General features: G+C 36.1%; 4 protein-coding genes and 1 long non-coding RNA gene across 5 annotated transcripts in view; 3 read left to right on the top strand and 2 right to left on the bottom strand.

Annotated features, from left to right (window-relative positions):
- The first annotated feature begins 821 nt into the window (after positions 1-821).
- Positions 822-11,072, top strand: LOC121425211 (ubiquitin thioesterase zranb1-like). The gene is made up of 7 exons (XM_041621217.1): positions 822-925; positions 3,550-4,689; positions 5,152-5,223; positions 5,986-6,184; positions 7,585-7,829; positions 8,127-8,356; positions 9,122-11,072. The coding sequence occupies exons 2-7, from the start codon at positions 3,588-3,590 to the stop codon at positions 9,284-9,286; spliced, it is 2,013 nt and encodes a 670-aa protein (XP_041477151.1). The 5' UTR covers positions 822-925; positions 3,550-3,587; the 3' UTR covers positions 9,287-11,072.
- A 3,993-nt stretch (positions 11,073-15,065) lies between these two features.
- LOC121425210 (alpha-1,6-mannosyl-glycoprotein 2-beta-N-acetylglucosaminyltransferase-like) lies at positions 15,066-55,499 on the bottom strand. Its single transcript, XM_041621216.1, has 9 exons — positions 55,358-55,499; positions 50,526-51,204; positions 38,826-38,923; positions 34,494-34,593; positions 33,773-33,903; positions 26,668-26,743; positions 25,616-25,705; positions 23,133-23,257; positions 15,066-21,606 (listed from the first exon to the last, which is right to left on the bottom strand). The coding sequence occupies exons 2-9, from the start codon at positions 51,093-51,095 to the stop codon at positions 21,378-21,380; spliced, it is 1,419 nt and encodes a 472-aa protein (XP_041477150.1). The 5' UTR covers positions 51,096-51,204; positions 55,358-55,499; the 3' UTR covers positions 15,066-21,377.
- A 2,970-nt stretch (positions 55,500-58,469) lies between these two features.
- Positions 58,470-99,094, bottom strand: LOC121425208 (male-specific lethal 3 homolog). The gene is made up of 12 exons (XM_041621215.1): positions 98,949-99,094; positions 79,892-79,974; positions 77,193-77,288; positions 74,446-74,522; positions 73,587-73,627; positions 73,028-73,141; positions 71,983-72,179; positions 65,217-65,381; positions 62,613-62,792; positions 61,000-61,613; positions 60,582-60,666; positions 58,470-60,105 (listed from the first exon to the last, which is right to left on the bottom strand). The coding sequence occupies exons 1-12, from the start codon at positions 99,051-99,053 to the stop codon at positions 59,985-59,987; spliced, it is 1,878 nt and encodes a 625-aa protein (XP_041477149.1). The 5' UTR covers positions 99,054-99,094; the 3' UTR covers positions 58,470-59,984.
- On the top strand, positions 88,256-89,867 carry LOC121425209. Its single transcript, XR_005971481.1, has 2 exons — positions 88,256-88,297; positions 89,350-89,867. It is a non-coding gene; the product is annotated as an uncharacterized LOC121425209 (long non-coding RNA).
- A 9,942-nt stretch (positions 99,095-109,036) lies between the features above and the next one.
- LOC121425691 (probable serine/threonine-protein kinase DDB_G0278665) overlaps positions 109,037-121,896 on the top strand; it is an 18,646-nt gene continuing 5,786 nt past the window's right edge. The window contains exons 1-6 of the mRNA XM_041621853.1: positions 109,037-109,174; positions 110,344-110,473; positions 116,274-116,470; positions 117,470-117,629; positions 118,891-119,177; positions 120,022-120,117. Of these exons, the coding sequence (XP_041477787.1) occupies positions 109,161-109,174; positions 110,344-110,473; positions 116,274-116,470; positions 117,470-117,629; positions 118,891-119,177; positions 120,022-120,117 (884 nt within the window). The 5' untranslated portion in view covers positions 109,037-109,160. The remainder of the gene's footprint in view (positions 109,175-110,343; positions 110,474-116,273; positions 116,471-117,469; positions 117,630-118,890; positions 119,178-120,021; positions 120,118-121,896) is intronic.

Genomic DNA, 121,896 nt, shown 5'->3' with positions numbered 1-121,896 from the left:
TTATTGTTTGAATTATACAATATTTCAATTTTGACAGATTTGATGATGAGGACCAAAGGCTTGACTGAACCATATAACAATGGTAATTCCACATGTTCAGGGTGAAATAAAACTTGGTTTCACTGAGGACAATAAAAAGAAAATTAGAACATTCTTTCATTTTCATTATGACCAGGATGTGCTTACTGTTTTGTGAAATTAAGCAATTAAAAATGTCAAAACTTTCTTATTTTACTTCCGATTTTGATGAAATTTTCAGTGTTGTGTTTTTTATTTTTTATTTTATATTTAAATTAACTTTTTTGTTGGGGGTACGTGGAGCTCAACTCCCAAGGCTCAACTTTAAAATAAAAAAAAACTTCGCTTTTTGTTATCTGATTTATATGAAAGTTTTAGCATTTCGCTATATGAATTTTACCCTATTTATTTAGATATATTTGTCTTGTATTTCCGTTGATGCCCACAATCAAAGTGTTGATTATTATGGCAAAGTTTTCATATTTTCAGCCTTACCCCTCTAATGAATGTTTCGTGATCATGCTCGCGCAATAATAGAAATACTATTGGCTGCGCTGAGCACTGTGTTTTGCTTTGCTTGAGTGGCATTCTACCGATGTATTTTTAGTTCAGTGGTACCTGCCCGACGTGCTGAGCTAGCTACGCTGTGTTGAGACAATAACAAAATTCCTGCAAGTCAAGTTTAAATAGGATTTTTGCTCTCAAAACACATAATTTTTTTGAAGGAAAACTTTGATTTTTCCACTAAGGTTTTTAATTTTTTACATCACTATGAATAAACAAAATCTCTGATTTTAGGGGCAATATTTGGGTTACATAAATCGGCAACATTTAAAAGGAAAGAAAAACAACACAGAATGAGCAACAGAAGATTTAATGAATTTCGGGATTTTGGGCTCATATACAGGTAAATACTTAATGTGTGTTGAAAAAAATATGTTGAAGTTATTTCTAATTTGTAAAAATGATAATTTGGTGGGAGAGTGAATGGTTGATGGGCCTGCTTTTTGTGCCTGTAAATGTAATATTTCGCACTGCACTGCCCCACTGGCACTGGCCACTGCACTGCTGCAGCCGCACAACAGACCAGTCAACAGATATTGTGTGAATGTGATACTGATGTGGCTGGCCGTGGCTTGTCCTTTTCTCGCGCTCGCTTTGCCTACTTATATCAATGTCTGTTTTTATGCTGCTGCTGTGTTGTGCAGGACAAGAGCCTAGCCCTAACAACAGGCATAAGAAAGGTCTTGGATCTGGATAGGGTCAAGAATTGAGGAGGGGGGGGGGGGGGGGGGGGGGTAACCGTTGAAGAGTTGGGAAAATATCAAACATGTCAAACAAGAAAAACTAGTAGATTCTATTAAATGAAGTTTACGTCAATAAATAATATCAGTCAATGATCAATTCTTCATACTTTTTTTTTGAGGGCGTATGTTGGCAAGACTTCCATATGTCCCCTCCACTAAAATTGAAAAAAAAAATATGGAGGTTTATCAAGAATTATCTAACATATCTAAGAGATTTAAGAAGAAAAGTCGGATACATACCAAAATATGGCTTTATTCCGTCAAAAATTCAAGTGTGTGTAATTCCCAATGGCATCGGTTTATTTAGTCATAAAAATAAATACCCAATACTCTTGGAGAGTAGACTAGTCGTAATATCGGTTGATAATTGTTATGAAACCCATGGTTTTCAACAATTCCTGCTAGCTCAGTGAGTAAGGCGACAGACTGAAGATGCTTCGTTCTGCAGCGAGAGGTTCGAATCCAAGTTCCCACCGGAAGTAAGAAGAAAAAAAAGAAGAAGAAAGAGAAAGACAGAAGGGGGTTTTGGGGAAGTATTTTTTTAAATTAGTGAGGGGACATATGGAAGTCTTTCCCGTATGTCACTGCACACAACGGCAAATTGTCCATAGACTGTGTACAACGGATAGATCGTCTCCGCACAGCGATTCTAAGACCGCTGATTGGTCAATCGCGCAGATCACGTCATGATCACGTGGTCCGAAAAATAATTCCTTCGGACTGCGTGCGGAAGTATCGATAGCGATAACGATATCCGGTCACGATGTGTACGCGGTAAATGGTCTTGGTTCGTGATTGGATCGCTCCGGTATCGATCAAAAATTATCGAAACTCTGCAATTTCATGCATATTCACGCGACGCTCCGAAACCCGGAAGCCAATTGACTTTGTGCACGTTGCGATAGACTCTACAAATTCCAACGAACACGATGACATATAGACGCTAATTTGTAAGATTTTGACGGAAAAGCAAAAAGTAATCGAAATTCTCTTACCTGTGCGGTATCGGTGAGAAAATAGATCCTCCGAGAATACCTTTCATAATTCATATAAAATACGCGAAAGTGAAATTCTAGGTCGATTTTGGTGCGAGGTGATAGAGAATTGTACACTTGTTTTGGTGGAATTCTTTGTGGGGAAATAAAAGGCTTGCACTGCGCATGCTTACTATATTTTCATTCATAAATTGGTTCTCGGCAGTGGCTGGATGACGTCTTGTAAGCAAAAATGTACACGACCGCTACGTTCACGCTCCGCTATCCGTTGTACACAATTTGTCGCTGTGCTGCAAAGGATCACGGGAATGAAAAGGGAGCAAAAGCAGAATTGTCTTTCGGGAAGCCATAAAATGCCATATGTTTTGTGTAGTGTCACTCAAAATCTAGGCTTTTTTTACCTTGAGCGATGTTCGTGCAGGCTCCACTTCACTACCGCTACACTACGCTCCACCTACCCGAACATCGAGACTCACAACTCACTCAGATACTCTGAGTGGCAAAGATAGGAAAATATGCATATTTATTGTAAAAATTATACGTTGAAACGGCATAAAAAAAGAATAAAAGCTTAATTTCTTACTTTACACCTTAATTTCACTCCATATCCATCCTTCGGTTAGCCTCAAAATTGGTGATTTAGAGCCAACATTGAGTTCCTCACATGTATGAATAATTCGCTGCAGATTTCAAAACATCGCATGCGTGTGGGTCTGAGCTCGGACTGTTGCGCATGCCCAATAGCATGTAAATTGGCTAGAACTTCATTTGTGACATTTATAAATTATTTCATATTTTAACACGTAAATTAAAAATATCCCAGAAATTTATTATGAGAAGATGGGATCTTACTGATGTTTTTGTCGCCGTCTTGTCCCCTTTCTTAGTAGCTACAAGAGGCATTATACATGTACTTTTAAGGGCGGCAACATCATGCCGAAAAATCATGAGAGATTGAACTTAGGGTTAAGATCTTCATGATGGGGATGGTAATTGCCAGTGAGATATGTCTAAAAAATTTGTCTTAAAGGATTAAAGATGATGATTATTATCATTATTATTTATTTTGTTAATTATTACTGTCAAAATTATGCAAACACTGAGTTAAAAAAGGTTTGCAATTACAATGTATCATCTTCATCATTCTAATCAGTGGTTTGATATTGCCTGTGACAATACCAATCAATAATTAATGAATTGATTTGTGTATTTCTATCTTCCATTGCCAGGAGATTCCTGATTCAAGACAGTTGACAAAAGGTGCAGGATGACTGAGAGTCACCCAAAATGGACATGTGATTACTGCACTTATCACAACTGGTACAGCTCTATCAAATGCACCTTGTGTCATGCACCAAAACCTGTACAACTCATCACATCACCGACACAGGATAGTTCCTCCACATCCCTTGTCGAGGAGCAGAGTGATAGTAGCCCTAGACGCCTTATCCTGCCAGAATCTGATAATAGTTCCCCTAAGTGGCCATGCAAGGCATGTACTTATTTGAATTGGCCGCAGGCAGCCAAATGTGCTCTTTGTCACACTGCAAAGGGGACTGGACCACCTGGAGATAACAGCAAAAGTCGTGGTCAGCCACGTCTCAAGACTGTTCGCCCCACGGTGGGTCAGCAGAACGTCAACAATGACCGCAATCGAACTATATGCAATAGTACAAAAAAGTGGATATGCTCTACGTGTACTTATGAGAACTGGCCCAAAGCAAAGCACTGTGTTTTATGTAGCTGTGCACGCCAAAAGCAGAGCCCTGACTCAAGTGTTGGAGCGGGAAGCACTTTGATTGAGGAGAATCTGAGGAATGCTGGTGCATCAAGTCGTACATCTCCCACCAGTTCACCACCTCGTAGTCCAGGTCCAACTATCTCTAATGTCAAAGTGCCTGTCATTGGGGCCACCTCAACACCCGGTCATGGTACCATCAATGTTGATCAAGAGAAACGCATCAAGCTTATCCGTAGGAGATTGAGAAAGTCTGATTGGCTGTTCCTAAATGCTTGTAATGGTGTAGTGGATGATGACCATCAAGCAGTAGAAACATATTTAACATCAGGTGGAAATCCAACCAGAACACTTACTGCTGATGAGGTTCTTTTACTCAACCGATCTGGTGTCTTTGATGTTGGTCTTACCCTTGCCCATCTTGCTCTGCGTTTCAGGAGAGAAGATCTGCTGGCTGTTCTGCTTTCTACAGATATTAGTAGTGCCCATGCTGTCAAGCGACCACCATCTCAAGTTTGCCCTGAACTTGCCGCTGACATCCGGAGAGAGGTTGCAAAGTCGATACGACAGAGAAAAGGAGACTTTCCTTGCTATTTTGTTACAGATATTATAACTTTTATTCTACCTGGAGGTAAACAAATATATTCTTTTTCACCTGTAGATCATTTTTTTTGTGTTACACTACAGGTTTAATTTTTATAAGTTTTTACCAGAGAAAATGCAATTTTTTTTGTTATTTAATTTTTTTTTACAGAAATAACTTTATTCTTCCAAGAGCTAAACAAACTTTCTTTTGTTTTCAACTGTGTCTCATTAAGTTACATGAGGAGTATATTTATTTGGTTCTATACGTTGTTTGCATTATATTATTTTATTTCTAAAGTCAAATAACATTGGAATATTAAAAGTCACATCTGTATTATGTGTCCAAAGGAAAAATTCATTCATTGAAATATTGTTAATGGATTTTTTTTTTGCATTGGGAATTCTCCATCATAATTTTGTATTACAAAATGCTGTGAATTTTTGGCTTTGATATTTCTTGGCACTAGATTTTGATTGTCCTATCCCATTTTCTTCCTTTGAAACCTAGAAATCAACTACCTCCCACTAATGGTGCGCAATCAACTAATGGATGAACTGCTTGATCAAGATGCACAGAAAGGTAATATGACAAACACATTCTTTAAGAAATACAACTTGAGATATAATTTCTGTCTTTTCAAAGCACCTATGAATTTCTAAGAAGTATTGATTCCCAGCTGTGCATTTTCTTCTTGTATTTATAGATGAAGACATGCATGTAGGTTTATCATTGAAAGGTCATTGCTGAAAGTGTACAATCTTCTTGAAGTACATCTTTCCAATTTTCATACATGTTTCAGCCGTTACAAAATATACATAAGGGAAAAGGGGCCCACCGCTGAAAGAGTTGTGAATAAATGCAAATTTGATTTTCAAGCAATGAAATGTGTGTTTAAGGGATTTGTGCTTTGATTTTTTTTTTAGTTTCATTCATTTGCAACCCTTTTTTGTAACAGGTCCCTTTACATCTATCAAAATAGACCATTGCAGCATGTGAACACAATATGTTTCTTGAATTGACATGAACTCATTTATGGGTTCAAGCAAGAAATGAATATATTAGAATTGGTTTCTTAAAAGGCAACTCAAACTTAGAGATTCTAATCCCTTTGAAAGTAGCATCATAGAATGTTTGAGGATACCAATTATTTTTTTTTGTCATTACCTATAGGCCTATAATATGCTAATATCTTGTTTATTTTTACTATATTACTTGTTTTATCTATACCAAGGAGGGAGGGCCTTGTGGAAGATCGCTAATTTTTGTGATATATATGCTACCCCGTACATAAAAATTGATAAAAATGAATGAATAAGTTTTTCATCTCTTTTGATCTGATAGAGCTAGAACAGGAATCTCCCATTATCAATTGGAGTATGGAAGTTGCAGACTCCATGGGAAGCCGTCTTTATGCACTATGGAATAGGACTGCTGGTGACTGCCTACTGGACTCAGTACTCCAAGCTACCTGGGGTGTCTTTGATACAGACTCTGTGCTTAGAAGGGCATTGGGGGATAGTCTAAATGAGGGAGCACATAGGTATGGACATATTAACGTCAGTGCACACCTTACGATTGATCTCCACCCAATTTTGGAATAAAATAGTAAAATTTGATATGAATATTGAGTAATAGAATATCTTACTGTATAAGGTTCTAAATCATCATGCGAATCCAAATCTGTGACTCTATTACATGTACTTTCTTTATTAGAAGGTACATGTGTATTGAATTTCTAGTTGTAATGACATCATAGCGATCATACAGTTGGCTACGATTTGAAACCAATTTGGCCCCTACTAAAGGAATTCATTTATCCAAAATAGTTATTCTTGCAGTTAATTTGGACCTCAAATAAAAAGATAATTTTCATTTACATCTTATTTAAATAAGTAAAATGCAACTTGTTCCACAATCAGATCATGGACTACTCGTGAGGTGTGCGGAGGCATTTAGCCTTTTAGCGCAACATTCAATCTGGAAGTTCCTAAGTGATTGGGGCCCTGTAGCACTTAGCTTAGCTTTTGATCATAGGAATGATTATACGCTTGATTACACTTTATCATTTATCTGCAATCGTGCACACAGATAAACTGTATGATCAATCCTTTAACATTGTGTTACATGACCCATTGCTCTTGCATATAATCTTTGTCAAAACTGACAAGAATTGATTCTGTGAAATTCAGTTAGATACCAGGCGATATTTCACAAAGTGTTAAGTATGACTTAGAATAGGACTTACATAGTCTAATTGCATGTCATATATAAGGCATCACCACATTTCTCAAATCATGGAACATGTAAGAGGAATGCGCGTTATTGTGTACTAATCAATAAGATTGCTCTTTATATATCATGTGCGCATCAGCATTAAGCATGACTTAAGTCACACTTAACTTGTGAAACACCCCCCCCCCCCCCCCGGAGCTTTACATCAATATTTCATCTGACAAGTTATCAGATCTTACAACTTTCCTTGATTTTGATTCGCTGAGAAGCGCTGTTGGTAGGGCAACTGTTGGATAAATCTGGTCTTTTCAGATTAATTGACAAGTCTTTTCATGAAACGCTCGCCTGGTGCTCATTGCAGATAGAGTTGCAAGCAAAAACAGTTCACCAATCCAGTTAATCTACAGTTATTTACCGGCTGAAATCAAAGGTTGTAAAAAAAGTAAATTGATAGTTTATTTCTGTGGATGAATATGGGACTTTTCAATTGATGTTATAGAAAAATGGTGCCGTTAGATAAGCTAATACAAAGAAAAATGAATAAGCAAACAAGAAACTTAAAAAAAAAAATAATTGTTAACCACAAAATATTCTACCACAAGTCAAGAATGAAAGGCCTTTTAGGAAGTGTTATTTTGTACATGTGCTGTGATATGAATTAATGAAATCATCACATCATTGAAACAAATGTTGTAATGCTGTTTGCAGGTTCTACAGTCGTTGGAAGGCGTATGAAGCCATGCATGTTGAGAGCATGCATTTCAGCTTAGATGATGACCAGTGGTTGAATGATTGGTCACTTATGCTTAGTCTTGCCGGTCAACCAGGAGCTGCCTTGGAACAGACCCATATCTTTGCTCTGGCCCATGTTCTACGTCGACCAATCATTGTCTATGGAGTCAAGTTTATTAAGAGCTTCCGTGGAGAGAATCTTGGCTTTGCACGCTTCCAAGGTATACCCTTCATTCATATTTGTCATGACAAAGAAATTTTTGTTGTAGATTTGCTTATTTGTGCAAAGTTAATTTATCAGTTAGTAAATAGCATGAATAACTGACAGAAAATGTGTCATATGCACTTGTACTGTAGATTTAAGCCCTTGAGAACAGAAAAGTTTCAGATGTTTGAAGGTTGTGTCTTTGTAAGTTCAATTTTTGTTTATTTGTTATGGTCCATGTTGTGATGACCATTATTATCTTGTTCTCTGATGAATTTTTCTTTTCCTTCTCCCCGCCTCCCTCCGCCCCCAGGTGTGTACTTGCCATTGTTATGGGAGCCTAGTTTCTGTTGTAAGTCACCCATTGCCCTAGCTTATACCAGGGGTCATTTCTCAGCCCTCGTAGCCCAGGAGTCTGGATCAGATGATAACCGTGGTGCTGGCGCCAATCTGGACAGCAGTGATGATAGCCAGACTATTTACCTCCCCCTCACTGACAGTGATGGCAAGCTTCTGCCCATTCATTTCATTACTCCTCTGGAGGTAGGTCCTCTCTGATGAACTCTTGAAAATCAAACAAGCATAATGTTCACTGAATATTATATTTTCAATTTCCTGTGATAACAGAGATATGCCTATAATTGACTAATGAAGGAGTTGATGATTACACACACTCCATATTTTATTTTTTGAAATATTTGATTTTCTCCTAATGTAACATTTTGTTGAATTCTTCATAGAACATGTTTATAGGTCAGTGTTATCACTCTTATGTATAGATGAAGAGCTTCTTTATCACCAGAAAATATTAACAATATGCAAAAGAAAAAGAAAGGATGTGCTCCCTCATTCCCATACTGTACATGCTAGGATGTGCATAGATCTGCTTGGTTGAGATAAAGAAAACTTAAAAATTACATGACTTGTATGCCTTTGTCATCATTTTTGCCATGATGAAATTTTGGCAATGATACATGAGGAACTTTTTGATGGATCAATTTCAATCCTGGTCCAAGTATACATATTGGAACCAAAGAGGTCATTACATACATTGAAATGATTTCCCTCGATATCCTTTGAAGTTGAACCGTTTTTGGTTCATTTATACATGAGTGACAATGATGTGATACGAATTTGGTGTCGCAAGGTCATGAGAAGTAAGGTGTGTAGTATGTCCTTGATTTGGCATTTGCAGAGACGTATATTTTGACAGTGCAGTCAAGAATCCATCTAATTTATATATTCTTCATGTCACATTCTATTCTCTTTCTGCCTTCTTTCTCACCCATTTTGAACCTGTTACCGTAGGTTGGAACCGAGGAGCGCCTGTTGAATGAATGGCTGGATTGCTGCTACACAGCTGGTGGTACCTTTGTGGCACAACAGGTTCACCCTCGGCACCGCCCTGTCATCATTGGCCAGATGATAGAGGAATGGCTTCAACGCTACCGCAGGATCGCACAACAAATATGATAGAACTCGTCTCTATCAGAAGTAGAAGAAGCTCTTCACTGCCTAGAAGAATAGTGTGAGGCTGTTTCCACAAACCTGTTAGTAATATCAACCTTGACAAAAGAGTGATGAGGCATTTTCACAAGCTACATTGCTAGACGGGATTTATGGTATTCTCATCCGTTTTACAGGTACTCGACTGTAGTCATTCATCAGGTACAAGATTGAACTTCCAGATCTTGGTGAGGGTTCCAATTGAAATACTATGTATTCTAGAAAGAAAGTTCTCGCTAAATAGAAGCAGACCTGTGGACTGTATCTAGAAAATTTATTTTCAGAAAATAGACTGGGTAGATTATATAATGACATCCTATTTTTGGAATTGGTTTGCTGGTATGTTGCGGGATGATGGATCACAACATTTTTCTTGTGGTTTGCCCAGTCCCATTCATAAAGGAAAAATGATTGTCTCAAGTTTGATGATTAGCAAAGCTTTGCAGTGCTGTTTCCATTGTCTCAAAATGGTGTTTGATCTAGCTAGGATGGAAGGTGCATGTACATGTATCTGGGAGTAGGTTGTTCTTAGGAAAAGTGAAGGTATCGACAGTGGTGATTGATCAAGCCAATGGCCTTGAATTATAATTTATGATCAGATATGGAAAAATTGTAAAAAAACAACAACTCTTTTTACCAATGAAATTGACACTTGTTATGTTGGTTTGAATGACATTAGAATTTAGGGAAAAAATTGATTATTTTTATTTTGATTGTTCAAGAAATTTGGAAAATATGTTTTAGAGATTATGTGAGGAGGACCGGAGTCTTATTTTTCTACTGTAGTTCTTACTTGTTATGGATGTTCTTAATTGACTACCCATTTCCTCTTTGGATGTAAATTGATTCAGAGTTAAAAGGTCTTAAGAGCAAACATATGTCAACAATAATTCCTAGGAAGAAATAGAAAAAGTACAGATCTATGCTGAATATATTTTGTACAATTAGTATGTTTGAAGAGTAGGAAGCCAGCGATGAAACTGCTGTGAATTAGAATTGATTTCATAATCTGATATATGAAGGGATGTCTATATTAGGGAATTTTTCATTTGAACAGTTACCATGTAGACCCCTCTACCACTTTATATGGAAATTTTCTGGACTGTTTCATTAACCATTGATCTTATTTATACAAAGACTATTTATATACAGGTGAACATATTTTGATATTCAACAGATTTTCTCAGAAGTAATGTGAAGTAGTGTGTTGTAATTATTTAAGTAAGGGAGAATGATGTGACTTATTAAAACTATTTTGCATTGAGAGGCATTTGCATGCTGCATGTTGAGTACATCCCTGCATGCTGTTTTACAATTTATGAGGTAAATGTTGCTGAATTACATATTATTGCTGTCAAATGTATGGCTTTGTTGTGATCTAGAGACAAGACTGCTTAATTGCATGAACATACAAGCAATTACCAATGGGTTAAAGTGATGAAATAATATTGTTTAAGTAGAAAAATTTGCATCTTATGAAATGAGTGGTGTACATAATCTTTTCCTAATTAATTATCAACAATACCTGAAATTTAAAGACAAAATGTCATTAACTATCTAAAATAAAGCATCAAATAATCAAGGTGTGTCCTTTCCTGTGCCAGTGTGAGTGTCCAGGGGCATATATGAAGCTGCTGAGGCAGCATTGTGTGACAATTTCAGAATTCTTAATGGCTCGGTGGTACTCTATCGAGCCAGGAGTTTCTATCATAAATATTGTGATATATGCATAATTTGTGAAGCTTGAGTGATTCCTGTCTGACAAAAAAGTTTTCAATTGACCTAAAGAATGTGACATCATAATCTCATAGCGCCCTCCCTCAGAGGATATAGAAATACATGTACATGGAGTTGTCAGAGATGCAGCAGCTGCAGATCACCTCAAGGCAATGGTGCTGATCTCTGAGATGGCAGCATAATTATGCATTATAAGGTCTATTGTAATATGATTGCAACAGTAACTGAAATGGAAGGGGATTTTATTTTGAATCCTATGCAAAGCAAACTGCCTTTTTACAGCTTTCTTGCTTTTCATTCTTTCATGTAGTCTTGTCTTTAGGTTTCACAAATATACACTACCTTCAGATATTTGCACATGATTAATTTATTGCTGTATTTATGTATTAATGATGTTTGTTTTATTACCATGTGTAGCGATAGTAAAACAGATTGCTGCAATGTAAGACTGTATTAAAATGCAGCTCCGTGTAATATGCAGTATTAAGATTTACAAAATCTGAATGGATCTTACGTGTTTCCTACATGGATAACTGAGAATAATGCAGTGATAATTCTAATGAGGAATCATACATTTTTGAAGTTTTCTAATAAGGGTCTGTTGTCAATTATCTATTGTGTTGGATACTGAATTGACTTGGATCCAACGTGACACTTAAAGTGATTGGTTAACATTGGTTTGACTTTAAAAAAATCTGAGCTAGAAGGTCACACTTGTCACCTGTGTCTGTGATGTTACAAAAATGAAGCCCAGAAAAAATTGCGTTCAAAAATATTTATTTAGTGCTTCAAAAATTGAAATATAAAGTGACCGGAAACACCATCTTAATTTCATCCCATACACTTATGTGTACTATTTAGGTGTCTATAAGATGCCTATTTACAAAATCGGGATTTGCCTTGTAGTTTTAGCTTTTCATTCTCAATAATAGTTTTCAGGGTTTATTAGTTCTAATACATGCACTTTTACACATGTTTCATCTTGGTTTGAGAAATTTTTAAATCAGCTGCTCACAAAGTTAAACAATACCTTTAACAAGTATTCTCACACTGCTTTAGGTGATAAATTTAGCAGTGGTATCAAGTTCCCCTAATGAAATCCAGTCGGCCATAAATTATCCTTGTTTATCTTTTAGTAAACAAATTTCATGAATGGGAAGTGTGATGATTACTAACTAATTAACAGATCATTGCATTCTTTATTAGAACCAATCATTTAAGCAAGGAGGTTCCACTTGACCTGTAAGGCAGCAAGACTTTAAAGTATGCAAGCTGGTAAAGTTTCCTTAATTCATTAGGGTTGTACCTATTTGATATCCTGGGGGTATTTTCACCCATTCGTCTCTCCCTCCCCTGCCAAAATAGTTTGAATGTAAAGAGTCAGTACTACCCTTGACTCCCCCACCCAAATCCCTATATATTGGAAATTCTCCTTCCCTCGGATAAGATTTTAAATGGAGACTCTGTGTAGAGGATAGTCGCCACCTTTTCATGTTAAGGACCATCCGCACTATTCGTATAAGAGTAGGGGGAAACCCCGGTGCAGTGGCTCACCTACACTCCCCTAATCAGTTGAGGAAAGACCTGTGGGTCATGGTGATTCAGTTTGCTTTTTGCCTTCCAGGCACAGGTGAAAATTCAGACACGGTATATTCATGCCGTGATCATTTTCTCCTATCCATGAACACAAGCAAGCTAATTTGTATTTTTTGTTGATTTATTTGATTTGCCGACATTTCTAATGTCAAAGCTTGAAGATCTCATACATGTACCTGAAAGACTGAAGCGAGAACAACTTAATTGTTTATGATGTTGGAATGCCTCAATATCGGTGTCATGCAAGTATTTTTTTAGAAACATTTGCAAGCTTTGAAAAGGCTTTGTTTTCCCTTACTGGCCTAAATTCTCCAATGGCATGTTTTTACAGAGCAGGGTTGTGAATTTAGGTCTTTAATTTGATTGCCTGTCTGACTTTCAATCATTTGAAATGTGATTATCTTATAGAAGATACTCTGTAGATATATTTCTTGTTTGTGCAATTTTTTAACATGTCATGTAATATTTACATGTTAATTACTTTGTTCTTAGATATTTGTATATTTATGATAGTGTTGTATGAGGATACGCCTCATCCCGTCAGAATTTAAATCACCTTTATATTCCTTTGTGCTCTTTTGATTTCTTTAGTATTTTTTTCTCACAGTTGTCTTATCTGCATTTATTTTATTTCATGTCCTTTACGGAATAACTGAAATTGCAAGTTATCAAGTGTGCGGATCTATGTAAAAATTTATTGCTGTTAAATGGAGAGTTTGCTAAAATTTCAAGGAGAAAGGGAGAAAAAAGGTCTAAATAAGAAACAAAATTGGTTCAGGGTTTGGCATAAAAATGTTGTTTTCTAAATAAAGATAGCTCATTCTCCATGATTGATTGAAATCACATAGACATTTGGTTCAGAACTTTTTATGTATTATTAAAAATTGCTGGAATTTATATTATTCAATTTTAGGTAAATTCCACTGCTTATCATTCTCATGTCCTATATAAGGATAGTTTTGTTATTGAAAGCTTTTATCATTGGTATTGTTTTAGTTCATTATTTTATGATTTTTCTTTTCTTCTTCAAGGAGTTGTATAGAATTACAAATACTGCAGTTATACCAATGAATTTAACATCCTTTACAATGAGATGATTCAGATAATTTCCATGCTCTTCCAAATTATACCACCCACCTTTGCTATTAGGAAATTGCCAGAGATTATATGAAAAATAATTAGATTATGACATTGCTGAAGAATATGTAGAAAAAAGAACAGTAATTTGGATATGTATTATGAGGTTATTGAGTGTGAATTAATTCATGTTTGTTTTTATTGGTTTTGTTCAAGTATATAACATTGTGTATGCATATTAATGTAGAGCAGTGATTGATGTTGCACTTATGCTGTCGGAATAATCGTGGCATTTTCTTTTTTTTTTATATATGAATGTTCTAAAATGTTTGGGGTAGGCAGTACATTTGTTTATTCTGGTTTGACCTTTATACTATGCTACTTTTACAATGTTTGATACCTAGCTCATGGAATATGGAGGCATACCAGTTATTCAAAGTGATCCGTAGACCTGGGGCCCGTCTTACAAAGTTTCGATTGATCCAATCAACTACAACCATGGGAAACCAGCAACATCAACATATAAAAGTCATGTTTGGTAAAAAATATTTTATAGATGTGATGTATAATCGTACATTCATTGTTTTATTAAAAATTCGGTGTGCTTCTCTTTCTTTATAAGGGATATGCAAATTTCCAAGGGGAAAAATATATTGTTTGTCATATAGTTTAAGATGTTCAGATCAATCGTAACTCATTCTAAGTCGGGCCCAGGTATTTGAATAGCTGTTTATAATAATAATAATACATAACATTTATAAAGCGCTTATTACTGTTGTTTCTAAGTGCACTGTGTTCTGTTTATGGTTTGTACTTGGGATTAACAGAAAAAAAATGTGGCAGGGGAAAATGACACAGCTAATGCAACTACATGTATACTAATAATCCAAAATAAAAATTGGTGTGCACCTCCAATTAACCGACCCACAACTGTGAATCATCTATTAAACAGGTAGGTTTTGAGTAGGGTTTATGAACTGATTCACGGACTTGGCATTTTGAAGATAAGATAGTAGTTTGAATGGTAAACCAAACTCCAGGAGGCCATATGCTTCAAAGAGTAAAATTTTAATTTTTGGTAAAAATTGTAATTATTTTACTTAGATTGATTTTTTCATTAAGTAGCTCATAAGCCATGTAAAAGAATTCCCACAAGTATATTTTATTTATGCATTCAATATATCACGTTTCTACGTGTACGAGTAGAATATTTTCGGTCATTAACCATATACGGTCTAATCGTAACTTCTGGAAATGCCGCACTTGAAATTCGATTCCCTCTACTTTGCACAGCTATTACACTTAAACTCCTTTTTCCGGATGTATTTTGTTTTTCATATTCTTGATGTCATTAAATCATGAATATAACTTATATTCAGACTTTATCATATCTCCCAGGGGCAAGTATTTGATAACATATTCTATCTTGATTATCTTTTACAATTGAAAATGAGAAGAAAAAAAATGGTACCATGTCTTGCACACAAAACGTGGAATTGCCCTTGAAACTGTAAGATGGGGGGGGCAGTCATGGCTGAGAGCATTTTGTCATACCATTGCAAGACTAATACCTCGGTCACATTCAGCCTATGGCGAGTCGTAAACAAGTTGTTTTAACAATTTTTTTGTACCAGCTACATATAGGTGGTTTGAATAAAATGGCCGTTTTCGACTCGCTGTAGGTGAAATGTGACGGAGGTATAAATCAGACTTTCTCTCAAGACTACGAAAAGCAGTTTAAACCTTCAATCTTGCAAGATTGTGTCTAGTGTGAATGAATTCAGATATTTGTCTAAAGAATTATAGATGTAGACAATAAATTTTGAAACAAATGTGCAAGTATTGTACGGCTCATGAATGTCGGTGAGATGGATGAGTGAATGGTCTCGTAAAGCCATAGATGTGTTTCAATATACATCCCATCTTTATTCATACATGTAGTTTGACAAATCACATTGAAGCACAGAAAATGAAACAATACATGTCACTCCATGGTTTTATTACCATTTCCCTACAACCATATTAAAATCCATTGCACATGAGGTTAAAATGACCTAATAAAGATCAATAGCAGTAAATGATAAAATTTGAACTCTTGACTTAAATGTATATATGACTATTAGGGTCAGCCCCGATGAGGTGATGCCACTCTATCAGCACATGCTGTGTTACTAAGATCTAAAATCGCTACACAATGATGTAGCAGATTTGGTAAACAAAACTATTCCTGTGTACACCCAATCTTGATTCGATTCAGTTACATTTCTATTTTAAACAAGGGTCTTGGTTGGTGTTTCTTAAAGAGCTTTATCATCACCAATGGTGAACATAATTTACAAGATAGGATCACCAATCGTTTGTAACTTACACTCCTGGGGCTCATTTCATAAAGTAACTTTGTCATTATGGTAACTACCATGGAAACCTTGATTGTGATTGGCTACTGAGCTCTGTTACCATGGTAGTTGTCAGAATGGCAAAGTTACAACAGTTGTAAGTCCTTTATGAAAAGGGCCCCTGGTGTCTTTTTTTCACATATACATTAGATCTCAATGCAATCAGGAATGCCTCTGTTCCTTTCATTAGAAAGCGATATCCATAGATATTTACTTGTGCTGTAAGTTTGTGAACCCCATAACAAAATGCCCTCCTTCATGCTGAATGTTGAATGTTAACAACACTACAATGTTCGGCGAGCCCAGAGAAACAAACTTTATTGAATGTAATTATTCTATCACCAGACCTCACAATTATATATCTATAGCATGGCAAAATGAGGCAATTCAAATATGTTCATTTTCTGGTGGGGTTCATGAATTTTCACGCACCACTGTAAATGCAAGCAGTCAATAACATACCTCATTCTACTAGTAATTTATTAAGAAACAAAAATATACCACATTTACACGCTTGATACATCTCTTAGGCCAAAGATACACATGCGTCGGGTTTGAAGCTGCCTAGAGCTGATGCCGGCCTTAAGCCTGCAATTTGGTGCGTGTACACATATCAGAAGTAGACTGAAACCAGTCAGAGGTTTGTTATCGTCTGTCTTTTCAAGCCAACATTTTCTATTGTTCTTAAGCAATAACTACTGTTGGCTATTAATCTATTTCTAGTACAGTGGTTAATCTGCCTTTTACATGTAGGTGTACTTAGTCCGGATTGGAAATAAAAAATAGTGAGCATATACACATACGTAGAACCATCTTCGGACCGACCTCGTTCCACCTTTTGACGTATGTGTAACTTGGGCCTTAGATATTTAGGACAGACATAATCACAGGTCTTCATATTCATGGATTATAATTTGCTGACCTCACACTTTGCGGAAAAGCATTGGATTGCCTGTAACTGGTGGAAAGCAAACTTGATGTACTTGTAACCATGCCTAACTAGCCTTGGGCAGCAGTCCGGCAAGGGAAAGTGATATAATGACTTAGGTCGCATTACATAATAGCTGCTAGTAAATCTTATCGACCATGTGTAATATTTATCCCAATGGTGTGAAATTTCCCTAGGAAAACAGATACCCCACTGACTATAAGCATTAAAATAATTCCACTATATCAAGAGGACTTTACAGTCTGAAACTTATGAAATAACCGTAGAAAGAGAAGAATTTTGCAATGACATTGATCTCTAATATACATGCGATTTTCACTTTGGAATTATAATTGTCCAAAATTATATTCATGTGGTGAATAACATTTTAAAATGTTTCATATACTCTGGTAGAATAACAAAATCACAATTGCGCTATAAAGAAATAAAATCACAAAGCAAAGCATTGCATTAAAGATAGTTAATACACATTTTCAGACCAGCTGTTAGTACATTACATAATATATAACTACGTGTAAATACATGACTAATCTAAAGCCTCCATTTATCTGCAATACAGTAAAAAAAAAAAGAAGAAATTGCTGAAATGTGTAATGCTAAAGCAATAACGTTAAAATCTGTATTACAAAATTACAAATCAAATATTAAAATGCCTATAATCATTCAACCAAGCATGAGATTATTCCTTCAATCACCTAGGCCAATCATCTCAGCACCAAGGCTTCTCTAGACAAAAACAACCAAAATGTAGAAATGATTTCAGGTGGATAGTAGCCAGATGAAGATAACATCTAATTCATATGAATGTCTGCGACAACAACAAAAAAAAAAACATCATGTCCAATGTGACCAAACTTTTTAAGAAATCACATTTTGCCTATCAAAGTCCACACAAGTAAATTAATCTTATTTGAAGCTTAGGGTAATGCTAGGAATAGTAAAATCTCAATTCTGCTTTACTATGTGGTTGAAGTAAAGTCCAAATCAGCTTCAGATTGTAGATTGCTGTGATGTCACTTCGATTTGGAATCAATTGAGGCTGACAACAGACTAAAATTTTGTTGAACATTTACAGCACTTTTTAGTACTCTTATCATTAGGATTTTATGTAATTGAATTTCCACCAATATCAGTAGGCACAGGGCTTAATGCAGAATAAAATCATGGTAAATACAAAATTTAAAAAAAATATTTTGTAAGACACAGAAATGGAGGCTTACTTATCTCACCTATATCTATATCTGCCACGACAAGAATGCTTACTTAATCTAAAGAATTATCGTTGGTGATCAACACAAGGCACATATAGGTACTAGGTACTCTTCATACAAAAATATCAATGAAAAAGTTCAATAAATCGTCAAGCATATTTAATTAGCAATCACAGTAGACCATCCTTAAGTCAAATAATTTCCAAAACTTGAAGCCTTATTTCAGACCAGAAAATGTCTGAAATATGTCTAAAGATGTCTCATTTACATTTTCTAAGTTGAAGATTGTGTAAGAGATTTGACTTATTCATAGTCACCTGTATATCATATTTGGAATATAAATAATACTTAGTGATTTGTAAATAACAGATATGATATCTGCAGTGTTCATAACAAACACTTTATCATTTCATTTTGGTTTGGCATTACATACAATCATAGGGCAAACATGTAAATATATTCAAGCCTGAAAATTCTCCAATAATATATGTTGTATTATGTCCATATTTGGCTCCCTAAAATGAACAATGCACTGTTGTATCGAGAACTAATGGAACGGAATTAAATCAGTAAGAAATGGCATAAAAAAATAATCTGCAACAGGACTTGGTCAACTTCAACCAATCTTTGATGGTAATATTAGAGTATATATTCTATGATGGGAATGTCTCATAATATAAGAGGAAATCAATGAATAATTCACACATTATTAAATATATATAGTCAGTACAGGATAGCACACACATTACAGTACTTATATATTGGATGGCTCAGAACGGAATACTAGAAGTATTCTAAGGAGTTCAATAGGGCAAATATTCCATGTATCGCACATGAGTGGAATATTTACAATTTCTGGTATCCCATGAAATCAAAGCCATCCAATATAATTATTATCATCTATTCCTCCCCCCCCCCCCAAAAAAAAATAAAAGGAAAAATTTGACTAAGCAAGTCATGTCACTTATGACAATCAGTTAATATGGCCTCACTTTATAAGATCATTGTTGAAAAAAGATAAAAAGAAAAAAAAGAAAAAGAAAAAAAGATCATTGTTGATATGCAATTTAAATGTAGTTCATGAATGCTGCATATCACATTGCTTTCATTATTTTACGTGTTGTATATTTCACACGTTTGCACATGCGCGCTAGACTGTTGAACACGGTCTTATATTGAACAGCAAGTTTTGTACAGGAGCCTATAGGATATTCGTCTGATTTCGGTCCTTTTCCTGATACACTCATGCATTGAACAGGCAATTGATGAAGTCAAATATATGTGTTATTCATGCATCAATAAAACACTCTATACAGACAACAATTTTCATTACCGCATGATAAGCGTTCCTTTTGAAATATACGGCTTGAATCGAGTTGGGAGAAAGTTGAACCCCCCGCTTTCCAATTAGAGTATTACCAATAAGAATATAATATTCTGATAAATAAATGTTGGGGAACATGGCAACTTGAAAACATTAAAATACATCAAGAAATATTTCATTTCCATGTTTCCAACGAATTGAAATTCTCTTTCTATCTGAAAAGTGGTGCCTATGTCCTGCTTCTGCCCTGAAGTCAAGACAAATATGAAGATTGTTTCACAAACATATTTCTATGTTTGTAAGTAAGATAAAATGATTAAACAAAATACCCCAAATTTGTATCTCTGATAGTTATGTCAACAACAAAAACAGAATAGATGAAAAACAACCAGAATACAAACGCAATAGTTGGATTTCTTGTGCCTGCCTGACTGACTGACTCAGTCAGACGTGTCATGCCACATGATATCTCTTTCTTATTTACACTCTGTTCCTGACAGAGTATAAAAAAGGCCCAAAATAACAAATTCTACTTAAGTATTAATACCATTTATCAATAATCATAATGATAATAACAGTGTATATCATATCATGTCTGTCAAAGATGCATCTTAGGCAAGACACTAAACTACATTTGCCAGTGTCGACCAAGGTGAGGTTAAGAGGGACCCAACATGAATTTATACCATGACATGCCAAAAGGCCTCATGGAAAGCAATGCTAATGTTGGGCTAATAATTGCAGAGCACCTGAAGAAACATATTGAACAGACATGGGCACTATGTAAGAACACAATATACAATTATCTAAGTTACCAGCTTTGGAACGTTATGTGATTATGCACATCAATGTACAATCTGATTTCAGCCCTAGTTACATGAAGTTCCAGATGGATGATTTTCATCTCAGTATTGCGTGGAGTTGGAGTCTTTGAACATACTCAATTTTCCACTTCAAAATCCATTTGCTTAAAAAGTCCAATAAAGCTTTGAATTGAAAATGATCATGCAAATGAAGGGTCATGATCATTTAATAACCAATAGGACAACATCACTTGGATTTCTCATCTCTATACTCACATTTGGCACAATGGAGATTACAATTCTTTCTTTATACAGTACACCTAAAAAGTAAGAGTAGGATTCACACACAGAGAAATAAAAGAGATTAGAAAATGCATCCTATTATAATGTCTTATTTTTGCAATTGTGAACCTGGTGGCTCAAAAAAAAACCAACATTGAAACTTGTGCATATCTCATCTTGGTTTAAACAAAATGATTGAAAATAAAAAAGTTACCTGAAATGACATTGATCTAATAACCATGTTTTTGTAAGTTTTCTGAAATAGAGACATACAGAGATGATTTTCTTCCATAAATAACGATTTTGTTTAAAAAAAAAATTACAAAAACATATTTTTTAAAGAAAAAATGTACTGCCGTATTTTGGTTGCAAAAACGTACTAAATACGCCAAAAAAACGTACTGGGTGGCAGGTCTGCAATATAAAAGTCTATTTCTTTGTATGGTACGACACGTTGCATTCAAGCCTACGGTCATAAACGTACCTCTGGCTACAAATCTTGCTATATTGGCCCTTTGCTACATAGCCATATACACGTACATGGCTCTTCAGTGACCATCAAATGACTGCAGCTAATCACATTTCCCCTCCAATAAAAATAAGGACAAATAAAATAGAATCATGTTTCAAAGCGCACTCATTTCTTAGTGTGAACACCTACTGGTATAAGCTTTCAGCCTTTATCATACTGTCTTAGAAGAACCTTTGCCATATGTCGTGCAGAGCGTGTGGTCCCTAATATCACCCCAGCCACCGTTGGGCTTTGGTAGTCGAGACTTTAGAGGTCGTGTCTTGGGGGTTAAAATGAGACTCTTAGGGAAGAGACTGTCCTTGTTTGCTTCCAATGTGGAGTCTATTCTCTTAACCAACTCATCAGCACTGCACTTGCCTTTCCCAGTATGGTGAATGCCACTGTATGAAAATCAAGATAGTATGTTTTAATGAGTAATGAAAGTGATTTGCATGAATAAGACAGTCATCGGTATCATAACACCTCCTCCAAATTACTTACCCTAAAAAGACGGGGAGGGGGGGGGAGCTGATTCAGCTCTCCCTCAACATCTTATTGCAATTGATCCACTGCCAAAAAATCTTTTCACCACATTGCTCGCTGACTTTTAACTTTCAAGTCTTACGCAACTTTTAAGACTAAAATTGTGACTCCAAGGTACGCGGTTCCAAAATTATGCAACATCTTGTAAGTGCATGCAGACCCAAAATTGCTAAAAAATGCGAATTTGTGTACAAATCCAGTATTTGCCAAAATTAATAAATGTATTACTATTTTTCCTTTTAATGATTAACATCAATTAATTTCATCTTGTTTACAATTAAAAAAGAGGTCCTTGACAATTTCAATTGAAAAAGAAAACAGTAAAAAACAAAGAGTCAAACAAACAGAGAAATACATAAGAAAATAAATGTGATAGAAGCTCTTTCATTGCGTTGAAATAGTTCTTGTTCCCTTAATTATTACTACTCGAATCAAAATCTGTTTTGATGACAAGGATTATCAACTTATCATGCAGATACAATAGTCTTTGACATCAACAAGGCAATTTTTTTTCATATTTCATACATGACATTATGTAAAATACAAAGGCCCATATTCCGAAGTCAGGCTTAATTCAGACTCTGTGCTTTAACTATAAATTTGTGCTTGAACTATAGATAGCCAATTGTGATACAACTATTTAACAATACATCTTCAATTCATCTGTTCATTTTGGCACTCAAATAAAATTAATAACTATCAGAAAATAATGACTAAAAAGCAGTTTTCTTTATCATTAAAGCATAACATAAAAAGAACAGTAGACATTAGAAATACAATGTGAACAATTTTGTGACATTTTCATCTTCCCAAAATTTTAGCCTAGAAAGTTAAACCAAAGCTTAATTTAAAGTGGACATCAGAATAAAGGCCAAGAGAAATAATAAAGGAATAGCAGGTGTGTATTATCAGCTCCTTCATTAGCATTCCACGAAGTGACACAGCATTTGCTCCAGGCTTTATTTTGTCTATTAAGATATAGGGTTAGAAAAGGGTTTTATGTTAGGTTTAGGATAGGGTATAGTGTTAAATCCAGGGGTGAAGTTGGTTATTCCATTAATGTGTAGAATTTATAGCAGAGCAATTGTCGCCAGAGCAAATGTCATGGAATCTACCGCATGATATCCTATAAACGAGATTGGGTGATTTCAAGTACGGTGTTGACCTTTTGGTGTTGGTCGATTTTTACACGATTATAACACCAAACGTGAAATGAAGATGGTCCTGAAAAGTCACTCACTAGTTGTTGAGATGTAAATAATGTGATCTGGATCAGTTTTACAAACTCTGAATAAGTTTTGGAGCTAGGGGAAGCAATCCAAATTTCAACACTAACACCAACACCAAGGCCAACACCAGACTTGAAATCACCCATTGGACATACCATTCTCCAATATGAAAGACCCGAGGAGATTTGAAGACCATCACTTGGAACGGTGAAGACAGACACTTATGGCTTACGTAATTCATTGTCCAATCCCAGTTATAATCATCGTATGTACAAAATTGCTGTAAAAGATAGAAAATCAAGAATTGTGAGAAATCACTTGTAAACATAATACAGAGCTTTAACTGAGAAGCATTTCATGACAGGACTTGTCAGAGGTTTTATTTGACAAATCCTGCTTTATCTGACAGTTACCATAGTAACAGTACCTCTTAACCAATCAGATCTGAAAACTTATCGGACAAAATACTTGATGAAACGCTCCCCTGGTAAACGACTGAATATACTGCAACCAGTCATAACAATAGTGAAAATTAATAAAATTTATTTGTTGTCTTGTGAAGTATGTTGACCTACTACGTTTACTTTTGTTAAAAGTAGGGAAGTACAGGTAGCAAGGTATATCCTACCAGAATAATAATACATAACATTTATAAGGCACTTACTACTTGTGTTTCTAAGCACACTGTGTTCTGTTTATGGTTTGTACTTGGGATTAAAAGAAGAAAAAAAATGTGGCAGGGGAAAATGACACAAAAAATAATGCTACCATACTAATAATCAACAAGTGGAATGCCTCTGGCCGTCTCACCTGCATCACGCGGTTCAATACAGCAGCAGTGCTGACTTTGAATACTACTCTAACTCACACAAGATGTTCAGTGATACATGGTTACTCTATGTCCACTTTTTATGAACTAGACCAATAAACTTACAGAGATATGATGGTTATTCAACAAAAAACCCCAACATGGCCAAAGTTCATTGACCTTACATGACCTTTGACCTTGATCATGTGACCTGAAACTCGAACAGGATGTTCAGTGATACTTGATTACTCTTATGTACAAGTTTCATGAATCAGATCCATAAACTTTCAAAGTTATGATGGTAATTCAACAGATACACCCAATTCGGCCAAAGTTCATTGACCTTTGACCTTGGTCATGTGACCTGAAACGCGCACAGGATGTTCAGTGATACTTGATTACTCTAACGTCCAAGTTTAATGAACTAGACCAATAAACTTTCAAAGTTATGATGGTAATTCAACAGATACCCCCGATTCGGCAAAAGTTCATTGACCCTAAATGACCTTTGACCTTAATCATGAGACCTGAAACTTGCACAAAATTTTCAGTGATGCTTGATTACTATTGTGTCCAAGTTTCATGAATCAGATCCATAAACTTTCAAAGTTATGATGGGAATTCAACAGATATCCCCAATTCGGCCAAAGTTCATTGACCCTAAATGACCTTTGACCTTGGTCATGTGACGTGAAACTCATGTAGGATGTTCAGTGATACTTGATTAACCTAATGTCCAAGTTTCATGAACTAGGTCCATATATTTTCTAAGTTATGATGACATTTCAAAAACTTAACCTCAGGTTAAGATTTCGATGTTGATTCCTCCAACATGGTCTAAGTTCATTGACCCTAAATGACCCTTGACCTTGGTCATGTGACATGAAACTCTAATAGGATGTTCAGTAATACTTGATTAACCTTATGGCCAAGTTTTATTAACTAGGTCCATATACTTTCTAAGTTATGACGTCATTTCAAAAACTTAACCTCAGGTTAAGATTTGATGTTGAAGCGGCGCCTATAGTCTCACTTTGCTTCGCAGGTGAGACAAAAATGAAAATTGACTGACCATAAGACACAATATTTGATACAAATTTTTGTGCAATTGAACTTGTTATCTAAACAATCATAATAATCTATTTTCTCTTTTAATGCTGGCAGTACAGGCTTTGCAATCCTGCAATCGTACTTGCATTGTGTCTCTAGATTAATTTCCAGTCATTTACACCTAGCAAGGCTTTTTTGTATTATCTCAACTTTAATAGGTGAAAAAGAAAATCTACTTTTTTTTATACAAATCAATGTGGCATGTTAAGAGAAAGAAAAGGGAAAAGAGAGATAAATAGACCTCCCCCCACTCCCACCCCCCCCCCCCCCAAAAAAAAAGAAGAGGAGGATTAAAAGAGGAAAGTGAAAGAAAGACAGGGAGAAAGACAATAATACAAAGCAAAAAAGGAAGAGAGAGTTAGAGGAGAATATTCCAAGACATATCTTTTGTAGATACCAACAAATTAAACAAAACAAAAACATCAACATATGTCAGTCACTGCTGGCTATGGCAGAGATGCCAAGTTCAAAGACCAGCTATGCGTGAGATTTTCTGTGAATCTGAATGAGATCACAGACATTGTGTACAATGTCTATGGGGATAGGCTGTGATAATTGCGTGAGACAGAGATTTGAGGGGATGAACAAGAGTCCAAAATGCTTGAGTCTCAGGCATAATGCGTGAGACTTGGTAGCTCTGCTATGGGAAGCAGGTACATATAATCACAATCCACTATTTTGCAATAGATACTTCAGTATTCAATGGGTTAACTTAGTTACCTGCACGCATGGCTGTAGTGTTTCCCATGTCTTCCTATCCAATGACATACCCATGTTGTGCTTGGCAGAGTGCCAAACTAAAGAGTCCACCTATATAAGGTCAAGGTCATTCAAAACAATTGATGTTGAAGGATACAACAGGATGGAGTTTCAATGCACATGATGGATATTACATGCTTAGAGATGTCAACAATAGAGATATAATATTAAGCAATTGACAGCATGGAGTATAAACATCTATAGAAGGACTCTATTTCTCATCTACCAGCTACTCTCTACCCCTGCAAGAAAACCCCTCTATCTTTCTCAGCTCTCCTTTCCATTTGTATTTCTGTCTAATAATCACTTCTTTTCTATTCCATCATATTCTTTAAATTTTTTTATGTTTTTCTTTGATCACATTTATTGTACCTCCTCCTCATTTACCTCCCTATTTATATCTCTTCATTTTTGATGAATGATATTTATTTCACGAAATTACATTTTTTTCAAATTTTCATGACCTATTTGTGAAGACAGCACAAACCAACACTGAAATGCTAGATCGAAATAGAACTCCTGATTTCACTAACAACCTATTTACTTTTGAAGTAAATCATGTTTACCATATTATTATGGATTAAAATATACTTCTTGTATTGTAAAGTATCAAATTCTGGCATGATAAGTAATGACTTATTCAAATTCAAGTTAGTACAATGGGTTATTTCAAGTTTGGTGTTGGCCTTGGTGTCGGTGTTAGTGTTGAAATTTTGATTGCTTCCCCTAGCTCCAAAACTTATTCAGAGTTTGTAAAACTGATTCAGATCACATTATTGACATCTCAACAACGAGTGAGTGACTTTTTGGGACCATCCTCATTTTATATTTGGTGTTATAATCGTGTAAAAATTGACCCAACACCAACACCAAAAGGTCAACACTGAACTTGAAATCACCCAATATATTTGGATTCCTATGATTCCCTCTCTTCATCCCTGTGAACACTAAGCATAGCCAAATTAAATTTGATGAAATTAAATTGTAAACTATTAAAGAGAAGATGATCTCACCTTGTCATTTCTGTCTTTATAAATGAATGTTTTATCATAGCCTCCTAGGGTTAGTATATCACACTCCGGACAGCTCCTTTCAAAGAGAGAGATAAAAAGATAAATCAATAACATTTTAAAGATTGCACCAATCAAAGTTAATTGTCACCATACAATTGTGGATCTAGATCATGATACATGTATACAACACGCAATCTTATTGGTCAATACACAGTAGTGCGTATCCTCTTGGCATGATCTAACCAATGTGGTCAGGCCTTTCATACAGGCATTTAAGTGTGACTCTAAGTCATACTTAAATCTTTGCACCCCCTGGTATATACACATTCATTTTTTTTCATATGAGGCCCCCTTTTTTAAAGAATTACACGTAACCATGGTCAAGGAGGACTCAAACTTCTATTTCGCATTATAGTGGGCGGAAAAAAGGGAATTATCCTATATTCCATACAAAATGATAAAGAAATAGTAAAATTGTGACATCATCAGCTCCCTCATTTGCATAAATGCATCATTCTATCATTTGTTTTATTCTGAAATAAGCAAAATGTAATATGAAAAATATGCTTAAAAAGTTTGAATGTCACTGAAAATTTCTTTCTTTACATCTGAATTTGATGAAATTTCCAGCAAAATGCTTCTTTTAGATTTCAATGCTTTTCATTTTCACCCCCTTGACTTTCCCTTTATCAGTATGACTTGAAGCTCTTGTATAATGAGATAGCTATTCCAGTGGGTATCAAATGAAGGGAAATACAGTGCGTCCCAGAATAAACGAAACCGAGATTTAGCGATCATTTATCATAACTTAATCATAAATAGAATAGACAAATGACCTACCAATTTAAAGCTTAGAATCTCCTCTTTCATCTGATATTACTTATCAGATTTCTTATCCACGCATGAGTGAGCAAAAACAATTTGAAGAAAGGATACCAAAAACTCATTTGGCGGGGGGTATCTGGGTTTCAAAAAGAAAACCACATTTCTGAAAAGTTCAATATCTGCTCTTTAATTTGGTACCAAAATTACAAAAAATGGTCAAGAAATAAAAAAGTTCTGGTCATTTGAAATAAGGCTTGTATTTCCATAATTTCATGAGATAAACGTGTTTTCACCGGTTTCCCACAGAAGCTTTCACATGGTGAACAAAAGATTTAATGCATGGCTGATCGTCAACAAAACAGAGTGTCGAGAGAGTTTGAAAGCCAGCCTGGAGAACCTCTTCATTTTATGAAATTATTGAAATTCAAGCCTTATTTCAAATGACCAGAACTTTGTTATTTCGTATAGCTCCTTTAATGAATAAAAAAGAATATGTATAGTGCCTTGGCAGGTGGAGCTCTGGGATAATGAGATAGCTATCACAGTAGGATATCAACATAAAGCATTCAGGTCAAGAGCTAAAATTATGGTCTTTCATCAAAGATCTAATGCCATCTCTGCTGTACAATTGTGTGTGTGTTCCTGCCACCTCCCCCCCCCCCCACCGCCTGATACATCATTGAGCTAATTGTCCAATACAAAGTTGCCATGAATTCATCTTTATGTTAATGACATTGCATCAATGACAACTGTGTATTAAATGCAAAGATAGGACCTTGCAAGCTTGCATAGATCGTCTGATGTTCAGATTAATTTTCATGAATCAATAATGAGACAAGTAGTGTGCAGGGAAAAAGCACTGCCTATGACTAGTGTTGAAAGAATGACCATTTCTGAGTTCTTTAATAATCCAATGAAAAATATAAAAATACTGTGCAAAAATGACTACATTTACATGTATATTACAATGTAGGCTATATAAAATGTTTGTTTGTTCATGAGAATTTATTTTCAAAATATCTTATCCCCAAGCTTTACCCAGTTAATCAGGTCAATCCTTTTACACACGATGCATCATGCTCTTCCCAGAATACTTTGCAGGCATATTTATGGTATGCTGCTTTGACTAATCTGTACTTGATGAGTGTAGGCCTATCATTGCCTTTCAAAAGAGATTTAACCGGTTTAGCTCATCTGATACCGTGTTTACACAGTGACACGGCTCGGGGGTTAGACACGCGAGCCGTGCTCAACACGGCAATTTTATGCTGTGTAAAGGCGATCAGTGTGATCCGCGAGCCGTGTCGAACACGGCTTTTTTGATCCGCCAAAATCGTAGGTTTCAACCCGCGAGCCGAGTCAGACTCGGCAATTTTTTCGTGTGTAAACAGAAAGCCGTGTCAAACTCTCTTGACCAGGTCACTGCGCGCGCTTTCACTTTTGGCATTGTTGTTGTTCGCACGGACAAGATTCGATTCCGGCGATGAATTTCCCGCGTTTAATTTGCGACGTCATAATTCTTCCGTTCGAGATCCGCGAGCCGTGTTGAACTCGCCTTTTTATATGTACGTATAAACGCGATCTCTGATCCCTTCTTCGCAGTGTTCAACCCGGCTCGCGGATTCAACACCCGAGCCGAGTCAATGTGTAAACACGGTATATATTTTTTTTTTTTTAATTATGTGTTTTATTGGTATTCAAAATCACATATAATCACAATATTTACAGGTAATTGGAATGATTTGAAACAGTTCAAAAGCAGTAAAATCACAAAACAAAGATGAAATAAAAAAATAAATGGAAAAAAAATAAATAAAAAGGGTGACATAAATCAAAATAAAACATTGGACGATACTCTAAAGGGAAAGTTCACGGTCACTGATGAATAATGGTGAATGGTGGGCTAACTTTTATTTTGAGCTAATGTCAGAAATGGCACATGCTTTAAAAGTACCCAACTATGAAACTATATGAACTCGCAAATACACTGCATGTATAAAATCACCTGTGCATATATCTTATCCAGAGTCAGACTAACCAATATTCAGTGACTAATTATGAAACTATACATTGCATCCCACAAAAAAGGAAACCTGTTTTCAGAGATAGATTTTACAATAATTAAATATGGTTTTACTATAAATTTGATTTTTACATAGTATTGAGAGTGGAATCTCATCTTTAATTTGAGACCAACAGCTTAGTAAATCATTCACCCATGGCAGATTGCAAGCAACAAATATTGAGGCATATCAGATACAATTTGTGCAGAAATTCACATGTGAATCTGAATTCACTCTCATTTCAGGGAGCAGTACAACAAACTAATACAAAGAATACATAACAAATGCTAATGGGCCAATCCTGGAATAAGCATGGTCGTCGTTTCATGAACCAATCTTGTCATATTAAAGACTTCCAAAATCGTCTTGCTTAATAATGCTTGAAGTGTTTGTCTAATATTAGGTTTCAAAATTATATAGAATTGATTAGTATGATGAACCAATCTTGTCATATTAAAGACTTTCAAAATCGTCTTGCTTAATAATGCTTGAAGGGTTTGTCAAATATTCGGATTCAAAATATAGAAGAATAATTGATTAGTATGATGAAATAACAATTCATTTGTATTTGAAGTGCAATCTCGAGGGAACGTGAGAATCCTGGTTTCCTTTTTTTTCCTGGACGCACTATATAACAATCATCTGTGGCGGATCTTTTCATCCACACAAACCAACACTAATGATAATAAAGCTTCAGCAGTGTTCTATTATCCAGCCAAGAGTGGAAATTCACCATTTACAGACATGTATGAGGCAGAATGGCAAAGTAATGTTCATTTGCACCTGTTGCATATCATATGATATCTTTGGAAGAATCCACATAGCTCATTTTCAATTTGATTGATTTTCCTTCATTTTACTTTCTAAACTCACACTGCCATGACCTTCATGTTCATATCATGAACAAAAATATTGATTAAGAGTGAAAGTGATAACAGACGGAAATGAGGAATAAAAACACAATACAAGGGAGTAACTATTCTGGACACAAAATGGGACAAATATGAAACCTGCTTCAGTTGGCAAAATATATTCAAGGTAAACTATTAAAGGTAAATGCCAGTTTTGGTAACGATATCAAAGTGAGTTTGTACAGAATCCAATGAAATGACCACCAAAGTGTCTGTTTGTATAAATAAAGAATATGTGCCAAAGGATTCTGGAAGAAATTGTGTAATTGCTGAGAAATTAGCATATAAGCACAGGATTCGGGTCACGCGTCGGGCACGACATTCAAAGCAATAATAATACACTGTCCCATGTGCGCTTATCTGTGTTGGTGATCTTCAGTGTGAATATTTTTCAGCGTAGATTTCAAGATTTCACAAAGTTCAGTTTATGTAACTGTACCAGATCTAGATCCTCGATGATATACTGACAATTAAGCCTGGTTTTACAGACTTTCTCATGAAATCAGTGTTTACTGCAACTACTGGCATTTCTCTTTAACAGCTATGATCATGTTTTTTTCTTTTCAATTTATAAAACAGTAAACTCCTGAAAATCAAATTATTTTCAGAAATTCCTTGTTAATTCAAATTCAAATTATGGGTGTTTTGTCTAGTGACACACACATTAGCAATCTCATGAAGTATTCTTTGTTCATTTCCATATGTGTGCATTTAAAATAAAATTTGTTGAAGTGAAACTTGTTCAATGACATTTTCTACTATAAATATCATAAAAATACATTAAAAACTCACAAACGGTTGCCCAACTTCCTTCAAATCAGACCATAATGAAATTGCAAAGAAAATGAATGAAGCTGGGAATAGGATGAATAAAGGGGGAGATTAATAATAATAATATGTCAATTAACATACTGATATACATGTATATGTACAATACTTGGTATCAGTTTGGGAGAAAGAGAGGGAAAGAAAAAGAGAAGTGAGGAAGAGGGAGGGGTAAGAGAAAGGCAGAGAGTGTGGTAGGGAGAGACATCAGAGAGCAAGAGAGAGAGAGGAAGTAGCATAAGAAATTGGGGGCTAGAGATTGCAATTTAACCCATTGGCTACAGGAACCGGGTGGTCCCTGTACAAACTTAATGGGAATTACAGAATTTAGTCATCAACAGGTTAAAATGGGGAAGAAGGTGAAGAGGAAGAACAATTATTAGCATGATTGAGTAAGGCCGTGTTTATGCTTCCATTTTTCAGGCCAGAATCAGCGTTTCCAAACGTGATTAGTCCAAAACACGGTTGCGTCCATGCTTACTTTCATTTAAACGCTCTTTCAAAACGCCGATCGTAAACTCACAAAAAGGTACGTTTGTAAACGTCGTTTGACCAGAATCAGGCTTTCTGGGGAAGTATAAACAGAACCACGATCGTAAACGTGTTTAAATGACGTCATTTGGTACATGCTACCGGTGAGATGAAAATCCGGGGGCAAACACAGTCGCATTGCTCCATGTTATCTCCACGTAATAACAACACTCTGAAAAAACTTTCGAAAAAAGGCGCGCTTAATTTGACCTCGCTTTCCTGCTCAATGAAAATTATGATGCGAGGCCAGCTGGATATCGTGATTTTGCCTCTGAAAAGTAAGCATAAACAGCACTCCCAGAACCATGTTTACGATCAGCGTTTTGAATCGACGTTTGAAAACGCTGATTCTGTTCTCGCAATGGAAGTTGGAAGTATAAACACACCCTAAGATGAGTCAGAGAGTGAAGGGCAGGACGATTAAAAAGAAAGAGAGAGGGAGAGAGAGGGGGAGGTGAAAGAAAAGGTTTAAAGGGGGGATCTGGTGGGTCTTTCATTAAACTGTTCATACATGGAAGTTTAACAAGAGCGACTTTAAGAACGACTAGTACTTAATATGAGTTAAATAATCACCAATTAACATTTAACCCTTTGTACGTTGACCCTTAAACCCTCTGTGTGTTGCATTATTTTAGCAGTGAACCCATCTATGTGGTCTAATACTATTATTTAGACAGAGCTATGTAACTTTTTTATCTGATAATTTAAAAAGGAAATGTTGTGGAGTAAACTTGTAGTGTTTGGTGGTTTACTTGCCCTGTATGAATTTATTACATTTCTAAATTTATTGCATTTCTAATGAAATAAAGCATTACAAATAATTTTTTTTCAAAACTTTTCTTCTTACTTTTCCAACAAGAGTGTAGTAGTCCTTTGTTTTTGGTTCTTGGGTCAATGGCATGATTCTTTTTTGTATTAACCTGGGCAGTTCATCACACAAATTATTCTAATATCATTGGTAATCTCATAAAAATAGATCATACTACAGCGAATAAAGAAAAAAAAGCACCTCTTTCATACAGGTGTCATGAATCCTAACTGCTAACAATGTACCTGACCATGGTATTGTTTGTGAGGATATTGATTCTTTTCTCTCCTTTTTTTCAATGAACTTCCTGGGTCTGCTGGAGGATTATTGATTGTTTTACATTACATGGTAGATAATTTCTTACTACGTATTTCTGAAAGTGAATGTATATACAACAATACATAACTACCTCGGCTCGGGGGGGGGGGGGGGGGGGTGGAGGCAGTCAAATGTATTGCTGTACTCACACGTGGCCAAATTTTTTCCAAACACCCCCTAAACGAGTTTTTCTGTGTGTGCAAAATAACCCCCTAAACAATTTTTTCGCGGGCTTAATTTACACATTTTGGCCCCTAAACAAGTTGTTGCCAGAATATGACCCCAGGGAAAAAACTTGGGGGAAAAAAACATACCCTAAACATGTTTGGCTAGTCTTAAAAACAAGCTTTGAAAAAGAAACATAGCCTAAATATGTTTGACCCTGTGATTGACCATTGACCAGTCTTTCAAAACTACCCCTTTTTTGAAAAGTGTTTTTGATACCCTTAGCAAGTGCACGCGCAGCCCACGTCCAAAACTAAATAAACACCCCTTTAAACATGTTGTTTTTTGGTCATGCGTGTGTACAGCAATATATTTGACTGCCCTCCCCCCCCCCCCCCCCGCATAACTACAAACTACTGGGACAAAGGGCGTTAATAGGGAAATGCACGGTTGTGCAGAAAGGCAAACGGAACGTGTCTACAGGCGTGCAATAATGCGAACAGAACGCATGAAGAGTTAATGGTGAATATCATTTACGACAAGACAGGCTCACGATTTGTTCTAAAAGTATTTCTAACTTACCTACAGCTTTGTGAACCAGCCCCCTGGGTTAGGGGAGTCTAAGAAAAGAGAGTTATAAACGTTGACTAAACACTCACTCTTTCTTCAGAAGGTACATTTTTTGTAGCATTGGGTAAAAGTCTGGTGCCATGTAGTGATCCTCCTCTAGCAAGAGAACTAATCCGTCGTGGTCCTTGGTAGCTTCCAGTCCAGAAAACACATGCTGAAGCTTTAAATATTCAAAAAAATATAATTCTGGAAATAATCTTGAAATATTAAATTATATAGTTACGGTAATAATATTAAGTTATGGTAATAATCTTGAAAAGCAAACATTTGAGATGACTGTTAAAATAGATCAGGACTATAAACGAGGGCATGACATTTCTGGCAGAAGACTTTATACTGGGTAATCAAATTTATTATAACTAGACAAACAGCCTTGAGATTTCAGTACTTGTTATTTCAAATTATGGAACATTTCCAATGCAACGAGACTTGTCTTCTTGAGACTGTCTTAGAAAACCAAAGCGTGTTCTTGACCCTACTCTTGAGATTCATCATCATGGTGAACCCTACCTCAAATGTTCAAAGTTATCATAAAACTACCTGTAATTTTTTTAAATAAAAAAATTGTAATATGGTAGTGGGAAATGGAGTACTGGGAACATCACTACCTCAAGTTTTTTTTCACCTTTCTGTGACAAAATTAACTGCTTCAAATTGGAATGCGGACCCCTCAAAAGAAATCAAATACAAATTTGATTTGAAAGCATTATTGCATGTCAACCCTTTGAAATCATTTAGGAATAGTCTTACCTTCCAGAACCAATGATGCTTTGTCATCACGTATCTAACTTCTCTGTAATGACCATAGCTGTCTGGATGTTCCCAATTATTGCACTTTATTTTCTTTGCTCTGAGAAAAAAAAAGAGAGTGGTAATGAATTAATAAAAGCCTGTAAAATCAATACATTCCGAATGAGAAGAAAAAAATTGAGTTTAGGGTGACATCAAGGGTGGTATTCTAATAATTAAACCTGTTATGGATTGCTAGAGTTGGATTTTTTTTTCTTCAATATTCATGATATGGTACTCATACTTATATAAAAGTCATATCCTTTTCTTCAAATTTCACAACAAAAATCATTTGAAAGGTCTTAATCTACAGGATTTAAATGATCTATAATTTATATTAGGCCCCTTTTGACTCTCTAATTTACTCCATTGGCTCTCTTTTTTAGATAAGCAGTTTTCAGCAGCTTCTTTTGCCATAATTTATATTAAGCGCACATGGTTCAATATAACCTAGGGTAAACAAAATAAATTGCAATGAGAATTCGCCAACCCAAGTCTTGGCATGGCGAGTAAAGCGAGAATGAAAGGAAAGAAGAAAATCCCTTAACCTCGTCAATTTGATTTTGTGAGGACAACACATGAAGATGTAGAGGATTTTGTCTTCCTGTTCTAATCAAAATGACCCGACAAGATCCAAGACCTCACCTTCTTGTCTTCTCAGCCTATTAAAAAAGACTTGATGAGACTCTTTTCATCTTGTTATATTTTTGTCTCCAGATAATATCCTTGACTAGCACACACATGAAATAAAATCTTCTATTCATCATCTTCTTGGCCTACACATACATGTATATTCAATTTCATATTTCTATAATTATGACAATACAAGCTGATATTTTGGGTGGTATTCTGATAATGAAACCTAACATGAACTTCAGTCCACCTTTCTATGGACTTTTTTTTCTTTAACTAATTCTTCTACTTTTAAATACTAATGACCAAGATAATGTAGCAAATAATCAATCAAAATTCATTGTACATGTATACCAATATCATACTATTCCTAAATCTTCTTATTTCACAAAATATTTACAGCACTAGCAGGAAAAAAGTGATTCTAATGGGTAACGAGGGTTGATAATCAGACTGTCCAAGTTTCACAGAAAAGGAATTTCAAAATCACGTTGAAAATTAAGTATTACATAGACATGTACATGCTGGTTAAAGGTTCTTTTATGATGATGTAGTGTGGCCTGATATACCGTATTATTTTCTATATATAGTGTTTTCGCAGAGCATTAAAAACGCATATATTGGTCTGCATCAATTGCCTGTGAAGTTTCAGAGCGTATCCCTAAATAGGACCAAAATCCGACAAATGTCCCATAGGCTCCTGTACAAAAATTGCCATTGAATATGGGACCGTATTCAATAGTGTAGTGCGTATGCACGAATGCGTGAAATATATAACGTGTACAAGGAAAGCAATGCGATGCGCAGCATAGAGCACAATGACGTCATAATGAACTGCATGTAAGTCAACAACAGTATTGATACTAGAAGATGATGCCATAAGTGATATGACTTGTTCAATCAAATTTCTCCCTCTTTTTTTTGGGGGGAGGGGGGGGGGGTGAGTGGGATAGATGATAATTATATTGGATGGCTTTATTTCGTGGAATATCAGAAACATTCCCAAAATATTTGTCCAAACTCTTGGAATATATTTGGTATTTCACTCTTAGCCATCCAATATAATATAAATATCTAACCTTGACCTGAACCCATTTTAAGGGATCAGTTACCCTTTTTACACAGGCTAAAATTTCCTTAACCCCGTACTATAGGTGGGGCTAAATTGCCATTTAGCCCCACCTATAGTACGGGGTTAAGCTTAGCCCACTTTCTTCTTACACAGCATTTTTGCAAAGTGGGCTCAGAGCGATAGTACGTGGTTAAGATCGCTAGTGTAAAACAAAAGTGGGCTAAGCGCTCCGATTCATGCCCCACAACAGAGCCGGCCCTGTTGTCCAATCAAAATGAGCAAAATGGCACTCATGTTTTTCATCAACTGAATCAAGCAAATAACATAATTAGGTCTATCGTGTAGCCGGTAAACAATTCCGAGTGAAGTACTTGTACTACGAATGATCGACAAATGTATTTAAAGCACGTGCGATTTTGGATATGACCCAAATGACCCCTCAGTGCGCTCGTGAATATTCATAAGCTACCACTAGTCTGGGATTAGCGAGTTTCGTGTGTGAAAAGCAAGCATTCCTTATCCGGGGTTAGCAATAACAATTTGGCATGTGTGAAAAGGAAAAAAAAAATAGTACGGGGCTAGCGGTAGTCCGGGGCTAAGAAAATCCTGTGTAAAAAGGGTGAGACTTGATTACCCTTATGTCCAAGTTTCATGAAATATGACCCAATTTGTTATGACATTGGGTTGATGTTGATGACCCTCCCACCACTACTTCCGTCATCAAAGCAGCCCCTACTGTACCCATACATGTATATCTTGTTACATGGTCAAGACCCCCATTTTCAATCTAAATTTCTGCTCCAGAACATCACTAGGAAGCCAAAGAAATTCCTATTTCCCCCTAGTCTGCAGGCACAGACCCTCCTTGGAACTTTGATCAACACGTGTGCCTCCACGCAAAGACTACAAAACTTGCTGTTCCAGTACACAAGGCATGAGTAGGCTGCACATTCAGACCCTTATTTCGAGTGAAGGGTTTGCCCAGCAGACTATTTTTTCCCCCCTACACACTCAATTTGTTTTTTTTTTCTTATTCCAGTGCCTGCTGTCATCCCAGAGCATTGCATTTTTAGCAATCATTGATCCTAGAGCAGTCTTGTGACCTCCATTTTAAGACCATTTGAAGTTTAGTTCCAGATCCTCATATTTTTGTTTTAATAGGCGAGGCCCATAGGTATCATGTTTACGAATAGAGAATAGTTGGAAATAGAACAAGGGACAGTGATTTTCCATTTTAAAAAATGCCTTTTCAGTTTCAGAAAATCTTAAATTCTGTTTAAGCAAATCATAAATTCCATTTAAGACATGTCTGAAATTCCCCATAGACTTGGGTACATGAAAAAGTGACAATTCGGTTTACCTAGAAAATTAATATGCATTGCATTGAGTAGCGATATCAAAATACTTGCACTGGTCAAAATTTGGATCTGCCACTGTACTAACAATGCTTTAAATCCACGTTCATCAAACCTATATGAGTACATGAAATATTTAGCATGAATACAACCTCACCTTTCACATTAATAGGGTTGAAATCACTGTCCCTATAGATATCAAGTCTAAAGCATTATCTGCAATACATTGGTTCACAAACTGGTTCCAACCAGATTTCGCAAATACTGAAATTAGCGATCGGAATCCACTGCAACTGCGCAAGCGAACTGGCAGAAATATGGCAAATATTTGTACAGTATTCCTATGGGCAAAACCCGCAAGGCAACACAAAAATGTTTACCACTTTGGTCTCGGATTGAAACTACATGTAGCGTTCGAAATATGACTTTTATTATAAAAGTTGCTATGCTAAAACGCCTTAGGTAATAATTGTATATGAAAAAGTTTTTCAGTTCCTTGAAATAAAAGGTTTTGAGTGTAAAGGTCATTCAAATTCAGATGAAATTTACTGTTTTTACCCTCTGCCATGTGGACTTGCCCAGATGTATGTATTCAATGATGTAATGTGCGATCTAATCAATAACCAACCGATAGAATACATGAAAAGTGTGATGAAGTGTAACAAATGTTTCAAATAAAGAAAAAAATGTCAATATTGAATCGGTCATGGACTATTAACACAAACGGTGCTGATGTTTGAGAGAGCAGCCATTCCATATAGACAGCTGGGGCTTTATACAAATTTCAAATTAACCAATTTAAAAAAAAAAGGTTTATTAAACTAAAACTATTTTTATTAAACATGGTTTTGATCATTCAAAGGTCTAGGTACAAATGCCCAAAAAGTGTAAATCTGATTTTTCACTGCCTTTCACCTTCCAACAACCGAGTTACACCTCTCTGAACAAAGACAAAATTTGCTACAGGATTCATGAATTTTTAACATACTTTTTGAATTATGAAACCATTGAGAACATCTTCAATTTCATGTGATATGTCGTATTTTGTATTAAGGTTGAACTTGAATAGCAATAAATATTGCACAATGTGAATAGGAATAAATTTGATGGTACACGTACCTGAATAATCAACACAATGAACACATGATCATGTTACAAATACATATACAAGTCCACCCAAACATGAAAAATTTATGAAACTCAATTGTGTCCATTATGGTCTCTTAAACTTACTTTTCAAGAGTGATATCCCGAGGACAATCATTGGCATCTGGGCCAGGGAATTCATTCTGGTAGACTTGCAATGAATATGGATAGAATATCTGCATTACCTGGTAAAATAAAATAAAAATTTGGCAGGATTATTGGTTGACTCAATATTTACCAAATATGTATTGTCTCACACATTACCGCCTCCCCCCATTCTCTCTTTAGAGACTCACATTTAGTGATGGTGAAAAAAATATGGGCAGCCACCAGAAGATGCGATCGGAAATATGGTTCTTGAAGCAATGCCTGAATGTGAGCAACTATTCCCCGTGACAGGAAAATGGTTTTATTTGCATCACTAATTATACATGTACATGAAGTAGCAACAAACCAGCAATCAAAGTCAGTATATATTTTGTATATGCGTCATCAGTATAAATACGGTACATGTGTATACAACAGATAGGAAATGCAACTGAATGAAGTAATCCTGGTTATTGAGTGAGAAATCATACATATGTAAATGAAATTTGATAAAGATGATTGATCATTGTGTGTACCTGCATTGTTATCAAATACTGTACAAACTCTGTATGGTATTAAATAAAGAGGACTTTAATAGGAGGTAATAATACTTTGTAAACAAATTTTTGGCATTACTCCTATGTGTTTAAGATCGCATGCTCGATCTATAATGAAAATCATAAGTCAGAAAAAATTGGAATCAGTGGGATTCAAGCCTGCCATCCACTGCTTGCCAGGCAGCGATTCAACCACCAGGCTATCCCAATGGTTCCAATTTCTCTGACTTACGATTTTCATTACAGATCGAGCATGCGATCTTAAACACATACATGTAGGAGTAATGCCGAAAATTTGTTTACAAATCATTATTACCCCCTATTATTAGCCTCTTTATTTATTGTCCACGGCGGAGTGCATTTGCATATTAATGAGTCAGAAAGAAGAGGATCGAGGGTATTCGTATTCCAGTTCATCGTGAAACAGAATAGCCCGGTGGTTGAGTTGCTGCCTGGCAAGCAGTAGATGGCAGGCTCCAATCCCACTGGTTTCAATTTTTTCTGGCATATGATTTTCATTACAGAACGAGCATGCGATCTTAAACACATAGGAGTAACACCGAAAATTTGTTTACAAAAAACTCTGTATGTAAATGTTGTATGTCCATGCATTTGATTTAAGCCCCTACATGTACCATCAAGTCATGCCTATCAAGCCATAAATAGTCTTAAGTACTATTTACAGCTCAGGTAGTACTGTATACATGCACGGCTAGTGACATCAGATATCATTATCAGGTCCATTTTTGCCTAATTATGTGACTATGTGACAGAGGCTGTGTTTATGCTTCCACTTTTCAGGCCAGAATCAGCGTTTCCAAACGTGATTAGTCCAAAACACAGTTGTGTCCATGCTTATTTTCATTCATTTAAACGCTGTTTCAAAACGCCGATCGTAAACTCACAAAAAGGTGCATTTGTAAACGTCGTTTGACCAGAATCAGGCTTTCTGGGGAAGTACAAACAGAACCACGATCGTAAACGTGTTTAAATGACGTCAATTGGTACATGCTTCCAATGAGATGAAAATCTGCGGGCAAATACAGTCGTATTGCTCCATGTTATCTCCAAGTAATAACAACAATCGGAAAAAACTTTCGAAAAAAGGCGCGCCCAATTCAACCTCGCTTTACGATGCGAGACCATGATTTGCTCTGAAAAGTTAAGCATAAACAGCACTCCCAGAACCACGTTTACGATCGGCGTTTTGAATCGACGTTTGAAATCGCTGATTCTGTCCTCGCAATGGAAGCATAAACACACCCTATGATTCTTTGGTCACATGCATGATGATGTTTGGATCAATCACCTATTCAGAGTATAATTAAGACGGAAATTATGAAAGTAGCTGTCCACTCACATGGTAACATGATTTCCGACATGCAAACATTTTTTTTCTTGTACATCTTTACCTCAAGACCAATGTGTGATCCATATTTCATGAGCATTGTTTGAAAACTGAAGAAGTGGTTGGACTTTGAACTGAAAGATTTTTTACAGAATGTTTGTGATTACCGGTATAAGCTGTTTCCAACTTTCCATGGCAACACAACTACAGAAACATGCAAAAATGTGTCCAACACATTTTACCCCCAGACCAATGTGTGTTTCATTTAGCTGGGGTACTATAAAAAGAGGGTCACTGAGAATCTGGGCAACAAATAATAAAAAATTAATAAAATAGTAGAAATAAATACAGAACAGGGTGAATGCCCTTGGCTGTCCCAACTGCTTTCAACAGCTCAGTGTTGACCTTGTTATGCTATCAACAATTTCATCATTTTATTTTAATACCCTATACATGTAATTTGCAATGCAGTATAAAGGACCACAGCTATGTACATGTAGGGCCTACTTTTGGATGCCCTCCTGACTGACCTCAATGCAAATTTAGTGACCTTATAATTTATAAAAGTTGTCAGTGATCCTTTTGATTTTTCCATAATCTGTGCTATGATATTTACAATGTGGTGAAATTGCCCAAAAATACAGAATACAAAAAAAAAAGTTTTTACATGTACAAAGGATGAAAACATAGCCTAAACTTCTAGCAATTAGACTGTACAGCTTCAATGCCAATGGATAAAGAGATGAAAGACAAAAATGGGAAGTACTTTAAAGTATGAGGAATGTACAGTAATAATGACTCTTCTTGACTTTTCTTTTATTAAAAAACTTGCCAACTACAGTACATGTACTGTACACTAAAAAGAACTGCAACCATTGCTGCCCAAGACAAGAGAAAGCTAGGCAAAACTACTTATTAAAAGAAACATTTTTTAGTATTGAAATGAGGAGATGACAGAATCCATAATCAAACAATCTTCACCAAAATGAAATTTATATTTCAATGATAATAACCTGTGTTGAACAACTTTCATTATCACTCACAAGGCTTGTTGCGTCGGCTCGGGCAATGAAACCCGACCATTTGAGAAAAGGGCCCCCTCAATTCTTAGTTTACCTGATGTTTTGTGAAAAATTATTGAATGGTCGTGTCAAATGGACCCAACGTTTCAGGAATTTAGGGGGGGGGCGGGGGTTTCCTTTTCATGAATGGTCAGGTATACATGATTGCCCGACCCAACGCAACAATCCAATCTGATGAAAATGAAAACAAAAATCCATATTTTAATGTTTGAAATAGATGAGAATAAAAATATTCAAAAAATTCATTTGCCCAATTGATCGAAGGCTCTATTCCTTGAATGTTAAACGCCAAACAGGGTAGCAGCAACTCCCAGCTTTTTATGCCTTTTGGTCTAACATGGCCGGGGTTTGAACTAATGCTGTAACCGATTTTTATTCCAATTCCCGATCCGATCCGATTTTCCCCTTTTTTCTACATTTTTCCGAACTCCGATTTTTGACCATTGGTAAAAAAATCGGATCGGAAAAACCAAAACATAACAAGACAAAAAAAAAAAACATGTGGCGACATGTTTGCCGTCAAAATGCGCTGGTGATTTGTTTTGATCTCAGACAAAAGCGGTGGAAGGAAAAGAAGATAAAGGGGAAGAAAATTATGATTTGTTTTTATCTCCGATATTAGCGGAAAGGCAGGTGGAGAAGATTATGATTTGTTTTGATCTCCGACATAATCGGGGAAGAACAAAACGATGATAATGATAATTGGTGATAATTTGTTTTGATCTCCGACAAAAATGGAGGAAGAAAAACAACGAAAAGACGATATGTTTTGATCTTAAGCGGAGGCAAATAAGATTTAGTTGAACACGCTGACATGCGCGGTAATATTTACGACTATCTGACTATACGTCCTCTAAGAGTTTACGATTACCTCACTACGATGTTGTAGAGAAGGTGAATATCATGGTAAACAACTCTGGATAATAATGCGTCTTTTTCGGGAGGTCATGCGACCTCTAAGAGTTTACGATTACCTCCGCCATCACTACGATGTTGTAGAGAAGGTGAATATCACGGTAAACAACTCTTGATAATAATGCGTCTTTTTCGGGAGGTCATGCGACCTTTATGAGATTACGATTACCTCCGCCATCACTACGATGTTGTAGAGAAGGTGAATATCACGGTAAACAACTTTTGATAATAATGCGTCTTTTTCGGGAGGTCATGCAACCTTTATGAGATTACGATTACCTCCGCCATCACTACGATGTTGTAGAGAGGTGAATATCACGGTAAACAACTCTTGATAATAATGCGTCTTTTTCGGGAGGTCATGCGACCTTTATGAGATTACGATTACCTCCGCCATCACTACGATGTTGTAGAGAAGGTGAATATCACGGTGAACAACTCTTGATAATAATGCGTCTTTTTCGGGAGGTCATGCGACCTTTATGAGATTACGATTACCTCCGCCATCACTACGATGTTGTAGAGAAGGTGAATATCACGGTAAACAACTCTTGATAATAATGCGTCTTTTTCGGGAGGTCATGCGACCTTTATGAGATTACGATTACCTCCGCCATCACTACGATGTTGTAGAGAAGGTGAATATCACGGTAAACAACTCTTGATAATAATGCGTCTTTTTCGGGAGGTCATGCGACCTTTATGAGATTAGGATTACCTCCGCCATCACTATGATGTTGTAGAGAAGGTGAATATCACGGTAAACAACTTTTGATAATAATGCGTCTTTTTCGGGAGGTCATGCGACCTTTTTGAGATTACGAATTCCTCCGCCATCACTACGATGTTGTAGAGAAGGTGAATATCATGGTAAACAACTCTTGATAATAATGCGTCTTTTTCGGGAGGTCATGCGACCTTTAAGAGTTTACGATTACCTCCGCCATCACTACGATGTTGTAGAGAAGGTGAATATCACGGTAAACAACTCTTGATAATAATGCGTCTTTTTCGGGAGGTCATGCGACCTTTATGAGATTACGATTACCTCCGCCATCACTACGATGTTGTAGAGAAGGTGAATATCACGGTAAACAACTCTTGATAATAATGCGTCTTTTTCGGGAGGTCATGCGACCTTTATGAGATTACGATTACCTCCGCCATCACTACGATGTTGTAGAGAAGGTGAATATCATGGTAAGCAACTTTGGATAATAATGCGTCTTTTTCGGGAGGTCATGCGACCTCTAAGAGTTTACGATTACCTCCGCCATCACTACGATATTGTAGAAAAGGTGAATATCATCTTAAACAACTTTGGATAATAGTGCGTCTTTTTCGGTAAGTAATGCGGCCTCTAAAAGTTCACGACGGACTCCGCCATCACCACGATGTTGTAGAGTAGAGGCCTATCGTTGATCGGCGGTAGTGTCGCGCGCTGGAACGTCATTATCTTATTTTCCTTCCTCCGATTATGTCGGAGATCAAAACAACTCATCATCTTCTTCCTCCGCTTTTGTCGGAGATCAAAACAAATTCTGCCATCAGTGTAGCGTGCCGCATTTGTCCACGCGCCGGCCACTTACAAATTTTAATGTATTTTTTTGTTTTTGAATATCTTCCGATCCGATATCCGAACCGATTCCGATTTTAGGAGCAAAACTTCCGAACCGAACTCCGATCCCGTAATTGCTCTAACTTACAACATTAGTTTGAACCCTCAACCTTCCAGGTGGGAGACAGGCGCTCTACCAACTGAGTAAAAACAGTTTGATGGTCAACACAAGCTGTGTAAAAATTGCACATCTCGCAAGTGATAATAAAAAACAAGGGAACGCCTCTGTCTGGCAGTCTCGCCTGCATTACATGATTCGGTATACATGTAACAGCAGTGCTGACTTTGAAAACAGCTATTGAATAATTATTCACAAAAGAAAACGGTCATATGATAATAAAATGTTATGTCCATTGACCCAAAATGACTTTACCATGATCACGTGATCTAAGATGTGTGCACAAAACAATAATTTACAGTATACTTGATTACCTATGCAAGTGCATATGTGTATTATGTTTCATGAAATAGATCCAAATTGAAACTTTCTAAGTTATGATGCCTATTCAACAAATACATCCATGTACCCCCAACATGACCAAAATTTATTGGCCCTAAATGACCTTTGACCTTGGTCATGTGACCTGAAACTTGCACAGGATGTTCAGTGATACTTGATTACTCTTATGTCTAAATTTTATGAACTATGTCCATAAACATTCAAAGTGACGATGGTAATTCAACAGATACCCTCAACATATCCAAAGTTCATTGACCCTAAATGACCTTTGACCTTAGTCATGTGACCTGAAACTTGCAAAGGATGTTAAGTGATACGTGATTACTCTTACGTCCAAGCTTTATGAACTAGCTCCATAAAAATTAGTTATGATGGAAATTCAGAAAATGCCCCTCACATGCCCAAAGTTCATTGACCCTAAATAACCTTTGAAAGAGAAGCACATGATTTAAGTATGGTGTTAACAACACTGTAGTTAACCAATCTCTCAGGATTAAGGAGACCTAGGAAAGTTTCAAAGGATTAACGTGAAGGAGTGACATAACAAGAATAGCGCAATTTCTATGCATGCATTATGAAATGCACACAAATTGTACGAACTTGTAATTCTAATACCTCGGTCACATTTGCTCTACATTCAAATCACCTATATGTAGCTGGTACAAAAAATGTTAAAACGGCTGTTTTCGACTCACCATACGGCTGCCGTAGAGCAAATGTGACCGAGGTATAAGTAATGTAAGGGTTGAATTTTGTCATGTTTAAAGGTCAAGTCCACCTCAGAAAAATGTTGATTTGAATCAATAGAGAAAAATCAGACAAGCACAATGCTGAAAATTTCATCGAAATCGGATGTAAAACAAAAAGTTATGACATTTCAAAGTTTCGCTTATTTTCAACAAAATAGTTATGAACGAGCCAGTTACATCCAAATGAGAGAGTCGATGATGTCACCCACTCACTATTTCTTTTGTTTTTTATTGTTTGAATTATATAATATTTCAATTTTTACGAATTTGACGATTAGGACCTCCTTGCCTGAAGCACAAAATGTTAAAATAATGGAATTCCACGTGTTCAGGGAGGAATGAAACTTCATTTCACATGACAATGACGAGAAAACAACAATATTTCATATAATAAAATACAAAAGAAGTAGTGAGTGAGTAATGTCATCAACTCTCTCAGTTGGATGTAACTGGCTCGTTCATATAACTATTTTGTTGAAAATGAGCGAAACTTTAAAATGTCATAACTTTCTTATTTTACATCCGATTTTGATGAAATTTTCAGTGTTATGCTTGTTGAATTTTTCTCTTTTTATTCAAATCAAGTTTTTTTAGCGGTGGACTTGTCCTTTAATCATATTGTTTTTCAATTTGCTTTCCACAGTCCTCTTTACTTCCCATTTCTATACCATTGTCACACACCCATTTCTCTCATTCCTTAATTTCTACATCACATCATTCCATTGCCATTCCAACTCCATGCAGCTCCACATAATTCTATTGTCCTTTTCTCATTTACATTCAGAACATTCGTCTTCATTCACAGACCTTCATGTTTATAATTTCTTGGAGCTCAATAAATCGCTCTCCTTATTTATTTGAGGAGCTCAATTGAGCTCCTCAGAATTGTCTCCGTGAGGAGCTCAAATCAATTCATTACAATACATGTATGATAAATTGTAGATTTTTCTTAACATTGTATATGCAATAGCTGTGGAGCTATTATTAATCTGTGGTGAAACTAGGTCTGGGTCATATTAATACGTTTACAAGATGTCGTACGCGCTCCTGCTAAAAAAATAAATAAAAAAAAAAAATTGCTAAAATTTCCCACTTCACACTAGGTCATTTTCAAACAAAAGTGGACATGGGGGTGAAAATTAAAACTTGGTAGAAATCATTAGGCATCAATGTTTTTTGAAACTAGACATCTTAAAGTATATTTTTCCATTTCATTTACATAAAAGTATTAATTATGTCTTGAGATACAGTGAATTTTATACAAGGGAAATTAAATGTTACAAAATGTTGATTTTTCCATTAAAATTCACATATTGCCTATCACAATATAAAATTTGTATTAGAAGCACATTTGTTGGCAAGATGCAAGCTGTGTATTGTATCTAACTCCTAAATAGCAAAAAAAAAATCTGTGAAGTGTTTTTCTGAAAAAAATTTTGTTTCGAAGTTTTCAAAACTGGTTGTCGTGTCACTCACGTTTTAAATGCATAAAGTTTTCTAGAGCTGTGTATTCTGATAATCAATTTATCCCAGTACTGGAGCAAATACAGTTTATCTGTACCTTATTGTATATAAAGTAACTTGGTCCAATGTGTTAAGGTAAAGCTAAAATTAACTGTTAAAGTTGTGTCGTGTCACTCACAATGTCGTGTCACTCACGAAATGTCGTGTCACTCACGGTATTATATTGTGTATAAAAAAGGACATCCAGTAATTTTTGAAGCGCTTTACCAGGGATACAGTCAAAATGTTGTTCCTGACATCATTTAGGCCTATTTTAGGCTAATAATTTCCTCCATCTTCCTAATTTTACTCCTTTTTATGGAAATATTGAATTTGACATTGAGTTCATCTATTTTCTCTCCTCTCCGTGGTTGCCTTGGTTTAAAAAATCCTGACAATTTTCCATTGGTGTGAAGACTCGGATCCTAATTCATATTTTGGTGAATGTACTGTGATTAAGAATATAACAACATAATCAATCAACACAAAATTTACAATGCATAAAGGGTTGGTGATGGTGATGTTTCAAGTCATACCTAGGTATTACTCGAACATTCTCTGTCTCCATTTACAGAAATGAGCAGAAAGTTCACCTTTCTTTTGAGCAATGTTATTTCTTTGTTATACTCATAGAGCTTTAGAAAAGTCAGGGATCCTTTTTTGAAATTTGCAGAAATTTAGTGGTAAAGTAGTGTACATGAGATATAAGAGATCACCATGAACACCAAACATTTTTTTCAAATTCGGAAAAGAAAATATTTTTCTTTTCCTTCTGATTGATTAAATCAACCTTTTCATTTGCCATAAAGCTTGTATTCCAGGACATGAAATAAACAAATTTGCAAGAAAACATAAACATTTCAGGTGAGAATGTACTGAGATTTGATAGAACATTTTGGATATTGCTTGAAGCAGCTACATGCCAAGTTCAAAATCATTATTTGTTCGGCCACCATTCATACCGCTAGTGATTAACTACATGTAGGGTCTGAACAGCAAACTACCGTAAGCGGGCCAATGTGTGTTCAGAGCAGGTTTGCATTTACACATATTCATTACAACAAAATGATGCATGTTCATGTAGGTCCCAACAAGTCCCAACCAAGACTGCATTTTGATTTGAGCAACTTTGGATGGGTTGCCATGTACCAGTAGATCAATTTTTTTTTTTTTGGGGGGGTACCCTGATAAGAACAGAGCTGGACCTCGAGGGGAAAAAGCTATTGAGGTATAAAGGGAGCCTGGTTGGGATGCTGAATTGGATTTTAGTGTGACATCCAAGGGCTTAGAAAAGGAAAGGCTAATAACTTGTAGTTTTTATGTAATAGTAGCAGACTGCAAGAATCAGGTACTGACTGCGTCTTTCACCTTGTGGCTTTCCCTGGATTCCCGTGGTATGGTATATGATCAAATAATTAGCAATGAAAAGGTGCTTACAAGATTCCAGCTAAAAGCATAGCTCTGAATTTTGGTACAGTGCCTACATGTACTGCCTTGGGAGGGTCCACATACAAGCAGTGTTCAGGAGAAAACCTATGCTTGTTGAGATGAATTCCCAAGTTTCTCAAGGATTTGCTGATAGTCCATCTGAAGTGTGCAGCAACGTGATTGGGGTTTGGTACCAAAAAAGACATTGAAACTGCCATGTCCTATTTGGACAATGCCTAAAATATTAAAGGAGGATAATATTGTAATCCAATATTTCAAGAAAAAGGAGTCATACATGACATCATTGGCTACCAGACCATGCCAGATGATGTTAGTGACTATTGAGAATACCTTTCTTACAAGGAAAAATTATTCCATCCGTTGTGGATGCTGAATTGTATGAACCTGTAAACTTTCATATACAGATAGGGAGAAAGAGTTAAAGTTTTGAATGATATCAGGCCACAAAAAGAATGTTTGAGTTGATGTCAATGCCAAGACCTCATAACACCTCCTTCAAGTGCCCCCTCCTCCTCTAAAGAGGAGAGTGGTAGAAGCCCTAGTGTGACAATGTCGTATGGTATAGGGAATGTGAGTTGATGGGCAAATATGACCATAAACCAAGAATAAAAAATCAGGATGACATATTATGAACTTTAAAGAAAGCAGTTATTATGTAATTAAGCTTGTTTTTTGGTTAATGGTATTTTACTCTTCTAGATCATGCAAAAAATACTTTCAATGTTGAGATAAATGTTGTATTTTTGCACTTGTCGTGTCACTCACGTTTTGGATGTCGTGTCACTCACGGTATATAGGAGGGTACCATTTTCCATAGAGAAGGTTTGATTGATTTTGACTATATGTGTTAGATAGGTACACTATTTATGTACATTTACTGGTACTCACAGTACTCCATGACAACTACTTGGGCACGAATCCAACCATATGTCTTAGTGGTCAGAAACCCATGTCCAAAATTTGTCGTGTCACTCACGCACCGTTTTTTAATCATATCTACTAAACGAATTGTTGAATTCAAATCAAACTCGCAGTGGCCCATGCCAGTCCTACATTGTATATAATATAGTAGTCATGATTGATTCATAACCTTTAAGTTTGAAGATATGAGCCCTTAAACCTCTCCGATTGTCGTGTCACTCACGTTTGAAAATGACCATCTTTAAATCCATGAATTGGTCTTCTTTTTTCCATAATTCCTTGAAATTACTTTGATTTAGTTGAAAACTATCAGAAAAATGAAGAATATTCACCTCTTTCCCGACTCTGATTTGAACTTACCTCGGCAAATATTGCAGTCCCACATGTAGACTTCCATGGTGTTGCCATGAAAATCTACATATGGGACTGCAATATTTACCGAGTTTAAATTAAAATCAGAGTCGGGAAAGAGATGAATATTCTTCATTTTTTTGATAGTTTTCAACTACATCAAAGTAATTTCAAGGAATTATGAAAATAGAAGGCCATTTCATGGATATTAAGATGTGAAATGTGAAATTTTAGCAATTTTTTTTTTTTTTTTAGGAGCGTGATTTTTTGCTCTCCTTATTTCTTTTTAGGAGCGCGGTAGGAGCGCCGGCGCGATCGCTCTCCTGAAAAATGAAGGTCTGCATTCATATCATCCTATCTCATCCTCATTGATTCACCTTTCGCCATTGGTTCTTCCACTTTTCTGGGCTCTTCCATTCTCTCTTTATCTATTGGTTGAATTGACAAGGTGACAATATTTTTACTAATATATTTGAATATATTATTTTTAAAGGTAATGAATCTCTAGTGAGGTCTGGAATTCAGGCCAATAAATCAGAGCATCACTGGACTTCCTTTTGTCAACATCTTTATTTTGAGTTTATTTCAGCTACATGTACAATTACATTTTAGTTTCTTCTGGCTATTTAATATGATTTGAGATTGCTTGTTTACGACTGTTTTGTGAGGTGTATTTTTGAACATTCGGCCACTCTACAGTAAGAACTATGAGAACTTGAAATAATGACAATGTGAATAGGATTTTACCTGACAGAATGTTATTTGCCTGATGACTCTGTTGATATCCTCTGAATAGTAATCATGGCTGAAGATGAGTAAAGCATCACTGATACCATCAGCCTTCTCCAATGACTGTATGAGGTACTCAAGATACTCCAGCCTATCATGGACCATCACAAGGATTACGATACTCTCTGGCCCTCGGTGTGGAAAACGCTCCTTGTTTAATATCTTCTGTTCGTGGTTGATGGTTAGAATCGCCTGTTTCAGCTTTTCACGTGTCAAAGGAAGACTGGCCATGATAGGTTCTTGATCTCTTTCATGGTGAATATTAAGGGTATTGTTACTAAGCTCATGGCCAGATTTGTCTGTCTCCCTCAATGTCAGTTTGTTACCCTCCACATTTTTATAAATGTCATTGTTCTCGTCACCTACACTATCACCTTGTTCCTTTGCCCGCGGTTGTTTGGCACGTTGGATTATATATTCTTCCATATTATCATCATTATTACCACCTAATAATGACATCATCATCCACAGAGCAGATATCCCTGCGCACGCAAAAAGCAATGTCTTGATAGTTCTTAATAGCCTCATAATTGCAGGATGTGTCCACCTCTCTTCAGAATATCAAATACTTCAATGACAGGCACTTACAGGCAGATGTCACAAAATGGGCTTCCCAAAGCAAGTGACTGGCAGCTACCTGAAAATTAGAGATAAAGAACAAAAAATTACAATAATGCAAACTCTGACAATCCATAACTTATCATTTTTAGTTACAGTTCCCCTTTGTTTTCACTTGGTTTCAACTTGCGATCAGACCATGAATAATTAGGGATCATCAAATGCAATCACGACTTATTTCTTAGCTTTTTTCCAAAGATGAGATGATATCTTTTTATTTTAAAATTCTGAAAATGTTAGTGGCCTATTTGACAGGAAATGAAATATGAAACCAACTGCAATCCCTGTGCAAAAGTCAATGATGCAAGAGTGAGGCAAGAATATTCATTTGTCCAAGAGTTTCTCAGTACATGTGTGCATGATTTGTCCCCCTTGTAAGTTGCACCGATGAATATCTTATCATTGTCAATCCAATATTTATTTTTGTGGATAAAATTTGAATAAAAATAATTTCATAAATTAGTCAGAGCCCTGCATTACACTTTATCATAAGGTGCTGCCTACATTGAAAAGTATGAAATGTACTAGTATCTAGATTATTTATTACTGTCTACAAAGTAACATTGCTTGTGAATGTTATAAAACAATCACTTGATATGATTTGGGCCGATGAAATAGATAAGCATTTGTGATGTCACACATACAACTCCCCATTACCTTTGTACATATTTAACTAGATTTATCAATTCTTTTATCAAAAGTTGGGGTTTTTTTCTTGAAAGGACATGGGAAAGCTTTTTTGCATTGTTGACCCCTAATGGCGGCTGTATGATCGCGAGCCGTCTGTGTACAAGGAGAAAAACAAATGTTTAAAAACTTCTTGAAACAGACGGCTGCCAGCTGTCTAGGGTAGGTGTAGACCAAAAGCTTCAGTCTCTGTATTTTGGTTGTTCCGCTGAACTGCGTTGGCTCCACTTACCCATACATAGACTGAAGAGTTGTTGGCCCGTACGTTCAGCCAACATATTAGCAGTAACGTTAGATCTAACATTCGGTGGAAACCCGATTTTGGTATCGGTTTTTTTTGTACATAAAATGTCACATTATCAAAAAGAAAGTACATTCAAACTTATGAAAAAAAATATAAAATTCAGAAATACCGAACCTTAAACCGCAGTTACCGCTAATTCCTTTCAAATGATGATCGAAACACAGTCATCTTCGATCCTTTCGTTGGTCAACGTAAGTTGCCATCTTGGATGACGTCATCATCCTTACAGACGTATGTACCAGTCGCTATATATCGCGATTTTTGCCGCTGCTTTGCGCTTGTGGATATGCATGCATTCAGAACTTGTCGCTCGCATTGATTGACCATGATATAGAAAATTTAATCGGAAAGCCTTGATAAAAGCACAACACGTTGAACGCAACACACGGCTGCCATTTTTTCCTCTCCGGCAAAAAATTAAAAAAATAAGGAATAAATCATCAGTAACGTATATTTTTCTTATTTTCTTAGAACTTATAAAGCATCAAAAGAAAGATTAGAGTCTAACAAAAATAGTGGGCCTTCGTTCAAGATAATGTCATTTAGAGTTTAATAAAATAAAAATCTGGACAAAACCTGTCCTCCGAATTGTTGACCTGATTACACATGCAGGCTCGCACTAACACACTAATGTTGCCCGTCGGTGAATGGGATTATAGTAAAATGTCAGAAATTGTTAAATAAATCCCCAGAAACGACGGCTATTCCTGTCTAGGGTAGGTGTAGCGGTAGTGAAGTGGCCAGTGGAGTGGAGCCTACACGAACACCTCTTTGAGGTAACCTTGCCCTCATTGGCAGCGGAAGCCAAAAATTTTAGGGAGGATGCAGGAAACAAAATTGACAAGCAAAAAAAAAAGAAAAAAGGTTATCAACCAAAATTTCAGGGGGGGGACTACCAAAATTTTTTGACAATCAAGCAAAAAAAAAGGTCATCAACTAAAAACTTAGGCGTGGATCGTCCCCCCCACCTAAAATTAGGGGGATACGTCCCCCCCCGCTTCCGCCGACTTTACTCGCACTTACTGTTACTACATTGTGAGTGCACTCAGGCTCAGCTCAGTCAGAGAAGTTTCTTTTATTCAATCACTGGATGCAATCACATAACCTGTGGTAGAGCAAAAGCTTTGGTCTGTTACGTTGGTTGTTCCACTGAACTCCAGTCCAATTGACTCCACTCACCAAATACAGAGACCGAAGTTCTACGAGCTCGATCAGCAGTACCTAGGGTACTCATTGGCCATATGGTTATGTATTAATTTCGGATATTTAAAAGAAACCAGGGAAGTCAAGTGAAGCTGCGGGACAGCCGAAGTACATGTAAGACACTGTTTTTTCCCCTTCAACTTTTTTTTCCGTTTATATGGTGCATTTCAGGCCAAAATGGAATAATCTTTGTTTTAGTATGGTAGGGGGTCCTAAAAAAAGCTACGCACCACTCATCGCGCATGCAGTTTTCAATTGCAAATGCGCACTCTGTGTGTGGAACTGTGACTGCAGAGTGACAAACAATTCCTATTCATTTTTTGTAACAGAGGCTGCAATAAATCTCTAAATGCAGAGAAAACCAATGGCTGTTTGGAATTTCGGAGTTATATTCACTTTAATTTCATATAATAATGTGAACATAATTTAAAAATTGAGGCACGGGAAATACTATTTTATTGCATGATCAATCGAGTGCGTAGCTTTAGGACCCCTTCTAGCTACATCGGGCGGCGAAATCAGGTGTTCGGAAAACACAGCGGGATTTTTGTATTAGTGAGTTCTGTGATATTTTCTTCTATGGTTAATGATCTTTAGAATATTTACCACAAATTAGTGAAAGATATTTTGTTCAAATATTGAAATTGGCATAGACTCATAGAGTCTAGTAGTATGATGGGGTGTCCAAACTTCGCGCACTTTTCAAAAATATTCATCAGGCTTAATTCTGTCCACAAATTATTCATAATTTATACAAAACCATTTCAAAAAATAGTTACCACATTGACTGCAAGATCATAAACTATAAAATCATGGACGAAAATGTAAAGTAGGTCACTGGGTTTCGCTGGTATCGCGATCTCAAAATTCTATTCCGATCGGCGAATGTGGGCTGTGCAGGAAAACCGTTCAGAAAAAGTGTGACCTAACTTCGCGCACCAAAGCTTTTGTGGCGATTTAAACAAAGACTCAAGCTCAAAAAGTGAAATATTTATATCAGATTGATGGCAAAATGCTATGGAATCGGTCAGTACCACATTTAACTCAAATTTTTTATGATTCCTGCTTGTAAAATGGTGATATCGTGATGCTTGTTGCTTTCTTCAAAACGGGCGCTAACGGTGACAAATTTGCTGATCTTTTGCCAATATTTTCATGAATACTGGACTAATCCTAAAGAAACTTTCAGCGAAGGGTAATTGTAGGTCGCTTTTCACATTGATGATGTCAGATTTTAAGGATATTGGCTAGTTTTTGAGATAATAAGCGTCCGCAAAGTTTGGACACGCGCGAAGTTTGGACTCACTGCCATAAGTTTTTATCGTTTGAAAACAAACTGCGTAGCTTTAGGTCCCCCCATCATACAGTTCTTTTTCCCGTGGCATTGGCATGATTGGGGGGATTTTCATTGTTAACTCCCTAATGGTGGCTGCACAATAGCGAGCCGTCTGTGCATGTGTACGAGGAGAAAATTAAAAAGAATTAAAAATGTTAAATATAACATGCACTCCTTGACCTTGCCTTGACACATGGCTGCCGGCGCGGCGGCAGCGACAGCTGTCTAAATCTGTGGACACTATTTCTAATCCCTGTGAATTACATTAAAAAACCCTGAAAATGATCATAAGCATGATAAGCTTTACAAATCAAAGTTAAATTTATAAAATGACAGATTTTCTGATTTGTTGGGTCTTGAGAGTTGAGACACTCCGTCTCGCTAATGGTTCACAATCCTGGCTAATCTCGCATACCCTTACCACTCGATTTAGTTACTGTGCAATACCAGTTACTGAATCACGGAATCGTGATATTCCTATTCAACTGCACTATACTACGGATCGCATGCGGCGATAATGCACCTGTGCAATGGATGGACGAGTATTGGAAGAGATTAGCCGAGAGATGATGTCCAACTCAATTCAAGCTATTCAGAGTCGAATTGAAAGATGTGGAAGAAATGAAAAGTTTTATTTCTTACCCAATTAACTCGAATGAAGTGAACTATTATATATACCAGTGAGTGTCCTATTTCATGAATGCCGCATCCGATCCCCCACATGTCCCGATAACGGGACACGTCTGTTACGGTACTTTCGCACGTCCGAGAGAGAGACACGGCAATCTTTATTTTTTACTCTGATATGATCTGACCGTACCGCGACGACCATAAGTGATCTTTGGTTGGATGGACTGAACTTTGAGGGCGTAAACAATTTTTAGACAAAATCCACTTTGAGAGATGAAACCAGAAACACACGTGTATTACCAATCTATGTCCTCACCACATCCCCCATCACATCACAGGGGCCGGGGAACGGTTTTCAAAGGGGGGGGGGGGGGGCTGACGATGCAAAAAAATCACAATCATATGGTCATTTTTACGTTTTTGTTCACGGTTTTGGGAAAAAGTGGGATGGGGGCTGAAGCCCCTCTAGCCCCCCCCCCTCGCGGCCCGGCCTCCATCAGATGCAGAAGATTTCTCCTTTACAATTTCATACCCTCATCAAAGCCAAATAAGGCAGTCCAAACTACAGAGGAAATAGTAAAGACATGATGGAGCACCCAAAGAAGTTGCCGATTCTGTCAAAAAAATATAAATAAAAATCTTTTCTTTAACAATAAAAGTACAAAAACTTTTAACATGATATTTTAACTTTAGAGTTTGGTTGATACTTATATTCAATATTTTTCATTGACTCCCCCACCCCCATCGTAAGTCAGTGAGATTATGTTAATTCAAAAAGTGATTCAAATTATGTTCCATTTTCAGGTCTTGCACGAGTTCACTCCTTTTTTTTTCTTCTTTAAAAAATCTTCTTACCCAGAAAGTCAATATAAAAAAATCATTTAATCCATTGTTGGTTGCTTTAGGCTCATTTATCTACCTCTAAACTTTCCCACAATCTGTTTTTTCTTTCTCATTCAATACCTCTCTCCCCCATTCACTCTCAATCCTTTATTTCTTTTTTATGGCTATTTCTCCTTTTCCTATGTAAGTCAATTATTTAATCCTATTCAAGCAGCCCGGGGGGGGGGGGGGGGAGCAGTCAAATATATTGCTGTACACACGTGTGACCAAAAATACACGTTTAAAGGGGTATTTTTTAGTTTTGGATGCGGGTCACACATGCACTCGTTAAGGGTATCAAAAACACAGATTTTCGAGAAAAAAGGGTAGTTTTGAAAGACAAATGATGGTCAATCGCAGGGTCAAATGTATTAAGGATATTTTTTTCAAAAGCTTTTTTTTTAAGACTAGCCAAACATGTTTAGGGTATGTTTTTTTCCCAGAGGTCATATTCTGGCAACAACTTGTTTAGGGGCCAAAATGTGAAATAAAGCCACAAAAAACTTGTCTAGAGGGTTGTTTCACACACACAGAAAAACTAGTTTAGGGGGTGTTTGGAAATAATTTGGCCAAGCGTGTGTACAGCAATACATTTGTATCAAAGAATTGCTCTTTAATTTTTTAAGTTATTCTACTTGAAAACCCATCCTCTTCCAATATCTTATTTTGGAGCAATAACTTATCAAGGTAGGAATGAGAAATATCTCAAATATGTTTGGTTGGATATCAGCTCCCCCAAAAAACAATGAAATAAATGAAAAAAAAACATACAAATAAATAAATGAACAAATACATAAATAAATGAATAATAAATAGATAAATGAATGAATGCATAAATAAATATATAAATAAAAAATATATAATAAATCAATTAATTAATCAATTGAAAATAATAAAGAAATCCATCAAAGAACAAGAGTCAAGATTTTTTTTTCAATTTTGAATTTGTAACGTCATATGCAATGGCTGGAAACTGATATTATTTGTATTTGAAGGTCAAGCAACTACATCAAAGACAATTGAACATTTCTATTTCTAGTCTATTTCTATGCCTCTTGAAATCATTAAGTCTTCCACAATTAAGACCAATTTTAAAGGATGAGTCCACCCCAACAAAAACTTGATTTGAATAAAAAGAGAAAAATTCAACAAGCATAACACTGAAAATTTCATCAAAATCGGATGTAAAATAAGAAAGTTATGGCATTTTAAAGTTTTGCTTATTTTCAACAAAATAGTTATATGAACGAGCCAGTTACATCCAAATGAGAGAGTTGATGACATCACTCATTCACTATTTCTTTTGTATTTTATTATATGAAATATGAAATATTTTTATTTTGTCGTCATTGTCATGTGAAATAAAGTTTCATTCCTTCCTGAACATGTGGAATTCCATTATTTTAACACTTTGTTCTTCAGGCAAGGAGGTCCTAATCGTCAAATTCGTAAAAATGGAAATATTGTATAATTCAAACAATAAAAAACAAAAGAAATAGTGAGTGAGTGACATCATCGACTCTCTCATTTGGATGTAATAGGCTCGTTCATATAACTATTTTGTTGAAAATAAGCGAAACTTTGAAATGCCATAACTTTCTTATTTTACATCCGATTTCGATGAAATATTCAGCATTGTGCTGGTCTGATTTTTCTCTATTGATTAAAATCAACATTTTTCTGAGGTGGACTTGACCTTTAAGAAAAAAAAAAGTTTCAAATCCTATTTTCAAACAAAAAACATTGAAAAGAACACAAACAATGACAAAGGCAAATTTTTTGTTATTCATCTTTTTCTATAAAACAAACAATTTAGTAAGATTGCAAATTACAACAAAAAACAAAGACAAAAGCGAAAACAAAAATAGGTAACCATAGGAATGTAACTATACACATAAGCACTCTTCTCTAACTGTACAGGCTCATCAGAATATTTGTTTCATCTATACCAATGAATTATTACAGAATACTTTGTTGAGAATGATTTCTTTTCAATATTTTTATGCTATAACTGTGCAAGTGTAATTTATATAAATCAAGAAACCATGATGATCGAACAATGAACTATTTCTACTTCTTGACATACATGTACATGTATATATTCTCTTGATTTCCATAATTCAATAGAGACCACTTCATGGCCATGACCCAGAGGCAGCGGAACATCAGGCTCATGAAGGTGGAGGGGCACCTATTGTTTGGCAGACAAAAGGTGCCCCTCCACATTCTTTGTCCTAGCCTGATGATCCGCTGCCTCTGCCATGACCTGCTGACTTTTCAGGACATATTACGTGCTTTGTCAGCAAGCAACAGACATTGTCCTACAAAAACTGTCATCATAAAAGTAAATGACTTCCATATGCAAAATTGATTTTAACTTTTGTAATATACATGTATATAATTACATGGGACTTTTTTTTATCCCAGAATCTTGTGATATAAACCAAGAGCAATCAAATAAGGACATGAAAGTTTATATACCATCAAGGCCATACCCTTTCTTGTAGATGAAGCACAATGTAATGATGAAAGGTACACTTGTCACAAAAGCCAGCAAAATGCTACACCTACTGGTCATTTCTCCAACAACTTTCAGCCATAAAGTTTTCTCTGACAATAAATTGTAATCAATTATTAAGTCTTAGAATGGTTTCAACCTTGATTGCCATTGAAACCAGTTACTCTATAATCCCATCCCCCACATTGTTATCATCAATCAAACAAAACATACATCTTCACTTTTATAGTGGATTTTACTGTATCATTGCAATCAATATTTATTAAGTGGGTCTACTATTGATTAACACTTCCATAGAATGCTACATCTTCATTTAAACTGGTTCCTTTCAGTTTGTGACTTTTAATCTCTACAAGTAAACCATGATCTAGCATGTCAGAGAATATTCTTCTCAAAGCATTCCTCCATGCCTTTTCTTTCAACATTTAGATTTTGATTTTCGTAGAATAGTACATGAAGCGCCATGAGCACTCAAAGACGGACCTGTGCGCTACATAAGTAGCCAATATAATATTATTATCATAATTCCTGACTAAGTACAAGTTCAACATTTGTCTTTGTAGCCTTTAATCTCTTCGATAGTAATCTCTTGGCTCAGAGAATATTTCTTTTACATCATGAAAAATAAATACCTGCCAACCCTGATAACCAAGGAATAGAAAAAAAAATCAGGAATTATTAAATTCAATATTCAATGATACAGAAAAAATTCACAGAAATAGAAACAAAACGGGTTAAAATGGCACTTTTCTTTTTCCCCCAGAAAGGAATATTTACTAGGAAGAGTTGGCAGGTACGATACATGTAACAGCATTGGGGGATTTCAAGTTTGGAGCTGAGCTATTAGTTTTGGTGTTAGGTCAATTTTTATTGTCAGCATAACACCAAACTCAGAACGAAGCTGATTCCTTGATGAATATCACGAGGTGCTGAGCTGCATATAATGCAATTTTTTACCACTTCTTGCATGTAGATTTTGGAGCTAGATAAGGCAGCGCTTCCAACTAAGCACCAACACAGACGCAAAATTTAAATTTTCAGCATCCGAACTCCCAAATCTTCAACAACATTCTTAATTTCGCAGCTATTTATCCGGATTAGCAACTGACTCTATTTGGTATATTCCATTTCTAACTACAATCACCAACTAAAATCAATTATTAATTTGCTGATTTCCATGAAAAACAATAACAGCATGTTTATGCAATACCCACAGGTGTACATCTTGATAAAATAACTTCATTTTACAGCCACTGTTCTCTTTGTCTTCATATCTCCTCTGTCCCTGAGAGCGTGTGCTTCACTGACGTAAGCCTTGTCTGGGAAGTATTCCAAAAGCTGCTCTGTAGCTGATAACCATCTATAACAATAAAAAAATATAAAATAATGTTTTATATGATAAGTTCTGATTATCATCATCATCATCATCATCATCATCACAATCACCATCATCATCATCATCACAATCACCATCATCATCACAATCACCATCATCATCATCATCACAATCATCATCATCATCACCATCACCATCATCACCACCACCATCACTAACATCAACATCATCATCACCATCATCATCATCACCATCATCATCGTAATAACGATCACATTACATCAAACGTAAGCAGGTTTGAGATTCCTCCTAACATAGATCTGATTACCCTGATCATCACCTGCCCATTGTGACAGAATACACCTATTTTTCCCCAGCATTCTGTCTAATGACTTCCTTTATGGTAGCTTTCAGACAGGTACTACTTCTAAAAATTCACTGTAGAGTTTTGATAACTTTTCTTCTTTGATTCACACACATCTTCCATGACATACACATACCTAAGAAACATCTCTACGTGCTTGACCAGAGGCTTGAGTTTCTTGGCTGGTAGATCCATGCGTCCAAGAATTTCCGGTAGTTTAACTGCATAAAAACAAACATAGTGATAAAGAAAAATGGATGAGAATATCATTTTAAGATATACAATATAAAGTATAATTGGATGGCATTTCAGACATAACAAAAACACCCGATATTATTATACATGAGTTTGAAGTCTAACCAAGCAGGGCATGATTTTATAGCTTTATGATAAGGACTTGCCAATTTATAAAAAAAAACAAAAACAAAAATCCAACAATCTTAATCTGTAAGTGGGAATTTATTGTGACTGAAACTCAATTGACCAATGGGTTCAATTAGTGTTAGATTTTGAAGGCATTGATTTAAAATGGTTGTAGTCATTTTTGAACTTACCAAAGAGTCTCAATAGATGTTGAGCACCATAGACCCTGCATGGCGGTTCTGCTCCGTTATAGTGGGCTCCGTCGGGCAGAAGCTTCCAACAATTCTTCTCTATACTAAACACTCCATCATCATTTTCTTCCTCCTTGATGCTAAGCTCCGCCGTCTGCGGAATCTTCCCAACATCGGCCGTTGACAAGGACCCCCTGCTACCCCTCAACTTCATGGTGTCTTTGTTTTCACCGTTGCTGAGGACCTGCGGTGTCTGCGGTGCAGGGGTAGAAGATGAGGCTTCCAAGGAAGGGATGGAGTCCATGTTAGTGATGACTGGGGGAGAGGGCGTGATGGAGGAGGAAGAGGAGGATGCCAGCCTGGAGGAATGACGCAGGCTACGAGATGGAGGATGGTGGTTGGTGAGTTCTTTGGTGGTGGTGGTAGTAGTGGCATCACCCTCATCTCGTTTGGTGTGAGTCAAGGTCACGACTGAGTTGGCTGAAGATGAAGAAATCTTGATGTCAGCACTCCTACGTCTTTGGCTGTCTGATGATCTAAGTTCCCTCGTTGATGATACGGTTGGAGGCGGTGGTGGAGGTGGTGATGACTGGTTAAAGCTACTGCTTGATGACCTCAAAAGGACAACAATAAAGAAGAAGTTGTTGATTCATCAAGTTGTAAATATATAGGAACTCCAATAAAACTTCATGGATTTGATTGTTCTGGTATGATACAGTGCTCATTGAATTTTACATAATCCCAAGCTCCTCTAGTAATCTTTACCTGAAAAGTCCTATGGAATATTGATTCCTACCCTCGGATAAAATCAGCTCAAAATTACAAGGAAAAACTAGACTAGATTCTTGACTGCATGCAGTCAAAAGTTATGCCTCTACCATTGTCAGAACTGGGTATACATGTATACAGCACACTTAACTTCCAAGATTTTCAAATATAACATCTGTGACAATTGACATTTTAAAGGGGGATCCAACCCAAATAATAACTTTTTTTAGAGGAAAAAGGAAAAATCAGACAAGTTGATAGGTGAAAGTTTGAACAATATCAGAAAAACTTTAAGAAAGTTATGAATTTTTAAAAGTTGTGATAGTTGGTAATCACTATACCCATGGAGACTTCAAATTGGCCACATAACAGATGTCACAGTGCACTCCAATACATAGAATGGCTAAAATGTCATTTTTTTCAAAAGTTTTACTTCAAATTTAGTTTCTTTCATGAGGAAATAAAACAATGTACTACCTGGGATATATTTACATTACTGCCCAGGGGAATGGGTACTTGGGAGAAAACCACAAATCCCTGATAATCAATTACATGGCCTCTGGGAAAGTTTTCCTTGCCCCTTGTCATAATTTACATACCCCGTTACCAATTTAACATCCTATCTGAGGGACAAAGTATTTTCCACTCTAACATAGCCTGCATCTATGGAACTGGGGAGAGACATTTACACACGATGCACTGGTTTCAGTCATCCGCCCGGAGTGGACTCGAACCCACAATCTTTGGTTCACCAGGCAGACACTTTACAGACTGAGCCAACTTTGCTCTCGCCAACTTCATTTCCCTAAATGTAACTAAAATTATTTTGATAAGTCTGTAGCTACCTTCTTGTGATCCTTCTTGCAGGAGCCGGCTCCTGCTTCTCCTTCTTCCCATCTACTACAGCCTCAGGTTTGAGGACTGGTGGAGATTCAGCTGTCTGAGGTTCTAAGACTGGTGGTAAGACGTCTTTAGAGGGCGACATACTCCATCGTCTTGTAGCCCTTACATTGCCATTGGTACACCTGAATAGTGGAGAATAATCACAAAATCCTAGAAAGATTTCAGTGGATCCAAGCCAATTTTTTGTGGACTTAAAATTAATTTCAGTGAACTATGTTGGCTCTAAGTGAACCTTGTAAAATTCCAAGTGACTTTCATGTTATCTAGATAGTATAATGACCCGAAGTGTACTTCAGTGTACGAAGCTAAAATATTGATGTAAAAACAAGTGGAGTGCCTCTGGCAGTCTCCCCTGCATTACGTGATTCAATATAGCAGCAGTGCTGACTTTGAAAATGACTATAAAATATCATTCACCAAAAAAAACACCATTCATATGCTAAGTACGTTCATTGACCCTTAAAGGGGAATGAAACCTTTGGAACAAATAGGCTTGTGTAGCAACAGAAAAATCAAAGAATAAGAATAAAGATAGTTTGAGAAAAATCGGACAAATAGTGAGAAAGTTATGAGCATTTGAATATTGCAATCATTAATGCTATGGAGATCCTCACATTGGCAATGCGACAAGAATGTGTGATGTCACTGATGAACAACTTTCCCTTTGGTGGACTATAAAATACCCTCAAAATGACTCTTTTTGCTTTTTGTTATGATGAAACAAACTCTTTATCCATGATGTATTCTTAAAAAATATGTATGACATGCCCTCATGTAGACAGAACACATGATTTATAGATAGATGTGATAAAAGAGGCAATTCTAGTGAAATATATACTAAAGTAATGGGGAGAGTTGTTCACAAGTGACATCACACATCTTTGTCGCATTGCCAATTCGCTATCTCCATAGCATTAGTGATCGCAATATTCAAAATGCTCATAACTTTCTCATTATTTGTCTGATTTTTCTCAAACTTTCGTTGATCTGTTCCTTTGATTTTTCTGTTTTTACACAAGCAATCTTGTTCCAAAGGTTTCATTCTCCTTTAATGACATTTGACCTTGATCAATGACCTACAACTTGTGCAAGATGAGCAATGACACTGGATTACCCTATGTCCACATTTCAGTAACTATATCCATAAACTTTCAAAGTTATGATGGCAATTCAACAATTACCTACAACATGGCCAAAGTTCTTCGATCTTGAATGATGTTCGACCTTGGTCATGTGACCTGAAACTCATACAAGATGTTCAGTGATACTTGATTACTCATTGCCTAGTTTCATGACCTAGATCCATAAACTTTCAAAGTTACAATGCTATATCGAAAATCCCCAATATGGCCAACGTTCATTGACCCTAAATGACCTTTGACCTTAGTCATGTGACCTTAAATTTGCACAGGATGTTCAGTAATACTTGATTACCATTATGTACAAGTTTCATGAACAAGGTCCATATAATTTCTAAGATATGATGACATTTCAAAAACTTAACCTTAGGTTAAGATTTGATATTGATTCCCACCAAAATGGTCTAAGTTCATTGACCCTAAATGACCTTTGACCTTGGTTATGTGACCTGAAACTGAGGCAGAATGTTCAATCATACTTGATTACCCTTATGTCCAAGTTTCATGAACTAGGTCCATATACTTTCTAATTCATGATGTCATTTCAAAAACTTAATCTTAAGTTAAGATATGACGTTGACAACGACGCTGCCATCGGAAAAGCAGCGCCTATAGTCTCGCTATTCTATGCAGGAGAGACAAAAATGAGTATAAAGTTCAACCTGAAGTAACCCATTTTTCAACAGGATTATAATTTAGCCTTGGGCAAAAACTCTGTACAACTAGACTAACAATAGTGAAACCTGCACACTTTTTAAATTTTTAGTTCAAATTTGACCCCACCCCCAACCAAATGTGTTGATTGACCCATTCATAAAATCTGGCATATTAAAACATGGCCTACATTGTGAGTAGAGGACACTCATGTCTAACCAACCCTCACTCTTCATTAACATATCATGTAATTACAATGCTATATGACATGCAATTAGTAAATGCTGCAAGCACACACACACAAAAAAATGGATCGAGGAGTGAACGACTGACCGATTCTAATTTTTGTACTTGATTACGGCACAGAAACAATTGTTTTAATGGGGGGGGGGTGGAGGAGGAATTGGAGGCATCATCTGAAAACACAATAGTGTGCAAACATTGTTTGATATGCATTGATACAGGAAAATAATAATAATATATGTGATTTGTAATGCGCCAAATCCACTCGGCAAAGTGCCCAAGGCACAGTGAAAGAAGAAAGAAAGAACGAAAGAGAACAGGTACAAAAATAATAGTAATAGATCCAGGAACAATTAAGAGTAAGAGGCATTGAATAGACGAGTCTAAAGGTAACATTTAAAAGTATCAATGGATGTGCATTCACGGATTGTCAGGGGAAGGCCATTCCAAAATCCCCTTTCTTGATATTACAGCTGATAATAATAATCATGCAAAATCAATCATCCTTACGGCTTTATCTTTGCAGTGTCATCCTTTACTCCATTGGTATCAAGAGGGCGCTGTGCGTAGCGGCTGTTGTACTGAGTCCTCTCACAATCATAGAGAAGATTAGTTGGCAAGAGAAAGTCAAAGAGTATACGAATACCATCCATCACTTCTCTGCATAGGTCAACACTGCAAAGTAATAATAAAGATGAAAATAATAATGTTATTATATGTTATATACCGTTTTTAATAATTTTCAGTATATGGATTGAGAATACATACATGTATTCCTATCCACGGACTGGGAGCAGAGCTACTTGTCCTCGCTCACTCAGACTCTGAGTATGCTCCTTTCATATCTGCTGTCTTATCTTTTTCTTGTAGGTTTTTTTTCTGTCTTAGACATTCCCACTTGAAAACTTCATCATGTTTTACTTAATATTATCTGCCTTTTTTGGGTTTCCCTCTCTATATGTTCCATGATTTTATGTTTCAATCATGTAAATCATTTGTAAATATTGTGATCGCTGATGATTTTTTCAATGAAAACCTAAATAGAAAAAAAATAGAGATTATAGCTCTAGCTATATTATTCATCCTACAGTAGCAAAGGGAAATTGTGCCTTTAATGCTCTTGGTAGCTTTGCAGAGCCTCCTCCGTTACTTACAAGAGAGGCAAGGTATCAGGAATCATCAACCTTGGGTTGGAAGTGGTAAACTAATGTTAATGCCTGAACTGCGGTAGAGGAGGTGGTACACAGAATCTCCATTGTTGCTATTTGGTGTGGTTAGACTCACCCTGGGTTGGGAGTGGTGAATTCAGATTAATGTCTGAAATACTTGAACTGTGGTACATCAGTCTCCATTGTTGAAATTGTGTGCGATTAGACTAAAGGCCCGTTTACATAGCATCCGGTACGGCGACCGTGCACGGCACCACGGCAATCCGGCACGGCAAAAAAAATCGATCACCACTAAATCCTATGAAACTGTTTCCACTTCAACGGTGCCGTGCCGTGTTGTATAACACGGCGTAATTTGCCGGATTTGCAGATCGATCAGCAAGCCATTTTCAGAGCACGGCACACGGTTTTTTCACTTCTGGCCAATCACCGTCCAGATAAATTACGTCATTGCCCACATATTTTCTGATCAAGCGACAAATCGCCTGCGGTGAGAGTCTATGGGAGTTTACGTGTTAAATGCAAAATCGCACGTACACGTAGGTCTACGTGTATAACCTGCTGAAGAGAGGTGAAGGAGGACTTGATCTTGCCATTCTTGGTCTGGTAAGCAACTAATTAAGAACAAGTGTTATTTCGCATACTGTATAACTGAGCCCCAGAAAGTAGAGCACAAGAAAATAAGGCCAAATAATATAAGGCCGGAAATAATAATGTGGGATAAGGCCTAACGACAACGTTAGAACTTAGATGTATTGTAAGGCTAGGCCTAGGCCCCTAATACTAGGCCTAAAAAGATAGACTCGGTTTACTAGCTACGGTACGTCTAACGTTAGAAATGTTAAGTCAGGCCTACCTTAACATCTAACTTAGATAGGCTAGATATTTATCCTATAGCCTAAGTCACATCTAGAGTCTAGGTCTAACGTTATGCTTTATGTTACTGACTGTTTTGTGTTAATCTTAGACTCGATAATCCAGGTGACTGGCCTAACGTCGTTAGATTAGATCTAGGCCTACTAAAGAAAGTGAGACTTAGATTAGACTAGGCCTAGGGCAGGGGACTAGTGAGTAGTCGAGTCTAACGTTAGGCTTAACTAGATCCTAACGTTAGTTAGATCTAAAATTCTAACGTTAGACCAATAACGTCCACTAAAGTTAGACCTGTTGTTAGGTCTAATGTTAGACCTAAGTAAGTTAACGTCGTTAGACCTCAGGCTCTGAACGAAGGAATTTTCAATTACTGAATTAGGCCTACCGCTACTAGTACTAGCCTAGCCTAGTACTAGGGCCTATAGGCTATAGTATAGGGTCTATTTGAGAGAGGCACTGGGTCGTTTTTTCAGCAGCAAGAGTGGCACTGCAGATAGGATATATGAATATGGCTTAGAATATAGGACCATATAGGGGCAAAATCTTTTTTTTCTTAGCATGACCCTATGTTTTACATGTACTTTTCAAATGATAAAATGTATTATTTCAACCTCTTGAAAAAAAATCTAGACGATCACTTTTCTCTACAACAAATGAAATCATTTTGTTTAGGAGAATTTCTATTTGTGCATTAAAAATGCTGATTGGACACTGGCCTTTCCCCGAAACGCTTTTGCAATTCTTCCTTAAAACCTTTGTTATTATTTGCTAATAAGATTTATATGGAATGTGTTGCATGACAGATAACCGACATGGAGGAAGCCCTTATCCTAGAAGTGTAGGAAAATCCAATCCTGTATGACAAGAGATTGGAGATGATCAAGGATACAGAAGTAAAAAGCGATGTATGACATGACATTGGGCATCAGCTTGTAATTTCAGGTTGGTATTGTTTAACGTCATATTATTTTTTTTCAAACTTTACGATTTTTTCACTACCAATATGAAGAAATATATTGAATATACATCTTTAGAAAAGAGTTATATTTGTATGTGGATGTTTGAAAGCAAATCAAGTTCACAATCTTACAACTGCAGCTACCTTCCGGTTGTTATAATTCAATGAATATCAATGGTAAGTTTTGGTCTTTATGACCATTTTAAAAATTGTTTCCACATGTGTAAGATAGTCTATAGTGTTTTAAATTTTTAAAATAACGGAAAGTAAATAAGAAATAAAAGAGCAAGGGTATGTAAATGTAGAAAGAGACCTTGCTTTGTGATGTGGACCAGAAACTTTATACCAACCCCTCCTCACAAATACGTAATATAAATATCACGTCACTTTTACAAGCAAAAAAAAAATGAAGGAGGCAAAATTCTTTACTCTCAAAAGCACATTGTTAATTTTCGCATTTAAATATTTCGGGGGGAGGCGGGTTGGGTAGGGGTAGGAAAAATTTTCAGAGGTTACAGGAATTAGATTTTGTGTTTTTTTTTAATCATCTTAAGGTGACGTAGCGAGGTGAGGGACAACTACATAAAAAAAAGACAGAAAATAGAGTGGAAGATTGGTGATGGAGCTCTCTCAAACAAAGCACGTAAATACAAGTACAGAGAGGCAATAGAATTCCTAGTTCTCTATACATACATAATCGAGAGTAAGTTATTCATTATTTTGTTTTCTTGTCCCAGGGATGAGAGAATATGTATATCAATTTGAATTCATGCGAAGAAATGTATTTTGTAAATATGAATTCTGATATTATGCTGCACTTGACCCAGGTTTAGTTTTGGGGTTCTGACAGGAATTCCTTGCACCAGGAAACGGTCAGGCAACAGCTATGGTATTAATTTGCACTTTGTGCACTCTGCAGGGTGGATATGAGAGCTCTTGTAGAAACTATACGAATCAATTTACATTATACATTGATGGTTGGCTCATTCTCTCATGTTTACATCAACCCGTTTCCTGTAATTATTATATACATCCACATTTTCATTTAATATGATTGATCATATTTGTACCTGACTACCTGTGCAAAGTAGTACAGGTTATTAGGTGTTCCATTTCCTTGAAGTGAAAGCCATTTGCCTTCTGAAAAGTAACCCGCCCCTTAAAAAAGTAATATAAAATAAAACTACAGACGTTAAGAATATTAATGAATTGAAGAAAAGAAGACTGTATCGACTTGGTACATGAGAGTCGATTTTTTAGTATTCAGTATTCTGAGTAAAACATATGAAATAAATTTGAACATATTATTTCTCTGTCAACAGAACAAGTTCAATCTTGGATCCTGTGTTTGATGTGGACACACCAGGAGAAGCCTGTACCAAGCAGGAAGAAACTGAGCAGGAGAATGGTGACATCTGTCCACAACGTGGGTCAGGCTTCCTCGTCATCATCCTCAGGCACGTCCGCAACATCAGTCCAGTCTTCAAGTCCCAACTTCACTTCAAATCGAGGACACAATGTTGCAGTAATTTCAAAGCACCGATAGTCATGGTGACAACATAACTGTAGATCAATTTTTCTCCAGTTTTTCCCCATTGTCCCACACTGTAAGAGTTACCTCAATGCCAGCTCCATTGCTATGAGGTTAATTTCGGTCTTCTGAACATTGAACATACTACTATAGGAATTAAAGGTTTCGTGTCATCTAAATCCAAGTCGATTCCTATTGATGTGATAAACATCTCACAATTTAAGAATCCAAATATGTTTCGTAGATTTAAAAAAAAAGGTAACGGAAAATATTCTAACTTGCTATGCTCCACCGCTAAAAAGAGAGCTGATATCTTATTCCCTCTGACATTACTCAATACTCATCCAATTGTTAGCTAACAAAGGGACAGTGGTTTGTAGTTTGCCAGAGCTAACAACCTGTCAATAGTCTCAACATAAAAGATGCAATGTCAGACATGCAGCATCACCAACAAATGAAAAGCAGTGTATATATGATTACATCTGAATGACTTATGATAAATCCATATGAAATAAATCATTTGCAGGAAATCTACAACTTTAATGACTGATATCGTATTATAAACAACTACACCATAAAATGTGTTATTCTAATTTCCACTTGAATTTTTCACTTTAACATCTCCCATTGTTACAGTTGCAAGTCAGTCTCAATTTGCAGAAATTACGATTTTGAAGGATAATGATCTTCCTCTTTTGTAGATCTGGAAAATATCGTCTGAGCATGTTCACCATTTATTAAAAACATATTTATTTCTTAAATTATACTTGAATTTAAAATCAGGATTTGTTCACAGATAAGAGAAGTTGAACAGTTTGCACATCACAGAAATTTGGTTCATGCAAATATTAACATGATTACTATCAAATATCAACACATGAAACCAGTTACTGTGAAAATAAAAATGATGGGTACTGGACGGAACGTTTCTGGACTAATGTTTTATTTTGGAAACAGAGATCTAGGGTTATTTGAAATATGACAAAATGCTAGAAACAAAATTTCATCTCTAAACAGAATGGCAATGACACTCCTGGGGCCTGCTTCATAGAGAGGTACAACTATCATGATTTTGTCTTTAATGGTAATATGGCGCAACATCCAATTATAATTGTGGTTTCCATGGTAGTTGCCATAATGTTAAAGTACTTTTGAAATGGGCCCTTGGACATGAAAAATACTGACAAAAGAAAGTTGATGGTGAAATAAAATGAATACATTCATCTTCAAGTAAAATTTTTGACGCCCCATGCATTTCTTTGTTTATATATCTCGTATGATTATTTTCTGTAATAAATTAATGAGCATCACTTTTTTTTCAACAACAAATATAATGTAGATTGCTGAAGAACCTAAAATATATTTGGAGCTGAACTAAACTAAAATTAAAGATGTCGACAAAATGAAGTCCAGTGTTGCTCTTATTTATTGGGCCAGACCTCACTTGGCATTGCTTTCAAAGAACAAGTCCACCCCAACAAAATAGTCGATTTGAATAAAAGAGAAATATTCAACAAGCATAACACTGAAAATATCAAAGTCGGATGTAAAATAAGAGAGTTAGGACATTTTAAAGTTACGCTTAATTTTCACAAAACAGTTGTACATACACATCCTGATCGGTATGCAAATTAGGAGACTGATGACATCATTCGCTCACTATTTCTTTTGTATTTTATTATGTGAAATATGAAATGTAATTTTGTTCTCATTGTCAAGAGAACAACAATCAATTCCTCCCTAAACATGTAGAATTAGCATTGGTTCAGTCAAGTTGGTCCTTATTGTCAAATAAATGAATGAAATATTGTATTTTTCAAAAAATAAAAACAAAGAAATAGTAAGGGACATCAACTGTCTCATTTGCATGTCACTGAGGTGTGCATATCACTCTTTTGTGAAAATAAGCGAAACTTTAAAATTTCATAACTTTCTTATTTTACATCCGATTCTGCATGAATTATGCTAGTTTGACTTTTTTTCTATTTATTCAAATCAACAGTTTTCTTGGGTAGATTTGACCTTTAACAAATAATATACCGTATTCAAATATGTTCAGAAATTATTTGGTATAACCAATTTAACTAATAGAAACAGAGAGAATATAGTAGAAGAGTCGAGAAAAGTGAAGAACTAAGGGTGAAAGGTGAACTAATGAGCACGAGGTCATGAATGAAGAAGAATGTTCTGAATATAAATGAGAAGACAATAGAAACATGTGAAGTTGGAATGGCAATAAAATGTGATGTAACTAAGAAATGAGATGAACAGGTGACAATGGCATAGAAATGGGAAGTGAAGTATGGAAAGCAAAGTGTAAAATAAAAAGATTAATCATGACAAAATTCAATTACATTTAAATAGAACGATCTATTCCCGTATAGATGAGTGAATAACAGAAAGAATATTGTGTCTGTCAAATGAGCAGTCCGTCAGATTGATTGAGGCTTCTTGGTGGAATTTGATACAAGATTTATTTATACATAGATACACGAAACCATTAAAAATTACTTCTTGCCACGCCTGAAGCAGGCTTCTTTGCCTTGGGTTTTCATGGGTACATCGGACGGTTTTTGCCTGCCGGACGGGATCCGAGCACGGCTTTTTTGCCGTGCCGTGGGGCAGTGGAAACTGGAAAACGGCACGACTAGCCGTATGCCGTGCCGGAATGCCGTGCACGGTCGCCGTACCGGATGCTGTGTAAACGGGCCTTAATACTGGGTTGGGAGTACCTGAACTACTTACTTGAACTGTGGAAGCGGAGGTGGCACAACAGAATCTCCATTGTTGCTATTTGGTGTGGTGAGAGATACAGGCATCCCAGCGGTACCTTGTTGCCTCAGGTGAACCCTGACATTGTGAGCCTGACACCGGTAAGCAAAATCCTTAACATACGTCTCCATCAGTGACAGAGCTGTGTGTTCTGGTGGGAGCTTCACCAGCTTTGGAAGAAAAAGAAAACAATTCAAGTTGATAGCAATTTCATTTCATTCAAAGGGACCAGCAAGTGGAAAATCACTAGAAAATGTAATTGTAAAGGCCTGGACACACCGCTCACAAAATTGGGGAAAAAATCGAAAACATGCGAGTTGCCTTAGCGGTGCATCGCTGAAGCCAGCGTAGCTTTAGCGTTGGTTTAGCGGTGACTCAAGCGTTGATAGAGCAAAGTTCTGCGCATGCGGGCGTCGGCTCGACGGAGTTTAACACAATGATCAGAGTGTAGAATTTATGCGGCTACTCATTGTAGTCGCCACAATTACTCTGGTAGACAAAAGTACATCCCTTCATTGCTATTTTTAACAATGAATGGATGAATGCACCGTTCCAGCAATCCCGTGTCCGCTCGGAAAGCGCTTACAACCGCTCCACCAAAGTTTGTGAACCGTTTAATCACCGGCCAGCAACGCTGGCAAAGCAGCAGTTGTCCAGCGTTCAAGATTTCTGCATAGGCCTAGCGGACCCAAGCGTTCACAAACTTTCGTCTAGCGGTGCCAAACTTTGACAGATTGTTGTTAGAGTGGTTCCAATTTTTTCTGACTTATGATTTATGATTTTCAGATCGATCATACTGATCTTATGATTTTCATTACAGATCGAGCATACTGATCTTAAACAAATAGGAGTAATGCCGAAAATTTGTTAAACAAACTTTCCTCTTGTTGCAAATCGATATTAAAATCATTGACAAAGTCAGATGTAAGAGTGAAAACAGCAAAATGCAACAGGGCTAGAATTGTGCCTTTGACTGAAATCTAGGCTCCATCTGATATTGACATGTCTATGCACTTACCTGCTTTTTGGATGTGATGAAGTAACAGTCATCTTCTAGCTTTGCATGTAAGGCTTCAGGAAATGTGATTGGAACTTCTACTGCTTCGTCGTCATCTTCATCTTCACTGTCACTCTGTGAATTTTTAAAGAAATTTATCTCGATTTATCTTGATAAAGTTCCCTGATACATTGCCATAATATTTCATCACCATGGCAACACTATGCAACACATTAGGCGTATATATCTCACATATTTTGTGACCCAAGTCTCATGAGCATTTGGCAAAAACTGAACATTTCGCTCCTCAAGAACTTTCTTCCATTTACTGTGACAATACAATGTTACCATGGCAATGTACTACCTGACACACTGCAAAACATGTCTTGCACATCTGCACTCCAAGACTAATGGAAACTGAGTAATTTGATCTGCAAGATTCGCAATACAACTGTAAACGATTCCTACAAAATTTTTCAAACTTTGTTTTGCAGAGGTATAGATTATTTTAGCAATCTTCATAAACACTATGATTTTCATATTAACTCAATCTGAAATGAATGTAAAAAGTAGTACTTACTGAACCAACACTACTATCTTCTGCAGAACTTGCACTGTTTTCTGGAAAATATGATAATGAAAAAAAAAACATAAAACAAGAAGACATCACTAATTAGCCAACCCATCCATTTCCTCATTATCATTACATCACTATCACAACCACTACCATCATTATCACTAGTTATCACATTTTATACATCTCATACAAAGATTCTTGTAATTTGATTGGTTGAAAGCCATTCAATATTTGATCCATTTTGTGCTGCATGTAAATTTTATTTTCCATTGCACGGCGACCGTGCATTTTTTATGTTTCCATTGCACGGTTGAGCTTTCTCCTTCAGTGTGCACCACTAAGCATGTGTGTATACGTACATTTTGTATGTGTGTGAGTTTGCGCGCATCGAAGTAAGCGCATCAACAAGGCTGGCTGTGCGCACTGAGATTCATAAATTAGGTGCGTCACAAAAGAACACAAACATTTAACTGCTTTTATAAAACGGGAAAACAAAAATATTTTCAGAGGAAATGAATTGTCAGACAAAGGCAAAATATGTCTTAATTCCATCTGCTTTTGTTGATTTTTTTTCTTATCTATTGTCAAATTACAAGATCTAGAAAATTTGTTGTATAAACCAAATGATGCATGGCTTCATTCGTCCATTATGCGACCTATCCACTCTCGTTGAGGCTGTGTTCACCCCATTGCACTCAGCCTAACGGGCCACGGCTTCATGCAATGGATTGAACAGAGCCTCAACTCGCATGAGGATAGATCGCCTAATGAACTCATGTGCATGCATCATTTGTATACTGAATTGTAGATATACCAACAAATTAAAATAAAAGATGAGTTTGGAATAATCAGACCAACTAACCCTTTGCCATCTTCTCTCGCTTCTCTCTAGCTTCTTGAAGAATCTCTGACCAGGTTCTCTTCCTCCTCTTCTTTCTCCTTGAATGAAAAACATTAAAAAAATAGATAAATGGAAATTGATTAGAGTTGAATAATAAAAGATAAAAATACCAGTTGTGGTATACTACATGTATTCAGCGCGCGACACTGGCACTGGTCCGACGGTCCAAGACCGGTAAAAATTTCTGTCCGGCCAGTAACTTTTCAGAAAAATCCAGATTTTCTGTTCCGACATGACCTGTAAGATTATATCCATCTGATAAAAAATATATTTTCTTCTCTTTTGTAAATTACAAAAATGGCTCTTATGAATAATGTTATGAGTGTGTACCTTTTTTTTGGGGGGGGGGGTAACAATAAGCAAAATAAACTCAAGTCTTTTTTATATATTTTGGGACCAGTAAATTATAGGTTCGGACCAGTAAAAAATGGAAAAACTGGGTATGTACTGGTCCGACATGATCGGACCAGTAGAAAAAGAGGGTTAGTGTGGAGCCCTGTTATGAGTTCAAACAGAATGCAATAAAATGACCACCCAAGTGTTTGCATGTGTAAATAATAATGTAATTGCTGAGAAATTAGCATAACAAGCATGGAATTCCACAAATTGTAGGGTATTTCTCCAAGCAATATTAATACACTGTCCCACAAATGCCTCTTTTGTATTCGCGATCATCAGTCTAGGTTAATTGGTTTTCAGCAAAGATTTCATGATTTTACAAACAAAGACAAGTTCCCGGCCCTGAGCGAGGGACCTCTCAGCTAGTCAACTCCCACCCACGGGAAACTAGTGAGCCGGCCAATTTTGTTTTATTTGCATATTGCCGACTCGCGGCTTATGTGCATATACAGATCACCGGCTGCACCTTACATCGACGCACTGATTGGTGAAATGCCTGACCAATCACACAACGGATCAGTGCCCACCTATTGTTCCCGCATTCATGCGTACGGTTAGGCCTGGGACTTTCGGGTTTTTTCTTTTCGGGTACCCGTGGTAATTTTCGGGCGGGTACCCGAAAATCATGTCGCTCGAAATATGACTGGTGGAAAAATCCCATAGGTGACGTCATCAAGCCAATGCATGCAAGCCAATTTATGAATGAAAATATAGTAAGCATGCGCATTGCAAGCCTCCCGTGCGCCACGAAGTATTCCATCGACACAAGTCTGCAATACTCTGTCACCTCGTACCAAAATCGACCTAGAATTCCACTTTTCTATATTTTATATGAATTATAAAAGGTACTCTCAGAGGATCTGTTTTCTCTCCGATACCGCACAGGTAAGCAAATTTTTATTACTTCTTGCTTTTCCGTCAAAATCCATCTTGTTCGTGAGTTTGTACAATCTATCGCTACATGAACAAAGTCAATTGATTTCCGGGTTTCGGAGCGTCAAATGCGCCAGCCAATCACGATCGTGTTACCATTTTCGGTTTATGATGAACTGAAAATGGTATCAAGAACGTGATTGGCTGGCGCCTTGTATGCTCCGAAACCCGGAAATCAATTGACTTTGTTCACGTAGCGATAGATTCTACAAACTCACAAACACGATGCAACATCGACGCTACTTTGTAAGATTTTGACGGAAAAGCAAGAAGTAATAAAATTTGCTTACTTGCGTGGTATCGGTGAGAAAACACATCCTCTGAGAATACCTTTCATAATTCATATGAAATAAAGGAAAGTGGAATTCTAGGTCGATTTTGGTACGAGGTGACAGAGTATTGCAGACTTGTTTTGACAGAATACTGCGTGGGGCTGAGGCTTGCAATGCGCATGCTTACTATATTTTCATTCATAAATTGGCTTGCGTCGCAGTGGCTGGATGACGTCACTGCGCTGCAAAAGAAACATGGCGACGATTGAACGATCTCAGTCACATCATCATCACTTGAAAAACTAGTATATTTATGGATATTTCGAGGGTAATTGGTGAGATTCAAAATGAGACTTGTGTACTTTTGTGATGAGTTTACAATCATGTCTTACACTACGCAATACAAATCAAATGTACGTTATACTGGTGAGCAATTTTCGGGTATCGGGTATTGATTTTTCTACCCGGGTACCCGACGCTTCCGGGCGGGACCCGGGTACCCGGGTTTTAGTCCCAGCCCTACGTACGGTCCTGGGGATTGGTAAAAATAGACTACATTATCAGATAATTTTCGTCACTTGATAAAGAGTTACAGAGGCATTCCATAGCTCATGACCTTGTAAGCTAGTGAACACTTTTTGCGAGAGTGATCACAAATTTCCTTGTTGACCATAGTCGATTGCTAGACAAATGAATACCCTCTAGCGCTTATTAAAGACAAGTTTATTTCAATGTAGGCCTACCGCAACTAGTTCTATGATAATATGGTGGCATTTAACCTTGATTTGAAAGAATTTCTCATGAAATAATTGTTTGCTGCAACTTCTTTCTTTTATACTGCATATCAATCAAAATATGATAGTCCAAAATTTAGCACTATTTCGCAGTATAGTAATGGCCCTATGAATAGCAAGAAAACAATAAACCCCATGAAAACACATTTTCTCACCCATCTTTTCAAAATTGGATCTGAAATATTTCAATTATCGTGATTATGTATAAAGAAATTACATCTGAGTGTGGTTATAAAATTGCACTTTCTGGTATGAAATATTTGCCCAATTAGTTTTTGGAATACAAATAAGGGGAAAAGAATAAACTCACATTTTCTCTTCTGCTTCTTTCTGGAGCTTCTCTTGATGTTCCAAGCTTTCATCTGTGTACTTGAGAATGAAGTGTTCAGGAGCCCACCTGTCCCAACTATAATGAAAATAGTAATGATATAAATGATACAAAACATCTATTGTTTATTTGTGCACTGTGAACTTACATGTAACACCAAGTGTCAAACTTTAATACATGTACATGGGCATTACAAAAAAAAATTTAACATAAATTTGTCTATTAAAAAAAAAAAACGAAAAAGGGAAGTATAAAAAATCAGAGCAGGTGTACACCTCCATTGACTGACACAACTGCAAACATACGTGGAAGATCATTATTAATTTCAGTGTAGGCTGTCTAAATCATCACTATTACATAGTACAGAATGAATTTTGTGAATCATACACACGGAATAGTTTTGCGTTCAAAATTTGAAGAGCACTTGTGGTCTGTATTGTATATTACACAAGACTTTTTGTGTAGCAGTCTTTACAATGTGAAATCAAAAAAAGTTATTCCCTATCAAGTAGGTAAGTTGGAACTTTTGAATGGTTTTACTGGCAAATTAGACAAGTTCCTACACTCTTTGTTCATGTATCTGAACAGACTGCCGAATAAGTTTTGTTTCAGCTAAATATCATGATCAAGAATGTTCCATAAAATAGCCTGTTTCCAATAGATTTCAATACACCATTCATACACCACTATTTGAAAACTGTGTTCCAAACTGAACAAACATTTGTTGTGAGGAGTATGGATCGACATGTACAGTGAGATAGGGAATGTAGTTTAAGTGGGTTCTCACGAGTTTCATGACAATAAAATCTATAAAAAAAAGTGCAAACTCGAGCAAGCAGATAACATGTGGAAGCTTGCTTGACCAGATATTTGACCTTTGACCTGTATAATTCACCAAGACAAGTCTATGTTATGCCCCATCATTCATCAGAACATTTCCAGAAGCTTGCAAAAACATGCACACAGCATAACATAGATCTACATGTACCCCGATTGTTGACAATTTATATGCTATGATTGTTGACAATTTATATGCTATGATTGCTACAATTCTCCTTGATTCAACTTACCACTGGGCCTAGTTTTGTTCCCTCATAAGCGAACATAAAGTTAATCTTCAAATCTATACAGCCTTTCCAGTATTGATGAACAGAAACGTCCATAAAATCATTTGTTTTCTGCATTGTATTGTAATGAATTGAAAACCCCCGCCAATACCACGACTGATGACCTTGGTGACCTTCACCGTAGCTCCCTAACAATAGACAACCAGCTGACTAGCAAACAGTACCAGGCTACCTCTTAAGTGGTAGTCTAATGATACAGACACTAATTGAACACCAATGGCATGACAGCTGTAAGCTTTCCATTCAAACAGTATAAATCAACATGGTACTCAATTTTGTATACCCATAATGTTGGAATTAGTATTACCATGAAAACTGTTTTTCAAACAGTCATACGGTCAGTAACGACAAAGACAGGGAGGTGAAAAGGATGAATAAAGGATTGAAGAAAAGAAAGGAATTGCCTCAGGCGGGACGTGTGAATCAGTAGTCTGGAACAGGAGACTGTACTGGATCAATCTTTAAGTTAATGGATTTCAATAAAGGTTTTTTGTCGTAAAAATGCCTGAATCAAGCCTGTACTAAAGGACTTCATGTACATGTATCACCTTAGTCAAATGTTGATTTTTGTTTTGTTTTAATTGATCTATTATTTTTTTATTACAAATATTATTAGCAATTTTTTTTTTTTTGGGGGGGGAGGGGTTATAAAAATTTTAACATCAATCCTGTATCGATTCCTCTAAAAGAATTCATATCTATTTTTAAGTTTCAATACATTTCAGAAAACACAAGGTACAATTGTGAGAAATAGGCATTTCCAAGCTTTGGCCTGATAATGGAAAGCAGGCCATAGATGAACCATTAGTCAGATTAGAGCACATAAAATTGGTATTATGGAACCCTTAAAGGTCAAGTCCACCCCAGCAAAAATGTTGATTTTAAATTCAAATGTACATAGAGAAAAACTAGCCTAAATTTCATCAAAATCGGATGTAAAATATGAAAGTTATGACATTTTAAAGTTTCACTTATTTATATGCACAACTCAATGACCTGCAAATGAGATAGTCTATGATGTACTTCGCCTATTATTTCTTTTTTTTTTATTGTTTGAAAAACTTTGAATAATACAATATATTTATAGATTTGAAAATAAGGACCAACTTGACTGAACCGTATAACAATGTTAATTCTACATGATAAGGAGGAATCAATCTTCGTTCTAATTGACATTGAGATATCTAGTCTAGAATATTCCATATTTCATATAATAAAATAAAAAAGAAATAGTACGTGGATGACATCATCAGTCTCCTCAATTGCATACCAATCAGGATGTGCATATACTGTTATGTGAAATTACCGGTAAGCAAAACTTTTTTATTTTACAATAATATTTTGATAAATTTGTAGTGTTACGCTTGTTGGATTTTTCTCTTTTTATTAAAATCAACTTTAGTTGGGGTGACCATGTCTTTTAAAAAAGATTGTAGGCTATGTTTCTTTTATTTAAAAAAATATATAAAACGAAATTACTGCTGAGTGCCTACACAAAAAATATACATTATCACAAAAAATATGCATCATTCATCTAAATCATGGCAGTCTTACCTATGATTCCAGCCATTGAAATGAACTAGGTACTCTGGAACTCTCTTGCCTGCACTATCTCTTGTCCAATCTACTTTCAGTATCTAGTAGTAAAATATAGAAAAGGAAGTAAAAGTTTTAAGGCAAATGTATAAGTACGGTACATATTTATTGGTGGTTTTTTTTCAAACATTGTAAATATTGAACTATATCATGAGTTCAGGTCTCTCGCAAAGTACGTAATTACGTGTGGCGCATTTTTCAAAATTGATAATTTTAAGTGAAAACATATTCCATTATGAAGTCCTGTCCTCCAAAAAGAAATATAAATGACGCATTATTCAGACAACAGCCCAAAGGAATATAAAACAGAATAGAAGCCGTAAATATCTCACATTACTCAGGAACATTTTAGAATTGCTTTGAGATGCTAACAAGTAAAAAAATATTTAATACCTCTCGTTATGAAATCCCGTTCTCCTAAAGAAATATAAATGATGTATTATTCAGACAACGGTGGAAAGGAAAATAAAAAAGAATAGAAGTCTGTATAGAAGAATAGAAGTATCAAGTATCTCAGATTACTAAACAGACAAGGAAAGGAAAATGAAATAGCAGAAATAGAAAAATCTCAGATTAAACAATGATCAATTGGGAATGTTTGAAAATTGTTTTCGGATAATAATGGCTTAGAATTAGTTTTATATTTCGTTATGATCTCCCTTTCTTCTCTGATTTGTTTGGCTGTCGTACAAATGATTAGCCTCAGTGTTTATAGGTAAGATAAGGACAGTTTGTCCCCTAGGAGTATCATAGGTGACATTTTACAGTCAATCAAGTTTTAACGAGTGGATCCCCAGGCTCGATGTGGCAAGTGAGTTACGAGGGTTGTAAAACTTTTTTTTTAAATCATTCTTACCAGTGACACCTCAGTTGCGATTATCAACCATTCGAAATGTAAACAATGACACCGAAGTCAGTGTGTTGTAATTTGCGAGTGGATTGTGTAAGCAGTTTGGTCAACTTGATCTGGCTGACTTGGTAGATGTTTACACGCCCCCCCCCCCCCTGAAAAAAAATATTGTACTGCTTTCCAACTCCATATGTCCCTCCTTTCTGCATCATCTGACTTTCCTTGAATCAGAACAATGCAGCTATTCTCCATACTGGTCTCCATTCCCTCTTTTTGCTACCATGCTTATTCCCCTACTATTTTCCTTTATGTTCTAACAAGTTGTATTTCATTTTAATAGATTTTGGAACAAGATACCAAATTTAATTAAATTGAATATATCAAATTGAATAAAATATCATTTTTATCTTCTTTCTTTAAATCTGTTTTCAATTCGCATGCTATATTCTTACAAATTTTATGTCCTTGAATAATGTATACTTTGTTTCAGAGTTATCCCCTTGTTTATCTCTTTCATACAGAAAAAGAATGCATTCCAGATTTCATCATTCTTTTGGACCAAGTATAATGATAAAGAAGAAGTTTGCATGCTAGTCTTAAATTAGAGGCTTGCCTTATTGGCAAGAAATTAATGATACTTACGATATGATTGGTGTGTTAGTAATACAAGTACCAGTAGTGGTTCAAATTCAATTATCGACATTTTCCAATCATATTTAATGCAATCGTTGTTAGTCTTATCCAACTATTCATTATTTTAAATGATATATTTTACTGGAGAATATGTATTTGGAAAGGCAGTTTGACATTTTTCGAACCGATTGAAAATGTAGACTATCACTAGTCCCTTTCAAGGACTTTGAACCCTCCTCCCACAATATAACTTTCGTTTACAGAAAACTACAAATTGCACAATCTTGAGAAGCACATGGTGATCAGAAATCTGATACTTCTGATGTCTGGGGTTTTACCGTCATTTTCAATAATTGAGTTGGGAGGTGTGTGGGGGAAAATACCGTCAGAGCAAATACGCAAAGACGAGACAAAGCCTTTTTGACCTTTGAAGGAATAGGGGAGACCGGGGTTAGTTGGAACATTTTTGGCAAAAATGGCTGTAAAATCCAAATAGATTTTATTCGAGAAACAATCAATATATCAGCTTAAAGCATATATCTCAGGGCTTCAAATGAAGCCCATAAAATTTTTAACTCTATTATGGTTACTGAAAAAATCCACCTTGAACAAGACTATCGCAAACGTTCCAACTTACCCTCATATCGGGGAGGGTCGGAACATGGTATGGCGTAAGTTGGAACACTGCATGGTCAATTAGGAATTATACTAAATCTACTTAAAACTGTAATATTACATGGTTTTAGCCTATTTGCTTTATCTTATTCAAGTGCAAAATATTAAAGTGTGGATTCATTGAACTTGATGTTTTCTATTATACAGCCACTCACGCAAGCAGACTGTGTAGTAGAATTCCGCATATTTGGGTGTGTTTGAGTTAACATGCAATTAAGTGTACTATCAGCAATTTCATGCATTTCTGCATCAAATTTATAAGACAAAAATTGATTTATATTTTTTCTCATAATTAATTATGCAAATAAGCAAATAAAATTTTCCAGAAATATGTTTTTTTTATTTTTTTGCCTTTAACTCTAATTATTAAGCTAGTAGAATGCTATTTTTTGGTGAGAGTATCAATTTTCACATTTATAACAAATATCCACCAAAAAATGCAAAAAATATAATTTCTTATGTATTTTTTGTTTTTTCGAACTTTGTTTTTTCCGTTGGACTTTGTCAGGAGTCTTTTGCGATCATAAATAGCATAAAATGAATCTATTTGAACCAGCAAAAGTAAAAATAATCATACATTTATAACTTTTGGTTGAAAAACACAAATTGCATTGACCTTGTACATGGAATCACGTTTTTGAACAATTTTGGGTCCGAACATGCACGTACAATTTGTTGCGTAATTTTGAAACCGCGCACACAGGCATCACAAATTTGGTCTCAAATGATGCGCAAGACTTGAAAGTAAAAAGTCAGCTAGCAGTGTAGTAAAAATATTTCGTGAGGGGGGCTCAAATTGACCCCCCCCCATTTGATAAGGGTTAACATTGCATTCAATGGCTACAATAGGCCTTAAATGCACACTCAGACCCAACTGATAAACAAAACAAGCATGGTATACAATACATGTTCAGAAGAGTGTGAAATACTTTGTTTTTTTCTCATATCCAATGTTTTCATTCATAATTATGTTTGGGGTAAGTTGGAACATGTTCCAACTAGCCCCTTCAATTTTGTTCCAACTAACCCCGGAGGCCCATTTGACATTTATAGGCTTACAGCACAAAAAGCAGACTTCACCATGGCATATTAATAACCTTATTTTATAGCTTGGTATACATGTAAGTGTCTATTATACCCCCAAACTGGCCAACTTGATCTATTAACTTCTCTGAGATAATCAAACATTTCTGAACGAGAAAAAAATTACTCAGAAGGTCAAAAAACAAAAACTGTTTTCTAACTTCACCAGGCTTGTTGCACATGTGTTGTCTGTAATATGGTGGATGGCTGTTGATAATGACAATAACTTGAGGGCAGTATCACAGAAATTTTTTAAAGACGTTAAAGAAAATTACAATGTTTCAATTTACCCCATGTTCCAACTGACCCCGGTCTCCCCTACTGATTTTTATACCGAGGTTTTCTATAGCACTCATGATTGATGATGTATTTTGGAATTTATTCAATGATAGATAGATGGATAACTGGTTTATTGATAAAAAACATCATTGCAACAAAGTCGAATTGCGATGAGTTTACAAAGGTACAGAGGCATTACATAATCATAATAATACAAAAAAATACATTCGTAATTTCATAAAAAGGAAATATACATTTTAAACACAATTTTAAAGTATAATACAAGCAAATGCACATTTTTCAGTATCACGATTGGTTTGACTATTCGTGCAGGTAAAAAAAAATACCCAAAGCTCACCTCAACCAAATTATTACACATTCATAAATCAGCTCAAATGACATTAAACCACCAACAACACTGAATTATCACTATACTATAAATTGCAAAAATAAACTTTCTTTGTATAAAAATAAAAAAAAACATTGACTTTCTTTGTTCAAACTTAAAAAAAATAGCAAGAAATGATATACATGCACTACCCTGTATTAAAAGCAAGCTGCATGTATGAATATAAGTTTTCTATTCTGTGAGTGTTCAGATTATTCATTATTACCATCATGGGTACCATCAGAAAAAGAGAAATTAAAGAAGAGCGACATAACAAATTTTAATCAATTTAAGTCACCATTCAAAAAACAAATTAAAAAAAAGTTATCAGGTCTGTTACAATAGACAGGATCCAGGGATGGGGGGTGTGTGTGTGCATACATATACCCCATAAAAGTTTAGAATTGATGACCCCCACCCTTTTCAGCTTGTCATTTTTCTGGGGGGGGGGGGGGGCAAAATTCCTTCATGAATGATGGCAATTTTTTTTTAGCATTTTAGAGGAATGGGTCGTCTAATTTAGAGGACACAACCACCCACTTATTGCTGGAATCGCGCCATATCAATGAAAAATTAAATTAATTAAAGAAAAAGAAAACACAAACATCCTGTAGGTCTAGTTGTGAAACTTGACAAAGATGAAAGGTGGAAATTGGGGTAAAACAAATTATACATTAATCTAACATACATGTATAATGGAGTTAATTCTTTATCAAGTCAGTCGAAACAATCATCAAAAATTAATTTTGAAATATTCGATCATGCACTTCGAGGATACTAGAATTTACAGCAATACATTCTTACATTGTAGTGGAGAGAAGAATGTGTAGCTGTACCAGCTCGCCATTGCAGGCAAATAACGGGTACCGGTACACGCTAACTACGGCTACGGTCAGGGCGGTGAATGGTGTGCATCAGAGCTTTTGGTGTGTGATCATGAGCAGAATGGGGCTGGCATGGCAGCGGTCAGCCAGGCCCAGGCGCTTACTTCATGCATTTCAATCATGAGTACAATCAGGCGTGGCGCTATTTTTTTTAGGCGTGGCACTTCATCAATGAAATTATTATGTGTGGCACTATATCTCCAAAATTGAATTACAAGTGGCGTAAGCACCATGCGTACTAAATGGTAGCAAGGGCCTTGGACATTCGGGGAGGTGGAGCATAGTCAGTAGAGGCGCTTAGCCAATATGGGAGACTCTCTCCAACAGAGGAGATTGGAGGCTTGCTTTGCAAAAGAACAAAAGAAATAACACCAACAAACTAAAATAATGTACACCTTTTATTGAATCATTTAAATCTATCTATTATTGTTACACACTCTCACACACACATACACGCTTTTTCTCTTTCTCTCTCTCTCTCTCTCTTCCTCTTTTTGTCTTTTCTTTGTTCCCATCTCTTCCATAGTTTCTGGTATGACAGAATTCCTTGTTTTTTATGTTATTTGGCCGCATGTATTTCATTTTTGGTTTATCATGATGGGGATAAATGTTGTTTTTTAATACATGCACCCCCAACATGATAAACAAACTTTCTATGTGTTTTTATATTTCGTATGATGTAGAATTTGTGCAAATTGAGTCTTTTATTTTGATATTGATTGTATTTTTATGTAAATGATTGTAAAGGGTAATGCAATTCTGCTTTTAAGCTGCTATAGAAACCCTTGTTGAAATAAACCGTTTTCAATAAATAAAAAAAACATAATTTTTCCCACCCAAAATTTTGTCTCACTGAGGTCTGAAGCCTATTTGTTTTGTGTGTGGATGACAACAAAAATCCTTATCAAAACAAAAGATGGTGAATATTCAAAGTAGAAGGTGAAAAGGGGCTATTTTTCATGAGGAATCTGCCTATCACATTTTCCTTTGCCTCCGAGGTAATCCTTTTGCAGCAAATATAAACAAAGGAAATTGGTCTCCCAAACTGGAGATTGTCTCTGAAATTGGATACCCAAATTATTTTTTAAAAAGTCTCTGATAGTGATATTGGAGATAATCTCTCTCATTGGAGACAATTTTCTATAATGGCCGAGCGCGGCCTCTACTGATAGTGTAGCAGAAGTGAAGTGGAGTGGAGCCTGCTTGAGGTAAATTTTAGGGTGCTGATTCATTCATGGCATTGAACGTGAACGACCACACATAAGTTCATGCGCGCACATGCCCAGACCGTAGTCTATATTGATATTCCGAAGACGAAAGTCATGAATATTCATATTGTTGTCCACAACTGTGGTGGGAAAAATAATTTTCGGTTGAGCCCCGATTCTGATAAGATTTACGAGCCAGTTTCAGACCGAGTTGAAGTAAACGAGCTATGTCAGCAACCTTGTTCTTCTTCTTCCGTTGAGTACAGTCCTCTTTACAAAGTATAGTCGTACTTGGCTGAGGCCGCAATCACAAATCTGAATAGTTGGGTCAGTAAAATGTCATTGGGAGACACATCCACACTAACGTAGTGAAGAGAGTAGTGCAACGTTTGTGGAATGACTTTTATTGAAGTTGTTTCAGTTTTAGTTTAAATGACTCCAGGGAGGGGCAATTTACAATCGAGGAGGGAAGGTTATTCCAAAAACACATGACATTTGGTGCAGTTGAACAAAACTTAAATATAGTGCAAGTAAGAAGATGCATCTCAACTGGAGAGCTATCACGCGATTTGCATGCTGTTGCCAAGCGGAAGACAAAGAAATCAAGATGGCGACATAAACACGGCCGTAAGCTCTTCCCATCTTTTCATAACAAATCTTTCGTTTTTTGAATGAATTCTTCTTTAAAAATGAAATCAATATCGCAGAAATGTTGGAAATGAAGTTGGACCCCATGTACATGTTTTAGGGCTAGATCTTTTAGAGGGAAAGTAGAATTCTCGGGGGCGAAAGTTTCTGGTTTTGTACCCGTATGTGGAGAAATATAGGTAGGGGTCCCAGGCGTTAGTGGGGAGTGACCATACGTACAGTATATGACTTTCACTCCCCAAAATGCCCCAGGCTACATGAGATGCAACCTGTTGATTTTTGGTACAATTTCCTATTATGCGCCGACGACTTGATTGGAGAATGTTCAATAGGAAAAATTGAATTTCGATTGTTGTTTGCGTAATTTCCACTGCAGTATTAAGGATAACTAAGGACGGATCGAAAGGAGTATCCTGGTTGATATTTGGAGGTAAGCGATAAAAACACTTTTATAAATAATTTCCAATTCCTTTTTAAAATGAACTTAAATCATAAGATCAAGATTAACATAGTGGAGAAATATTGAAAGGTTTGGCGTGTTTTATTCCCTCACATTCGTGTGATGCACTTGTTCACTGCTACCATCCTGCCTGTGGAAAATCTACAGGTAGGACTACGGCATGCCATGCTGTATTGAGCACATACTTTAAAAAATCATTAAAATATCACTTTTGTGACTAAAATTACTAATTTCCATTAGGCCCGTTTCGGGTACACGTGTATACGTGTACACGCACGGTCAAGTCAGTGCACGTGTACTAAATTCCATCACCGTGTACACGGTAGCATCTGCATAAAGCTTGCATGGGGCTACAAAGTCAGTGAACAAGCTCACAGCCTCACATTAAATCTTAGTTCTCAGACACTGCACATGTTTTAATTACTAATATGTCAATATATTTCAATTAATCCAGAGTGAGTTCACTTCCAAAATCGCCAATTTAATCCACATTCTTTCTGGAGACTCACGTTTTTGTACCACGAAATGGGTCTGCTCCGGTCTCGAAAGCATTGCTCAATCACACTCAGAGTCAATTTGAGAATCACCAATTGCGATAGCGATCATCGCTACAACTTACGTGTTATACGCTCGCACACATGTGCTACAAGCCTACAAACAAACGCTCTTCAAATTGGCAACATAATAATGAAAATCAATCGATAACTTCAGTTACACTTATTCTGCAGCGATCTGTGCATGCATGTACGGTACAGTATACAAAATGCGCATCCAACGAGCGTCGGCGCTAGCTAGGGCCCTGCACTGATTTTCTTTTGCATTCTTTATTAATTTAATGCGCTGCTAAGCCGAGTAAACTTTTAATTTGCACCAATTTTTGTGGATTGATACTTCAAACTTCTCAGGTAAGCTTTAAAACCATGGGGTCTCAAAAAGCACCCTAAACACGTAATTTCCATATTCTGAAAATACACCCCTTAAAGGGGAAGTTCACCCTGAAGAAAACTTTGTTGTAAAAATAGCAGAAAAAATAGTAAAAAATATTGGTGAAGGTTTGAGGAAAATCTGTTAAAGACAGTCAGACCGCAGCTCGCGCGATAATGAGCATATTCACGAAGATTTATTCAGCGGCCCTCTAGCGGTCTCCGAAGGAAAACGTGCGATCAATTTGGCTTGATTTTCCCAGTGATTTGGAGGGGCTGAAGTTATAGCTATGTACTGGTCGCTAACTTCAGTTTACGTCGAAACGAATTGTGGTAAGTTATTCTCAAGGCCTTCATCTACATTTTGATATATAATTTTTCATATTTCGACATTTTCAACCTACCATTTTTACCTGATTAATTGATGCTTATTTTAGTAATATTTTAACTACGATTTTGTAGTCGGAATTTCACTTTTGGTTCCTGACTTTGCTACATAACCAAATTGTTTCGATCAGGGTTTTTTATAAAGAAGAAAAGTCACTGTTCAAAATATGTCAGAACCAATTTGACGCAAACTCACCTTATAATTTTATTTTAGAGAAAATGATACCCTAAAAATCAAGAAATTTACGTTTTACCCGGAAGTAACCTTCGCGTTCACTCTACGATGGCGCGAAATAATGCTAAAATTGCGTTCGTCGCGGGTTGGTAGAATTTCGTCTTTGGTCCCATACGTTGAAACTTCTGTAATGATGACAGATGGCTCGCATTATTTATGACTGTGGACGGTGGACCTGTTTTATTTGTAATTAAGACTTAATGTAAACGAAGCTCAATAATATTTTGATACTGTTATGTTTAATGCTTTTTTTATGTAAAAGTTCTGTACAATTCAGCTCTTGCTGCGAACAGTCTTTGAATAAAATACCATTATTATTATTATTATTATTACAATAAGTAGATGTCTTCTAAAAAGTGAAATTTATTCAATGATTATCAGGTTTCCGAATTCCATCAAGTTTTTATAGATTGAGATATTTCTTGATTTATGTTTAAAAAAAGTTAACCTTTTTCTTAATAATTAGGCCTAGTCGAAGTTGAGTCCCATGATGATTTTTGCCACAGGCTGCGGTTAAGAATGAAATGATGATTATTTTAGACAGTCTACTCTATAGAAAATAAACAATTTAAAGTCAACTAAAAAGTTTGGTACTACCGTACTCAGTAGTATTTATAAACCATTTTGTTCAAATAAAAAAAATGTGGCTGTCGCAGACAGTACAGTACTACGTGTATTAGTCTCTTACATGTATCATACATGTACTTTGAATGATTATTTAGTAATTTAGACTATCTCTTTTTTTTGTCTCTTCTACACACAGATCTGCACACTTGCTGACTCTGGTCCCTGCTCGCTACTTCATTCTGGGAGATGATCCATCATGTACTGGTCGGACTGATTTGGACAAAGCCATTTTTCGTTTGCAAATTTTGAAGTGATAATGATACAACAGAAAATTGATCTTTATCGATATTGGAAACAAGAAAATTCGAGCACAGTTTTGGAGAGGACTAAGAATACTGACTTTGACAGGAATACAGCTTGACAAAAATAAGAATACACAATTTAAAACCAAAGAACAGTTTTAATGTTACTAATGGTGCATTGCAAGAAACTTTCTACTCATTCACACATTCCAAAATCAAGGGTAAGTCCTTTGCTTAAACACAAACATGTAGTTGATTTGCAATTGAACATAAGTTTCTTGCAATGCCCCATAATTATATTTTGTTCTCAAGCAACTCTGTTAATGTTATCCAATGTGCTGAAGGTTAAGTGTTTATGTATGTTCACAATTTTTTCTCAAAAGTTATAATATATTTGTCCTTTTAAACGGTATTCGAATGTGGTTACGCTTTGTTTTTGTTTTCCACAGTAATTATTGCATGTGTGAACAGAAGTGAAATATTTGTTGCGAAGCACTGTGTGAATGTTGTGTGATCATGGAGCTATGGTGTGATGGTATTATGATTAATTCATCATTTTTGTTGTAAGACTGTAAACCTGGTGGATGTGAGGGAGTGGCCTGGATGAAAGGAAAGTGAACATGTGTCCAATTACTGATTTGCACACTTTAAGACAATTTTGTTCGTGGATAAATATTAATGTGCATTCCCTACATTCCATGCAAAGAGTAAAGGAGAGGTCCACCCCAACAAAAAAGTAATTTGAATTTAAAGAAAAATAAAGTATTGCAGAAAATTTAATAAACATGATTCAAAATTTAAAAAATTATAATTTTGACATTTAGAAATTTGCCTAATTTCATTAAACAATTATATGCTCATCTTGGTCAAGGTGCAAATTACAGAACTGATTATGTCACACACACTCTAATTTCTTGTGTATTTTTTTGTTTGATACCTGTTCATGACATGTATGTTTTATTTTGATTTTCTCATTTTCTTTGACAAATTTTGAGAGATTTTAATTCCTCCATTAACATTTGTAGTTTCCATGAATGTAACCTATTGTGACTCGAAGAGTTTTTATAACAAATTTGCTAAAATTGATATAATAAAATGCAACCAAAATTTAGAAAGTAATGTGATGTGAATGACATAATCAACTCTATTTGCATACCATTGTTTTGTGTATATAACTGTTTTGTGTTAAAAAAGGGAAATTTCTCTATTCAAAGAATTTTTTGTTGATGTGCACTTGACCTTTAACTCACTTCCCTTCCCACCTCTGCCCAAATAAGTGTAATCAAGAACCTGAAAATCAAGTGATTAAGAAGAAGTAAGATTTATTCATAGCTCCATGATTTAATAATACAGCCCTAAATAGAAATTCACATGAAAGTAAAATAAAGCTGGGTAGGACGGGGGAGGAATATGATTTAAAGAAAAAGCCAAAATATATTCCCCCCCCCCCCGCGAAAAAAAACCACTCCGTCGGGTTCGAACCAGGGTCCCTGCACATGTCAAACATAGTGCCTACGCAAGTCGCCACAGATCGCTTTCGTACCACTTCCGGGTTTTTAATGCTATATAAAATGTTGTAAGTCTGTGCGCCGCTGTTGACCAATCAGAACGCGTCGGCAATTGTACTGCAATTCCAATCATTTTGCGATGGACATTGCCGTGGTTTTTTGTGGTTCCTGACTTTGCTACATCATGAAATTTCATAATTTTTTTTTAGTCGTAAAGAAGAATGTCTACGCTTTACATTGATTATAATATCAATTTGACGCAAGTGTGATTTCTATGCAAAAATACGCTCCGTTTATTCACACATATTTCTTGAAAAAAATCCTTTTTTCTAAGCTAAATATCGGTCTTCAAAATACGTCAAATGTGCATTTTATTCAATTGATCAGAAATTTCAAAGCCTTATCTATAAAATAAGACCAATTTTGTGAGGAATAAACGATTCTAAGAGCAAAAAACACCGATCGGAAAGTTCGTCTTCACAGCTCATTACGTATGCATAACCACGGACGGCTATGCATACCGCTGAATAAAATAGAGCACTTTCGGACGGGCTGCGGACTGACTGAAGAGTAAGAAAGTTATTAGAGTTCAAAATTTGGGATTTGTGACGTCATAAACGAGCAGCTGCCCCATGTGTTATGTAATATAAAATGTATGAATTTCAAATTTTGTATGGTTCCTGATGACTTAATTTTGTTTTCTTTTCATGATCGGGTATGAAATGATTTGTCTATTGATATACAAAAGTAACAGTGAAAACCATTTTCAATTTTCTGAGAAAATGACATTTCATTGATTTTTTACCATTCGCTATGTAGGAATGCTGCTCGCATATGACGTCACAAATCAAATTGAAATTCTAATGACTTTTTAATTATTTGATGAATTTTTCCCAAACCTTCGGCAATATTTTTTATTATTTTTTCTGCTATTTTTACAATAAACTTTTTGTCAGGGTGAACTTCCCCTTTAACAAGTATTGGCGTGTGAAACCCTACCCTTAACAAGTATTGGAAACAAAAACGATACTCTTGGCAAATATTCCCTGAAATGAACCCCTAAACAAGTACAGGAATGTTTTATTGTTACGGGTCCTTCGGTCGTCGGCTTTACCTTATTTGGTTTAGTACGACCCCACCTTCTACACCTCGCGCAAATCGGACTCTAAACACGAAGTGTTGGGGCAAAAAGGACATCCTTTATAAAACATTTTAATTTTGTTTTATCATCCCCGCAAATTCGACCCTAAACACGTAATTTTCCTAGCGAATTAGATACCCTTTGTAAGATTTAGAAAGTGTATTATTTCTTTGAAATATTTAACATGACGTCAGAGACGTTAATTGAGTTCTAGCATTATTTATCTGGGTCGATAGAGGGCGTTGGAAATTTGCCTTGCCAAGATCGACAAAGATTTAAAGTTCAGCCTGTTGTGACTTTACAGTAGAATTCAAGATCATCGGTAGTCCAATGTTGTAAGTAAAAGGACCTCAATATTTCCTTAATGTAATGCATACCGTAAGTAACGGTGTATTAACCGCACCCGTGTATTAACCGCACCCCCAACTTTGGACTAAAAAAAAAAAAAAAAAATCTCACATTTACATGCATATTTGAGGTACGAAGAAACAAAATCTAAGTTTTTAAGATTTCAAAGTATCCAAAGAGATTACCGGTATACAGATATATGCTGTTCTTGATCAATTCATCTACAAATGTTAGAAAGAAAGAACGGTCCCGACAATATTGGCAACTTACACACTCGCTCACCTCACAGTCACAGTGTACACACACAGCACTGCCATTACATTGCAAACTACGATACAGTACAAGTCATGCCAGTACATCTTATCAAATTATGATCTGTGTCTTTCCCAGGCCCAGCGTAGGAGGAAGAAACATTCACATTTCTTGCATCACAATCTCACAATCACTTTCAGAAATTTGATGTCTTAGCATGAATTTTGGATACGGGATTATAGGAAGGTTCAAGAAACAAAGAAATTGGCATTTTTTCCATTTGTTTTTTACGGCTTCTTGCCGTCTCTCTCGTGCGTGGTTTACATGGTATCTTGTGAAAAGCAAACAGGAAGGAAAAAAAACAAGCTGGCGCGAAACGGGACTTTGAATAGCGCCAGCTTAAGTCGCACTATAACCACATTACAACGCAATCTCTAAGCTCACTCAACTCTCGCTCAGCGGTGACAAAATATTACCGAGTATGCTTGGCGTCTCTTTAAATTCGCCAGGGAACTTCACGACTTTGAATCGAGAATAAAGTCAAAATTAGTGTCATGAAGGTGGGTGCGTTTGTTATGGACAACATTTAATTAATATTGCAATAATCGCTTCCCATTACCCGCGGCTCATACCCCTCTAAACGACATTGCCTGGGCGGCTACGCCCGGCCACTCGATGTGTTGTGAACTGGCAGACATCGTACATGTACGGGAGGGGTTACGGCGGGCTGGCTCAGACCCGTCACCGTGTATAAACCGCACCCCCGACTTTTGCTTCTGCCCCGCCGAGAAAAAGGTGCGGTTAATACACCGTTACTTACGGTAACTGAATATATGAGACCAAAATTAACTCTAGACGATAATTAATTTGTTGTTAATTTAGCTCAGAAGTTTGGAGAAAGTGTTTGGAGTTTATGTATAGAATACACGTGTGATAAACGTATATTGACATTGTACATTGATAGGTAATTGGACATGCACATGAAGAGTGTTGCGTAATAGTATATCGGTATGGTACTGTGTGGTAATCTCGCACACAGTGCATAGTAGGCTATTCATGTTCAGAGTTGTAAACGAAATGGAATGTCAAACAAGTGTTCTTTGTTAGCTGCATTTGGTTCTAAGTTGTTGAAATAGATCAAGTACATTTATAAGTTTGGAAATAAGGCATTAAAGCCAGTTTTTTGGTGCATTTGGAAGCCCTGATAATTACAAATAACACAGGTGAAATGAAAGCGTGGTTATTGGTTTGAATAAGGTAATTGTAAGTCATTAATGCCTCAGAGTATGAATATGGTTTAGAGGCAAGGTTATATTGATTTAAGTATCGTAGTTTATATAAAGAACAAATGAGACAAAGTCAAGGTTTTGTTTAATCACATATAGCAAAGTTTATTCAAGGTTCTTTGAACACATTGACAAAACATAAAAGGTAAATTTGTTACAGAAAACCAGAATATTTATTTATTCAAGATTCAAACGTCACAATTAATTTATGCAATACTTAGATCATTTATTTATCTCATGCAAGTACATAATTGTAAAATGTAATTGCATATATACAGATGCTTATTATTGTTTGTTTATATTTTTATGCTACAGATTGAACATGCTCGATGGTATGCTAGGTCGCATGCTTGATGGTGTACTTGATGCATCGTATGATAACTGGAAATTCTGCGTCACCGAGTCTTTTGTTTGAGTACTGTCAACTGTCTAGTCACTCGTAGTTATACGTTACACCCTTTTTTCATTATTTTTGTGTTTTGACACCCCGTGCCCTGTTGTGAAAAAGACATCCTTTTTACATGTTTTTTTGGTCGCGCATGGTATCCACTCGTCATGTAAGTGGCCCCCCGGGCTCTAAACACGAAGTGTTGGGGCAAAAAGGAAATCGTTTATAAAACATTTTAATTTTGTTCTATCATCCCTGCAAATTCGACCCTAAAGTCTAAACACGTACCGTAAATAATTTTCCTAGCGAAAGATACCCTTTTTTCATTATTTTTGTGTTTTTGACACCTTTATCACGTTACGTATGTAACGTGCCCTATCGTGAAAAGACATCCTTTTTACGTGTTTTTTTGGTTGCGCATGGTATCCACTCGTCAATGTAAGTGCCCCCCCCACTCTAGGCGACACTGCAATACTTACCCGTGTTAAGAAACTGGGACTCCACTCACGCGCATTTGGGCAGCCCTAGCTTAGAACTAAGCTTTCTTTCCGTAAAAAATCTTTATTCTTAGGATTCAATAAACGTTAATGAATGTATAATTACTCTTAAATCGGTACTCACCGGTTCTTTTCTTGAATTTTCTTCCAAATTCCCACGCTTCTGGCAACAATTCTGCCTACGATTCTGTCGCCATAGACAGCTGTTCATGCAACTCTATTTATAAATGGAGCGCCCCTTACGAGAGTTGTTAATGCCGCAGAGAAATCGTTAGGCATTTTGGCCTGTGATCAAGGCTTAGCTGTTCTATTTTTTTTTCATATGTGTGAGATCGAAATCACAGAGAGTAAACACTCTTCCATATGGAAGAGTGTATACTCGCTGTGATATGATCCCGATAGGGAGGCGCAACACCCCCACCCACATGGGCGCAAATCCCAGGGCCGTGGGACATGTACCCCTTACCCAAAATAGTAGGGGGCACATTATGAAATATCCCCCTACTATTTTTGGTCATTTCATTCAAAATCGAAATAAAACATTTGGAAGAGATGATCTTACTTTTGGGATGCCCCCCTTTTTTTGCTTGTTTGCTTGTCAAATTTCTTTTGGTTAAGATGACCTTCTTTAGGGGGTGATAAACCTTCTTTTTTTTGTTTGTTTGTTTGTCAAATTTTCCAGCCCCTGGTCCCCCTACCTTTGGGGAGAGATTTCCGCCCTTGCAAGTAGACATACTCTTGATATTGTTTGCGAATCTGCACGGGCGTCGGAGGCTGGGGGATGAGGAAAAGCGGTGAGACGAGAACAAAAATAGAAGCGGAAAAGAGGACAGAAAAAAGTGAAAGAAAAATTAATGGAAAATAAAAGGGAAGAGAAAATAGGGAGAAATGTGATGGGTAAAAAAAATTGGGGAAAGAAGACAGAAAAAAGTGAACGAAAGAAAAATTAATGGAAAATAAAAGGGAGGAGAAAATAGGGAGAAATGTGATGGGTTACGTCGAGATTTATGCGCCCGTGCAAAAAGAAATGAGCAGAGGTTGAGATGTTGTCCGTTTGGGCAAATGCCTGTCTGTTTCTCGGACTGGCGCCCGTGTTGCAAAAATTATTACCGTAAGCTGATGGAATCACTGCTTCATACCGACAGTGACAGGATTTAGCGGTTGTAGGTATAAATCGCGCTCTAACACTCTAAAACTGTGTTCTTTATCAAAAAGCTGTCCTTCATATTCATTTTCGCAAAAGAATATAAAGTAAAAAATTAATTTTTAGATCGAGGGGCATACCACCACGCCCCCTCACTGGATATCGGCCTCTAAATATGTTTGTTGTTGAAGTTGGCGGATGCCTCATGAAATGAAATAAGAGAAAATAAGGAAAAGGAAACTAAGAAGAAAAAAAAACAAGAAATGAGGAGAAGAAAAAAGAAAGCCAAACAAACAAGAAAAAACAATATCAAAATTTTGTTGTAAAGTCTTCTACGTCAGTTTAATAATTATGTTTTCAGTGAAATGAGAACATAAAAGAATTGAAACAAGTAAGAAGGGCTATACATCGTAGCAAAGAAATAGAGGGAAGCTCCGAGACAATAAAAAGGGTGAGAAAAAGAAGACTTTGAAAACCTCACAACACGTACGAGCATAATAAAAAAAACTGGAATAAGCGAGGACAAGTAGCTGAGGGACCCTCCCCCTCTCTCTATTTATTTATCTATCAAACTCGCATATACAAGAACTTCTTACTAATCAAAATATTGCGAGCAAAAAGCACGAGCTGACATTTTTTTTTAAATATTCAAAACTTATAGAGAGACGCATTTTAAACATTATTCATGAAACTTATTAATCATTCATTTCCAATCATTCGATTGCGACAAATGATCTGAGAATTTAGTGTTTTTAGGAATTCATTAAAAGCATAAAGTTGTATCTCAACATTAAAATATTGCAGGCGCAACGCATGAGCTAAAGCTTTATACAAAGATTTTTAAAAATGACATTTTAAGTATTTTTGGTAATCACGAAAAAGATTGATATTTCATGAAAGAAAGCTCAAATCCCGAGGAGGAATATTTTTATGAATTGACTTTAAAAGCCGGGGGCCACTTCCATTCACGAGTGGATACCATGCGCGATCATGGGGTCTCAAAAAGCACCCTAAACACGTAATTTCCTGATTCTGAAAATGCACCCCTTAACAAGTATTGACGTGTACCGTACCCTTGACAAGAATTGGAAACAAAACGATACTCTTTAAATATTCCCTGAAATGCACAAGTACAGGAATGTTTATTGTTACGGGTCCTTCGGTCTTCGGCTTTTTTACCTTTAATTGGCTTAGCACGACCCCACCTAGCTTCTACACCTTGCGCCAATTGGACTCTAAACACGCAGTGTTGGGGAAAACAAGGACATCCTTTATAAAACATTTTAATCTTGTTTTATCATCCCCTCAAATTCGACCCTAAATACGTAATTTTCCTAGCGAAATAGATATACCCCTTTTTCATTATTTTTGTGTTTTTGACACCCTTATCACGTTACGTACGTAACGTGCCCTATAGTGAAAAAGATTTTTTTTTTGTCGCGCATATGGTATCCACTCATGTAAGTGGCCCCCGGGCTTAAAAAACTGTGGAAGCCCCATTTAATATTTGATTATGGGATTATAAGTCGAATAAATAAAAGCTGAAAAAAAAAAGTATTTTGTGTTCCTCTATCATAATTCTCTTTCTCTTTAACACTAGTTCCCTTTTTTTTTGGGGGGGGGGGTATTTTGGTTAAAAAAGCTAGGAGAGAAAAAAAAATCATAATTTCTGGCTATAGTCGTTGAAGTGGTAGGGACACCCCCCCCCCCCCCCGTTGTTATGCATTACGCCAATATGGGACCAAATGATCCTTCATGTCCGGCGCGAAACTTATGCAATAAATTAAACTTTATTTTTTGAAAAATTTAAAGCTTGCGCTGTTAACTCCAATCGCTTTCACCTGAATTTGCGATGAATGCTAGCGTTATGAAATATATCATTATCAACGTCTGGCGAAAAGAATAACCAACCGATCACCTGACGAGAAAGCGTATCACGTGATCTGCATAACAGCTTCGATCGCGAGTCAGAAGTGAAGAGCAACTGCCAAGAAAATCAGGAAAAAGTCATCAAAATGTAAGTTTCCCTTAATATCTTTCATTTTATTTTTGTTGCTTACAATGAATTTACGATTTTTAATTATAATATTGGCCAAAAAAAGAAATAGAGAGCGTACTTGTGAAATAATATCGAAATATCCTGTACTCAAAGATTTCTAACCCCGCAATTCCACTGATGTCGCCTATGAGGTCCATACATGTAATGTTTGGACCTCATTGGTACTAGGAGTGCCCCCCCCCCCCCCCGGGTTAGTATCGCATGTTGTGTGAGTGGGCCTGGCCCCACTCATTCAATGAACAAGGTTATAATATAACCTTGTTCTCAGTTATATCTCCATGTGTGACAAAATAAAGGTGGCAATGTTTGGCTTATTTTCTCTTTTTCTTTGGGGCAAATGCTTGATTTTTTTACATTGACAGTTTCCATTAGACCTGTTAATTCATACTACTTGGCTCTTATTTAAATTTGATTCTTTATATCATTTTTTCTTAATTAAAAATAGAGATCAAAAAATGAAAATTTTCTTGCCATATTACTTTCCACCAATAGAGGGCGTACACAAAAATATGCCCAAAATTCAAGTTTTTGAGCGCTCTGGTGAATACAAAAATTATTCCCACATTACTAATGATAAATAAATTAAAACTATATGGAAATTAGTAATTTTGGTCACAAAAGTGATATTTTAATGATTTTTTAAAGTGTGTGCTCTATACAGCATTGGCATACCATAGTCCTACCTGTAGATTCTCCACAGGCCAGATGGTAGCAGTGAACAAGTGCCTGGCCCTAGGCCTACACCGATTTAAATTGGTGGGACAATATGACTATGAGATCTACAACTACAAGCAGCGAATGAAACGTGGATTAGACTATTTAGAGTCGTAACCCTGATTAGAATGTGGATTAAATGTATGCTTTACTTACCTTTGAATCATACAGCACTCGTACTTTTGTAGGATCTGGTTCAAAACATAACACTCTTTCACCAACACCAAAAGACGGTGTTTTCAATCCTCGTGTGGCAATCATCTTCGTTCGTTTTCCTACGCGATCTAGCGCATGCGCTCAAGATGCCAGCTCACTATCTGCACCTCATCGATCCGGCCGAACGAACGCCGTGTTGGTACCGGCGGAAATAATCGGCGGCTTCCCCACGATTTGTTCCGAGTGTTGGGTCCCTGTTGCATGGCCGACCAGGCGATTTGCTCCGATCCGCCGTCAACACCCCTATAGCAAAGTGTGATATTATAGTCGTTATTTTCAACCAAAGAAAATATCACTTTGGGGGAAAAGACTTATTTTCTGACTCTAGCTGTAAAACTAAATACAAACTGTTTCATTATTCTCATGGAAAAACTCCGTTGTCTTTGGAACTCGAGAGTAACCTATACAGAAAACTATCCGAGTATTTTGACAGAAAGAACGAAGAGAAGTTTGGACCAAGTCCCGGGGGGGGGGGGGGCCACTTACATTGACGAGTGGATACCATGCGCGACCAAAAAGAAAAAGTAAAAAGGATGTCTTTTTCACGATATATAGGGCACGTTACGTACGGGTGTCAAAAACACAAAAATAATGAAAAAAGGGTATCTATTTCGCTAGGAAAATTACGTGTTTAGGGTCGACTTTGCGGGAAGATATAACAAAATTAAATGTTTTATAAAGGATGTCTTTTCTGCCCCAACACTACGTGTTTAGAGTCCGATTTGCGCGAGGTGTAGAAGGTGGGGTCGTACTAAACCAAATAAGGTAAAGCCGACGACCGAAGGACCCGTAACAATAAAACATTCCTGTACTTGTTTAGGGGTTCGTTTCAGGGAATATTTGCCAAGAGTATCGTTTTGTTTCCAAGACTTGTTAAGGGTAGGGTTTCACACGCCAATACTTGTTAAGGAATGCATTTTCAGAATATGAAAATTACGTGTTTAGGGTGCTTTTCGAGACCCCATGGTCGCGCATGGTATCCACTCGTGAATGGAAGTGGCCCCCCCGGGGACCAAGTGTTACTTGCAAACGAGATGACGAGACATTGGGGGGAAAATATCAAAATTACCTTTCCCCTTTCGTTTCCCGCACCTCTTTTTTACTACTCTGTTTTTCCCCTTCCTGACCATGGAAATCGCGTTCTTGCAGCCAGATTATATAGTATACATGGGTGTTAAGAGTATGAGAATTATTTTTTTTAATTACACTGACACAAAATTTTTGCTCTCCTGTTCAGAGCGGGTAAACTTATATGCCGTCACTCTATCCCGAACTCCGGCCCAAATGCTATTTCTCAGTTCCGCTTTTCAGCGAGCTATTTTTTGGCAAATTATCTGCTCAAAAGTTCTCGGTTGTCACATGGTTGTAGAACCTTTGGGGGGCAAGTCCCGGGGGCCACTTCCTTTATAACAATTTTAATTTTGTTTTATAATCTCCGCCAATTTAATCCTAAACACGTAGCTTTCATAGCGAAATAGATACCCTCTTTTCATTATTTTAGTGTTTTTGACACCCTAATCACGTTACGTACGTAACGTGCCCTATCTTGAAAAAGACATCCCTTTTACGTGTTTTTTTTTGGTCGCGCATGGTATCCACACGTCAATGTAAGTGGCCCCTCGGGGACAAGTGCTATGCGGATCGGGTCCGGGACAATGGCGGCACCAAGGCAAAAGAACATTTTTGGGCCTGGGGTAACACACAGATATTTTGCTATTTCTCAAAATCGAGCGAGAAGCGCGAGCTAGTTTTATTTCGAAATGTAGTCCCTACAATGGCGGCACCAAGGCAAAAGAACATTTTTGGGCCTGGGGTAACACACAGATATTTTGCTATTTCTCAAAATCGAGCGAGAAGCGCGAGCTAGTTTTATTTCGAAATGCAGTCCCTACTGACTTGAAAAGAGACATGTTAAGGACTAGCTGCTTGCATTGGGTCATGAAGATGATATTTCACCAAAATAGTAAATAATGCGAGTGTGAGCTGAAAAAAATTGATATCACGAGATGATACTTGGACGTCTTAAGCACTTTTTGTAATCATGAACTGCATGGCTATCTCATTTGCTGAAAATATTTCATTTATAAAAATTATGAATACACAGGATGTGTATCTCGCTGAAACGAATAATGAAAACTCCGATAACATTGAATTTTCAAGCCCCATGTGAACAGATAATTTATCTCAATTATTAGTAACTGCGAGCGCGCAGCGCGAGCGACATTTTAAATTTTATATAATGACCTGAAAGATTTATGTTGGGAGCTAAATGCTAACGGTGAATGGATGAGAAAACTTTAAAAATTTAAAGAACAAAAAAGCAGTTTGAGAGAAATTGACAGCTTTAATAGGATGCTTATGACAACATATCGTCGGCCTTATGCCAAAAGGGCCTTAACTGCTTTTGGCCATTCCGAGATAATGGCGTTTAAAGGTTTTGGCCTCTCTAATAATCAAAAGTTTGTGGTCGTTTTTTTTTTGCTTTTGAAGCCAATTTCGATAAACGTGTTTAGTTATTAAGTTTTACATGAAATGTGTTAAATTTATTATAAAATATTCAGAACCCCTAAAATCGGGTTAAGGCCCTTTTGGCATAAGGCCGACGATATACACATTTTTTTGCCCCTCCCCCCCGGTGCCGCCACTGGTCTGGGGCGAAGCCCCCGGAAGGCTCGTGATATTTTTAGACATTGAAGATGGCCATTTTTTCATCAAATCGCGGTTACTTTCTCCACATATATTAACTTCAACGCAGATGCGGATAATAAACGAAATATATGTTGAGGCAGCATAACATAGCAAATGTGGAGAGAAAAATAAAAGTCGCCAGCGAGTGAAGCAAGCCAGAAAAATTTGGCCTTTTAAAATAGTAGCTTTGGAAATTTAGCCAAAGTAAACATTAGGGAGGCTAGCGGTAAATCTAGCCAACGCAAAGTAGGTTAGAATATAATATAGGGGGATATAACAGCCCTTGGCTAACCTTTGGCTAATGTTATTATTTTTTGTCCTGATTGCGACAATATTATGGCATAAAATTTAGCAATCCACCTTTCTTCCCGTTCTTTTTTTTTTCAATCCTCGGCAGCCCGGTCGTTTATAGTTCTTCTCTTTTTTCTTGTCCCTTTTCTTCATATTCTGATTTTCCAGTTTACCTTTTGGCTCTACCTTCATTTCCCGTTTCTTTTTGCCTCTTTCTCCCACTTTCCCGCCATTCTTGCCCCTGCCATTGAGTCATATCTTTTGATTTTATCTTTCTCTCTCTTGCTAATCATGCTGCGTATTAGTATTTCAGGTTATTTTGAACTTCCTCACATGTTATTTCCCTTTTTCCCTTTTCTCTTTTTTTTTCTCTCTTTCTTTCTTTCTTTCTTTCTTTCCCTTTCTCTCTTTTTTCTTTTTCCCATTATTTTTATTTTTCCTTTTTCCGGTGAAATCCACAGGGGGGGGCGGGGGCAGGGCTTGCCCCCCTGCCCCCCACCCGCCTGTCACGCCACTGGCCTCCGTTCAGTGGCGCAATAAACAAAAAAAAATTGAGGAGGCTATAAATATGGCGTATAGGGCAAAATCGATAAAAAAAAGCAAGCGAGCAAAATTTTCGACATTTTCATTATGTTTATTACAAAATATCCAAGATTTTGACATAGTATTCAGAAAATGATTTCATATTTTACCCTTCTCCCTGTCCTTTTCTCCTTTTCTTGGTCGCGAAAAGTTAACTGAGTGTAAATTAAGTTAAATTTGTTTATTTTCCCATTAACATGACTAACCAAAGTTCGTCTGCACGAGTACTAACATAAATATGGTATATATACTGGCAGGAGCATAATTCTTGAAGACGGAGGGATGGGAGGGCATCCTTTATTTGGGGGGGGGGTGCAATTAAATTTCGGCAGTGCCTATAGGCTTCACTTGTGCGCAGAATATTTTCCAAGGGGTGCAACGACTAGCGCGTGACGCAAATTATTTCTTATTATCTTCTTTCCATTTTTTCTTCTTTCTCCTCATGCATTGTCTCTGTCTCCCCCCTTTCTACTTCTTTTTTCTTCCCTATACCCTATTTCTTGTTCATGGGGAGGGTCAGATATGAATTTTGCCCTATATAAGTAAACTATTTTGGCAGGGGCGCAACCCAGACACTCCGCCCCCCACACACACACACGCTTGTGCGCCCCTGTCGATGTGAATTATACTATCGATATTATATTCTGTTTACTATATGTATTTGCGAGGAAATATTTGGGGGTAACCTTGATTGTTTATTAAAATTTTCCATTTTGTATTAAGTACACAATAAACACAAAAAATTGCTTTTTCTCACGCACACTCTGCTTACACACATTGCATTTTTCGCAATTGTTCGATGGGTCGCTGAATAAAACGGGGAAACATATGGGGGATTACCCTATTGCAAAACACTAACCTTGTCAACATTATTTTGTATACCCTGATACCAGTACGACAATACACCAGACGATGGCCTGTACTGTTTCCCGAAGAAGAAGAAGATAAAGAAAGAAAAGAATGAACTGAATTCCGCTTCTGAGGCCCCCCCCCCAAAAAAAAAATATGATAATGATAAAATAAATGAATAAATAAATAAAGTAAAAATACATGAATTTAGGTTTATTTGATTATGTGCTGCTGTTGCTCTAAATCCCCCCTTTTAACAACTGATGCTTAAATACAGAACAATGTGGCCCAGGATCTTGACTTAAACGTATAGCGTGGAAACGTCACTAAACGTACTATTTCCGCTCTACAATAATTGCAGGCTATGCCACACTTCAATATCTGATATGGTTACCAATTTAAATATAGCAATGTTTCCACCTTTCCGGATAATGAGAAATAATTTTAAATCTTCTTTTCCCTTTCGAACCCTTCATTTTTTCTTCTAGGCCTACTTTTTCTCAATCATGGAACTTTTTTTCTGCGGGGAAAGGGTAAGAGAGCCACCCCCATCTGTGTATATACTATTGTTAAAAACAATTAGATGCTCACCGTACAGGCCCTATACATTTTTCATTTGCTCATAACTCCGTGACTGCATGATAATGTAATTTGACCAATGTTTCAAGATTTAACTAAAAAATGTATTAAATTGTCACAGTGTATAAGCCTTTCCGATTAATGTCGAAAATTGAATTTATATTTCTTCCTTTGTATTTCAGTGATATATTTTATCGGTAAATTGCCAATTCATCTACTGCCAACTCGTTTACTTACCGCCTAGTCTACACTCATTTAGTCTAATGCCATTCCGTCCATCAACATTTCGTCTAACGACTATTTGGTCTAATAATCATTTGGTCCACTGATCACTTCGTCTAATCACAATTTTGTCTAATAACCAGTTGGTCTCATACCCATTTTCTTTTCGCCCAATTCACACTTATCCGATTAGACCAAATGGTTTATGGACTAAATCCCAATTGGTTATTAGACAAAATGGCGAGTGAACGAATTGGCAATTAGACCATGTGGATAGTGGACGAGTTGATATTCGACCAAAATTAATGATAGTAGACGAATTGGCATTAGACGAATTGGAAATAAACCATTTTATCGACTATGATATGCATATTTTGTTGAGAAAATGCTGCACAAAATAAAATATATTCAAATCAAACTGAGATCTTTGTTTTCCCTAAAACACCACTTGTTGCTTTACATGTACACAAAACATACCGGGTAATAGAGGATTCAATTATTGGAGGTGGTTACAATATTTTGGGATAGCCCCAGTTAACCTCTGTAGGGGAATCCCCATTGATGTTGTTGGTATTAACTTCCTACAAGAGTGGTTAAAGAGCATTTTAACCTAGTCATCGTTTATTGTTTAATCGCAACCATGGCAACTGGTTGTCATGAAATTGGCCTTGAATGGTATTGTTTTCAGACAACGACATAACAAAATTTACGATTCACCCCAATTTTGAATTACAATGTAACTTAGCCCAGTTTAAAATCTTCTGACACAATCTATTCCATATATCTTATTTCAAAATTATTTGTATGGGATTGAATTTCTTGGATTGCAAATGAGAAACAAATTAAAAAAACGAGAAAAAATGTTAGTATATCCATTGCAAAATGATTTAACACTATGAATCCCGACAGTCAAATAATATCATTATAGCAAATTTTCCTCCAGAATATCATAATACAAATATTCTGTCGTTTGTTACGGACCCCATATAGGCCCACGACCATGATCGATGGCATACTTTTATTTTCTTAACTCGTTCTATCAATATTTACTCACTTTCTTTGTATTTCAGTGATATTTTTATCGACTATTATGTGCATGTTTACTTCATTAAGTTTGATGGGAAATGTATACTTCATTAATTTTGTTGAGAAAATGAGGCATGACTAATAAAATTCAAATCAAACTTTGAGCAAGAACTTTGTTCTCCCTAAAAAAACGCACTATGTTGGGTTAAGTGCACATCCTGCACATGCAGACAACACAGAGGCGTCGATCCACGTCACAGATGGGGAGGGGGGGGGGTGGTTACACCCCAAATATTTTAATAGGGGTGCTCGCCCCACTGCCCCCCCCCGGATCGGCTCGGTGTAAAAATGGCAGAGGTAATAATGGCAGAGGTAAAAATACAGAGGTAAAAATGGCAGAGGTAATAATGGCAGAGGTAAAAATGGCAAAGGTAAAAATGGCAGAGGTAAAAATGGCAAAGGTAAAAATGGCAGAGGTAAAAATGGCAGAGGTAAAAATGGCAGAAGTAATAATGGCAAAGGTAAAAATGGCAGAGGTTAAAAATGGCAGAGGGCATAATGGTTTAGGTAAAAAGGGTCTTAAACCCCCATGCAAAAAAAATCAAAAAGCCCCCGCATGTAAGCCCTAAATAAATTAACTAAGAAAGGTTCTAAGAAAATAAAATAATGGAAAGGGTGACATTTTTAAAATCATAGATAGATCGTCTGCACCAAATGATAATATTTTGGCTGGAATATATTATTTTTTCTGGACTCTCATGGACGGCCTTCTCATGTCAAATCGCTGTATTAAAATTCAAATTTGAAGCACACTCTTGATCGCAATTGTATTTCATTCATTACAGGGGAAGTTCAACCTCAGTTAAAAGTCATTGTAACATAGCAGAAAAAATAAAATCATATTGATGAGGGTTTTAGCAAAGATATTAAAAGCTATACTTTTATATTTTAGTGATGACGTCATTTGCGAGCAGCTTTCCCATATTTGGTGTATAGAAAATATTAATGAAATGTAATTTTCTAGAAAAAAAATCATTTTTTTTATCTTCAGTGTTATCAAGAGACAAATCCTAGACGCTCCTGAAAAATAAAAAAAAACAATTACGAACCATTTTGTAGTGCATAAAATGTCATGGGGCAGCTTCCCATATATGACGTCAAACCCTTTGGGAACCTGACATCCACTTGAACTAGCTGCATTGAGGTGTTTCTCTAAAGACTGAACAATAATTATATCATTTACATTTAACATATCACATTAATCAGGGGCAGATCCAGGATTTTCCAAGGGGGGCACATTTTCCTGAAAAATGGCACGCGAAAAAGTTTTCCGCCTACTAACTTGTCCATAAAAATAATTAGCAAGCAGAAAAAGGGTCTCGCTTTAAAAAGGGGGCACACTTGAGTAAGCATATTTGCTAAGATTTCAATCCTCTCAAGGGGGCACGGGTCAGCTGTGCCCCATGGATCCGCCAGTGACATCAATATCTATTCATCATGATCCATCATGATGTCGAAATAAAAAATACTTTTATTACAGAATGTTCAGTTATTTTTTTATCCAGGTTAAATTATGAAAGTAGTTCGAAATAGACCCGAACTTGTTCGTTTCAGAGGGTTAGTGGCTGCACACATTGGAGTTTACATTAAAAAAAAATCGTTGGGTTTGTATGTAAAGCGTTGTTCTGCTTACGAGCTTAAGATCCTTTCATCATGCAGTCACTAATTGAAATCATTTTGGCAAGAAAATGCTTGAGTTTAGTCATATAAACGACAGAGTATAGATCTTAAATGACGAAAAACAACATAATATTTAATCAGTTTTTATAGCCTATTTCGTCGACAAGAGTCGATCCGGTCATGGATGATAATTATTGTGATGTAGCCTATCTTTATCATCTTTACCTCTGCCATTATTACCTCTGCCATTTTTACCTCTGCCATTTTTATCTCTGCCATTTTTACCTTTGCCATTTTTACCTCTGCCATTATTATCTCTGCCATTATTACCTCTGCCATTTTTACCTCTGCCATTTTTACCTTTGCCATTTTTACCTCTTTCATTATTACCTCTGCCATTTTTACCTGGTACCCCCGGATCGACGCCTGTGAATAGGGGAATCCCCATTGATAATGAAGTTGTTACTTCCTTCAATTGAGCGAGGATATTTTAACTTACTCATCGTTGATTAGTATTCAACCGCAATTTGTGTATTGGATAAAAAAAATTCACCAAAAACTGCCCATTATTTGCATTGTCATGATAGTGATTGCAACTTTTTATAATGATAATTATACTTGCTTATATAGCGCTTAATACTTACTTTTTCAGAAGTCTCTAAGCGCTCTACAGTATATAACGTTTAATAATTATATTTTTTTTATTGTTCAAACGTTCACCTACACGATTATTTGATTTTTCTTTTTACTCTTAAAACGTTTTTTTTTAATGGATTCCCCTCACTTGCTTTCAAAATACATAAAACATGTACAAATTTTATATTGAACCTCGCCCAGTCTACATGTGGTTAAAACTTTATGAGTTAATCTTCTTGACAGCAATTAAGCATTGCGAAACTGCAGCATTATACCATATACCATAATTTATGTACCGTGATTATATGAAAGAGTTAGTGCTTTTTTTTTAGTCCTTTGTAATTTTGTTATTTGTGAATTTCATGTGTACTTATACATTTTTTCATGAAACAGGCCTATATACTGCAAAATAAAACAAAAACAAACAGTCATGTTTGTAAATCCTTGTTATTGACTTACTGTCGTTCTTTGAGGGTTAAAAGTAGGACTTTTGAACAAAATTGATATGATAATTGTCTTAAAGCTACACACTGTGTCATTAATGTTCAAGTACAACGAATATAAAAATCAAACACATGATCACTTCAAATATAGTAATCAGGCTGTTAAAAGCGTTTACATGTTACAAGTCAATTAGTAAACTAGATTTAACTCGTGGATATGAGTCAACATACACGACACCAAAATGAGTTCCGTTGTTAACTTGAAATGACGTGATTATGAACATTTTGACCGGGAATCCCCTATGTGACCTTGGTGACCTACGAACCGATGCACATTCTAGCGCTATAAAAAAATGGCGCCTCATTACAAATATTAATGAAAAAAAATCAACATTTGTATTTCCAAGGAGGGCGGGGGGGGGGGGTGAATAATAAAAATTGACATGCAAAGAAAAATCTAAATTTTGAGGACAATTTAAAAAAAAACACCTTTACCTTAAATCTTTGCTTGTGTGAAAAGGGCTCTAGAAGGGCAGGCATACCATATTACCATGACCACAACCAATGTAGGCCCATCTTTTGCCAACAGATTTTGTTCAAAATATGATCACACGTATACGCTCCTCCCCGCCCAGGGCACTCTAAAAAATATGAAAGTGCTCCATGCATGAAAGTAATTATGTGCCCAACCAACATTGGGCATTTCTTTTGAGCATTTTTATTTGTCCAGTGTGATGAAAATTTTGCCCATTCTAAAGTACATGTAATTGCTGCTTATTTTTTAACCTTATTTCATGGACAACATTTTGCTTCCCGCATTGGGTAAAATACTCAGGGTGGTAAAAATTTTGCCCAATATTTTTTTACAGTGGGCCCCGCCCCTAAATCTGCATGCGCGATTCATTACTAGTATTTGTTTGATTAGCCTATATTGCCTGCGTAATCATCGTATATAATTGTGATTTTTTTCACTCTTCGGGAAAGTTTATAAGCACTCGCGACATTGCGTTCGCGTTGAAACACTTCCTTGTTTTAATGTCAGTTGATCTTTTGTCAATAAGTGGTCGATCAGTGCATACAATTATTCATTGTCAAGTGAAAAGTTAGACATAAGAGGACGAATATTGATGATTGTTCAGAAGCAGACGTCATTAGAATGGATTCCAATAGGTAGGCCTGTGAATACCAATATTTTTTCTCATTCATTCTACTCTAAATTGAATGTCTATTATCTGTATGATAAACTTTCTTTTCGTTCCCGAATCTCTATATCGTGTATCCTCATTCTCGAACATGTTCTTGCTTTGTTTTTTATCGTTCCTCGTGATCTTTTTATTTTTTTTCATGCTTCCCATTCTCCTCCTCTTTTTTTTTCTTCTTCCCCTCCTCCTCCCCTCCCCTTCTTCTTCTTCTCCTTCTTCTTTTTCTTCTTCTCCTCCTTCTTCTTCTTCTCCTCCTCCTTTTTCTTTTTCTTCTTCTTTTTCTTTTTCTTCTTCTTCCTCTTCTTCTTCTTCCTTTTCTTCTTCTCCTCCTCCTCCTCCTCCTCCTTCTTCTTCTTCATCTTCTTCTTCTCCTCCTCCTCCTTCTTCTTCTCCTCCTCCTCCTCCTTCTCATTCTTCTTCTCATCCTTCTTCTCCTCCTCCTCCTTCTTCTTTTTCTTCTACTTCTTCGAGTGACTTCAATTAGCGGTTTTTGGTGATTTTAAGTATTAATGGAACCAATGGAACATGTCAGAAAAGGTTGTCACTCCCTCAACCTTTTTAAAATGTTGAGTTCTCATTTTAGAGTGTCCGAATTGTTTTCGTGTATTCATGGTATTAGAGCATGAATATATATTAAAAAAAATATCTGTAAATTAACATTTAAGAAATGGGTGTTAATTCATATATTTTGCAATGAAATTGTTTTGTGGGGGGGGGGGGGTGGATACGTTCCGCTTTGGCAAGTGTTGTCAACAGGGTTGGTAGGTTAATTGAAGTTTCTACTTAACCTGTTGCTAGTGTTATACTATTCATGCTCTTAGGTCCTCGCTTTCAAGGGGGGGGCACACTTGTCTTAGAACGGCATATTAACAATACAAATTTTTAACTTGTGCCTCTCAAGGGGGGGGCTGCCCCCTGGATCCGCCAGTGCTCTTACATAATTATATCCATTGAACTGAACCTAGACTAAAATTAGCGTCCACAAATATTGTACTTATACCATTTCCTAATTTCATCACATTTAGATAGGGCCTATTTATGTGCTCTAATATTATTCGGGAAAATGAATCTTCGTGACAAAACAAGAAACTCCGATTTAAAGTTTGATTTCTTTTGTAATCACTTATCTACAAACAGGCCCCTGTCTGGTTGCCCGGTCAACAGGAAGTCTATGGAACCCGCCAGTTCTGTAATGAAAAAGGCACAGTTGTTAGGATTTCAGGCTAACTCACGGAACAGTTCAGCATATTCTTCAGAATTCATTCAGGTAAACTTCATCCATATTACAATGCCATCTACACTGTTTCCTATATAGTCTTAAAAAAAATCATTTGAAATGAAACCCGAATAAATGCAATGTCATCAGAGTTATGCTCGCAAAAACACAATTATACCTGACTATTCAATCAAACTTGAAATGGGGTAAACATATCTCCAGATATAAAAAAAGATGCAACAAGAAAAACTGTTCAGAATTATCAGCCAGTACAAACTCCCTAATATCAATTTTTATTTAATAAAAGATGAAACAGAATATATTACGTAATTAAGTTCAGAATTGTCAATCACTGTTAACTCTCCATAATTTCTGTCATCTACCTGTGGGTTTTGCTTGTTTTTGTTCTATTTTTACATGGCTTTGCATGAACTTTATATGATTATGTTCATTGTAAACATGTTAAACGTCAGCCTTTGGCTATATATTTCCTGTCTTGATTTTGCGTTGAATTAAACTTGAATTAAACTGAATAAAATTCACATCTTCCCGGTAATAGCGAGAAATCTGCCCTTCAGAGTTGTCGTTTGAAGACAAAAAACGTACAATAACTAAAAAATAAGAGTGTATTTTCGATCAGTATATACGAAGAGCCGACGAATTGCAGATACTTGACCATGTATATAGAGAAACTTATGTTGTGGCTAACAAGGACACTTAAAGGTCAAGTCCATCACAAAAGATGTTGATTTGAATCAATGGAAAAAAATCCAACAAGCATAACGCTGACAATTTCATCAAAATCGGATAAAAAATGAGAAAGTTATGACATTTTGAAGTTTCGCTTATTTTCACAAAATAGTTGTTTGCACAATTGCACCACTTAGCGACATGTACATGCAATGAGATACAGTAATCGATGATGCCGTACCCACGGAGGTGCCGTGGCCGAGTGGTCTAAGGCGCCTGGCTATACATGGAAAGTCTGGGGTTCGATCCCCGGCCGCGGCACCTATGCCCGTGAGCAAGGCATTTAATCTACAATGCTCTTTTATCCTGATTTCAAATAAATGGAAATGCTATATGCATTACTGGTAACTAGGTGTGCACTTGTTTAAAAAAAAAAAAAAAAACTCATTATTTCTTTTTTTTGTCTTCTGTATTATACAATATTCCATTGTTTTTTTTTTACAAATTTAACATTAATGACCAACTTGACTGAGCCACAAGATGTTAAAATAGGGGTAATTCCCGGGGTAATTCCACATATCCAGGGAAGAATAAAATACCTTTCACATGGCAGTCTGGAGAATATTAGAATATTTCACATCTCGTTTAATAAAATACAAAAGAAATAGTGTGAATGACGTCATCAGTCACCTTATTTGCATACCGACCAGGATGTGCATATAACTGTCTTGTGGAAATGAAGCGAAATTTCAAAATGTCATACCTTTTTTCAGTGTTATGCTTGTTGGATTTTTCTCTCTTTATTCAAATCGACTTTTTGTTGGGATGGATTTGTCCTTCAAGGTATTGCCAATATAATACATCTCTATATGGGTATTGTTGTCATTTATGATTAAACAATGTAAACTGGAATGTGTGACTCTGTTCTTGAGTCCTGCATACGTCTGCGAGAGAAAACATCCTACCAGGCCTATATACAATCCAAGCGGACAGATATGCACTCTGACATGAGGGAACAGGACAAGTCCACCCCAACTAAAACTTAATTTGAATAAAAAGAGAAAAAATCAACAAGCATTACACTGAAAATTTCATCAAAATCGGATGTAAAATAAGAAAGTTATGACATTTTAAAGTTTCGCTTCATTTCACAAAACAGTTATATGCACGTCTCGGTCGGTATGCAAATGAGGGAACTGATGACATCACTCACTCACTATTTCTTTAGTATTTTATTATATGAAATGTGAAATATTTTGATTTTCTCGACATTGTCATGTGAAATGAAGTTTCATTCCTCCCTGAACACGTCGAATTCCATTATTTTAACTTTTTGTGCTTCAGGCAAGGAGGTCCTAATCATCAAATTCGTAAAAATTGAAATATTGTATAATTCAAACAATAAAAAACAAAAGAAATAGTGAGTGAGTGACATCATCGACTCTCTCATTTGGATGAAACTGGCTCGTTCATATAACTATTTTTTTTTAAATAAGCGAAACTTTGAAATGTAATAACTTATTTTACATCCGATTTTGATGAAATTTTCAGCATTGTGCTTGTCTGATTTTTTTCTATTGATTCAAATCAACATTTTTCTGAGGTGGACTTGACCTTTAATGCATAGAACCTTGCTGTTTTTTTATGACATTATCCCATACTCCGGAGAAACTATCGACAACGTACCAATTCCTTTGAAATTGCAAGTCAAATCACAATGGAGAGCTGATTGAGAGGCTTTTGTCAGAAGAGCATCGGAATATCTTCCAAAATTTACAAATTCTTTTTTACAAAATAGATCAATTAGATTTCAGGGATCAAAAAATGGAATTCTCTAAACAGTGATTTAAAGGGTACTTCGAATTACATTTCATTCAAAAATAAATTAAAGAGCACAATACTTGCCACCTATTGATATATTCAAATTATGCTGAATGCTGAATGATTCTTATTATTTCGTTAATGTAAGTTAATTCTTAAGTTTTCGTATGACTTTCTTGTTATATTTCTATCGTTATATATTTTATGTATATTTTTGTATCTAATGTTGAGGGTTGCTTTTAGCAATCCTTGTATTTTATGTACTATGTTGTCTATATACATTATATTATTGTAATTTGATTTTTATCTTATACCAAATAAATGTTAATCTGAATCTGAATCTAAAAAAAATCTGAATCTGACTCTGGACAACGACATTATTTGCAATTGTTCGTCCGGGGCAAATCTTCGGATGATCTGCTACCCCATTCCACAACTTTCGACAAGAGCCTCTCAGCTCCCATTGTGATTTTAATTGTATTTTCGAAGGAATTGATGCGTTGTAGAGAAATTCAAAGTAGTAGATTAGAAACCTATTGTAGAAACCAGACGGAAGAACACTAATACCATGTGTCCTTAGTACGACTATACCTAAACACTGCTAAATGACGTCATGAAAAGAAATTTTGTTTTTACTTCGATTTTCGGAGAAGCATGATCGAATGCAATTAGAAATTTTGACGTCATCACTTAGGGAATGTGGTTTTCGGAGCATGCTGGGTTTCGATTTTTCATGATCTGAGTCATCATCTGTCAAGCTTCTGCCTGCCCGCTCAGTGGAAAACGAACAAGGAAGCTCCCTATTTATTTCTCACTAACACAAGCTATCGGTCACATATTGAAAATTTAATTGATTTCAGATTTAAAAAAAAAATTTGATTGATTTGATTTAATAATTATAATCGCCTTGAACAGATTTGATTTAATCAAGTCAAATAGAATAAATTTTATGAATTCAATTGAATGAAAACTGTTAAAGGACAAGTCCACCCCAACCAAAAGTTTATTTGAATAAAAAGAGAAAAATCCAACAAGCATATCACTGAAAATTTCATCAAAGTCGGATGTAACATAAGAAAGTTTTGACATTTAAAAGTTTTGCTTAATTTCATAAAACAGTTCTGCACATCCTGGCTGGTATGCAAATGGGGAGACTATGACGTTATCCACTCACTATTTCTTTTGTATTTTATTGTATGAAATATGAAGTATTCTAATTTTTTCCTCATTGTCAAGTGATACAACGATTAATTCCTCCCTAGCATTGTTTAATACATGGTTAAGTCAATTTGGTCCTTATTGTCAAATCTATAAAAAAATTGAATATTGAATAATTCAAACAATAAAAAAGATAAAAGAAAGAGTGAGTGATAGACATCATCAACAGTTTACCTACTTGTGCATATCACTGTTTTGTGAAAAATAAGCGAAACTTTAAAAGACATAATTTTTTTTATTTTACATCCGATTTTGATAAAATTTTCAGCACGATGCTAGTTTGATTTTTTTTTCTATTTATTCGAGTCAGTATTTTCCTGGGGTAGATTTGATCTTTAATTAGATAAAAAAATCAAGACAACCAAAGGAAATGTTTTATAGATTAAAACACAAAGCAGGCGGGAAACCTACAATTGTGAAGATCATCTTACATATATAGGCCTACCAAACAATACAATATAACAGGAAATATATTGAGTAATTCACAATACTGTAGGAAGTCAATGTAAATTTCTTTGTGTTAATAATATAGGTTTTCCCGTCCAATTTCATCAGAGTTGCTATTAAATTAATGAAAGGACGTTCAAATTCGAAATATTTCGTCCACCCTCGGCACACATAGTTCATTTTCATTCATTTAGCATTTAATTCCATTTTATATCATTCCTTTGAATTTTGTAGAAATTCAATTCAGAGAGAAACTCGTTCAAATTAATGGCACTAAGGTGTCATTTAATTTCGCGACGACGAGCTGATCGTTTAATTTCGCCTGAAACACCATTTTCAATTTCATTTATCAGAACACATATTTGCACTTTAAACTTCCAAATTCTGATGTTTCTGTATTATTTTTTTTTTCAAACTTTACCCTATATTTCTATTTTTTGCGGATCTTTTCAGTTAGAAGTTTATTCCATTATGTTTGATAAAGACGTAATTCATGTAACACTTATAGGATATGGTTGTAAACGCTTATTCTTTAAGTGATTGATGAGTGGGTGCAGGGGCGGATCCAGGATTTTCCCAAAGGGGGGCACATTTTCCGGAAGAATTTGACAAGTAAAAAAAAGAAGGTTGTTAATAAAAAAATAAGGGTATTTCGACCACGAAAAAAAAATAATTGTGCCTCTAAAGGGGGGGGGGACGAGTCAGCTGTGCCCTCCGATCCGCCATTGAGTGTGTCGATGACCTAGTATGCCAATGGTAGGTATTTTTTCTTCATCATTTTGTTCTTTTTTATTTTACATAATTGTATATAATTTAAATCGTTTTGGGGAAGGGATGGGTATCATGGGATTGACCACAGTCTATACATAGTTATGAAAGTGGAACAAAAACGAGTTGTGGTTCCGATGATGGTCTGTCAGACGTAAAATTCAGTAAGATTTTTAACATCCAATTTAGGGGTAAAACCCATTTCCATAATTATTCATAAGAAGAAAAAAAAACAACGAAAAACACTGTCCATATCTTGTAAGTGATTGCATATTAATGATTTTGAATTCCTAAACGTTTGCAAGGAAGGTACTTTTTATTTTACATAATTGTATATAATTTGAATGGTTTTGGGGAAGGGATGGGTATCATGGAATTGACCACAGTCTATACATAGTTATGAAAGTGGAACAAAAACGAGTTGTGGTTCCGATGATGGTCTGTCAGACGTAAAATTCAGTAAGATTTTTAACATCCAATTTAGGGGTAAAACCCATTTCCATAATTATTCAAAAAAAGTATAAAAAACAACAACGAAAAACACTGTCCATATCTTGTAAGTGATTGCATATTAATGATTTTGAATTCCTAAACGTTTGCAAGGAAGGTACCGTTGAGAAGTTCTTTATAAATGTTTAAATGAAATAACTATGAAATCGCGTGCCAGTAGAATTAAATTAAATTAAGTATTTGGCTATTTAAATGCTGATCTCATAGGTCATTCAAATTAGTTGCAAATTGAATTATTACATCATTAAATCGGTTGAAATTTTGACGAAATTGGACGGGAAAACCTATAATAATGTACAACATTTATATTATAAATATACAATGTTTATTGTTAAACTACTAGTAATCGAACTACAATGATTATCCTCATTTCATTAACCTTTTTTTCAACCGACAGAGCACAAAAGAACGTTTTACATATGAGTTGAACAAAGATAATAATAAGTGGATGCTGAAGTGTTATAAGGGTGTTGAAGAGAATGGATGTTCTACCAATACAGTGGTATCAGTTGAACAACGTCGAGGAACTAATATCCTTATCATAGGATGTGGACCTGGAGGTTCGATATTGACATTCATCGAGTTTGACACCAAGTGAGTTAGTCCTTCACGAATCATCTTGTTTCTGATTTTCAATGACTTTTAAGTTACTGCAAACCCTGGCGTCTGATTGGCTTAGAGTATTTTGTCAATGGAAATCACAGACAAAACTTCTTATGAAAATCCCCCTGCTAAAAAAGAACATGTAAATTTATAATTGCATATGTATTTTGCTGTTAGTTGCTGTTTTTAAACCTTCAAGCTTTTAAACATTAGATCATGCTAATCATTTGTAAATCTTTATTTTAATGTAATCTAGGTTGATTTTTTTCAGTGAAAGCTTGATTGTGAAACAAAGTCCGTCCTGGGGCCTGTTGCATAAAACTTTGCCATAGTAAACAGAATTATGCCATTGAAAATTACACTTTAAAAAACTCCGGCAAAAAAATTGCCAAAGTTTTTTTAATGGAAAGGGTTTTATGTAACGGGGTCCAGATATTTATTAAATTAGATTGAGAAAAAAGGCAAGTGTTCTCATCTGATTAATGGAGAAACCCCACGTAATCACACGCATTCTACATTTAAAATTATGAACAGATCTTAATTTTGCATTACCTGGCCGGGCCCCATTGCATAAATGTTACTATTATGGTAACTTTGCCACAGTGGTAAATTTCACGGAATCCTTTATTTTTATTGGGTGATGAGCATTGTTACCATGGCATTTACCATTGGAACGCTGTTGGATCGCACATCCGGCCCGTGCCCCCCCCCCCACCTTGAGAAGCATGATAAACAAATGTAATATAAATATGCTGTTGTAACATAAGTGTGCCTTCCCCGTTTGAAAGCGAGGACTTTTTTTGGCTTGTCAAAATTTCTCGGGAAAATGTGCCCCCCCCCCTTTGAAAAATCCTGCATCCGCCCCTGCATTGGATGGCAAAGTTACCAAAATAGTAGTTTTTATGCAGTAATTATATTTTTCTTGAAAGGCCGGTATTTTGTTTGATTTACAGCCAAATATCGTCTATTTTGTTCAATATTTTATTTTAGGAAACAAGCAGATGAGTGGGAAGAATTAATCTGCATGGCTGTTGGTAAGGAATATAATCCTCCTCTTGGAATTAGGAGAGTACAAACTGATATTGAATCAAGAAGAGAAAAAAAGAAACTCACCAAGCAAACTTCTGCGCCACCAGGCATTCTTCTAAAGGTAAGAATTTTATAGTTTTATATATACATCCACTCCAAGATGAAGAAAGTGATTTCTTCTACTGCTTTGTACAATTCAAATATGGAATATTTTTTATAATGGTATTCTGAATAATCTTCTTCGTGCTTTCGTTACATTTATGTACCATTATTTGGTTTATGAAATTAGGATTATTCAAATTCAGGGTTTGCCCCCCCCCCCCGCTGAACTTATTGCCGCAAAATAATACTAAAATGTTGGACGACTGTTCTATATTTCATGTGGCGTACAGAATTTGGGATGATGCGAATGTCGACCCTTTCTTCGTCCCTGGTCGACATTGTTTGTCGACGAATATTTGAAAAAGTTAAACACCACACACTCTCTCTCAAAAAGAAAGTGAAAATAAAACGTAAAAAAACTTGTAAGATCATGATGTATGTCCTATCTTTTGTATGTAAGAATCCTACCAACGTGTATAACGTCACAGCCTATAATTTGACTTTCAAGACGACACGTCGATAACAATTAATAAACAAAAATACATACATGTTTCTCATTTTTTCTTGAAGAAAAAGCATGAATATATGGGGAATTCAAGTCCCTTCCATGCAGAGTAGGCACTAAGGGGAGAGTGCTCTATACATCTATACATCTTGCTAATATTTCATTCTGTAATTGGTGAATCGCATCAGTATTTATTTCCAGTATCTTTGAAGTTTGATGTATAATTTGTATAATTATATGGATATGAATTTATTGTAAGAAAAAAAAATGAAATAAACAATCAGGTATTAATTCTAACTGTAAATATAAGGGGAAATTTCAATTGCAATTGCTGAATTATTTACTGAAAGGCTATTTCACACAAACTTTGATGGTATTAGAATGTCGTCACACCAATCATTATGACTATATATTTAGCCATTAAAATGAAATTATTTGATTTTCATTCTAAAATAGAACAACTACATCCAGGGGGCGGCGCCAGGGTATGTTAATTGGGGGGGGGGGGGGGGCGGCGGCAAGACGCTCATAAGGGCGGTCACCGGCCCTGTCCCTGTGGAGCCGTCCTAAATCAATAAATCACGTACAAGTCAGATAACTTCATTCGCTAGCTCTCACAACAAAAATCATACTGCTTTATCTGATTTAATAGGAATTAATTAATTTAGAAACAGGGAGTCACAACAAAATATAAAAGCTGCATTTTAGAAACAAATACTCTCGTAGCTCTAGCAATAATACATTTATACTGGCTTTTGAATTGATTTTTTTTCAGAAAAAGGAAGTAACAACTAATAACGAATTGGCGGGGAGAGTGAAACATACCACTTCACGACAAAGTAAAGAAAGCGGAGAGACGAGTCCGAATGTGGAATTGGTCCGCACAGAGTCGTCGTCGTCATCATCATCGTCATCATCGTCATCGTCGACATCATCATCACCACCATCACCCTCGTCGCCGCCGCTGTCATTGCATTCGACTTTGTCACCGTCCAATTCAACCGATTTTTCGCTGCTTTCCCAACCTAGCAGCCTAAGTTCATTACTTGATAGCAGACAATGGTAGGTCTAAATATTGATTTGTCCTCTCTCTTTCTTTCTTTCTCTTTCTGTAAAAAAATACCCTTTCTCGGAAACTCCCATCTTACATTTTGTTTATTTTAATTCTTTACTAAACAGCACTGGTGTACAGGTGATGAAGTAACCCCTCCCCAACGACCTCAAGGAGGGGAAGGGGGGGGGGTAAGAAAGGAAACAAAGAGAAATTCAAATAAATTATATTGTAGATATTGTCTCAAATACATCACGAAGAAATTATATTTCATCGTATAAAACAGAGTCACGTATTAGATAGGTCAACGTCGCGCCATTTGAAGGGGGGGGGGGGGTACGAGGTCGCATTATTATATCGTGTTGTCATGCTTCGTACGTATTAAAGGTTTTGCCAATCTGGATTTTTTCCAAGTAATTTTTATTCATGAACCCATGTATATTGTAGACTTGACCATTTTAGCGATTGGCTGAAGCATATGAAACATGTGAATCATGTTTTTAAAAATAAACAAATGAATATTATATGAATGCTACATAATGCTTTTATAGTGAGTCTCTCGATTCCACAGACACTCATATTTATATCTTAATGAGATATCATAAACTGTCTTAAAAATATTATACATGCATGTGTGTGGATTTCTTTATATGTTTATTTTCGTTCACATTATTTGAACGTAAATTTTTCATGTATGTACTGATTTTATTTTCTGTTGGAAATCATACTTGAGGTGAACCCTCTGTGTATTTTTCACATTAAGTCGATACCGGGTCGATACGCACTTAACATGCTAAAAGGGAAATGAAAAAAATAATGAATATAAAATCCAATCCTTTTTTTTAACTTTGCCAGGTTTTCTCCAATAATAAATTGTGATATAACTGAAGGAAGATATATGAGAAAGGATCTCATGGGTACCGTTCTTGTTGATCTAAATGGGAACGTCTGGTAAGTATAGTAAATCTAAACAAATCTCGTCAATTTAAAGGCATGGTCACAGTGGCGTAACTACGGGGGGGGGGCATGGGGGCACGTGCCCCCCCCCCAATCGGCTGACCAAAACAAAAAAAACGGGGTAAAGGAGAAAAAGAGAGAGAAAGGAGGAGAAACGTAGTGGGAAAGAAAACATTATTGTTCATTATAATGTTATATTATATAAGAAACATTTTTTTCATAACTTTATGAGACATAATTTGCTCAGGGCCTATGTCTTCATTGTTCCTGGTGCTCGCATTGTCTGTTTACCGAGAAATATAATCATATATATACCATATACCACCACACCACATACACCAAACTTTATATTTCAAAACAAATATATTTCCTTGCACTTCGAGTTTAATATCATTGTTTTATGTACAATTTTTAATTTATACATGTTCTAGATAAAAGTCAATGTCTAATCAAAATAATGATAACAATGGAAATGATTTTCTTTTTTTTTCCAATTTGTTAGGTATTGATTTAATTGGAATTCTTTTATAGTTCGTTTAAAGGAATGAAATGATCTTGTCAGCTTGAGTGAATCTGGCAATGCATTCCAAATATCAGGTCCACGATGTCTTAGTGTTTTATGTGCAAATAGTGTCCTGGGATTGTTTAAGTGAATATTATTGCATGTTCTTGTTGGATATGAGTGTAAATTGTTATTATCTGAAAATAAATCCGTGAACACTGGAGGAAGCATGTCGTAATTATATCTATACATAAACAGTGCTATTTGTAAAGTATTAATGTCATTTATCTTAAATATTTTCAGACGATAAAAAAGAGGATCTGTGTGTGAAAGATAGGCAGAATTTGAACAAATTCTAACCGCTTTCTTTTGCAATAAAAGTATATGATTAAGCCTTGTCTTGCAGCTATTCCCCCAAATGAGGTTACAGTAGTGAATATTATGGTAAAATCAATGTATTATATATCATAACAAGAGATTTCTCTGGTAAGATTTTTTTTAGTCTACATAGTATTCCAATTCCTTTAGCTACAGAGGAAGACACGTTGCTTATGTGTGGAGTCCATGATAAATGCTTGTCTATTGTGATACCAAGGAATTTTACGTATTCTTTTTTTTTATCTAAAGGCACATTATCAATTTTAATATCTTGTGTAAAATTTTCATTTCTTTGAGATGATTGAAAATGCATAACATGAGCTTTACTTATGTTAAGAGATAACTTATTACATTTAAACCATGATGAAACTTTATTTAATTCTAAATTCATTGTATTTATTAATTCTGGTAAGTCCTTGTGAGATAACAAAATATTAGTATCATCGGCGAATACGATGAGAGAAAGAATGGTAAATGAATTTACTATATCATTAATGTATACTAAAAATAACAAAGGTCCCAGAATCTTAACTGTTATTGCAAATGATAGCAAGTTTTATGAACGAAAACACAATTATTTTATGAACTTCATTTGTACTTTGTTTGAAATAAGGCACATTAAAGATAAAAAAGGATAGTTCCCATTCCATTCAGCTGAAATCTCAGTGTGTGTGACATAACAGAGACGGTGAGAGAGAAAGAAAGAGAGGGGAGAGAGGGAGGGGGGGGGGGGGGTAGAAGAGAGAGACAAAGCAACATGTCAAAAAAATCTGTGAATTCCGTATGGCCTGTCATTGTTATTTTGTTGTTGTTAATTATTGCCGTTTTTATAAATCATTTGACATATTTTATTGGCATGATTAGAAATATTCTTACCCTCACGCATACGTTTA

The sequence above is a fragment of the Lytechinus variegatus genome, chromosome 12 (assembly GCF_018143015.1).
Source record: "Lytechinus variegatus isolate NC3 chromosome 12, Lvar_3.0, whole genome shotgun sequence".
NCBI lineage: Eukaryota > Metazoa > Echinodermata > Echinoidea > Temnopleuroida > Toxopneustidae > Lytechinus > Lytechinus variegatus.
This window is presented reverse-complemented; position numbering and strand designations above follow the sequence as displayed.

What these genes read in the sequence shown, in the direction of transcription:
- LOC121425211 (XM_041621217.1), top strand. Translation starts at nt 3,588, where the DNA reads ATGACTGAGAGTCACCCAAAATGGACATGTGATTACTGCACTTATCAC. An exon ending in CTAAATGAGGGAGCACATAG is followed by an intron (nt 6,185 to 7,584) that starts GTATGGACATAT and finishes TGCTGTTTGCAG; the next exon opens with GTTCTACAGTCGTTGGAAGG. An exon ending in TGGCTTTGCACGCTTCCAAG is followed by an intron (nt 7,830 to 8,126) that starts GTATACCCTTCA and finishes CTCCGCCCCCAG; the next exon opens with GTGTGTACTTGCCATTGTTA.
- LOC121425210 (XM_041621216.1), bottom strand. Translation starts at nt 51,095, where the DNA reads ATGAGGCTATTAAGAACTATCAAGACATTGCTTTTTGCGTGCGCAGGG. An exon ending in GGCAAATAACATTCTGTCAG is followed by an intron (nt 38,924 to 50,525) that starts GTAAAATCCTAT and finishes TTATTTTACCAG; the next exon opens with GTAATGCAGATATTCTATCC. An exon ending in AGCATCATTGGTTCTGGAAG is followed by an intron (nt 33,904 to 34,493) that starts GTAAGACTATTC and finishes GAATATTTAAAG; the next exon opens with CTTCAGCATGTGTTTTCTGG.
- LOC121425208 (XM_041621215.1), bottom strand. Translation starts at nt 99,053, where the DNA reads ATGATTGCCACACGAGGATTGAAAACACCGTCTTTTGGTGTTGGTGAA. An exon ending in GAGTGCTGTATGATTCAAAG is followed by an intron (nt 79,975 to 98,948) that starts GTAAGTAAAGCA and finishes TTTTACTACTAG; the next exon opens with ATACTGAAAGTAGATTGGAC. An exon ending in TCATCACATCCAAAAAGCAG is followed by an intron (nt 72,180 to 73,027) that starts GTAAGTGCATAG and finishes TTTCTTCCAAAG; the next exon opens with CTGGTGAAGCTCCCACCAGA.